Consider the following 120,587-nt stretch of genomic DNA (forward strand, 5'->3'; position numbering starts at 1 on the left):
AACCGAGCTTACTCCAGAGATATGGGAGCAGAACCGAGTTTACTACAGAGAAAAGGGAGCAGGACTGAGCTAACTACAGAGATAAGGGAGCAGAATCAAGCTTACTTCAAAGATATGGGAGCAGAACCGAGCTTACTACAGAGATATGGATCAGAAAGGAGAATACTCCAGAGATATGGGAGCAAAACGGAGCTTACTACAGAGATATGGGCACAGAACCAAGCTTACTACAGAGCTATGGGAGCAGAACCAGATTAGTACAAAGATAAGGAAGCAGAACCGAGCTTACTACAGAGCTATGGGAGCAGAACCACATTAGTACAAAGATAAGGAAGCAGAACCGAGCTTACTACAGAGAAAAGGGAGCAGAACCGAGCTTACACCAGAAATATGGGAGCAGAACAGAGCTTACCACAGAGATATGGGAGAAGAACCGAGTTTACAATAGAGATATGGGATATACTGTATAAACAGTAAATATAGTGCGATGGTCCCAGCTGCCCATATATAAGGTATGATGGCTCCAGTTCTCCCCACATATCTATTATGATGGCCCCAGTTCTCCACCTCATATCTAGTATGATGGCCCCCAGGTACGGACTGGGGCTGAAATTCAGCCCTGGCATTTGAACTCACACAGGCCCATGCTGTCCCTGTCCCCAAGCATTAGATGGGATATATTACTAATATTTCCCTGGATAGAGGGAAAACAAGATTTACTACAAGACCAATATGTCTAATGATACCGATGGCCTGGTGGGGTAAAGGAGTCAGTGACTTTGAGCTCCGTCACAACTCTCAACAGTATGGGTGTCCTGATAACACAGATTTTGTTAACAATGCAGCAGCAAGGCAGCCCACAACTAGACAGGCCCTTCTGGCATTTGCCAGAATTGCCAAATGGCCAGTCCGGCCCTGATGGCCCCAGTAAAAAGGTGCCCCTTCCCTTCCGAGCTCTGCCGTGCGCCCAAACTGTAGTTTATCAGCGTACTCAGGACAAATTGGACAATAACTTTTGGGGTCCAATTTCTCCTGTTACCCATGGGAAAATACAAAATTGTGGGCTAAAAAATCATTTTTGTGAAAAAAAAATAAAAATTTATTTTCACGGCTCTGCGTTATAAACTTTAGTGAAGCACTTGGGGGTTCAAAGTGCTCACCACACATCTAGATAAGTTCCTTAGGGGGTCTACTTTCCAAAATGGTGTAACTTTTGGGGGGTTCCACTGTTTAGGCACACCAGGGGCTCTCCAAACGAGACATGGCGTCAAATGGCGTTCCTTCCCTTCTGAGCTCTGCCATGCGCCCAAACAGTGGTTTACCCCCACATATGGGGTATCAGCGTACTCAGGACCAGTTGTACAACAACGTTTGGGGTCCAATTTCTCCTGTTACCCTTGGTAAAATAAATAATTTGGGGTGAAAATCATTTTTGTGAAAAAAATAAGATTTTTCATTTTTACTACTCTACATTATAAACTTATGTTACATAGTTACATAGTTATTAAGGTTGAAGGAAGACTTTAAGTCCATCTAGTTCAACCCATAGCCTAACCTAACATGCCCTAACATGTTGATCCAGAGGAAGGCAAATTATGTAAAGCACTTGGGAGTTCAAAGTGCTCACCACACCTCTAGATAAGTTCCTTAGGGGGTCTACTTTTCAAAATGGTGTCACTTGTGGGTGGTTTCAATGTTTAGGCACATCAGGGGCTCTCCAAACGCGGCATGGTGTCCTATCTCAATTCCAGTCAATTTTGCATTGAAAAGTCAAACGGCGCTCCTTCCCTTCCGAGCTCTTCCATGCGCCCAAACAGTGGTTTACCCCCACATATGGGGTATCGGCGTACTCAGGACAAATTGCACAACAACTTTTGGGGTCCAATTTCTCCTGTTACCCTTGGTAAAATAAAACTAATTGGATCAGAAGTAAATTTTTTGTGAAAAAAGGTTAAATGTTCATTTTTTTTAAACATTCCAAAAATTCCTGTGAAACACCTGAAGGGTTAATAAACTTCTTGAATGTGGTTTTCAGCACCTTGAGGGGTGCAGTTTTTAGAATGGTGTCACACTTCGGTATTTTCTATCATATAGACGCTGTTGTGAATTCCGTTCTCGGACTCCCTCCTGTGGTCATGAATGGTACTTTGGTTGGTTCTGCTCTTGGACTCCCTCTGGTGGCTTCGAGCGGAACTGCTGGTCACTGAGGTTGGCTTTATCAGCTGCTCTCGTTTATTGCTATGCTGCTTCCCTATTTAACTCCACTCAGATCGTTACTTCATGTCAGCTGTCAATGTTCAGTATTGGTTCAGATCTCTCTTGGACTTCTCTGAGGACCTGTCTACTCCAGCAGAAGCTAAGTCTTCGCTAGTTCATTTGTTGTTACTGCTTCCTGAATATATTTCTTAGTATTGCTAATTTCTAGTCCAGCTTGCCATCATGATATTCCCTTGCTAGCTGGAAGCTCTGGGGTGCAGAGTGGCACCTCCACACCGTGAGTCGGTGTGGGGAGTCTTTTTGCTTACTCTGCGTGGTTTTTGTAGTCTTTTGTGCTGACCGCATAGATCCCTTTTCTATCCTCTGACTATTTAGTGAAATCTGGCCTCCTTTGCTTAAACCTGTTTCATTCCTGTGTTTGTGACTTTCCTCTTAACTCACAGTCAATATATGTGGGGGTCTGCCTTTACCTTTGGGGAATTTCTCTGAGGCAAGGTAAGGCTTCTATTTCTATCTTTAGGTGTAGTTAGCTCTTAGGCTGTGAAGAGGCGTCTAGGGAGAGTTAGGTACGCTCCACGGCTATTTCTAGTGTGTGTTGATAGGATTAGGGTTTGCGGTCAGCAGAGTTCCCACTTACCCAGAGCTAGTTCCGATTTTGAGTTTACTCATCAGGTCATTCCGGGTGCTCCTAACCACCAGGTCCATAACAAGACCCCTCAAAATGACTTCAAATGAGATGTGGTCCCTAAAAAAAAATATGGTGTTGTAAAAATGAGAAATCGCTCGTCAACATTTAACCCTCATAACTCCATAACAAAAATAAATTTTGGTTCCAAAATTGTGCTGATGTAAAGTAGATATGTGGGAAATGTTACTTATTAAGTATTTTGTGTGACTTATCTCTGTGATTTAGGGGCATGTAAATTCAAATTTGGAAAATTGCAAAATTTTCAAAATTTTTGGCAAATTTCCATTTTTTTCACAAATAAACGCAGGTAATATCAAATAAATTTTACCACTATCATGAAGTACAATATGTCACGAGAAAACTATGTCAGAATCACCGGGATCCGTTGAAGCGTTCCAGAGTTATAACCTCATAAAGTGACAGTGGTCAGAATTGTAAAAATTGGCTCGGCCATTAACGTGCAAACCACCCTTGGGGTAAAGGGGTTAAGCTGCAAATTGGCTCAGTCACTCAGGCTACTTTCACACTAGCGTCGGTACGGGGCCGTCGCGCTGCGTTGGCCCGACGTACCAACGCATACTGTGAAGAAAATGCCCGACGTTGGCAGCGGAAGCAATCTTACGACGCTTCCGCTGCTTCATTGTAAGGTCCGGGGAGGAGGGGGAGGAGTTTTGGCCGCGCATGCGCGGTCGAAAATGGCGGTCCCGACGCACAAAAAAACCTTACATGTAACTGTTTTTGTGGCGGCGGTGCGCCAAAACACGACGCAACCGTCGCACGACGGTTGTGACGTGTGGCACTGTGTCGCAATGCGTCGCTAATAAAAGTCTATGGAGAAAAAACGCATCCTGCAGACAGCTTTGCAGGATGCGTTTTTTATCCACAATGACGCATTGCGACGTGCAGTGCACGACGCTAGTGTGAAAGTAGCCTAAGTGGTTAAAGTGGGAGTCCATTATTTACAATAAAAAATGTAAACAAATAGGCATAGTGTGTCCCCTTTGGTCTCCCATGGCGTCAGGTGACAGCTGCAGCCAATCAGTTAATTGCAGCGGCCACAGTCTATCTGAGGAAAAAGAGCCTGGAAACTGTTTCTGCCAGCTCTACTGTAACAAGACCGCTGCAGCTAATCACTGGCCCTTTATTGGCTCTAGTGGCCACCTGATGTCAGGGAGACTGACCAGCGCATTAGTAGCAGTATGGAGGAATGGCAGTGGTCCAGAAGATGAGTATGTTTCATTTTTTTAATCTCAGTACTGCCATGGGCCCATTTTTAGAAAACGTTTTTTAGAAGTTGGAAGACGTTTGGAAATGTTGGCCGAGTGACTGGTGTCAGTGATTGGCTGCAGCACTGACGGTGTGGCGTCACGATAATCGGAGCAGAGTCACAGCGCTGGGCACAGGGAGGATGAGTAATGGCTGACGTTATTTTTACCAAGCAAAGCATGAGGGTTTTCTTTTAGAGATGATTTTTTGCTGATGTCCAGCAGCGGTCACGTACTGTACATTTTTCAAGTGACCGATGCAGCCAGTCACTGGCCTCAGCGGTGTTCCCGCCATGTGACCTGGCTGAGACCAGTGATTGGAGGAATGACTTTAGTATGACATGAGCCAATGGTTAGCGCTGATAACGCCAGAGCTGAATTCGAGTCTTTGTGTTTTCCTTATAAACCCCTTGAATTATTGTCCCTGGCGCCTTCCCGCCCCCCGTGAGGTGACACGGTGCAGGGGACACTATAGTGACACCGGGGACACATTCCCGTGCTGCGCCCGCGGGGGGAGGGGAGGGTGCGCGCTCCCGCACACAGGCCTCCAGGACGCGCGTGAAGTGGATGGGGCGTGTCCAGGACGTGTGGGCGGGTCTAGTCGTCAGCCAGGCAGTCCGGGCTGTGTGGTGTCGCTCTGCCCTACACCCGGCTTTGTGTCCCGGGCCCGCAGCGTCGGTGCGAGCCTCTGCACAGGGCGGAATCCCGGGCCCTCGGCTCTCCGCCATGTCCAAGCGGCTGAAGAGCCTGGAGGTGTGCGCAGACTGCAGCGTGCAGGGTAAGCGGGCGGCTGTCATCTGCTGGCTGAGGGGCACCATGGTGGGCACCGCTGCTGCCATCAGGCCGGGAGACGATGTATTTCTGGGCCGGGGTGCGGAGCCTCCATGTTGTATGGGCGCTGGTGACACTGTGTCCTGGCAGTGATGCCGCTCTTACCCTGGCACTGCCCCATAGACATGCCAGGGTGCAGAAATAAACTTCCAGCCTGTGCAGGGTCCTGGCACCGTGCCCTCTACCACAGTGGGTGACATGTATAGGTGGGCTCTTGTGCCAGTCCTGGGCTGTTCTCATCAGTTCACTTCAGATGCTAGTGGGCACATGCCCTATAAATGCGGGATTGGCATAAAGGGGGCACGGAGTGCGGCAGCCCCTGACCTAGTGAACAGTAGGTGGGTCTGTGCCGGACCCTCACCGATGACCGCTGCTGAAAGTGGCACTGATCGCGGAGTGTTGGGTCCATGACGTAATATTGCCCCCAGCCTGCGTACGATGGCGCTTACAGTGGCCGTAATGGTGTTGTGTGGTGTTTGTAGCCGATCCTTCCCCAGGTCTTATTGACTTCTACAGCTCGTATATGTGATTGGTTCTGCCATTCTGTGGACAGCCCACCCTGCCTGGGGTACCCCATATGTCATGGACACAAAACTGGGTCCAACTATTAGAAACTCCGTAAAATAATAAAGGGACTCCCCAGAAGCTGTGAGCTGTCAGTCAGCTTTTCAGCTATACAGCTCAGTGACAATCAATATGGCGACTGCTCTAGCTCCTGCCGGGTTGTCAGCCATTCTCCCCGGACTCCCAAACACCAAATCTGAAATGATGTGTACGGGGGACATATTTACCATTCAGGGCTCTGGGGCACAACAGCCTTTTGCGCATTCATCAGGTGGCATATGTACATGGGGCTGTGCTCAGAAATGAGTGCTCATTGGCCGTTTGAATGGTCCTTAAAGGGAATCTGTCACAAGGTTTTTAGCCACCTAATCTGAGAGCAGCATGATGTATAGACAGAGACCCTGATTCCAGCAATATGTCACTTACTGGGTTGCTTGCTATAGTTTTGACACAACCAATGTTTTATCGCAGGAGATGATAACTTGAGGTGTAATACATGAGCTCTGGCAGTTTTATGCCTATGCACAGTGTACACGGAAGGCTGCTAATCAGTGATGAGGGTGGGGTTATACAGAACTCGGCATTCAGAGAACTGCTAGATCTGCAGTAGACGAAACAGTGACAGATCTCTGGAATCAGGGTCTCTGGCTCTGCATTATGCAGCTCTCAGATGGGGTAGCAAACACCTGGTGACAGGTTCCCATTAAAGGGTTGTTCCCATGTTTAGAAAATATCGCCTATCCTCGGGGTAGGTGGTAACTTGCTGAAAGCTGAGTTCTGGATGGAATGGTGGCCAGATATGTGGTCCTCCACTCCATTCATTCTCTATGCAACTGCTGGAGATAGACAGAAAATGCCTAGTGCACTCCCCTGCGGTCTCATGTAATGAGTGTCCGGCTTCCACTCCATTCAGAAAGAGCTTGGCACAGCCCTGTTCTCGGGATGTGCCAGGGTCCATTTGGTTTTACCCCATTGATTTGTAAGTTATCATGCGTCCTAAGGAGAGGCAATAACTTTTAAAGATGGGAATAACCCTTAGCTAGTTTAGCCTCGCTTATATTTCTTATTTGGGAAGGTTTCCTTTTCTATTTAACACATTAGATGCTGCAATCTATAACTGTGGCATGTAGGTAATTACGGCTGGCTGGGGCTCTGCCACACCGTTTACCCCATACCCACCCTTATGCCATCGCAGAGAACCATTGGGCTGTCGCTGCACAGATATAGCCCTCTGGCATCTTTGCACACCTATTAAGCCCTTCCTATATGAAAGTATTGCAGTGCATTGACCCATCTAAAGTTTGAATGGTCAAATAATGTGTATGTGTGTATGTGTGTGTGTGTATGTGTGTATGTGTGTATGTGTGTGTGTGTGTGTGTGTGTGTGTGTATGTATATATATATATATATATATATATATATATATATATATATATATATATATATATATATATATATATATATATATATATATATATATATATATATATATATATACACACTCACCGGCCACTTTATTAGGTACACCATGCTAGTAACGGGTTGGACCCCCTTTTGCCTTCAGAACTGCCTCAATTCTTCGTGGCATAGATTCAACAAGGTGCTGGAAGCATTCCTCAGAGATTTTGGTCCATATTGACATGATGGCATCACACAGTTGCCGCAGATTTGTCGGCTGCACATCCCAAAGATGCTCCATACAAGGCAGGATGGATCCATGCTTTCATGTTGTTTACGCCAAATTCTGACCCTACCATCCGAATGTCGCAGCAGAAATCGAGACTCATCAGACCAAGCAACGTTTTTCCAATCTTCTACTGTCCAATTTCGATGAGCTTGTACAAATTGTAGCCTCAGTTTCCTGTTCTTAGCTGAAAGGAGTGGTACCCGGTGTGGTCTTCTGCTGCTGTAGCCCATCTGCCTCAAAGTTCGACGCACTGTGCGTTCAGAGATGCTCTTAGGCCTACCTTGGTTGTAACGGGTGGCGATTTGAGTCACTGTTGCCTTTCTATCAGCTCGAACCAGTCTGCCCATTCTCCTCTGACCTCTGGCATCAACAAGGCATTTCCGCCCACAGAACTGCCGCTCACTGGATTTTTTTTCTTTTTCGGACCATTCTCTGTAAACCCTAGAGATGGTTGTGCGTGAAAATCCCAGTAGATCAGCAGTTTCTGAAATACTCAGACCAGCCCTTCTGGCACCAACAACCATGCCACGTTCAAAGGCACTCAAATCACCTTTCTTCCCCATACTGATGCTCGGTTTGAACTGCAGGAGATTGTCTTGACCATGTCTACATGCCTAAATGCACTGAGTTGCCGCCATGTGATTGGCTGATTAGAAATTAAGTGTTAACAAGAAGTTGGACAGGTGTACCTAATAAAGTGGCCGGTGAGTGTGTATATATATATATATATATATATATATATATATATATATATATATATATATATATATATATATATATATACACAGACAGTATGGGTATGTGTGTGTGTGTATATATATATATATATGTGTTTGTATGTATCTATCTATATCTCAAAGGTGGACACACCATTGGTGCAACCATACAGGGGCCCAGGAGATAAAGGGGCCCTCTTCTACGTCTGAAGCAAGTGGCATAGTGCATTATGATGAGCTGTTGGACTGCAAAGGGCCCATATATTGTTCTTCCACAGGGACCCTCTTCTTTGTCCACCAGTGTTTGTTTCTGGAAGTATGAAAAGTATAACAATTGGGAGGAAAAATAAAAACAAAAAAAGGATAAATAGGGTATAGATTTTGTCTGTCATAGCTGCCTATACAAGATTGGTAAGAACAGGACCTAGTAAACCTTGGCCGTTTTGTATTGTGATCTCGGCCACACATGGACTGGGAAGTGCGGTGCCCAGGAGATATTTACCCTGCAGCATTGTGTATCCCCCGCTCCCCGCAGAGAGGATACATGTAAACGGCTGCTCGGTGAGCGCCAGAAATCTTGGTGAGATAGCGACATCCTGCCTTCCTGTTGCGCTGCACTGTCTTTTCTTCATGTTTTCACAGTAGTTGCCACAAATCTGCCCTTTTTAGGTCTGTTTTTCACTCTGAATGCAGCAGAAGGGAATCCTCGTGTACTCCTGTAGAGAGCAGGGTAAATACCGCCTCTGTTTCACAGTATTTTGCATGTGTGCAGTTTCAGATATAAGTGGCATATACAGCCAGTGGTTGGTCAAGACAGGAAGAAGATTGCAGAAGTCTCTACACTTGACACTTTGCTGCTCACATTTCAATCTCTGTTGCTCTGTTAGCTTTGTTCACCTATAATACTGTTATACACTTACGTTTTGGACAATTTGTTGTATTTGCCCACTCTCAGAAATGCCATATACATTATAAGCAATTTGCATTTTTTTCCCAAAATGTAAAAAAATTCTGCAGTGTGCTTGTTCTTCTGCGCACATTTTCTGTTACTGGCCACAGTCAATTACTTTCATCTTAGGCTACTTTCACACTAGCGTCGGGCTCGGCCCGTCGCTGTGCGTCGGGCCGAGGTCCCCGACGCTAGCGCTGTCTCCGCCGCACAACGGGGGCAGCGGATGCATTTTTCCAGCGCATCCGCTGCCCCATTGTGAGGTGCGGGGAGGTGGGGGCGGAGTTCCGGCCGCGCATGCGCGGTCGGAAAAAGCGGACCGTCGGGAGCAAAAAACGTTACATGTAATGTTTTTTGGTCCCGACGGTCCGCCACAACACGGCACAACCGTCGCACGACGGTTGCGACGTGTGGCAATGCGTCGCAAATGCGTCGCTAATGTAAGTCAATGCAAAAAAAACGCATCCTGCAAGCACTTTTGCAGGATGCGTTTTTTCGGCAAAACGACGCATTGCGACGTATTGCAGAAAACGCCAGTGTGAAAGTAGCCTTACCCTTTGTGACTGATTCTTGTCTAGGTCTGTATTTTGCTATTGTCCTTATCACTTCTGGTTTGACCAGGTGGCACTTGCTGCCCTTTTAGGTTGCACAGGTAGTCCAGATCCTCCAGGATGGCCGAGTATGCAGACAGTCCATGGAATGCAAAGACCTCATTGTCTGTCCTTCTTGTTCATCGGACCTGAATTTAGTTGAGCATCTCTGGGTCACAGAAGGTCTAGCAGATCACTGATTCCCTGATTATTGACATCTGGGAGGATAGTCCCCACCTCCCATAACCTCATCCACCGCCTCATGCCCAGATGTTGTGTGGCCACTACTGAGTTGCTGTGATAACACTCATGCACATCGATCCACCTGTGATTTCAATGTCCTGCATTCATTTTCAGGTGATGTAGAATCCAGTTCTCAATAAGTTAATGGTTTTGGTTTTCATACACCAATAATGTTATTTTGTTCTCAATAAATGACTACATTTTCAGGTTGAATCTTTTGTTCTTTAATCCTGAAACTTCGCAGTTCTTAAGAGCCTGATAATAGACTGATACTACCTGTTCTGTAGAGATTACATTTCACTGATCAGCTCATTATTGGTAGGTAACACTTCTCTATGGGATCCACCAGTCACAAAAGGCGAAGATCATGGTTCCCCTCCCTTCATGGCCACTACTGAATGCATCATAGAGCATCCGAGAGAAAGGCTGCCATAGAGTTGAGCGAATTTTCCAAAATATTTGCCAAATGCAGCCGAATGTCATTGCAGTTCAATGGGAGTAGAAATGACCGAATATGTTCGGAACCGATCATCAAACATAAATTCGGCACGAATAGAGTAACAATATAGCACATTCACATTCGGCGACCTATTCCGAACATATTCGCTCAACTCTAGTTGTATGGAAAAAATACAATAACAAAATCTACTTGCAGCATATTAGAAAAAAATGTTTAGCAGTATTTCTTTTTAATGATCTAAACAGTTTGCCGAGAATTTCAATGTAAAAGATCAGATATTGTTGTCCTGATGCCAGATACCACTGGATACTTTTTAGAGTTCTTGGGTTTTGATAGGTCAGAGTTGTCTTGGTGGCATGAGATGCCCCAACATAATAGACAGCAGGGGATTTTAATATTATAGCTTATGAAGTCTTGCGGATTTTTCCAGACTGATTTTGGTAAATCCACAGGTAAAACGCACTGCAGAATTACCGCAGTTTTTCCGCGGTTTTTGTACGGATTTCTCATGCGGTTTTACACCTGCGGATTCCTATAGAGGAGCAGGTGTAGAGCGCTGCGGAATCCGCACAAAGAATTGACCTGCTGCGGAATAATCAACGCTACGTTTCCGTGCGTTTTTTCTGCAGCATGTGCACTGCGGATTTTGTTTTCCATAGGTTTACATGGTACTGTACAACGCATGGAAAACTGCTGCGAATCTGCAGCAAAATCCGCAGCGTGTGCACATACCCTGAATGTATGTGACATTTTTTGTATTTTCTGTGCACGACCTGGAAATTCATACTTCTAAGATCCAGCCACACCACAAAATACAGGTTTGACAGGAGGTAAAGGGAGTCTATCAACTCAAACTGCCAATATAAACTAAGCACATAGGGCCTGATTCGTCATTTGCATTCTGAAGTCTTTTTTTTTTTTTCTTGTGATATTCACTTTTGTGCCATAATGTTCAAAGTAGTGCACGCGGCTCATGCATTTGGCGCAAAATAAGAAAAAATGCTCTTTTGTCTGAAACCGATCTTTGTGACTTTTTAGTACAAAAAGTTAGCAAATTCATTTGAACAGTCCCCAAAATGCGCCAAATTAAAATTGCTGGAGTACAATGCACCCAATTCTGCGGGTGTACCATCTGTGAACGTTTTTTGAGATGTAAAGTTTTATTGTTTTTTATAAATATACAGGACAGAAAGGCATAAAGTTAAGAAACAGTGCAGGGACCACTGTGACGACAAAAGGCCAAAAGAGACAACACATTCAACAGTGAAATAAGTTGGAGAATAACGCAGCCAAAAATGAGTTAAATTGAACAGGGTGAACTGTATGTCACCTGAAGGCCGAAAATAGTTACCGAATATCCCAGAAGAGACAATGAAGAGAGGTTGGGACCTCTGCAATCAGACATATACAATCCATTTAAATTTTTAGAATTCAGTTTGCACATACAGTACAGAGCAAAAGTTTGGACACACAGACTCCCTCTTGAAGCTCATCAAGAGAATGCCAAGAGTGTGCAAAGCAGTCATCAAAGCAAAAGGTGGCTACTTTGAAGAACCTAGAATATAAGACATAATTTCAGTTGTTTCACAGTTTTCATTAAGTATATAATTCCACATGTGTTAATTCATAGTTTTGATGCCTTCAGAGTGAATTTACAATTTTCATAGTCAAGAAAATACAGAAAAATCTTTAAATGAGAAGGTGTGTCCAAACTTTTGGTCTGTACTGTATGTTGGTGTGTGCTCTTATAAATGATATTATGATATGTGCATGATATTCTGTTGTGGTGATTGTAATTTCCTCTAAACTAAATATATTAACTCGGTGTGACTAGTTAGGGGATTTGGTTGTATTATATTATTATTATTTATTTATATAGCACTATTAATTCCATGGTGCTGTACATGAGAAAGGGGTTGCATACAGGGTTATAAATAGCGTTTACAGTAATCAAGTTTACAGTGACAGACTGGTACAGAGGGGAGAAGACCCTGTCCTTGCGGACTTACATTATTATATTATAGGAAGCAAAATTACAGTATGTGAAATCCATTGTATTGGATTTTGCATTGCCCTTTGCTGTCAGTAACTGCAGATCTCTGAATCCTCATAGTGTGCACTTTACACGCTGTCAAGATTCACCCAAAACTTTCACTTCTAGCAGTCAGTCTCATGACCTTAAGATTTGCATACTTTTACTGACTAGATACTCTTTCGCTTCTCCTGATAGAAAATTAAAAGATTGAAAAGTTGCTACTCATCAGATCGCACACTTAGTCTTTTGACCTTCCGCTTGAGCTGGAAATAGATGGGAGATCTGACAGTGTGCACAGTGCACCTTGGTCAGAATTTAGCAACCCGCTGTCACATAGCCTGACTGTAGAAATTTATGTTGGGCCCTGAAAACCCCTTTAAAAGCTCAATGCTTCCTTTTAAAGCAATTTTGATACAAATATCTAGGGAATCCGTAACCTAGCAAGGCCTTTTTGAAATCGTGGAAGAAAATTGAATTGGTTAATGTTTCGGATTGCAGCAGAAGTTCCATTCCGTTTGCTTTTGAGCTTATGAACAAGATTTTAAGCCAGTCTTCAGTTTGGATAGTAGTTGTAAAATACATTAATTTTGTTAATAGTAGTCTGTAGTCCGTTAAATTAGTGCAAAGGAACTGTTATTTGGTCACTAGTATAATAAAGTGAATTATACAATAATTACTGTAAAAATATTCGAAACTTAATTGAATACACCAGTGGGAATGAGGTAGCGGAATAGGAGGCGGGCACACACACAATGTTAAAATAATACACCAATTAAAAATGACTAATAAAAACATAAATGTGGAACCTACAAGGTAATTGTGCAAAACACCTGTTATAGATGTGTAAATATCCCTAATAGCCCTCGTGCTATATTTACTGCAATGTAATATATAATTATACACCAACATTATATGTCGTAAGTGATGGCTCAGAAGATACTAGCTTGAAGATGCGGTCCACTGTAATGCATATTGTACACATCGATTTGAACCTTTCAAATAAGTCTTTTTGAAAATACCTTCTGTTGATTTGCCTCTGAGCAGTGCTATCGCTACTTTATCCATCCCGGTCATGTGATCCCTGACTGCAGCCACTTCTGACATCTAGTGATGTCACGTCAACTTTCAGACTCAAGAAGTTGACCTTGCATCACCGAGGCGGGACCCAATCTCATGCACCCCCCCCTCTGATTGACTGGGATGTGGGCGGTGTTTCACCGCACGTCACAGCCCAGTATCCAGCACATTCTGTACAAGCTTTCCCTGTCTCCTCTGCTTTCATTGGCAGAGCCCCGCAAGCACGTGCTCGATACTGTGTTGTGACGTGCGGTGTATCGAGCGCGTGCTTGCGGGGCTCTGCCAATGAAAGCAGAGGAGAAGGGGGAAAGCTTTGCCCACATCCCAGTCAATCAGGGGGAGAGGCCACAGTCTGCATGAGAATGGGTCACGCCTCGGTGATGCAAGATCATCTTCTAGAGCGGAAGTTGAGGTGACATCACCAGATGGCGGCGGCTGTAGCCGGGGATCACATGATCGGGACTGAGCTAGCAGCGGTGGCTCCGCTCAGAGGCAAATATATCAACATAAGGTTATTTGCAAGACTTATTTAGAATGTTTAAATCGATGTGCACAATATACACTGCTCAAAAAAAGGTAGCCGTCCTGCTGCTGGGTTGTTGCCCTCCTACGGCCCCCTCCACGACTCCTGGGGTACTGGCCTGTCTCCTGGTAACACCTCCAGCCTCTGGACACTACGCTGACAGACACAGGAAACCTTCTTGCCACAGCTCACATTGATGTGCCATCCTGGATGAGCTGCACTACCTGAGCCACTTGTGTGGTTTGTAGAGTCCGTCTCATGCTACCACAAGTGTGAAAGCACAACCAACATTCAAAAGTGACCAAAACATCAGCCAGAAAGCATTGGTACTGAGATGTGGTCTGTGGTCCCCCCCCTGCAGAACCACTCCTTTATTGAGTGTGTCTTGATAATTGCCAATAATTTCCATCTGTTGTCTATTCCATTTGCACAACAGCATGTGAAATTGATTGTCAAACAGTGTTGCTTCCTAACTGGACAGTTTGATTTCACAGGATTTTGATTTACTTGGTGTTATATTCTGTTGTTTAAGTGTTCCCTTTATTTTTTTGAGCAGTGTACATTGTAGAGGACCACATCTTGAGGATGTGAGGACAATGAAGTTGGATAAGTAGTGAACTCCCGTGTACTACGCTACAATCCAACATGCATACAAAAGAATCAATGTGTATCATTTAAAAGTCCAGAGATAGAGATAGTAATTCCAAAATGTTGAAAAAGTGAGGACAATGTTATTGGAAAAATAGTCAACTCACACATACTATGTCTTTATTAGCGAGGGCAGGCAGGCCGCGACCAATCAGCGACAGGCTTAGTCCGGCCGTGTAACATATGGGCCTCGGAATTGTAGGAGTTGTAGTTTGCTTACCCTCATAGGCTATGTAGTATTCTGCATTTTAACTACATTTCCCAGAGGCAGGGAGTACAGTGCGCAGAGAAAACGGAGAAGTGTCTGCATGGCTGCTATAGGGCAATAATTGTCTCCCTCTATGTCGCGGCCATTTATGGTGGTCTTTGGCCGGCACACGACACTGAGGTAACTGGGCAGCGGAGTCCCGGAATAAGCCCCTGAAACAGTGGACCCTCATCGTGCACCCGCTGAGCAGCCTGCAGGAGAAGCTGCTGTGTAACTTGCGGGTGAGACCCCAGGACCCGCTCACCTATCCGGACGCGGACCGGGTATTCGTCATGGTGAGTGGGTGTCTTCCCTTCTCCCTGCAGAAGACACTGAGGCTCTGTATCTGTACTGCAGGTCTCTGCTGCTACCCAGTGTCTGAGCTGAGGCTGGAAACACACAGCGAGGCTCAGAGTCCAGGAGGTCCAAGTGGCTGATGGGCGAGGGCAGGGAACGGTGTGCAGGGTACGATGGGCAAAGTTCAGTGTGCAGGGTACGGTGGGCAAGGTGCGGTGGGCAGGGTACAATGTGCCATCTCACGAGGTTCTCATCTCCTGATGGTCCTACATGATGGGCTCTAGGAGAACTGATCTGTCACTACAGGCAGTTGTCATCAATGTGGCTGTTTTTCTCATTTTCCCCCTTTGGCACATTTGTGCCTGTCTGATGCTTTTGTGACCAGATGTGCAATGTTAGTAAAAGAGGATTACTTTTAGGATATGCCGTGTGTATCAGATGGGTGAAGGCCATACCGCTGTGGTCTAAGGATGAGCAGATTCTCTCCAATCACCCTGGGACATTTGGTGAATCAAATGTGCAGTATTATACTCTGAGGTCCAGTGCTATATACCCCTGTGTGTATGGTGGCAGTTCCGCACACCCCTCACCGGCCGCCGTGGTCATAGAGGTTAGTAGGGTGATGGTGCCCTGGGGTCACACTGTGATTACACTGAGGCTGCTATATAGTCTGATCGCTTTACATGCGGACTGTGCTGTGGTTTACGGTGCGGGTTTCTCTAGATGCTCCTCCATCAGTGGAATTCTCTACAATCTGCAGTGTGTTTTCTGCCACTGTTTATTTTATGCACATAGCGCCATTAATTCCACAGCGCTTTACAGACCTCATCATCACTGTCCTCATTGGGGCTCACAATCTAGATTCCCTATTTGGAGTCCTTGAGGAAATCCCTGCAAACACGGGGAGAACATATAAACTCCTTAAAGATGTTGTTCTTGGTGGCATTTGAAGTCAGGACCCCAATTCCACTAAGCCACTGTGCTTCCCTATGTGTTATATGGTGGCCACTGATATGATCATCTATCTATATAATCGTCTAACGTCCACTTCCGTCTGTTTGTCTGTCACGGAAATCCCGTGTCGCTGATTGGTCACGCCTGGCCAGCCGCGACCAATCAGCAACATTGGTGCGGGATTTAAATCACGCTTCGCTGATTGGTCGCTGCCGGCCGCGACCAATCAGCGACAGGCGCAGTCTGGCCGCGAATTGGCGCTGGATTTGAACCACGCTTCGCTGATCGGCCAGCAGGGCGCGACCGATCAGCGATATTGGGGCGAAATTTAACCCCCACTCACAGCGCGACGTGCATACATACATACATATTCTAGAATTCCGGATGCGTTAGAATTGGGCCACCATCTAGTGATAATGTAAATGTCCTGGTACAATAAACACAGACCAGGTTGTAATGGAAAAGCAAATTGCGAATATCAAGTAACAATATACCTGGGTAGGCCCAACAAGAGTGTGGCACCTACCACGACGCGTGATTCTGTACCCCCTGATGAGTGAAGTCCATTTACAGCGGACTCGGCAATGGAGGAGATGGAGAAATTACTTTCTCCGTCTCCTCCGCACCTGAGCTGCGATGCTCTTATGCGAGAGGATCGGAGCACAGAAGCATGACACTTGTTTTACGCTTGCAGCAGAGTTGGAGCCGAGAGTCATATGCATAATCTGCCCGATTCTCTCCCATGAGAGAATCATTGCTCATGTGACCCTGGCCTCAGCCTGCTTCTTCAATATGGCTGCTTTAGCAGTGGCGTGAGAAAGGGTTATGTAATGGACAAGAAGGAAAAGTCCTATGTAGCAGTAATATAGTCTGAATATTAGCAAAATAGTTTCCAAAAATGCATCCATCACGAGTTGTGTGTAGAATCAGGACTGACCAGATATATTCTTTTCATCTTATGGGTGGAGGGGAGTAAGCTGCAGCCACCCACCACGAGTTTAAGAAAGGATCGGCCATTTTGCACTCCAACATACTCAAGCTTTCTTTCCTCCTTACAACTTAGGTTGGACTTTGGGGAAAAGGGTGGCAATTTAGGAAATGTCCAAAGCATGACGCAGGAAGTAAAAGTGGGGAAAAAGAATTCTCACTGCAGTTGTGATTTGTGAGTGTGGGGATGGCGAGTGTCGCGCCCATTGCCCTGGTCGCTAATATTGTTGTGTGTGTTGTACCCCATTGGCCCTGGGTGTGGTTTCTGACTCAGCCGTGCCCATGAAATCACTTGATGTAGTCATGTCTTGAACCTATGGAAGTCAGGCAAGTGGCCGGGCACCTGTCATTTCTGTACATGCACCAGCTAATCATAAAATCAGGCCATTACTCATATTGTTTTGAGATATTCTTGGCAATATCTTGGCTTAATTGCCTTTGTTGGGGCTCTGCACGGCCGGGGTTCTTATGTTTATTGTAAAATGTCTGTTTGTTATGTGAAAAAATGGAATAATAAACTCAGGCCATGTCTGTATGGAGTATAGATTCCACTAGACTAACAACATGATTTACAGAGGAGTTAGGCTTGTGCTGCCCGAGCAGTGACATATTGCAACACTGATATTGTTCTTATTTCTGTACAAATCGGAGATCGTTCTCCAGGCCCTTATCTTTACAGGGCTTCTTATTTGTACCCTATGTTCTGCTGTGAAGAATATTGTGAACTTTGCTTCATTTATTTATTTATTTTTATTTATTTACTTTTTTGCATTTTCTCAAATTATCAACTTCCTCTTGTTTTTTTTTTTTTTTTTTTACATCTTGCTACATAATCTCAAGTGTAAGGGGAAACACGTGCTAGCACACAGTTGTAGTGTTCGTTCGTTAAACTGTTTTTTGATTTCCTGCTGAAAACAAACCTAAAGGGGTTATCAGAGATTTGCAAAACCATTACCAGGCATGATGAATGCCTAGAGCAAATGCAATGTAGATCTTTTATACACAAATCCCCAGTTTATTTTTTTTTATTTATTTTTTTTACCCCTTGACCCTCTGCATGTTGCTTTTTTTCTTCTTTGTGATATTATTTATAGGTGTCAACCTAATGTAAACCATCACATTTTCACTGTAAGGACAGGTTCACACAGGCGTATAAGAAATCGTTCAGAGTTTCATCCAGAAAAGTGAAATTATTATTTTTTCTCTCTTGTCATCTCTATACAATCCGTTTTTTTTACAGCAGCTATTAACCCCTTCCTGACATGCGCCTTTCCCGCAAACAGCAGTATATGTACGTCGGCACAGTCGCGCGGCCTCACGCTGAGCGCCGCGGTTATTGGGTGCGGATGTCAACTCTGTGAGAGCTGACATCCTGCAGCAACGCCCACGATCAGTTCTAGCACCGATCGCAGGCATTTAACCCCTCTGATGCAGCTGTCAGTAGTGACAGCGACATAGAGGAGCATCCATCAGGATAACGCGATGCGATCACGTTGTCCTGATGGTCTCCATTAAGATCCCTGACCGCAAGATGGCCGCGGGGTCCTGCAGGGAAGGTGACTTGTGAACGCCCGCTGAGAGCAGGCGCTGACATGCCTCTTTCCCTGCCTGTCGGATGCTGCTCCAATACTCTGCAGTGCAGAAGCATTGCAGAGTATCAGATCAGCGATCTCACACTATACAGTAATGTCACAGGATGGAACAATGTAAAAAAGTTAAAAAAAATATTAAGTGTAAAAAATATTAAAGAAAAAAATAAACATCTCCTCCAGTCCCTTTCCCTGGCTGTCACCCCTCACCTAACAAAAATACTGTCACTTCCGGTATTTTTCCCTCCTCATTTAAGCATGCCATCATACATCCATTAGTTAAAAAACCATCCCTCGACCAAAACTGTGCCGCTAATTATAGACCTGTCTCTAATCTTCCCTTCATCTCTAAACTCCTGGAACGCCTGGTCCACTCCCGTCTTACCCGCTATCTCTCAGATAACTCTCTTCTCGACCCTCTTCAATCTGGCTTCCGCTCTTTACACTCTACTGAAACTGCCCTCACTAAAGTCTCTAATGATCTACTAACAGCTAAATCTAATGGTCACTACTCCATGCTAATTCTCTTGGATCTCTCCGCAGCATTCGATACTGTGGATCATCAGCTCCTCCTCAATATGCTCCGCTCCATCGGCCTCAAGGACACTGTTCTCTCCTGGTTCTCCTCCTATCTCTCTGATCGCTCCTTCACTGTATCTTTTGCTGGTTCCTCCTCTCACCTTCCCCTTACTGTTGGGGTTCCTCAAGGATCAGTCCTAGGCCCCCTCCTCTTCTCTTTGTATACTGCCCCTATTGGACAAACAATCAGTAGATTTGGTTTCCAGTACCATCTCTATGCTGACGACACCCAATTGTACACCTCTTCTCCTGTTATCACGCCGACCTTTTTAGAAAACACCAGTGATTGTCTTACCGCTGTCTCTAACATCATGTCCTCCCTCTATCTGAAACTGAACCTGTCAAAAACTGAACTCCTCGTGTTCTCTCCATCTACTAACCTACCTTTGCCTGACCTTGCCATCTCCGTGTGTGGTTCCACCATTACTCCAAAGCAACATGCCCGCTGCCTTGGGGTCATCCTTGATTCCGAGCTTTCATTCACCCCCCACATCCGATCACTGGCTCGCTCTTCTTATCTGCATCTCAAAAACATTTCTAGAATTCGCCCTTTTCTTACTTTCGACTCTGCAAAAACTCTTACTGTTTCACTTACTCATTCCTGTCTGGACTATTGTAACTCTCTACTAATCGGCCTCCCTCTTGCCAAACTCTCCCCTCTCCAATCTGTCCTGAATGCTGCAGCCAGGATCATATTCCTCACCAACCGTTACACCGATGCCTCTACCTTGTGCCAGTCATTACACTGGCTACCCATCCACTCCAGAATCCAGTACAAAACTACTACCCTCATCCACAAAGCACTCCATGGCTCAGCACCACCCTACATCTCCTCTCTGGTCTCAGTCTACCAACCTACCCGTGCCCTCCGCTCCACTAAAGACCTCAGGTTAGCATCCTCAATAATCAGAACCTCCCACTCCCGTCTCCAAGACTTAACACTTGCTGCGCCGATTCTTTGGAATGCACTACCTAGGTTAATACGATTAATCCCCAATCCCCACAGTTTTAAGCGTGCCCTAAAACTCATTTGTTCAGACTGGCCTACCGCCTCAACGCATTAACCTAACGATCCCTGTGTGGCCTATCCTAAAAAAAACAAACAAAAAAAACCCATAATCAGGTTCCTCGCATCATGTTCTCATACACTTTATGCAGTTAATAGCCCTCTGTGTCTGTACTGCTACATACTTAGGCAGTTAACTGGTTCATGCAGCTTTACATGAACACCCGAGCCTTACACTATGGCTGGTCCAAATAACTAAAGCAATTGTTACCATCCACCTCTCGTGTCTCCCCTTTTCCTCATAGTTTGTAAGCTTGCGAGCAGGGCCCTCATTCCTCCTGGTATCTGTTTTGAACTGTGATTTCTGTTATGCTGTAATGTCTATTGTCTGTACAAGTCCCCTCTATAATTTGTAAAGCGCTGCGGAATATGTTGGCGCTATATAAATAAAATTATTATTATTATTATTAACAAATAAAAAATAAACAAAGTACACATATTAGGTATGCTGCCTCCATAACGACCCGCTCTATAATACTGTCCCACTGGCTAACCCCTTCAGTGAACACCATAAAAAACAGTAAAAAACGAGGCAAAAAATAATGCTTTGTCATACCGCCGTACAAAAAGTACAATAAAACGCGATCAAAAAGACTAGTGTAAAAAAAAATGGTACCGCTGAAAACGTCATCTTATCCCGCAAAAAACAAGCCGCCATACTGCTCCATCAGCAGAAAAATAAGTTCTAGCTCTCGGAATAAAGCGATGCAAAAGTAATTGTTTCTATAAAAAAATAGTTTTTGTGTAAAAGCGGCAAAACATAAAAAAAACTATATAAATTTTTTATCACTATAATCGTACTGACTCGAAGAATAAAGCTGCCTTATCCATTTTACCACACGCGGAACAGTATAAAAAAACAAAACAAAAAGGAAACAATTCCTGAATTGCTGGTTTTTGTTCATTCTGTCTCCCAAAAATCGGAATTGAAATAAATCAAAAAATGTCATATGCCCAAAAATTGTACCAATAAAATCAGCTTGTTCCATGAAAAACAAGCCATAACATGACTGTTAGCCAAAATATGGAAAAATTAGAGCTCTCGAAATATGGTGATGCAAAAACCTAGTTTTTGCAATAAAAATAGTCTTTTAGTGTGGGACAGCAGCCAAACATACAGTTAGGTCCATATGTATTTGGACACAGACAACATTTTTTTAATTTTGGTTATAGACATTACCACAATGAATTTTAAACAAAACAATTCCGATGCAGTTGAAGTTCAGACTTTCAGCTTTCATTTGGGGGTGTCCACATTAAATTTGGATGAAGGGTTTAGGAGTTTCAACTCCTTAACATGTGCCTCCCTGTTTTTAAAGGGTACAAAAGTAATTGGACAGATTAAATAATTTTAAAGAAAATGTTCATTTCTAGTACTTGGTTGAAACCCCTTTGTTGGCAATGACTGCCTGAACTCATGGACATCACCAGAAGCTGTGTTTCCTCCTTTTTGATGCTCTGCCAGGCCTTCACTGCAGTGGTTTTCAGTTGCTGTTTGTTTGTGGGCCTTTCTGTCTGAAGTTTAGTCTTTAACAAGTGAAATGCATGCTCAATTGGGTTGAGATCAGGTGACTGACTTGGCCATTCAAGAATATTCCACTTCTTTGCTTTAATAAACTCCTGGGTTGCTTTGGCTTTATGTTTTGAGTCGTTGTCCATCTGTAGTATGAAATGACGACCAATCAGTTTGGCTGCATTTGGCTGGATCTGAGCACACAGTGTGGGTCTGAATACCTCAGAATTCATTTGGCTGCTTCTGTCCTGTGTGACATCATCAATAAACACTAGTGACCCAGTGCCACTGGCAGCCATGCATGCCCAAGCCATCACACTGCCTCCGCTGTGCTTTACAGATGATGTGGTATGCTTTGGATCATGAGCTGCACCACGCCTTCGCCATACTTTTCTCTTTCCATCATTCTGGTAGAGGATGATCTTGGTTTCATCTGTCCAAAGAATGTTCTTCCAGAACTGTGCTGGCTTTTTAGTAGTTTTTTTTAGCAAAGTCCAGTCTAGCCTTTTTATTCTTGATGCTTATGAGTGGCTTGCACCGTGCAGTGAACCTTCTGTATTTACTTTCATGCAGTTTTCTCTTTATAGTAGATTTGGATATTGATACGCCGACCTCCTGGAGAGTGTTGTTCACTTGGTTGGCTGTTGTGAAGGGGTTTCTCTTCACCATGGAGATTATTCTGCGATCATCCACCACTGTTGTCTTACGTGGGCGCTCAGGTCTTTTTGCATTGATGAGTTCACCAGTGCTTTCTTTCTTTCTCAGGATGCACCAAACTGTTGATTTTGCCACTCCTAATATTGTAGCAATTTCTCTGATTTTTTTTTTTTTCTGTTTTCGCAGCTTAAGGATGGCTTGTTTCACCTGCATGGAGAGCTCCTTTGACCGCATGTTTACTTCACAGCAAAACCTTCCAAATGCAAGCACCACACCTCAAATCAACTCCAGGCCTTTTATCTGCTTAATTTAGAATGGCATAACGAAGGGACTGCCCACACCTGTCCATGAAATAGCCTTGGAGTCAATTGTCCAATTACTTTTGGACCCTTTAAAAACAGGGTGGCACTTGTTAAAGAGCTGAAACTCCTAAACCCTTCATCCAATTTTAATGTGGATACCCTCAAATGAAAGCTGAAAGTCTGAACTTCAACTGCATCTGAATTGTTTTGCTTAAAATTCATTGTGGTAATGTCTATAACCAAAATTAGAAAAATGTTGTCTCTGTCCAAATATATATGGACCTAACTGTAAATCTACTATATAATTGTCTCAGGGTCACTTCTGTCTTTCTGTCTGTCTTTCTGTCTGTCTTTCTGTCTCTGTCACGGAAATCCCAAGTCGCTGATTGGTCGTGGCAAAACACCCACGACCAATCAGCGACGGGCACAGTCCGGTGGCAAAATGGCTGCTCCTTCCTCCCCGTAGTCAGTGCCCGCTCCATACTCCCCTCCACTCAGCGCTCACACAGGGTTAATGGCAGCGTTAGCAGACCACGTTATGCCGCGGTGTAACACACTCCGTTACCGCTGCTATTAACCCTGTGTGACCAACTTTTTACTATTGATGCTGCCTATGCAGCATCAATAGTAAAAAGATCTAATGTTAAAAATAATTAAAAAAAATAAAAAATCGTTACATACTCACCGTCCGTCGGTCCCTCGGATCAGGAACAGGCCTTTCCTGCTCCTCGCGATGCTCCGGTGACCGCTCCACCGTGGGCTGTGCAATATACTACGTGGGCTGTGCAATATACTACGTGGGCTGTGCAGTATACTATGTGGGCTGTGCAGTATACTACGTGGGCTGTGCAATATACTACGTGGCTCTGTGCTGTATACTACGTCACTGGGCAATATACTACGTAACTGGGCAATATACTACATGGCTGGGCAATATAATACATCACTGGGCAGTATACTATGTCACTGGGCAATATACTACGTGGCTGGGCAATATACTACGTGGGCTGTGCAATATTCTACGTGGGCTGTGCAATATTCTACGTGGGCTGTGCAATATTCTACGTGGGCTGTGCAATATTCTACGTGGGCTGTGCAATAAACTACGTGGGCTGTGCAATATACTACGTGGCTGGGCAATGTACTACGTGGCTGGGCAATGTACTACATGGCTGTGCTATATACTACGTGGGCTGTTATATACTACGTGGCTGTGCTATTTACTACGTGGGCTGTTATATACTACGTGGCTGTGCTATATACTACGTGGCTGTGCTATATACTACGTGGCCGGCCGCGAACAATCAGCGACAGGCGCAGTCCGGCCACGAATTGGCATGGGATTTGAACCACGCTTCGCTAATTGGTCGCGGCCGGCCGAATCCTGTGTATTCAATGTATTATTCTAAAATCTTCATAAATAAACTACATACATATTCTAGAATACCCGATGCGTTAGAATCGGGCTACCATCTAGTATAATAAGTAAATAAAACTAAGTCTTCACATGCTGTTGATTTTTTTTCATTCTGCCTCCCAAACATCACAGTAAGGCTCGGCGCACATTTATCCTGCGCTCGGTGTTGAGTGCTTACAGCGGGTTGTTTCAGATGCTGCACATCTCGTATCTTCACAGCATAGACAATTGCCTTCAGATGACCCCAGCATCTGAAACATCGGATACTGGAAGCCTGTGCTAGCATTTCTTCTGCGATGTTGCTATCAGTTTTTCAAGAGTGGGAGAAGAGGGTTGCATTGACAATCCAACACAATGGGCAGCACTTTGAACACATTTTATAAGTGGTCATAAATTTATAAATAACTCATGAAAGAAAAAAGTTATGTTAAAACCAAGCACATCATTGTTTTCTAACAAAATTCTTAATAAGTTGGATGCGTCACATGACCCTCTTCCCATTGAAATAAAGCTGCATCAAAAATGGCCAACTTCAAAATGGCCGCCATGGTCACCACCCATCTTGAAAACTTCCCCCCCTCCCATATACTAATGTGCCACAAACAGGATGTTGACATCACCAACCATTCCCGTTTTATTTAGGTGTATCCATATAAATGGCCAACCCTGTACTGTAAATTGTAGAAGTTTTTTTCTTATTTTTTACTCTTGAAAAACGTGGCATAAAGGCAAGGTATGAACAAGTCCTTACTGTGGATATGCAGCAGCTTGGCTTTGTACAGGAGTAGTAACATGTGGTCCGAATGGGCTTGCCTTACCCACGGGGTCAAGTAGGGGAACTCTGACACAATGCCTCTGAACTGCCTGTTTGTTCTGTAAACCTGGAGAAACCCATTTGTGGTAAATGCTTTGTAATAGTTAAAGGAAGCTCCTTACTACTTTTTTTTTCTTCATTTGCAGATCCTCGCTGGGCTTCTGTCAATAGAGGTATTTTGATATGTGACGAATGCTGTAGTGTGCACCGGAGCCTGGGAAGACACATCTCGCAAGTGAGGCATCTTAAGCACACGCCATGGCCTCCTACCTTGCTACAGGTAATGGTTCAAGGCTTCTATTCATCCTTGTTCTAGTCTGGTCAGGTAGTGCTGGTCCACCAGTAAACGGGGATGGCTGTAATTCTTCAGGTAGTCTGGAGCTCTAATTAGGATTGGTGGGGGTGCAAATGACATGATGAAATATTCTGGCAATATGACTTAACTTTATAAAACGGAAATAATCCTTTAAGGCAGTGTTCCAGAACTCCGGTCCTCAAGAGCCACCAACAGGTCATGTTTTCAGGATTTCCTTGGTATTGCACAGGTGATAATTGCATCACCTGCACAGGCAATAATTCCATCACCTGTGTAATACTAAGGAAATCCTGAAAACATGACCTGTTGGTGGCTCTTGAGGAGCGGAGTTGGGGAACACTGCTTTAAGGCCACGGGATGTGGATGTTTGAGAAAGTGCATTCTCTCTTTCTGCCTCCATAGATGGTCTTTTCCCTGTTGCAGTCAGGAGAAATTATTAGTTTTTACCACTGTCCTAATGTTTTTTGTTAATTCAATCTCTATGGACCTGAACCTGGAATCTCCATCATTCCCATAGACGTTGAATTGAGTTGGCATCACGCATCTTCACTATGACATCACTCTACCAGGAGTCCAAGGGACCCCTATAGAGATCAGGGACAAAATCCCCCCCCTCCCACTTACCACTTGTAGTCACGCTTTTCTGACTTGTAGCGCAGATAGGTGATAAGTCATAAAGGCCCCTTTAACGTTATGGCTCGGAGACCCCTTTTTCTGTACATTTTCAGGATCAGATCTTGGAGCAAGAGAGAGGGATACATTCCCTAATGTTCTGGCCTGACGTCCAGAACTGATCTCCTTTTGATTAAAATCTAAACCTTATTTGTTACTTTTTGGACATATCTTTGTATATGACACTAATATATGTGTCTTGTGTAATTTAGATGGTACAGACCCTCTATAGTAATGGGGCGAATTCAATATGGGAACATTCTTTGCTGGACCCGGCATCTATAATGAGTGGAAAGCGGAAGGCTAATCCCCAAGATAAGTTGCAGTAAGTCTATGCTGTTCTTTCTCTTCTTGGTGTCTCTGTTCTATGAATTGTTACTTATCTCCATTTATACAGCGTGGGAATCATCTGAGGTCTGGGGACGCATTTATCTTCCCAGCTCTCATATCCATCAGAGGAGACAGCGATGTGGGATCTAATGCTTTTCTATAGCACTGACTCCCCACTTGATAAAAGTGCCAAGGGTTTCCTCTGTGCACGGCTGACAGCAGTATGGCACAGTGGGCACCATTGGCTCTTTATTACTGAGCTATACCATGCTTCATCAGGTGCTACAAGTATAGAGCAGTTTCTCCAACAGGCAATGCTTCTAGGGCACAAAAAAGTACATACAAAGGGAATTTCTGGTGTAGACCCTAATCACTGTATAAATGAAAAGTTCTTTAACTTTCTAACATTTCCATGTTTCACTTCCTCCCCATGCTAAATATATGTTTGCTAAGAGAAACTGTTGCTTACATGCAGATGATGAAAATAGGCTCAAATCTATGGCTTGGATGACATCTGGCAGATGATATCATAGCTTCGGTCATGTAATGGATCCGTCCTTGACATCCATTCTACGCATAGTATGGATCCGTATAATGCAATATTTTAACATGTTTTCTAGCTCCTGCCTGCATTACTCTCCCTCCTCGAGTCCAATGCTGAATCTCTGCTGCGTCACATCATATCGACGGCGCTGCAGCCAATAAGTGAGTTCAACAGTTCTGCCCAGGTACACGGCACAAGCCACTCCCAGCTTCTGAGCTCACTGATTGGCTGCTGTTCTGTCTACGTGACATCAGCCTTGCGGACAACACCAGACACCGGGAGCAGTAATAGCGATTCAGCGAAAGGTGCTTAAAGAACAGTTTGTTTAACCCCTTAACGACCGCTGATATGCCTTTTAACGGCGGCAGTTAAGGGGCCTTATTCCTCAGCGCCTCCCAGCGTTGGGGGGTATAACGCCCCCCCAGCATCAGAAAATATCTGGGCTCTTTGCTACCGCGCGTAGCTGAGACTCCAGATAACATGATTTGGGTCGGTTTTTACCGTCCCCAGTGTTGTGATCACTGTTATTCACCGAATAACGGCAATCGCAAAAAAAAGTTAGATTTTCTATTTATCTTTCTCTCTTCTGATATGATCTAGCACACCAGACGAGAGAGAAATGGGGTCCCCCCAGCCACCCTTGGTACCTCCGGCTCCTTCCCTCTGCTCTCCACGTCATCTTCCCGGAAGAAAATGTCAGGCGCATGCCGAGATCTGCCAGACGGCACTTGACAGCAATAAGAGATTTTTTCCTATTGGTTCATTTTGATCACTGTGATAGACCCTATCACAGTAATCAAAATAAAAAAAATTGTAAATCAAACCCCCCTTTATCACCCCCTTAGTTGGGTAAAAATGATAAAATTAGAAAATTTATTTTTTTCTGTTGGGGTTGGGCCTAGGGTTAAGGTTGGGGTTAGGGTTGGGGCTAGAGTTGAGGTTAGGTTGTGGGGTTGGGGTTAGGGTTGTGGTGTTGGGGTTAGGGTTATGGTTAGGGCTGGGGGTGTGTTGGGGTTAGGGTTGGAGTTAGGGCTGCGTTATTGTTGGAGCTAGAATTAGGGAGTTCCACTGTTTAGGTACATCAGGGGGTCTCCAAACGTGACATGGCGCCCGCCATTGATTCCAGCCAATTTTGCGTTCAAAAAGTAAAGCTGTGCTCCCTCCCTTCTGAGCCCTGCCATGCGCCCAAACAGTGGCTTTCCCCCATATACAGGGTATTGGTGTACTCAGGAGAAATTGCACAACAAATTTTGTGATCCATTTTCTCCTGTCACCCTTGTAAAAATAAAAAAGTTTGGATCTAAAGTAAATTTTTTGTGAAAAAAGTAAAATGTTAATTTTTTCCTTCCACATTGCTTTAGTTCTTGTGAAGCACCTGAATGGTGTCACTTTGGGTATTTTCTGTCATATTGACCCCCCAAACTCACTTCAAATGTGAGGCGGTCCCTACAAAAAATGGCTTTGTAAATTTTGTTGGAAAAATGAGAAATCGCTGGTCAACTTTTAACCCTTATAACGTTCGAACAAAAAAAAAATTGTTTCCACAATTGTGCTGATGTAAAGTTGACATGTGGGAAATGTTATTTATTAACTACTTATTTTGTGTGACACGACTCTCTGATTTAACCCCTTTCTGACATCCGACATACTATCCTGTCCATGTGGGCTGGGCCCGCATTACCGTGGACAGGATAGTATGTAGAAGCTGATCAGCCGCGCACATGGGTGGTGTGCGGCCGATCGGGGCCGGGTGTCAGCTGATTCTCACAGCTGACACTCGGCATTAAGTGCCAGGAGCGGTCACGGACCGCTCCTGGCACTTTAACCCCCTGAACACTGCGATCAAACAAGATTCAGAACCAGAAACACATGGGCTACTTGCACACTGAACAAGTCTGTAGGAACCTGTTCACACCACCAGAAAACTTGAAGACACAAAAAAGCACAGTGAGGTCAAAAATACTCTGTTGTAAAAAATCACAGTAATAAGCAACTGCTAGTCAAAAGATGTAAAGAAAACAGGGTATTTAGTTGATACGTTTTTTTGCAAAAAAATGTATACTAAGCTGCTCCACCAAATCGCCAAGGTATACCCTTATAGAGCAGTCCTAACTAATGTATGCAATCCCTATCTGATGTATTTAAAACCTGATTATCTGTATAGTACCTGTATAAGCAGGGTTCAGAGAGAAAAAAAATATACATGTGGACATGCAGGATGGAACAGCTTAAATGCAAATGACCCACAGAGGAGTGGTGGACTCCCCAGTCTTGTAGAAACAAGAGAACAATTATAGAACCAGAAACACATGGGCTACTTGCACACTGAACAAGTCTGTAGGAACCTGTTCACACCACCAGAAAACTTGAAGACACAAAAAAGCACAGTGAGGTCAAAAATACTCTGTTGTAAAAAAATCACAGTAATAAGCAACTGCTAGTCAAAAGATGTAAAGAAAACAGGGTATTTAGTTGATACGTTTTTTTGCAAAAAAATGTATACTAAGCTGCTCCACCAAATCGCCAAGGTATACCCTTATAGAGCAGTCCTAACTAATGTATGCAATCCCTATCTGATGTATTTAAAACCTGATTATCTGTATAGTACCTGTATAAGCAGGGTTCAGAGAGAAAAAAATATACATGTGGACATGCAGGATGGAACAGCTTAAAACAAGATTGCAGCGTACCGGTGGCATAGAGAAGCATCGCGCAGGGAGGGGGCTCCCTGCGTGCTTCCCTCAGAACAACGCAATGTGATCGCGTTGTTCTCCCTGCCTGCAGACCCCCAGATCCAAGATGGCCGCGGGGTCCTTCCAGGTCCTCAGAGCAGGCAGCGGCAAGCCTCCTTCACTGCCTGTCAGATCGCTGATCTGACAGTGCTGTGCAAAGTGTCAGATCAGTGATCTGACTTTATACAGTGATGTCCCACCCTGGGACTGTGTAAAAATATATTTTTTTTTAATTCCTAAATAAAGAAAATAAATATTGTTCCAATAAATACATTTCTTTATGTAAATAAAAAAAAACAATAAAAGTACACATATTTAGTATCACCGCGTCCGTAACGACCCGACATATAAAACTGTCCCACTAGTTAATCCCTTCAGTGAACACCGTAAAAAAAATAAATAAAAAATGAGGCTAAAAAACAATGCTTTATCATCAAACCGCTGAACAAAAAGTGAAATAACACGCGATCAAAAAGACGGATATAAACATGGTGCTGAAAACGTCATCTTGTCTCTCAAAAAAGCCATACAGCGTCATCAGCGAAAAAATAAGTTATAGCTCTCAGAATAAAGAGATGCAAAAGCAATTATTTTTTGTATAAAATAGTTTTTATTATATTAAAGCGCGAAAACCTAAAAAATGATAAAAATGAGGTATCACTTTCATCGTACTGACCCGAAGAATAAAACTGCCTTATCAATTTTACCCCACGCTGAACGCTATAAACGCCCCACTCAAAAAGAAATTCATGAATTGCTGTTTTTTGTTCATTCTGCCTCCCAAAAATCGTAATAAAAAGCTATCAAAAAATGTCATGTGCCAGAAAATGGTACCAGTAAAAATGTCAACCCGTCCTGCAAACAAGACCTCACATGATCTGTGGGCCAAAATTTGGACAAATTATAGCACTCAAAATGTGATGCAAAAACTGTTTTTTGCAATAAAAAGCGTCTTTTCGCTTGTGGCAGCCGCCTAACATAAAAACCCGCTATAAATAGTAAATAAAACCCCTTTTTATCACCCCCTTAGTTAGGGAAAAATAATAAGATAAAAAAATATATTTATTTCCATTTTCCAATTAGGGTTAGGGCTAAGGTTAGGGTTGGGGCTAAAGTTAGGGTTGGGGCTAAAGTTAAGGTTGGGGCTAAAGTTAGGGTTGGGGCTAAAGTTAGGGTTAGGGTTGGGATTACGTTTATAGTTGGGGTTAGGGTTGGGATTAGGGTTAGGGGTTTGGTTAGGGATATGGTTAGGGTTGAGATTAGAGTTAGGGGTATGGGGTTAGGGTTATGGTTAGAATTGGGGTTTTTCCACTGTTTAGGCACATCAGGGGCTCTCCAAACGCTACATGACATCCAATCTCAATTCCAATCAATTCTGCGTTGAAAAAGTCAAACGGTGCTCCTTCCCTTCCGAGTTCTGCTGTGCACCCAAACAGTAGTTTACCCCCACGTATGGGGAATCGGCATACTCAGGAGAAATTGGATGGCAAAAGTTGTTGTCCAATTTGTCCTGTTACCCTTGTGAAAATAAAAAATTGGGGGCTAAAAAATCAAAATCAAAGTTCTCACAACACATCTAGATAAGTTCCTTGGGGGGTCTAATTTTTAAAATGTCACTTGTTGGGGTTTCTACTGTTTAGGCACATCAGTGGCTCTGCAAACGCAACATGACGCCCGCAGACCATTCCATCAAAGTCTGCATTCCAAAATGTCACTACATCCCTTCCGAGCCGCGACGTGGGCCCAAACAGTAGTTTTCTCCCACATATGAGGTATCCGCATACTCAGGACAAATTGCACAACAATTTTTGGGGTCCAATTACTCCTGTTACCCTTGGGATAATACAAATTTGGGGCTAAAAATATCATTTTTGTGGAAAAAAAATGTTTTTTTTTATTTTCACGGGTCTACATTATAATCTTCTGTGAAGCACTTGGGGGTTCAAAGTGCTCACCACACATCTAGATACGTTCCTTAGGGTGTCTACTTTCCAAAATGGTGTCACTTGTGGGGGGTTTCCACTGTTTAGGCACATAAGGAGCTCTCCAAACGCGACATGGCGTCCAATCTCAATTCCATCCAATTTTGCATTGAAAAATCAAACGGCGCTCCTTCCCTTCCGAGCTCTGCCATGCGCCCAAACAGTAGTTTACCCCCACATATGGGGTATCAACGTCCTCAGGACAAATTGCACAACAACTTTTGGGGTCCAATTTCTCCTGTTACCCTTGGTAAACTAAAACAAATTGGATCTGAAGTAAATTTTTTGTGAAAAAAGTTAAAATCTTAATTTTTTTAAAACATTCCAAAAAATCCTGTGAAGCACCTGAATGGTTAATAAACTTCTTGAATATGGTTTGGAGCACCTTGAGGGGTGCAGATTTTAGAATGGTGTCACACTTGGGTATTTTTTATCATACAGATCCCTCAAAGTGACTTCAGATGTTATGTCCTTAGAAAAAAAATGGTGTTGTAAAAATGAGAAATCGCTGGTCAACTTTTAACCCTTATAACTCCCTAACAAAATAAATTTTGGTTCTAAAATTGTGCTGATGTAAAGTAGACATGTGGGAAATGTTGCTTATTAAGTATTTTGTGTGACATATCTGTGTGAGATAAGGGCATGAAAATTCAAAGTTGGAAAATTGCAAAATGTTCAAAATTCTCGCCAAATTTCCTTGTTTTTCACAAATAAACGCATGTATTGTCAAGGAAATGTTACCACTAACCTGAAGTACAATATGTGATGGGAAAATAGTGTCAGAACCACTGGGATCCGTTGAAGCGTTCCAGAGTTATAACCTCATAAAGTGACAGTGGCCAGAATTGTAAAACTTGGCTTGGTCATTAAGAAGAAAATTGGCTCTAAGGGTTAAGTAAAAACTGTGCCAGGGGACAGGGGTTTTCGGAAACTAGAACACCCCTTAAATGCTGGTGTGAACTCTGCCTTTTTGAGCGTTTGAAATGTGTTACCACATACTTCATCCTGTGAAATTTGTTCTGCCATCACCATTTTAATGGTTATTTTCTAATACATTTTTGGGATTTTACAAAGCTGGAACATTTCCTCTTTTGTATATTGATTCCACGTGTGGCCACTAGAGTTCCATGCTTCGGCAATGCCATATGCTGCTTCAGGTGAGCTGGTTTCATTATTTCTTCTTTAATCTAGGAGTCCCTGCTCATCTGCGATTTCTTTTTTTCTCCGCTCCGATCGGGATGGGAAAAAAATTGTAGCACGCTGTGATTGTCCCAGTATCTTGGATGAGACACGGCAATGAAAATCAATGGATGCGATTAAAAAATTGCACGGCACTCAGACCATGCGTGTTGTCCAATTTTTACATACCCATGTCCTTGAAAACCCGACGTTTCATGAGCCGCGTACAAGAAAATCACAGCGTGACCCGTCAGAATAGAATGGATATATACACATAGAATTGATAGATATAAAGATGTTAGTGACATTTATAATTACAATTTGTGTAGCTTACTGTACATGTTTTTAATTAATAAATTATTAATTTTCTGAAAAAAAAAAAAAAATAGCGTGGATCCCCCAACATTTCGTTAACCAGCAGAGGGAAAGCAGACAGCTGGGGGTGTGAGATTTTTCTCACGCTGGCGGTGACGTCAGTCAGGTGAAGGAATTCATTGGATATGAACTTCTCTCACTTTTTTCCCGTCACCGCGAGGCTGGGAGCTGCGCAAGCAAGCGCAGCTCTGTGTTTAGGCTGTCTGACATACAAAGCTCACATCATGCCAGTGTTCAGCATGCCAAGTAGATGTAGCAGAGCTAAAGTCGTCTGTGGATAAAATGGATTATTCTCTTCTCGTTGGAGAGGTGAGGAATGGTGGTTGTTGTGTTTTGTTGTTTTTTTTACTTGGGACATGGACATCGGAGAATTATCTTCACTTCGAGTACAGGCGAGGACTATGTTGCTTTATTATTTTACTTTATTTACAGCGGACATGAGCCTCAGTGGAATAGGTGTAAAGGTGAATGTTTTTTTAATTTTTAATTCAATAACTGAGTCTCATTATTTCAAATAAAGGACTTTATTCAGTAAAGGGTTTATTAATGGGGGGTCTTTTAGATGCTTCTCCATTACTGAACCTTGGACTTGATGTCATCTTATGGATGTGCTTTCTCTGGAGTGGCTGAGAGCTTATGGGTTTATATTTGGAGGGGGCCAATATCCATGGCTCCTTCCTAGCCTATTAATATCAGCCCGCAGCTGTCTGCCTGGCCTTTGCTGGTTATTAAATATAGGGGGACCCTACATCATTTTTTTTTTTTGGGGGGGAGTATCCATTTTAATTACCAGTAAAGGCTTAGTAGATGCCTATGAGCTGATATTAATAGCCTGGGAAGCTTCAGGGGTATTGCCCTCTTTGCAGGCTACAAAACATCTGCTCCCAGCTGTCCGCTTTCCCTCTACTGGTTAATAACATTTTGGGAGATTTTTTATAATAATTTATTTTGTAGTAAAATACATGTACCGTAAAATACACACGCAAAACCCGGATTTACATATCTCATTCACATTTATATCGATCTGAAGCCATTTGATAAATATATATTGAGGAATATGTCCTTTGAAAACTGTTTAAATGACAGAGAATTGCTCTATATAAAGGCTAATGTTAAAATAGCACTCGGATGTGAATAAATGCTAGGTGATAAAAAAAATCGGATTGAAAATCGCATGGTACTTGCATGACACTCGTCCAACTTTTCAGTAACAATATGGGACTTTTTTTTTTTTTTACAGTGATGAGTGTGAGCCCTAAGTTTGTATTCATAGGTAATGCATGCTATATGTGTCTTTGCTGGGGGAAACAATGTAGAGATTGACAATGTAATTTTTGTTTCTTTGGTGAAATGTTCCTAAGTTTATTTTTTGTTTATTTACAGCCCAAACAAAGCTGAGTTTATAAGAGCAAAATATCAAATGCTGGCATTTGTTCACCGTTTACCCTGTCGAGATGATGATAGTGTTACAGCCAAAGATCTTAGTAAGGTAAGCATTTTCCTCCTAATTAGGCATGCTTCTGTCTGAGCCCCTGACCAGTTCTGTCTTGTTACAGCAAATATCCTGATCTCCTGCTCAGTGGTCTATGAAGAAAGAATATGTTAGTGTAATATACGCTAGAGCACTGTGTGAGCTGAATCCTTGATGCTGCTTCCTTACAAACTATATTCCAGTTTACATGCTGGCCAGAGATTCCTTAAAGGTGTTATGCCAATAACAAAAGTACATCTTGGAATAAAAATAAACTCCTCAATTATTTTTTAAAATACCATATATACTCGAGTATAAGCTGACCCGAGTATAAGCCGACCCCCCTAATTTTGCCACAAAAAACTGGGAAAACTTAATGACTCGAGAATAAGCCTAGGGTGGAAAATGCAGTAGCTACCGGTAAATGTCAAAAGTAAAAATAGATACCAATAAAAGTAAAATTAATTGAGACATCAGTAGGTTGTGTTTTTGAATATCCATATTGAATCAGGAGCCCCATATAATGCTCCATAAAGTTTACGATGGCCCTATAAGATGCTCCATATTAAAATATGCCCCATATAATCCTGCATAAAGGTTAATAATGGCCCCATAATATGCTCCATAGACACATTTGCCCAATATAATGCTGCACAAATGTGGATTATGGCCCCATAAGATGCTCCATAAAGATATTTGCCCCATATAGTGCTGCACAAACCTTGATTATGGCCCCATAAGATGCTTCATACAGACACTTGCCCCATATAATGCTCCACAAAGGTTAATTATGGCCCCATAAGATGCTCCATAAAGATATTTGCGCCATATAGTGCTGCACAAACGTTGATTATAGCCCCATAAGATGCTCCATAAAGATATTTGCCCCATATAATCCTGCACAAGGCCCCATAAGATGCTCCATACAGACACTTGCCCCATTTGCTATTGCTGCGATAAAAAAAAAAAAATCACATACTCGACTCTCCGTCGCTCAGGCCCCCGGCACTTTCAATATTCAGCTGACTTCGTTCCGGCGCAGCTCCATCTAAAGCGTCTTCGGCACTGCAGTTCAGGCAGGGGGTGCGCACTAACCACGTCACCGCGCCCTCTGACCTGAGCGTCACTGCAGAAGATGCTGAAGACGGAGCGGCGCCCGGAATGAGGAGCAGGTGAATATCGCGCAGCGCTGCGCTGTCCTCCCCGTTATACTCACCTGTTCCTGGCGCGGTGCAGTCCCTGCTTCCCCGGCACCGCAGCTTCTTCCTGTATTGAGCGGTCACCGTTACCGCTCATTACAGTAATGAATATGCGGCTCCACCTCTATTGGAGGTGGAGCTGCATATTCATTACTGTAATGAGCAATACCATGTGACCGCTCAGTACAGGAAGAAGCTACCGCTCCAGGAGTAGGTGAGTATTATTGGACAGCCCCCGCCCCCCCTCCCCTGCCGACCCCTGGGTATGACTCGAGTATAAGCCGAGAGGGGGACTTTCAACCCAAAAAAATGGGCTGAAAATCTCGGCTTATACTCGAGTATATACGGTAATGTTCCTGTGCTAAGATTATAAATGTGAGCCTACTGTGTAATGGCTGTGTCTGACCGTTCAGATTGTGGATTGATTAATATATACTTTCTCTGATCGCCCATGACGGCACCACGGAGAGAGGGGATCCGCCCACCAAGGACAGGAAACCTACGGATAAAAAGGCGGTACCACTCTCCCGCATCAGTTGGTTTCCTGTCCTTGATGGGAGACCTATGGACTTACCAGATCGACGTGGGAATTCCGGGGCCATCTAGTCCGATTCAGGCAGCTGGGGTCCCTCTGCCTCGGCTAAGGTGGTGACCCGAAGCGCCACCGCGAAGGGCTAGTGGGCCTCTAGGGTGTGCGGGGGAGGTGACGGGGAGTTCGCGGTCACCTCCCCAGGTAAGATGCAGCCGGCAACATCCAGGGGGGTCCCTCTGTGGTTGCGGGAGGTGCGGCGCGGCCCTCCCCAAGTATCAGGCGTCAGTCTGCACACTGCACCACCATCGGGCGTGCAGAGCCGCGCAGCAGGGACTGCATAGGACCGGAGGCGCCGGTCAGCAGCGCCATATATGCACTCCCGGCGCCATCTTGGTGCGGGACGCTTCTGCGCAGGCGCCGCTTAACCCGACTGCGCAGGCGCCGGCGTTCGGCGCTCCTCGCCATCAGCCGGGCGCTACTGCGCAGACGCCGACGTTCGGGCGCTACTGCGCAGGCGCCGGCGTTCGGCGATCCTCGCCATCAGCCGGGCGCTACTGCGCAGGCGCCGACGTTCGGGCGCTACTGCGCAGGCGCCGGCGTTCGGCGCTCCTCGCCATCAGCCGGGCGCTACTGCGCAGGCGCGGATGGAAAAATGCGGCGCGAAGGCTTTAAATGAGGAAAATCACTTCCTCTTAGCGGCTCCGCAATATCAGCAGCAGCCTCAAAAAAGCAGAGAGTGTTGTCAAAGCAGTAACCGCAGAGCAGCAATATGAGCGACCCGGCATCTCCCTTGCCAGAATCATCTCCACCTATTGCAGCGCCACAGCAGCAGCAGCAGCAAAAAAGGCGACAGCAGCACCAGGACACCAGCAACGAACGCCAGAGGTCCCAACGCAGTAAGGGATCCAGTACGGCGTCGGGGAAAAAGCCAGAGGCAGAGAATCCCCAACCGGTATTTATGGGTCCTGGAGCTGGTAAGTGGATCTTCGTGAAAGTCAGAGACAGTAAGGTTATTATTTGTCTCTTTTAGGGGAGGAAGAGCGCAGGCAAAACAAAGCATAAAATTTGTGCCATCTGTAGAGAAGATCTTCCACCTACCTGGGAGAAGACGCTGTGTAACACTTGCATACAGCAGACAGTATCTGAAAGTCTGCCAGGGTTTGCAACCGATTTAAAAAACCTGATTAAAGAGCAAGTAGAAGATACCCTTAGATCACTAAAAAAGGGGAAAAAACGGAGAAAGACCAAGGATAGGTCTCCATCTCCGGTCTCAAAATCTGACAGCGATAGTGCAAGCTCAGTATCCTCCTCCTCCTCCTCCTCATCTGCATCATCCACTTCTTCCTCGGGGGGGCACAACTGTTTCCCACTAGAGGACACCGATGGCCTCATAAAGGCGGTGAGAAGTACTATGGGGTTAGTAGACTCCCACCCCAAAAAATCGGTACAGGACATCATGTTCGGGGGCCTAGAACAAAAGAAGAGGAGAGTTTTTCCACTTAATGATACAATTGCGGCTTTAATCAAAAAAGAATGGAAAAAGCCCATGAAAAAGTCTCTCTTGACTCCCAAAAGGAAATACCCTTTTGGGGATGAATCCTGCTCCTTTTGGGAAAAAGCCCCCAAATTAGATGTGGCTATAGCCAAAGCATCAAAAAAGTTCGCACTCCCGTTTGAAGACATGGGGGTACTAAAAGACCCTATGGACAAGAAGGCGGACGCCTTCCTCAAAGGTTCTTGGGAGGCAGCAGGGGGGGGCTTAAAACCTGCAGTAGCAGCGGCGTGTACATCTCGCTCCCTAATGATTTGGCTAAACCAACTAGAGGGTCAATTAAAAGGGAAGACTTCCCGAGACTCAATACTGAATACTTTACCAGTGATGAGGGGAGCCGCGGCTTTCCTGGCTGACGCCTCGGCCGACTCAATCAGACTAGCCGCTAGGTCAGCAGCACTGGCTAATGCGGCCAGGCGCGCCCTCTGGCTTAAGAACTGGCCAGGCGACCTCCAAACTAAGACAAGACTGTGCACCATCTCCTGTGAAGGAGAATTCTTGTTTGGTTCCACTTTAGATGACATTTTAGAAAAAGCTGGGGATAAGAAAAAGTCCTTTCCGCCCTTGGGCCTCCCCTCTTACCGGAAGCCCTTTCGGAGCAAGAGGTTTTTCCGAAAGAATCCGGGGAGAGGCCAGGGGAAATGGGAGGATAAGAGGAACAAAAACAAGGGGTTTATCTTTAATAAAAACCCCAATGATAACAAGAAACCCCCGCAATGAAGGTTCGCCCCAGGTGGGAGGGAGGCTGTCTCACTTTCTCCCAGCCTGGAAAAACATTTCCTCCAGTCAATGGATACTGAACATTATAGAATCAGGACTGAGGTTAACATTCAAGAGGTACCCTTGTCCCTCTTTCACGATGACATCTACAAGATCTTCAGTAGAGGAGCAGCTGGCACTAGAAAGAGAAGTCATCGGGTTAGTAGAAAAGAGAGTTCTCCTGGAGGTCCCCCCTCAAGAAAGAGGTCAAGGATACTATTCCCCTCTATTTCTGAGAAGGAAACCAGACGGGTCTTTCAGAACCATCATAAATCTGAAAAGTCTAAACAACTACTTAGAGGTTCAGGCATTCAAAATGGAAACGATAAAGTCATCTATCAAAATGCTGTTTCCTCAATGCTTCATGGTGGTTCTAGACCTAAAGGACGCATATTATCACGTCCCAATACACAAGGATCACCAAAGATTCCTCAGGATGGCGGTTCACATCAGAGGAGTCCTAAGCCACTTCCAGTTCTCAGCTCTGCCCTTTGGTCTAGCCATAGCCCCGAGGATTTTCACAAAACTGATTGTGGAGGTAATGGCCCACCTCAGAAAAGAAAATACCTTAATCGTACCATATCTGGACGATTTTCTGCTAATAGGCTCCTCCCCGCAGCACTGCGAGCATCAACTGGCAATTGTGATTCATTCACTAAAAGAACTAGGCTGGCTAATAAACATAGAAAAATCCAGACTAATACCTTCTCAAGTTCAGGAGTACCTAGGTCTTACCCTAGACTCCATAAAAATGGAATGTCGGCTGCCGGAGAACAAAATACAAAAAATAAAAAGTTTGGTTTCGAGGGTTCAATCTCTCCCCTCCATAACACTCCGTCAGGGTATGTCCCTCCTAGGCTCCATGACCTCTTGCATCCCCGCAGTCCAGTGGGCCCAATTACATTCCAGAGACCTCCAATGGCAGATATTGGCAGAACAAACCCGTCTAGGAGAGCATTTAGACGGGCGGTTAATTCTATCTCCTCGTACCAGCCACTCTCTGACATGGTGGAAATCGCAGGAAAATCTTTCCCAGGGGGTCCCGTGGGTAATTCAGATCTCAAAAGTCCTAACTACGGACGCAAGCCCCTCAGGGTGGGGAGCTCATCTAGACAATCTAGTAGCCCAGGGCACCTGGTCTCCGTCCCTAGCAGACAAATCCTCCAATATGAAGGAACTTCTGGCAGTCAAATTTGCCCTTCAGAAATTCTTAAAAGTCCTTCACTCTCATCATGTAAGAGTGATGTCAGACAACCGAGTGGTAGTGTCTTACCTCAATCACCAGGGGGGCACCCGTTCCAAAAATCTAATGGAAGTGACCAACTCAATCCTGCAAATAGCCGAGAGCAACCTCCTATCCATAACAAGTCTACACATAAAAGCGGTAGACAACTACAAGGCAGACTTCCTCAGTCGGTCCAGCCTAAAACAGGGAGAATGGGAACTAAATCAGGCAATATTTACTCAGATCACAGAGAAATGGGGGGTTCCCAAAATAGATCTCTTTGCGAGTCACCTAAACAAAAAAGTAACCTCCTTTTGCTCCCTATCTCCCCTGGGGAACCCAGTAGTTGTGGACGCTTTCCTGATGTCTTGGAGCCATCATCTGCTCTATGCCTTTCCTCCTCTCATTCTAATTCCAGCGGTGCTGAGGAAGATTCGGGAGGACGGGGCGCGGGTTATCTTAATTGCCCCGTTCTGGCCGAAGAGACCTTGGTTCTCATGGATGAGGAAGATGTCAATGTCCGACCCCTGGGTATTACCAGACCTTCAGGACATATTGTCGCAGGGCCCAGTCTGTCATCCAAGGGTCAAGAACTTGCACTTGACAGCTTGGCTCTTGAAAGGAAGCTATTAAAAGACAGGGGGTTCTCCCCAGGGCTAATCTCAACCTTATTACAAAGTAGGAAGCCAGTTACAACGAAACAATATGGCAAGATATGGAAAAAGTTTCTATCTTCATCAGGTGAAAAAATAGGGAAAGAAATTCCCCTTAATTCCATATTAGAGTTCCTACAAAATGGGTTGGAGATGGGGCTGGCCACTAGTACCTTGAAAGTTCACGTGGCAGCATTGGGGGCCCTATTCAATTTTGATTTAGCTTCAAATAGGTGGGTCGCTAGATTCATAAAAGCAGCAGGAAGATCAAGGCCTCTTCCGATAAAAATCGTTCCTCAATGGGACTTAAACTTAGTCCTTAAAGCCCTGACCAGTCCACCGTTCGAACCATTAAACGAAGCTTCAATAAAAAACCTATCTCTCAAAACCGCTCTGCTAGTCGCCCTCACTTCTGCCCGTAGGGTCAGCGACTTACAGGCTCTTTCGGCTAACCCCCCTTACACACAATTTCTAGAGGATAGGGTCATTTTAAAAACAGACCCAGCATACCTCCCGAAAGTGGCATCAAAGTTCCACAGGTCTCAGGAGATTTCCCTCCCTTCCTTCTGTCCCAACCCTGTAAACAAGAAGGAACAAACATTACATACACTAGACGTACGAAGATGTCTCTTACGCTACCTAGAAGTCACTAGGGAGAGTAGGGAGGATGCCTCTCTGTTTGTGTGTTTCCAGGGTCCCCGGAAGGGGAAAAAAGCATCGAAAGCCACCATAGCAAGATGGATTACGGATGCCATCAGTCTTTCATACTCAGCAAGTGGGATGTCCGTTCCTGGGGAGGTTAAGGCGCACTCAACAAGGGCAGTGGCATCTTCCTGGGCGGAGAAGGCCGGAGTTCCTATAGACCAGATATGTAGAGCTGCTACCTGGTCCTCACCATCTACTTTCTATAGGCACTATAGATTGGACCTAAACTCCTCTTCGGACCTTACCTTCGGTAAAAGGGTTCTGGAAGCGGTGGTCCCTCCCTGAATGTACTATCTATGCAATTCTCTCCGTGGTGCCGTCATGGGCGATCAGAGAAAAATATAGTTCTTACCGATAACGGTATTTCTCTGAGCCCATGACGGCACCCGTACATTCCCTCCCTTCACTTATGGGTGCTCACATTAAATAGTGCCATCATTTATCCATAATTTATTCATAGTTTATTAATAGTTTAAAGTCACGCGGTATCTCGTTATGCTAAACAGTTAAAACTAACAAATGTTTTAGTAGTCTCCCATCATTTTCTATGTAAAACAACTGATGCGGGAGAGTGGTACCGCCTTTTTATCCGTAGGTTTCCTGTCCTTGGTGGGCGGATCCCCTCTCTCCGTGGTGCCGTCATGGGCTCAGAGAAATACCGTTATCGGTAAGAACTATATTTTTTGTTTGTGGGGAAAACTCCTTTTAAAGGGAAAAGATCATTTTTGATCCACACGCTATACTATTCAACACTTAGAATATTGTGAACACATAAAAATTAGTATAACTATTTGCTATGCATCCACAATAATTATAGAACCTAGAAATGATACACAGCTACATATGTAAAGAACATATTTTAACTTTTTTTATTATTTTTTAAATTATCATTTTAAAAGAAACAATCATAAAGTATTTATGAAGAAAAGGTGTAAATGGAACCTCATAAAGAGCATATACAGGGGTAGTAGATACTAAGGTCATGGAGTGTCAAAACATGATTAAGATAAAACACCATGTGTGCAGAGTACAAGTTGCATAATACGTGAAGGCCCAAGCAAATTGCAGACATTTTTACATAAATGTTATTAAAGTGCTCATAAGTAGGTTTTGATGGCCACAAAAAGATACACAACTGTACGCATATGAGTAAAATAAATTAGCAATAGCTAAAAGTGAAAATGCATATCTGTGGATAAAAAGATGTGGGCAAAGGGGCCACATGACAAGGTACACGTGTAAATGTATACAATATTTGCATCAAGAATGCTTGACAGTGTAGGGTAAAATGCCAAAAGTAAAGAGATGAGTACAAACAGATGGCAAGTAATTGCTTCAGAGTATACTGACCCACATATGTGAGCAACATGATAAAATCTTGTCTTTGTTTATTTTACGCAGTTTTTTTCTCTTCTCTATTCACTATCAAATCTGAATAGAAAATTGTGTTGGACAGCAGTTTATTAGAAAAGCTCAAGTTATCTGACAACTGGCAATTGGCTACAGCCCTATGAGAGCTAACACTGTGTCTGTAAAAGCACATGTGCCAGGAGATTTCACACACTGCAAGTTATTAATGTCCTGAATGTGATGATGCTGGTGTACGTGCTTTGGAAGTCTATGTAAGAGTGGCTGTATAATCCTTTGTGAAAGTTCCCTGCCTGATACTGAAATGCTACATTTAATATAGGTATTATACAGTCATTCTGGCATGGATTTCAAAAGGGTGTATCCTGGCCTCATCAAATCTGAGAGATCTATTTAAAGAGGTTGTCCATTACTTTAGTACTGATGACCCACTCCTAGGATAGGTGATCAATGTCTGATCAGTTCGGGTCCAACACTTGGCACCTCCGCCAATCAGCTGCTATCTGTGTAGGCAGCAACCGTTGTCTGGAAATACTTGTGGAGCTGGTCATCTTCCGATAGTGGCTGCCACAGGGTACTACACATTGACCTCCTATTGATTTGAATAGGAGGCGGATGTCCAGTACCAAGCCTCGGCCACTATCAGAAGACGGACCAGCTGAGCCAGTTAGCATCTCCGTCTGTCACCGACACCCATTACAGCTGATCGGCAGGGTTGCCAAGTGTCGGACCCCGACCAATCAGACATTGCTGACCTATCCGAAGGATAGCTCATAAATCAAAGAGTAGTGGACAACCTCTTAAAAATCGATACAGTTTGTATAGTAAAATCTGGTGATGGATCCACTTTAACTTATTTAGAAATTATATAATTTGTGGATTAATATATTGCAATTAAATTAGAAAATAATCCGTGTTGAGAGATATTTGGCTACAGCTGGAAACTTTTTACTGGATAAATAGTTTTTGCCACATGTCTAATTGTAGTGATCGCTTGTAGCAATAGTTGCAGCTCAAGAACAGGGCTGATTGGAGGTGGGGTATCGGCTCTCATTGGTGAGGCTTTCTCACCCTCCCATGCCCTGCTGAGATTCATCCAGGCATCTTCTTTGGCCAGCTAGTATTGTGCACCATGCTGATGAGGGGCAGAACCCCTGAAACAGTTCCGTCTCCGAATATGTCCCTGCTTTGGCTGTGAGATGCACAGCAATACATGTGAATGTCAGAACAAGAATTGTTCACATAATTTCTACTCCTGACCCAATCACCTAATATAATTCATTTGACCATTTACTTGCAGCTTTTGTCACTATGGACATTGTGAAATTGATTTCAGCCTAAATCACTGTATTGATGTTGTGTTTGAGAAAGTGTTCCTCCTGCTACTCATGTATGAATGTGATCTTTTCATATTCTACTTCTAGAAGGCTATGCATTTGTCTGGATAATGGAGCACAGATATTGGGCAGCCTGTGCTGCATCGTTTAAAGACAAATGCTAATAATCCTCATTTATATAGGGCCATCGTGTTCTGCAGCGCTCTACATTTTATAGAGTACAGCAACAATCAGACTTTTCAGAGCAACAAACTAATCAACAAATGAAAGAATAGGCGTGAAGGCCCTGATCACAAGAGCTTGCAGTCTATGAGGAAATGGGAAAGTCACAGGAGGTAAAGGTGCCTAAATAGTTAAATGGTCTGTGTATTTTTAGGTCATGTACATAAATCTGAATGAGCCAGTCACAAAGCAGTATCTGTAAACACATGGAGAGTTCACATAAACCATAGAGGGCTTTTCCTTCCAATACCTCCTTCACCAAATACACATACATGCTAGGCTCGGCGGAGCATACAGTACATGGGTTCTCAGCGGAGTAAGCTGCTGTCAGTAATGGAACTCCCAGTTTTGAAATTTTACAAACTTTGTTTCTATAGCCTACACTGTCCACAGAAACAGACACCCATTTTCATATCAGATCTATAACAGGGCTCAGGAACCATTAGGGTATGTGAGGCAGTGACCGGCGTTATTTGCGAGGGTCGCTGTGTGTCCCCCAGGATGCGCTCAGAAGCGTATTAGACCCGCTGGAGTGCCTTGTGGTCACAGCAGGACGCCTGTGGGTCACAAGGCAAAATAAAAGTAAGAATGAACCAGGTCAAGTTGTTTGGGCAAGGCATTGTTCCGGAAAACTTTTTATGGGCTTTTATTTTTTAAATGGACTGCACGAAGGTTGTGGGGCTGGTCCGTTTCCTCCAGGTCAGATCTTACAAGTGGCCCATGGCCACAGTTTCCAGTTTAGAAAAAACCCTACAGGAAGGGTTTGGGTGGGTCAGTGTGGAGTTTGCATGGTGTAGAGCAGACAGCTCTGCAAAAGCTCTGCCTGTGTGGGGGATAAGCCCAGCGGAGAGAACTCCTGCACCCTGCAGCGTAATAAGGTGGTGCGGTCGCCCTCGGCAATTGGATGCATTTATGGACTGTTTTGTTTCCCGGCTGCGATCCGGAGGATACAGTTTTTGTTTCTGAGTTTTTGGACATTTAACCTACGCTTGGTGTGAACTTTTCCTGTTGTCACTGTCTGCCACACTGAACCAACCCCACTGCACTACAGTATGTACCTACACTCAGGAACCACTGCGGGTTTGATGCTGCGTATTTATGCAGCATCAAACCCACAGCGGCCATATGTTACAGCATAGTGGATGTGATTTCAAGAAATCCCATGTCCACTATGTGTCCACAGATGCCCGCTGCTCACCTGCGGAGACTGACAAGTGGCGTGTCTCTCCAGACTGCAGCATGTAAATTTCATAAATAGAGTGTATTGGTGTGGTAAATCCGTACAGTTAAGTGAACACATGTGGATTTAACTGCATTCAATAGAAGGCAGTGCTTTGGATTCAGCGAGCATTTGCTGCGTCCAAAGCGCTGCTAGTTCTGGATCGTGGGCATGTGGCTTTAGGCTTCTTTCACAGTTTGAGTGTGGACACTGATGTCTTGAGACCCAAACTTGGAAGCCTCGTATAAGTCTGAGGTTATTGAGGTACGTTTGGGAAATCTACAGACAATCTTGACATTGGGGGTCAAATTCAGACTCTGGATTTCAGAAATATGAAACCGGCCTTACCAAATATAATATATTGTATATATACACGTTGTGGTGGCTACTTTTAATCTCTTTTAATAATTTCCAATTTTGCATGGCCTATAAGTCTCCTTACACTGGTGTGTCAGACAAGTCACTCTATGTAGAGAGAGATATTACCCTTTAAACCCCAGTCAGAGGACTCTCATACAGCCAAATCGAATCTCTTGCTTTGCACTGAAAAGGGGGCAACACCCTAAAACATGTTTGTGCAAATAGAGATTCTGGTTTGGCTTTTTCTCTTCTTCTCTGAAAAGGCAGTTTGCATATTTAATATCCCAGAGTAGCTTTGCATGACCTACAGTATAAGTCTCATTACACAGGCATGTCACTCTCCACAAATAGAAACATTACTCCTTAAACCCAATATGTTTTAATAGTACACCTGATATTTGCCACTTCCGCTGGTTCAGTTCGGTGTCTAGAGTCTGGATGTGACACTCTCACGCATGTCCTGTTTTCTTCATTCATTCTGTGCAGAGAGTACTCATACTTTACATTTCTTGTCCTAAAGCAGCACATTTTTGGTCTGATCGTACTTTACTATAATGTATTGAAGGTGCTAGATTGGTTCCAGAAGCCTCACATTATACAATAGCAGTCTGCTGTCTGTTTGGGGAAACGGAGGTTATTTTAAATGACCTTATAAATGGTGCTCAGTATATTTTAGAACTGATCAGCATTTAGTTTGAGGTGGTCATTTAGGATGCTATACAATATGTAATGCACGCACACACTCTTTTCACAAATATCAGGTTATAATAATAATAATAATAATAATTTTTATTTATATAGCGCCAACATATTCCGCAGCGCTTTACAACTTATAGAGGGGACTTGTACAGACAATAGACATTACAGCATAACAGAAATCACAATTCAAAATAGATACCAGGAGGAATGAGGGCCCTGCTCGCAAGCTTACAAACTATGAGGAAAAGGGGAGACACGAGAGGTGGATGGTAACAATTGCTTTAGTTATTTGGACCAGCCATAGTGTAAGGCTCGGGTGTTCATGTAAAGCTGCATGAACCAGTTAACAGCCTAAGTATGTAGCAGTACAGACACAGAGGGCTATTAACTGCATAAAGTGTATGAGAACACGATGCGAGGAACCTGACTATGTGTTTTGTTTTTTTTCTATTTTTAATAGGCCACACAGGGATAGTTAGGTTAATGCGTTGAGGCGGTAGGCCAGTCTGAACAAATGCGTTTTTAGGGCACGCTTAAAACTGTGGGGATTGGGGATTAATCGTATTAACCTAGGTAGTGCATTCCAAAGAATCGGCGCAGCACGTGTAAAGTCTTGGAGACGGGAGTGGGAGGTTCTGATTATTGAGGATGCTAACCTGAGGTCATTAGCGGAGCGGAGGGCACGGGTAGGGTGGTAGACTGAGACCAGAGAGGAGATGTACGGTGGTGCTGAGCCATGGAGTGCTTTGTGGATGAGGGTAGTAGTTTTGTACTGGATTCTGGAGCGGATGGGTAGCCAGTGTAATGACTGGCACAAGGTAGAGGCATCGGTGTAACGGCTGGTGAGGAATATGATCCTGGCAGCAGCATTCAGGACAGATTGGAGCGGGGAGAGTTTGGTAAGAGGGAGGCCGATTAGTAGAGAGTTACAATAGTCCAGACGGGAATGAATAAGAGAAACAGTAAGAGTTTTTGCAGAGTCGAAAGTAAGAAAAGGGCGAATTCTAGAAATGTTTTTGAGATGCAGATAAGAAGAGCGAGCCAGTGATCGGATGTGGGGGGTGAATGAAAGCTCGGAATCAAGGATGACCCCAAGGCAGCGGGCATGTTGCTTTGGAGTAATGATTGAACCGCACATGGAGATGGCAATGTCAGGCAAAGGTAGGTTAGTAGAGGGAGAGAACACGAGGAGTTCAGTTTTTGACAGGTTCAGTTTCAGATAGAGGGAGGACATGATGTTAGAGACAGCGGTAAGACAATCACTGGTGTTTTCTAAGAAGGTCGGAGTGAAAGTAGAAGAAGAGGTGTATAATTGGGTGTCGTCAGCATAGAGATGGTACTGGAAACCAAATCTACTGATTGTTTGTCCAATAGGGGCAGTATACAAAGAGAAGAGGAGGGGGTCTAGGACTGATCCTTGAGGAACCCCAACAGTAAGGGGAAGGGGAGAGGAGGAGGAACCAGCAAAACATACAGTGAAGGATCGGTCAGAGAGATAGGAGGAGAACCAAGAGAGAACGGTGTCCTTGATGCCAATGGAGCGGAGCATAGTGAGGAGGAGCTGATGATCCACAGTGTCGAATGCTGCGGAAAGATCCAATAGAATTAGCATGGAGTAGTGACCATTAGATTTAGCTGTTAGTAGGTCATTAGAGACTTTAGTGAGGGCAGTTTCAGTAGAGTGTAAAGAGCGGAAGCCAGATTGAAGAGGGTCGAGAAGAGAGTTATCTGAGAGATAGCGGGTAAGACGGGAGTGGACCAGGCGTTCCAGGAGTTTAGAGATGAAGGGAAGATTAGAGACAGGTCTATAATTAGCGGCACAGTTTTGGTCGAGGGAGGGTTTTTTAAGTAATGGATGTATGATGGCATGCTTAAATGAGGAGGGAAAAATACCGGAAGTGAGGGAAAGGTTGAATATTTTTATATTTTTTAATAGGTTGTGAACATTTCTTATACTGGTATCTTATATTTTACAGTTCACTTTTCATAGTTCTTTGTTTAACATTGAGGTTTTTTTTTCTTTATTGCATCCAGCAACTTCACTCAAGTGTTAGGACCGGCAATTTGGAGACCTGTCTAAGGCTTTTATCACTAGGGGCACAAGCAAATTTTTTTAACCCGGTAAGTTACGGCTTGTATTTTAAGTGTTGCCTGTCTTTTTTACTGAATCTACTCCTAGTAAATTTTATTTTAATTCACTGATAGCTGTTATTTTAATAATTTAAAGTGGTTGTCTGGTGTAATAATTTTTATTTTTTACATAATAAATAGACTGGAGTTAAAGCGCGTTTGTCATCCCCAAAAAGGCAAATGTTCCTATGTCCCCCCACAATTCTCTGTAATTCCTTCCTCATCTGGAGAGATATTAGACTAGTGACGCCAACAGCTGGCCGCAGTGGTGACAATCAAGTCACCCCTACATGGCTAAGGACTCATTGCACCATTTTAACCCCTCAAGTACCATCCTTCAACTCTCCCCTTATAGTAATTGAAGCGCTTTCTTATCTAAATCCCCAGCCATGCATATGCACACACTGAAGGGGCCAAGAGTACATGGTGTTGGTGCCTGCAGGTACATTCTCATTTCTCTACTGTGTGTAGAGGCCACTCGCTGCACACAGGATCACTCAGCAGCGGGCGGACAATTCTGACAGTAGGAAGATGAGAATGAGAACATTGACACTGCATATGTCATTGTGTGTAGGGTTGGAAATTTAGATATTTGTTTTGTTTTGGGAATTTAACATTCCCTTTAAAGGGCTGTTTTCAAGTTGTCTCTTGATCAGTTCACAATTCTGGTGAGCAGCAGAGCTCTAGTTTTAGCAGAGATATCAGGGCTTCTTCACACATTGTTTTTGCTATGGAAAAAAGAGCTGCATTTTACAGTACTAGCAAAGTGCATGAGATTTCTAAAATCTCATGCACCTGTTGCTTACTTTTTCATTGCAGATTTGACTCTTCAGACCTGTTTTTCGAATCTGCAGCATGTCCGTTCTTTGAGTTTTTGCAGCATTCTCACTCATCCAAATGAATTAGAAAAAACACAATTAAAAAGACAGACCAAGAAACTGTATTTTCCAGGTCACCACCTGACAGCACACTGGAGGACGTCCTTCTTATCCATGATGGGACAGGAAACACGAGAGGTTAAAAGGACCCTCCCCCTACCACCCTTCAGTGTTTTTCCTGTCCCATTATGGATAGGAACGGCGAGAGGAAGCTACCGTTCTGTGCGGGGGGGTTGTGGATCGGGGGGGCTTTGCCTCACCCTTCCCTCCATGAGGCACCCGCTGGCTGACACCCGCCCGAGGGTCCCTCTGCCTACCAGTGTAGCGCTGCTCCTGGTATGAGGATCGCTTCCCCCTGCCGGGGGCTCTCGATTCTTCCGTCACGCCCCCTGGTGCATGCGATCCCGCCGGTGGCCTCTGCAGATGTCGGCGTCTCCATGCGGCCGGCATGGGGAAGGAAATCCGCGCTGCACCATCCTCTCTTTCCGGCCGCGCGTCACTTCCGGTTTGCGGCTGAGGGGGGCGGGCGGCGTCTCCGAAACAGGAAGCGGTAGTGAGCGCAGGAGCGCTGTACAGATGAACAGACGAGCAGAAATATAAGGTATGTGCAAGCGATCTCCGGTGCATCATGGAGGACGCAGCTAGAGAAGGGCAGGAGTCCACGGCGATAGTAAGTAGGCAGGCATGGATACTAAAAAAAAAAAAAAAAAAATGGGGCATTATCCTAGAGTTTGTTATTTTTCTATAGGCGGCCTCATTGCCAGAAAAATCGCTAAAGAAGCTGGGCAAAAGCAAAAAGTGTCCTATTTGTGCAGCCAAGCTGAAAGATACCTGGCAGAAACCCCTATGTGAAGCGTGCACCTGCAGAATCATAGGAGAGGAGCAGGCTTCTCTTATGTCAAATATGAGAGCCATGATAAGAGAGGAGGTCCAGGCTTCTGTATCAGGTCTGGTGCTACCCCAAGCCTCACCTTCAGAGAGACCGAGCAAAAGACAGAGGGTCGATTACTCTTCAGGAGACTCGTTATCTGCTGTATCGGATATAGAGGAGGAAGAGGAGAGTAGAGACCCTCCAGAAAGAGGGAGAAAATACTTATTCTCCGCAGCAGACACAGGAGAATTATTGGAGGCGGTGAGGCATACTATGCAAATTGAGGATCCACAACCATCTTGTTCGGTTCAAGATGAAATGTTTGGTGGCCTGCGCTCACAGACTGCGAAGGTGTTTCCAGTAAATTCCCATATCAGATCCATGATTTTGGAGGAATGGGAAGAGGCGGAGAAGAGATTGACTATCCCTAAAGATTTCCGACTCCGCTTGCCGTTTGACCCGGATGAAGTTAAAGAATGGGTCGATATTCCTAAAATAGACATTCCATTGGCTAAAGTGTCCAAAAGAACCTCAATCCCTTTTGAGGACTCTTCCAATTTAAAAGAGCCCATGGACAGAAAGGCAGATGGACTTTTAAAACGGGCCTGGGAGAGTTCTTCGGCGGTTATCGGAGCTAATATTGCAGCAACATCAGTGGCTCGCTCCATGGACCTGTGGCTAAATGATCTTCAGGATCAATTAATAGCCAAAACTCCTAGAGATACTATCCTGAAATCTCTGCCTCTGTTAAAATTGGCAACCACCTTTTTGGCAGACGCGTCCGCGGAGACTGTTAGATTTGCGGCTAGAGGTCAATCTCTCTCTAATGCAGCCCGAAGAGCTATCTGGCTCAAAAGCTGGTCGGGTGATATGCACTCCAAAAATAAACTATGTTCCATACCCTTCTCTGGGGGCAGGGTCTTCGGACCGGTCCTCGACGATATCTTAGAGAAAGCCTCAGATGTAAAAAAGGGGTTCCCCGAAGAAAAGCCTAAAAGATTCCAGCCCTTTCGGAGACCCCGCTATAATCAGAAACAGGATTACAGGGGTAAAGGGAAGCAAGGTAGATGGAGCTACCAGAAAGGGGGAGACAGTAGACCCAAAACCAAAGACTCGAGTTACTCAGGTCAGAGGTCTAGCTACCATAGAAAATGACGCCATCAGAGTAGGGGGTCGTCTAGCTGGATTCCTAGAAGGTTGGAGGGAAATAACAACGAGTCCTTGGGTGTTACAGGTGGTGTCCCAGGGGTACAAAATCGAATTTTCCTCCCTTCCGCCCGAAAGATTTCTGGTGTCCAGCACACATCTAAAATCATCTTTCCCCATGTGGTCGGATATACAGGACCTCCTAAAAATGGCGGCAATTGTTCCGGTCCCCTCTCAAGAAGAGTACAGAGGTCATTACTCGAATCTCTTCTTGATAACAAAACCATCGGGAGAGTCGAGAACGATAATAAATCTGAAGCACCTAAACAATTGGTTGGTATACAAAAGATTCAAAATGGAGTCAATTCGATCGACCATTCCTCTGTTGGGAAGGGGTATGGTGATGTGCACTCTAGATCTAAAGAGTGCATATTACCATGTTCCCATTTACTTAAACCACCAAAAGTTCCTGCGGTTCGACGGTCTTCTGTATGCGTTTCCACCTCTGGCATTGATTCCAAGAACACTCAGGAAAATCTGCGAGGACGGAGCCAAAGTCATCCTCATAGCTCCTCACTGGCCGAAACGAAGTTGGTTTCCATTGTTAAAAAAACTATCGGTGGAAGAACCCCTCCTGTTACCAGAGAGAGAGGATCTTCTTCTACAAGGTCCAGTTCTACACCAGAACCCAGGAGCGCTTCAGTTGGCAGCCTGGATCCTGAACGGAAGGTCTTGAGGGCAAAAGGTCTTTCAGATGACGTCATTTCTACCCTTCAAGCCAGCAGAAAGCCGGTGACATCTGCCATCTACACAAAAATATGGAAAACATTCTGTGGATTCTGTGGGAAGATGACAGTTGATACTGACCATCCAGATATCCCAAAAATTCTTGACTTCTTGCAGTCAGGATTTCAAAAAGGTCTTAGACCAAGTACATTAAGAGTCCAAATAGCGGCCCTAAGTGTATTTTTTTATTTTTCTCTATCTACCCACCCCTGGATTAGTCGATTCTCTAGAGCAGTCCAGAGGCTAAGGCCATTCATTAGGAAATCAGTCCCGCCGTGGGATCTTAATCTGGTCCTGAATTTTCTGTGTGATCAGTCCTGGGATATAACGGGAGACATAGACATTAACAAACTCTCTCTTAAAACCGCATTTTTAGTTGCGATCACATCGGCAAAAAGATTGGGGGAACTACAGGCTCTTTCGGTACAGAACCTGTATTTACAGATCTTTGATGATAAAATAGTACTAAGGCTTGATCCGGCCTTTCTCCCTAAGGTCGTTTCTGATACTAATATGAATCAGGAGATTATTTTACCGTCTTTTTGCCAATTCCCTAAAAATCAAAAAGAAAGATTTTTTCATAACCTTGATGTAAGAGAGTCAGTACTCAGGTACCTTGATTTATCTAGACCCTGGAGACAGGACAATAACTTGTTCGTTCAGTTCAGGGGTTCAAATAAGGGGAAAAAAGCGTCTAAAGCGACTATTGCACGGTGGATAAAATCTACAATTGATTTAGCCTACAAAGCTAAAGGTCTAAATTCCCCGGTTAATCTTAAAGCCCACTAATCTAGGGCCATGGCCACATCATGGGCGGAGAAAGGGGGGGCTACGGCAGACCAGATCTGTAGAGCTGCATCATGGTCTAATCTTAGTACCTTTTCTAAACACTATAAGTTAGATGTAGTTTCGCCTCAGTTGGCCTTTGGTAGAAAGGTACTTCAAGCAGTGGTCCCACCCTAAATACCATTCTCCTTTGGTATTTCTCCAGTGTGCTGTCAGGTGGTGACCTGGAAAACAGTAATTAGACTTACTGGTAATTGTATTTCCAGGAATCCATCCTGACAGCACTGTTAGTTCCCTCCCTATTGTTTGATCTTTATACTTATGTGATGTAACATTTGTATGATTGATTATTTTGTTGTAATAAAACTTGTTTTTGCATCCATCCAGATGTGTTACTTTGGAAAAACACTGAAGGGTGGTAGGGGGAGGGTCCTTTTAACCTCTCGTGTTTCCTGTCCCATCATGGATAAGAAGGACGTCCTCCAGTGTGCTGTCAGGATGGATTCCTGGAAATACAATTACCAGTAAGTCTAATTACTGTTTTATGCAATGTTTTTCCTGCCACCGCTCTGGTTTTTGGAGCAGAATAATTTGTCAGAATCTTAGAGGGAGAATGGTGATCAGCTAACTGCTGTATAGAAATCATTGGGCTGTAGATATGTGACTGGTATGTCAGAAGTTATCCCCTGTCTAGGAATGTAGCTACTGATCGAATTTGGGCAGCTACTCCAAGGAAACCAGCTGTACACTATGAATAATAAAAGCTCTTATTATAGGAGAATGACCGCAGGTAGGAAAGGTGAATTGCAAACTTATTTTCATGTTGTTTAACTAATTTATAAGAATTTTAATAAAATTAGAAGACATCTTTAATACTATTATGGGCAAATTTATAGAGTTTTTCTTTTAATATTTTCCAGGAAAAGGGAAGTACACCCCTTCATGTGGCAGCCAAAGCTGGTCAGATACTGCAGGCTGAGCTGCTCACAGTTTACGGTGCGGATCCAGGGACACCGGATTCTGCTGGAAAAACACCCATTGACTATGCGAGGTAAGGATCACATCCCTTCTGTGACCTGGGTATGATGCATTTATGAGTAGAAGACTGTGGTAAATGCTGTAGTTTACCACATTTTTTGGCGATGGGAACCTTTTTCTCATTAGTTTTGGAGCAGAACCCAACTGAGACCATAAAGATATTTTTGTACTTATTTACAATAGCATCAAAATTTTCCATTTATAACTGCAAAGTCACAGCCTAAGGCTGGTTTCAAACGTTCTGATATAATAACCAGAACCGGAGATATCAGTGTCTGTGTGTGTAATATTTGCGGGACACGGTTGCCACACTTATGCCACATCAGTAGCACACGTATTGGCGCCTGGGAAGCAGTGGTACAGTTAGTGCTGTTCACTGGCACCAGGTCCTGATGGGAGTATTCATCACCCACTGCCTGCGCTATAAATAAATGAATAAAACGACGTGGGTTCCCCTGTATTTTTGATAACCAGAAAAGCAAAACGGACAGCTGCGGTCTACAACACTCAGCTGTCAGCTTCAGCAAGGCTGATTATCAAGAATAGACTGATCACCACACTGTTTTTCTTAATTATTTAAATACATCATTTTAAAAAACAGCATGGGGCCCCCATTTTTGACAACCAGCCTTGCTAAAGCAGACAGCTAGGGGCTGGTATTCTCCGGCTGCTACTACTATAGGATTTGTAACGGATAAGTGTCTTATAGATGCCTCTCCATTACTAATTCATGGGCTTGTTGTCACTAGACCATACAAAGGTGAAATCAACCCCACAAATATGATCTCACTTGCCACCGCTAGAGGGCAAGTGGTAAGAGCCGGGCAAAACTCTAACAGGGGTGCATCTAATAGATGTGCCTTTTCTGGGCTGCTGCGGTCGATATCCATGGCCCCTTACCAGCCTGAGAATACCAGTCCCCAGCTGTCTGCTTTAGCAAGGCTGGTTGTCAAAAATGGGGAGACCCCACGCCGTTTATTTATTTATAATGCATGTGGCAGCTGATAAATACTCCCATCAGTTGCCACTTGATCTAACTGTTATCAGTTGACTACAACTCCCATCATTCTCCTCCCCTGTTTGTGCTGATCACCGGCAGGGCAGATTAGAATGATGAGTGGTCTTCAGCACCTGGCGCCGGCGAACAGCGCTTACAAGTACCGCTGCTTCCCAGGCACCAGTACGTGTCACACTGATGACACACGAATGTCTCACGTGTGCACGTGTGTGAGACATTTTGCGGCCCGTGCTGCTGTTAAAAAACGGACATGTCAGCATGTTTTGCCATGGACACACGGTTCATGGAAACGCACTGACATGTGCACAGACCCATTCACTTGAATGGGTCTACCTGTGTAAATGTCTCCGGTACGTGTGAAAACTGTCTCCACACTTGCCGGGCACACTGACGTGTGAAAGAGGCCTAATGCGAAGTAGCATTAATTAACCAATTAGCAATTAATTAGCTAATGCTAAGCCTAAAGCTCTATGACCAAAAACTTGGTGTGAATTTAGCCTTATTTGATCATTATATTATTCAAAGGAAGATAACATGCACATGTATAGTGGAGGAAATAAAATTTAAGTTACTCACAGCTGGTTATGTGACTTAAGAGGAACCTGTCTTGTGGAAAAAAAATGCTACTAACCTGCAGATATATGGTTAATATCATTCTGAACCTGCCTTGGAGCCTCGCTGCCTGGAGGAAGTGAACTTTATTCTTCCCAGCAGCGTTTGGGTTTCAGTCATGAGGGCGGAACCGGCTTTGTATTGGTCACCACTCAGTGTAAAGAGAGTGGCGGCTGTAACTGTGGCCCCTGCACTGACTGACGGGCAGCCCTAATGCTGAGTGCGCGGTCAGTCAGTGCAGGGGGCGCAGGTACAGCCGCCACTCGCTTTACACAGAGCAGTGCTGGTTTCACCCACATGACTGAAATTCAAACGCTGCTGGGAGGAATAAAGTTAATTCCTCCTGGCAGCGGGGCTCTCAGTGCAAGCTTCGGGCCGGTTCAGAATGCTATTAACCTGCGGATTAACCCCATATCTGCCGGTTAATGGAGGTTTATAGTGGGTTTTTTTTTTTTCACGTGACAGGCTCCTTTTAAAGGAGCACTCCTATTATTTATTTATTTTATTCATTGAATGTGTGTATATGCATGTAATGTAGTGTGAGTACTAATATACTCGCCTACCACTGCTCTCTACGGTGTCCACCGCCGTTCTCTTACTTCTCAGTGACGTCACCAGAATTGCGACTCGCTGGCTCACTCCATGCTCCACGCCTGATCCAGAAGTCTCTTTTACAATGTAAGCCTATGGCGCCTCGTTCACACCTTATAGGTTTACACTGTAAAGCCACCTCTGGATCATGCAGAGCGCAGCGTGATTCGGAGAGTCTGCAGAGCGGTGATGTCACTCAGGAGAGGAAAAAAATGGTGCTGGACACCGGGGAGAGCAGCGGTAGGTGGGTATATTAATATATATACACATTTAATGAATAAAAAGCTTAATGGGAGTGCTTCTTTAAAATAATACCTGGAAAAAATACAATAATTAGCTGATAATATCATGTGATTTCCGGAAATAAATGTGGCACACTAACTAATGGCAGGTGCCACTTCTTCTAGTCTGAAGCAGGAATTTCCCTTCATGACTTCTATAGCACGTATGTGTTTCTCCATGTCTGGCAGATCAGATTGCACATTCTTCACATGCTTCTGCTTTGTATAGATGAGAAATGGGATGAATGCCAGAAAAGTGTGCTAGATGGATGGCTGATTGCTGGAAGCGAAATTCAATTGTAATTCATTGTCGTTGTCAGAGGATGTCCAGTAATTCTAGCTGAGCTGATTAATGCCGATCTGCTATTTATTCTCTGCAGTGTATTAGCTGGGGCCAGTTACTGCAGTCTAGCGATATTGTGTAAGGATATATTCACATTTGGCACGTGTGGTACACAGGACTTTCCAGAGAAGAAAACTGTGGCCTCAATCCTATTCCATCTAGGGGGGAATCTTAAATGGGGACCCCTCTGTATGAACTCCGAGTACACCAAGGAGCTATGGCATAAAGGATATGATGTGATTTTTTTTATTTAAAATGGGGGGAAAAAACTCATATTGCTGAGGGGCCAAGCAGGCCTTTATGGTAAATGAAAGGATATACATTTTAAAAGTTTGGAGGAAGTGTTTCTGTAATGTTATATACACTCGCTGTCTGTAGAGTGCTTTATTGACAGTGGTTAAAGGGGTTTTATGGAAGTAGAAAAATGTCTATCTTTCCCAGAAGCAATGCCACAGTTGTCCACAGGTTGTGTGTGGTATTGCAGCTTACCCCAATTCACTTCAATAGAGAAAATGGGAAATACCAGACACAATCCATGGATGGGTGAGGCAGTGTTTGGGGGGAAAACAGCCAGTTCAACCCCTAAACGAATCAGACAATGCCCTAAACCTTAGTAAATCTTTGTTTTCCTCCCAACAGGCAAGGAGGCCACCATGAACTAGCAGATCGCCTTGTGGAAATTCAGCATGAATTAACGGACCGATTAGCATTTTATCTTTGTGGGAGGAAACCAGGTAAGACGTAAAGAAGGTAATAATTAAGAACTCTGATAAAGAGTTAGGGGGGTTTGGTTCTCTGAAGTTCATAAATGGCTGAAATTGCAATATGCTTGTAAAAACAATTGCAATTTACCCCTCCGTTCTAAAGTAAGAGTGTTTAAAAAAAAAAAAAAAAAAAAGACTTGTTTTAGTGTGCAGCTTGTTCCAGCACAATCAGTTACCTAGGCAAGGAGTGTGCTCCACTAGCAAGCTCTATCTATGCTTGATGAGCCAGGGCTGTGCAGGATGCGGAGTGCTCCCTGCTCCGGCATAGGACCTGTGTGAGGTCATGAAGCCCTCCCTCTTCATGATGTCATCACAGGTCCTTCAGACATGGCACTAGAATCTGCAAGCTTCCTCTTATGACCTGTGGAGAGGCAATAAGAGGGACTGAGCCACTTTTCATGGGATCTGCCCCTAATTTTAGCTGTTTGGGAAGGTTTTTGTCACTCCATAAGGTGTTGTGTATACTTCTGGATTGGCCTCCCATTGAATTTAATAAGAGGGAGGGCTCTGTGCGGTTATGGGATGCTCCAGCTCTTCTTTGCTCTTACCCCATTGAATTTAATGGGGTTCGGGTATGTTCGGTGAACGTCTAAATGTTCGGTTAGCTGAACTGAACCTTAAAAGGTTTGCTCGTCTCTATTCACCACTTCTGTATTTTTCATCCACTTCTGGTTTGGCATACAAATACTGATCGTGTGAACATGGTCTTAAAGGGAACCTGTCACCCCCCCAGGCGTATGAAACTAAAAGAGCCACCTTGTGCAGCAGTAATGCTGCATTCTGACAAGGTGGCTCTTTTAGTTCTGGGTGCTGTAACTAGAGAAATAATCTGTTTTATAATTTGTCTGAAATACCTGGTGCTCAGTCAAGTGGGCTGGCGTTTCCCCCCTGCTTTAGACGCCACACAGCCGTCACTCACATCTTCTTGGCGCCGGGCGCCGCCTCCTCCTCACCGCTGTTTTCAAAATAGCCGGCGCCTGCGCTCTTTTCTCCTGTCTGGTGCAGGCGCAGTGAGTGCTGCCCGTCTTTCCTCATATGCCGCCCAGCTGACTGCGCCTGTGCGGACGCCCTGCCTGTGAATCCCAGCCCCGCAGTGTCTTATGATTTATTCACATTGCGGGGCTGGGAATCACAGGCAGGGCGTCCGCACAGGCGCAGTCAGCTGGGCTGCATATGAGGAAAGACGGGCAGCGCTCACTGCGCCTGCACCAGACAGGAGAAAAGAGCGCAGGCGCCGGCTACTTTTGAAAACAGCGGCGAGGAGGAGGCGGCGCCCGGCGCCAAGAAGATGTGAGTGACGGCTGTGTGGCGTCTGAAGCAGGGGGGAAACGCCGGCCTCCTTGACTGAAGACCAGGTATTTCAGACAAATTATAAAACTGATTATTTCTCTAGTTACAGCACCCAGAACTAAAAGAGCCACCTTGTCAGAATGCAGCATTACTGCTGCACAAGGTGGCTCTTTTAGTTTGAAGCGACTGGGGGGGGGGGTGACAGGTTCCCTTTAAAGGGAATCTGTCACCCCATTTTAGGCCTGTAAGCTAAGTCCACCGCCATCAGGGACTTATCTACAGCATTCTGTAATCTGTAAAGATTATACATAGCATGGATAATGTCGGTTAATAATCAATTAAAACAATAAGCATTTGATTTTTTTTTTCTTTATTCTTTTAGACCACAGAAGTGGACAGCACTTTATTATTCCCCACATGGCAGATAGGTAAGATTGGATATTGGCTCTTATTTATTGAAAGCAATTCTTAATTTTAGCTATTAAATGGGAAACTGTAGGCAATTTATATATCCATTTGTTATGGATCCCAGTAGTATACATTAAAATCGATGTAACTGATGACTGAAAATGCATGAATAAATAAATCCATATATTGAATTGAGCTGGTATGTAACTTCCAAATGTATTATAAGTGAGATATTGAAAAATAAAGCCTATAACAATGCATCCATTATCTCCTGACAATCATTTGAGGTAACAGAATACTTGCCGGGAAATAATATGCATAATTCCAAGCAAGAATTTAACTTCAAAGTGCCACAAGCGTCTGTCCTTGTAAGCAGTAACTTCAGCTGTTATCGAGGCCTTTTCTTTTTTTTTTTTACATTATACAAGAGAGCGACAGCTGCAGGGCAGCTGCGGGAAACCCTGCTAAATAGCAGCTTTGTTGTGTAGATAGCTTTCATGGTAATGTGGAAGGTTTTTTGTTATTTTGCATTTTAAATATGCATCCATAATGTTAATTTTCCTTTTGTTCTGTGGCTGCTCATGCGGAAAAAGGAGGCTGTAAGTAAAGAATCTTTTCAAGAATATTTTTTATTTATTACTTATGATTATGTAAAAATGAAGCCAGTTTGGGCATTGTATAATATACTTGAAGACACAAAAGAGCACAGTAAAACCAAAAACACTCAGTTTCAAAAAAATCACAGTAATCCGCAAGTGCTAGTAAAAAGATGTATAAAACAGGGTATTTGGTTGATACGTTTTTTGCAAAAAATGTATACTAAGCTGCTCCACCAAACGTCAAGGTATACCCATATAAAGCAGTCCTAACTGATGTATGCAATCCCTATCTGATGTATTTAAAAATATGTATAATATACTGTAGCCATCTTGTATTAATTTGTAAATCAATTACTCTTTAAAGGCTCTTCCCACGTACCAAGTTGATTTTAATCAATAGATCTTGTAATAATAATAAGTTCCACAATTAGATGTGATTAAAAAATAATGTTCGTGCTCTGAGATAATCTTGTACATGTACCCCAGTACATCTTTTGACTATATTTTCTTTTCAGAATTTCCTGGTTAAATTTCTTCTTTGTATAGCCCAGTTTCTTTTCTTTTCCATAGTACTTTAGTAATATATAGTTCTTTCTTGTTCCTTTTACTTTTCCTACTTTATTTGATCGATAAAATAGGTCTCCCAGATTTTTTTTTTTCCAGGTGCCAAAGTTTTTTGGATGGATGTAGGGTATGTTGAGAGTGCTGACTTAAAAAATAATAATGGGCTGGAGGTAGACATTCATGATGAAGCACATTTCTCTTCATGAATCAGCAGTTTGTGACGAGTGGCATGCACCTCGCCACAAATCCTACTCTAGTTCCTACTGGAGTAAGATTTGTGGCATAATGAATGCAGCCACTAGTCATGCCCCAGCTCTGCCCACTTACTTGGAGCTGAGCAAAAATAGCGTAAGAACGCCACAGTCACTAAATTTTACTACAGCCTTGCATTGCATCAAAACTATGTGACTTCTCAAGGCTTTCTACTCCAGTGTGCTAGTGTTAAAGCTTTGATGAAGTGGGCCCTATTTTTACTCAACCTGCAATGACGCCTGGACATAGTAAGGAGATCTTTAACATCGATATTAGGAGTTTAATAATGTGCTCCTTATTCAATATAGGGGGAATACTTAGTTACCAGGGCTGTGGAGTCGGTAAGCCAAGCCACTGACTCCTTAGTTTTCCTGACTTCCGAATCCGAACTCCATGACAGCAACTCCACAGCACTGGTCACTACTGAGCATGTATATTAAGTGCAACACAGATTCATCTCCGATAAAAACCAAAATCCTTAGATCAGGAACAGAACCGACATTTATAGGACATTTTATAACTTTCCCAAATTCTTATGAAAACATTTACAGCACATCCTGCATTGAACTACGTTACCTAATTTATTAAATATTTTAGGAGTCGGAGTTGGTCCATTTTATACGACTGTCTTCTATCCACTAGATATAAATTTAATTTGGCCTGCACTCTAAATTTAGATCGGGGTGCTGGTGAGACAGACCGTAAGGTCTAGTATCAGTATTATTGAAATCCACCGCACTCCCTGTGTGGAATATCTTAGAAACAAAAGGATTTTTTGAAACTTGCTAATTTATTCAAGTGAAAAACAGAAAATCAAATGTGACAGATCAAATAGTAGGCAGTACAAGCGACTCAGTGATTTGATGTTTCGACCCTCCCGGGTCTTACTCTAAAGTCGCACTTAATCCAGGATTTATGAGTGGCTCTTATGGTAACGAGGATGTTATCCCTGTAGTGTCAAGGGGCAGGTACAGTCTTTTTGATACCAAGTATGGCCTAATAGTTGATTTTTCTCTGCGTATGACCTTGCTGAGGAATAGCAGCCGTGTATCAGCGTCTTGCTGCTGTTTGCATATGCGATTCAAATAGAAAGTTGGTATGTCACTGGAGACAACCTTTTTTGCAGGTGCCAATGTATCAGCCTTGAATTGCTGGTAAGTTGTATGTGGTTTAATGGATTTGCCAGTTCTGGATAAAGCCTTGTAGAGGAGTAACAGCGGCGCCTCTGCGTCTTGCTGGTGGACATGTAGGCTTAATACCCTTAGTGGATGGGGGATAGCGCTCCTGCGTCCTGTGGGAAGGCATGCCTTCCCACAGGACGCAGGAGCGCTATCCCCCATCCACTAAGGGTATTAAGCCTACATGTCCACCAGCAAGACGCAGAGGCGCCGCTGTTACTCCTCTACAAGGCTTTATCCAGAACTGGCAAATCCATTAAACCACATACAACTTACCAGCAATTCAAGGCTGATACATTGGCACCTGCAAAAAAGGTTGTCTCCAGTGACATACCAACTTTCTATTTGAATCGCATATGCAAACAGCAGCAAGACGCTGATACACGGCTGCTATTCCTCAGCAAGGTCATACGCAGAGAAAAATCAACTATTAGGCCATACTTGGTATCAAAAAGACTGTACCTGCCCCTTGACACTACAGGGATAACATCCTCGTTACCATAAGAGCCACTCATAAATCCTGGATTAAGTGCGACTTTAGAGTAAGACCCGGGAGGGTCGAAACGTCAAATCACTGAGTCGCTTGTACTGCCTACTATTTGATCTGTCACATTTGATTTTCTGTTTTTCACTTGAATAAATTAGCAAGTTTGAAAAAATCCTTTTGTTTCTAAGATATTCCACACAGGGAGTGCGGTGGATTTCAATAATTCTATCCACTAGAGGCAGGGAATAAGATATGTGGACTTTTGGAGGCTGCGTACTGCCTTTTGGCCCCCCTGATTAATATCTATACATAAGGGTGTCTTGCTATTGTATATAGACTTAATATTTGTTTGAAATTATCGATCATTATATTGACGTCACACATATATCTTTCTGCATTTGTTTGGCTTGTACCATCTCGTCTATATAGCCTCACTACTGTTTGTACCAGGGCTGTTGAGTCGGTAAGCAGTAAACCTCCAACTCTATGAATCAGACTTCACAGCACTGGCCACTATTGAGCATGTACATAAAGTGCAGCACAGATTCGTCTCCACAGCACTGGCCAGTACTGAGCATGTACAGTGGGGCAAAAAAGTATTTAGTCAGTCAGCAATAGTGCAAGTTCCACCACTTAAAAAGATGAGAGGCGTCTGTAATTTACATCATAGGTAGACCTCAACTATGGGAGACAAACTGAGAAAAAAAAATCCAGAAAATCACATTGTCTGTTTTTTTATAATTTTATTTGCATATTATGGTGGAAAATAAGTATTTGGTCAGAAACAAACAATCAAGATTTCTGGCTCTCACAGACCTGTAACTTCTTCTTTAAGAGTCTCCGCTTTCCTCCACTCATTACCTGTAGTAATGGCACCTGTTTAAACTTGTTATCAGTATAAAAAGACACCTGTGCACACCCTCAAACAGTCTGACTCCAAACTCCACTATGGTGAAGACCAAAGAGCTGTCAAAGGACACCAGAAACAAAATTGTAGCCCTGCACCAGGCTGGGAAGACTGAATCTGCAATAGCCAACCAGCTTGGAGTGAAGAAATCAACAGTGGGAGCAATAATTAGAAAATGGAAGACATTCAAGACCACTGATAATCTCCCTCGATCTGGGGCTCCACGCAAAATCCCACCCCGTGGGGTCAGAATGATCACAAGAACGGTGAGCAAAAATCCCAGAACCATGCGAGGGGACCTAGTGAATGAACTGCAGAGAGCTGGGACCAATGTAACAAGGCCTACCATAAGTAACACACTACGCCACCATGGACTCAGATCCTGCAGTGCCAGACGTGTCCCACTGCTTAAGCCAGTACATGTCCGGGCCCGTTTGAAGTTTGCTAGAGAGCATTTGGATGATCCAGAGGAGTTTTGGGAGAATGTCCTATGGTCTGATGAAACCAAACTGGAACTGTTTGGTAGAAACACAACTTGTCGTGTTTGGAGGAAAAAGAATACTGAGTTGCATCCATCAAACACCATACCTACTGTAAAGCATGGTGGTGGAAACATCATGCTTTGGGGCTGTTTCTCTGCAAAGGGGCCAGGACGACTGATCCGGGTATATGAAAGAATGAATGGGGCCATGTATCGTGAGATTTTGAGTGCAAACCTCCTTCCATCAGCAAGGGCATTGAAGATGAAACGTGGCTGGGTCTTTCAACATGACAATGATCCAAAGCACACCGCCAGGGCAACGAAGGAGTGGCTTCGTAAGAAGCATTTCAGGGTCCTGGAGTGGCCTAGCCAGTCTCCAGATCTCAACCCTATAGAAAACCTTTGGAGGGAGTTGAAAGTCCGTGTTGCCAAGCGAAAAGCCAAAAACATCACTGCTCTAGAGGAGATCTGCATGGAGGAATGGGCCAACATACCAACAACAGTGTGTGGCAACCTTGTGAAGACTTACAGAAAACGTTTGACCTCTGTCATTGCCAACAAAGGATATATTACAAAGTATTGAGATTAAATTTTGTTTCTGACCAAATACTTATTTTCCACCATAATATGCAAATAAAATGATAAAAAAACAGACAATGTGATTTTCTGGATTTTTTTTTTCTCAGTTTGTCTCCCATAGTTGAGGTCTACCTATGATGTAAATTACAGACGCCTCTCATCTTTTTAAGTGGTGGAACTTGCACTATTGCTGACTGACTAAATACTTTTTTGCCCCACTGTACATAAAGTGCAGCACAGATTAATCTCCACAGCACTGGTCACTACTGAGCATTTACATAAAGTGCAGCACAGATTAATCGCAGCTAAAAGCCGAGATCCTTAGATCAGGAACAGAACAGACATTTATAGGACATTTCATAACTTTCCCAAATTCTTATGAAAACATTTACAGCACATCCTGCATTGTACTACTGGACCCAATTTATTATATATTGTCAGAGTCGCTCCATTTTATACTGACTGCACCAAAATGGACTCCGACTCCACTGCCCTGTTAGCAACAGGTTTCTTTTTAATAGCAAATATATCAACCGGTTTTAAGCTAACCCTGTCTCAGCATGTCATGGGTGGGTATCTTAGCATTCGGACCAGGAGTGATCAAAACTTTTGATATGTCACAAACTTTACCAATGACCTCTTCCCAATGCTTGTATGGTATATGAGGTATATGAGAAGATTTTAACTATATTCTCCAATTTATACACATGATACCTGTCTTTTAATTACTCACTGCAGCTCCTTTTATTGTTTTCAGCAGTCTAGACTTATCAGAACTGGCCAAGGCTGCAAAGAAAAAACTTCAGTCTGTGAGTATCAATAGTGGTAATTGGTGCTAGATAGGGTTGTACATGAGGCATTTCTAACACATTGTCTTTGCAGTTAAGCAATCACTTATTTGAAGAATTGGCAATGGATGTTTATGATGAAGTTGACAGACGAGAAACTGATGCAGGTAAATGATATTGAAACGACCGTGTAGTATAATAATTTCCATGCACAACAGTGGCAGTGAACGCGTTGACCACATTGACAAAGCAGATCTCTGTGATGTAGTAGGACATACTGATATTCAGCTATTTCTCCTTCTGGTGTTTTGGGGAGCTTAAAGGGTTATTCGCACTATATCCATCCTAGTTCACGTGTGTAAAGTTCTAAAATAAAAAATAAACTTGTCAAATGCGATCAAGTTCCAAAAGTGCTCACTGCTGCAGAGCTCACGCCTGAAAATCTGCTTGTTAGAGCATTTGCATATCTGGTTGCCTATGGATATGTCCTGTAGTTCTTTTCTGACAGGTTGCACGTGCTCAGTAGAATCTCTGCTATGTTTCTAGCAGGCTGTGTGTGCAGTGAGGCAGCATACATGGTTGTGCCATCCTCACCACACAGGGTGGACAAGGGTGCTGTGCTCCCTCTGCTGTCAGAGGAAGAACGGCTATCCTCCGATTCTGCTGCTCATCTATGTAATTATTTCTATCCTGCCCCCAAATAGACATACTGTATATGTATACTTGTTGTTTGGGTCTTCATTAATTAAATTTTAATAGCTTCTTTGGGAACTAATTATAAATTGTGCATTATGTGCGCTAGAGGAAGGGAATTAGATATGTGGCCTTTTGGATACTGTGTACTGTACCTTGGGCCCCCTTATTGCTATCCATACATAATGGTATCTTGCTGTTGTATATAGATGTAATATTTGTTTGAATTATCTATCATTATACTGAAAGTATGTATATGCATACTGATGCACATGCATCTTTCTTCTGCATTTGTTTTGGCTTGTACCATCTCGCCTATGTAGCCTCGCTACCGTTTACACCAGTGCTGTGGAGTCGATAAGCCAAATCTCCAACTCCGGCCCCACAGCACTGGTCACTACTGAGCATGTGCATAAAGTGCAGCACAGATTCATCTCCGCTAAAAGCCGAGATCCTTAGCTCAGGAACAGAACAGACATTTATAGGACATTTCATAACTTTCCCAAATCCTTACAAACATTTACAGCACATCCTGCATTGTACTACTGGACCCAATTTATTATATTTTTAAGGGTCGGTCCATTTTATTCCGACTCCACCAAAATGGACACCAGCTCCACTACTCCAACTCCACAGCCCTGGTTTGTACTTGCGAATGATTTTATATATTATTGGAATATTTGTCTTTTTTTTTTTTTTTTTATAAGACCCTCTTGAGTTTATTTAGAAATGTTCTATGACTTTTGTGTGTAGTGGTATTTCAGTTTTTTTTTACTACTGTCATTGGTTTATGAATGTAACATTAACTGCAAAAGTACGCTTTTACATTTTGATCATTAATTACTTTTTTGGATTTTTTTTAAATTGACCTTTTCAAATATGTGTTTTGGCAGCAGGTGTCCTTAAGGGAAATGGGCATCCTTTTAATCTTCCATTAACTTGAAGTCCTTGCTTCTCTGACATTAACACAGTAGAAAGAAAAAGAGAGCAAGGTGCAGCTGAAGTTTGTGTTTCAATAAAACAGCGATAGAGCGGCGATAGTGACAGTGCTGTCCAGGGTAGTATGTTCATACTGGAAAGAACCAGCCCATAGCTAAAATGCCCATTTCCAAAGGCATTGAGAATAATGGACTAAAGCTCACAATACACTATAAAGCACCATTCTTGTTAACCTTTAAGTACCATCTGTAGTTCATATATAGCTATGAACTACATATCATACTGACTCTCTATATTTACAAATAGAGATAACGGGGACTTTGAACAAGTAGGTGGCTAGGAAAGTGAGAGCCCTAAATAGAACTGCTGTGTAAGCTGCCGATTTGATGCTGGGGATTGTCATCGTGGGACTGATTAGAGCCCTGAGCTGAGGGGGTTGGGAGGTGAGCAGCTAACTGATATATAGAAATCAATGGCAAGAGGGTAGTGGATGGTATAGTAGGAATTAACACCGCTCCTGGAATGTAGCAACTGCTCACTTTACCAGGGTCTGGGCAGATACTAGTAGCCGAGCTCCATGGTAACCAGCTACACACTTGATAGATAAAAGTTCTCATTGCAGCTGATCGACAGCGGATAGAAAAAGCAAGTCAATTGCAAATTTTTTTAAATGCTGCCTAAATAAAGTAATTTAATAACTTGACAATACCTATTAAAGCTGAGGAAAAATCATTTATCAGGGCCTTTAATTATGTTATATACATTGTTGATCCAAATTTAATTCAGATGTATAAGTAAATTTACATAAGTCAGATTGCCTTAAATTGAACTTTTCAGCATATTCATACTGGCCAACCCACTGCATCATAAATCGAGACTGGGACCAATGTTGCAGTCTTGTATATTTCATTCTGAATCGCTGTGGTAGCCATGGACATATTGGAAGATACCTGTATCTGTCTAATCCTAGTTGCATGATCCCCAGCTGGTGTTTAAAGTGTTTATATTTTTTTCAATGCCTCAGTGTTACGGAGTGTAATATACCATACATGGCTGCAGTAACAGCGACGTTCTCTTATTCATGCTGCCTATAGGCCTGTGGTGTGCTATGACCTATTCCTGTGAGATGGGATCAGCTGAGGGTACACAATAAAAGATTCTTGGTACCTGAACCGTAGGCTGCACTGGCTGTGAGATTGCAGTCGTAAATGTTTATTCTAAAATGTTGTGGTGTTTCAGAGGAGAAACACTTTGAGAAGCCGACCAGGGACTATGCATCTTGGTTGGCTATTCGTAGGCTGGTCCTAGGTGGCTTCTTCCCATCTGCTTTTTAAAGTATGTTCTCTCTGAAACACCACAACCAGCCCTATAGTCATGCTGCCTTGTTGGCTTGTGTTCAGGCAAAATAAGTCTCCTCTCTGGCTACGTTTTAGAGGAAAAGAAATGACACTTTTTATTTTGATGGTGTAAATTTGAAAATAACATTTGGCAAATTCTGCCTATAGCTCTTGAAATGTGTCTAATTCTGCTTACAGTTTGGCTGGCTACTCAGAACCATAGCACACTTGTCACGGAGACCACTGTAGTACCTTTCCTTCCTGTGAATCCCGAATATTCCTCAACACGTAACCAGGTAACTTAAGTTATATGTCTTAGGTTTGTCTGAAATATTTTCTATCAATTATCGTTTCTCATGATTAAAGGGGTTGTCCAGTACTCAGACAACTCCTTTTCAATCCCTGGTTTCCCCCCTCCCAATCAACGACCACATTACTCTCTCCTCCTTCGGGCAAATAACATAAATCCTGAAGAAGCAAGAGCTGCTGTTCCTGATGTATTTGATTTGTCCGAAGGAGGGTAAAGTGAATTAGCCTCAGGAATTGTGTAACATAACAATGTCACATGAGGCCCGGGAGAGCCAGTGCCGACACAGCTGGAACAGTGCCGGCACAACTGGAACAGTGCCGACACAGCGGGGACAGTGCCGACACAGCGGGGACAGTGCCGGCACAGCGGGGACAGTGCCGGCACAGCGGGGACAGTGCCGGCACAGCGGGGACAGTGCCGGCACAGCGGGGACAGTGCCGGCACAGCGGGGACAGTGCCGGCACAGCGGGGACAGGGCCGGCACAGCGGGGACAGGGCCGGCACAGCTGGGACAGGGCCAGCAACAGAGGCGAATGTAGGTGTTGCTGTTTTACAAGAGGAAAACATAGGAATTGAGAAGGGGTGTTCTGAGTAGTGGACAAAGCCTTTTAAAATTTGAACATATTATATAAGCAAGCGACTGTACACTGTTTTATGTTAATGTTTTTGTATGTCACATTGTAATTTTACATTTACTTACATATTCACTTCTTGTTGATAAGCTGCAGTTTTATACTTTTTAACACACATTCCTGATCATTATTGTGTCTCTTACCACTATCGGACTGATACTTTTTTTTTTTAGGGAAGGCAGAAGTTGGCCCGTTTCAATGCCCATGAATTTGCCACTCTGGTTATAGATATTTTAAGTGACGCCAAAAGACGGCAACAGGGAAATTCAGTGGTTGCACCTAAAGGTAATCCTTTAAACCGTATTCTTGAATATGTTGTGTTTTATTCTGAAAACCGAATATTGCATTGAATGAGAGTGAGAACACAGTCAGGCAAGCGCTGCAGCTAGGGAAACTAATCTCACTTTTTAACTACAGAACTCTTACAAACGCGTACCTATTAGATTTTTGCGGACAGGTGTAAAATGTAGTCAGGAGCCGGTCCTGCTCTGTCCCTGTCTATTTTGTGCCCAGTTAGCATATAGCGAGGTGAGTTACTAGAATAGAGACTGTCCTGATTGGGACACCATGCGTCAGTTGGACGGTTTTCCATATATATATATATATATATCAAGTCAACTAAGTATCCTATATTTTTTATTTGTTACTATTTATTTACTTCAGTGATTCCACCCAATGTTTTTATTTTAGAATATATTTGTCTGTTAGTCACTACAGTGTATCTGTGCGCCTACATATTAACTTATTCTAGCAGGTAGGTTGGCCCTTTCTTTTGGTTCTGTTAATATTTCTTTCTTTAAAAAAAATTAATAAATAAATACCAAAACTTCCAGCAGCGGTCGCCATGTTGAATGATTTCATAATGTAATTATTTTTGCCCCCGTCTTCTGCAGATATTGCAGCACAGACTGTTCGGCGCTGACATAATGGAGAGAAAACTGAGTTTGTGCTCTTTCTCCTAGATTCCTGTAGATTGCACAGAATTGACTGTGTAATGTAAAGTAAGTCAATAAGAGATGCACTGTGAGGCTCAAATTGCGACTCGTATTGATTGCATTAGGAATATTGTATCATTCAGTCCTCTATTGTCTGTGGGAGCTTGGGAGACGGGTTGTTTTTCTTATCCTCCCTCTTTGATCGATTTGCGGTAAAGACTCTGGGCAGTCTATACTGAAATATCTGCAGGAGAATAAAAAACAATTGTAATGTTCCATTCCACACTCAGCATTCTGCCTTTTCATCATGTGAGCGCTCCCCAATCCTGAATTCAGTAATACAATTCCTATCTGAGTCAGGGTTGTGTGTTGCATGTTGAACACCTACAGTAGGAAGCCAGAGGTGGAGGAACACAGCCAATATATGCCAAATACAGTGCCTTGAAAAAGTATTAGTACCCCTTAAACTTAAATGTAAATGTATTTAATTGGGATATTATTATTAATAATATTATTATTATTATTATTATTATTATTATTATTCTAACACAGAGACAAGGAGTTTTCCAAGACCTTTCCTTAGGTTAGGTCCTCGATATGGTATAATTGGGGGTTTGACCTCAGCACTCACCAGAATGAGCTGATGGGGCTATGGCGCTCCTGCAAGAACTACATTTACCTACTAGTTCTCCCAACAGCTTTCCGAGCCCTTGTAGCAGGTCATTTCTTCTCTTTGTTTCCCGTATTACATTATATATTTTCAATTCTAGATAATGTTGAATTGGTCTTAAAAAGTATAAGCAATCAGCATAGCATCGAAAGCCAAGATAACGACCAGCCTGACTACGATAGCGTCGCATCTGATGAAGAAACAGATTTGGAGAATGTTCCAGCCAATTCTTTTAGGGAAAAGGTATGTCTGTATTGTATATGTGCATTTGAAATGTAATAGTGTAGAATTATATAATAACTACTGTTATAGATTGCACCAAATTGTTACAACAGAAAGGTCTGAGTTGCTGATGGGTTTTGCTTAGTTGTTTTGTTTTGCAGAGTTCTGGTAACCTATTACATGGTTTTCCCAATAAAGCCATATATGAATAAACACACGTTTTTATTGGCACATAGTATACGTATAATCTCCACCCGTGGATAACTTAATTTGGGCTCCTTTTGTTCCTTCTCTGCTTAAAATCTACAGAAGCGGAAACTTCACTCCATGCAAACTCCTTACCATGGAAAATATGTGAGCAGGGGCTGGAAACCCTGGACACCCGGTCTAATGATTATTTGGTGACCCACTAGTGATTATTTGTGACCCACTGGTTAGACCCGGACTTGAACATTCAGTCTTCACCTGTCTTTCGGATCGATGATAAATAGCTCTTAAAATAATACGTATTTAGTGTATAGATCTGTTAGATTAATTTGCAGAATGTTATTAATACATTTGTCAGCTACATTTAATTTTCAGGTTTCTAAATTGTGACTTTTCGGCAAAGAAATTGTGAGCAGTTGGGTGCTAGTTAAAAAGAAGGTCTAGAGAATCTCGGATGGGATTTGTTACCCTTTGTCTTCCTCAGCTGCAAAGCCAGGAGATGATCTACCTTTTCATATAGCGGATCTGTTGCCAGATGTCACAGTACAGACTGTATACATTTTTAAATAGATCTACTAGACCCGATGAAGCTGGTGTACTTATTAATTATGTAAATGAACATCAGAATGGCTGTACAATCCAAATATAGTTACATAGTTAGCAAGGCCCAGAAAAGACATTTGTCCATCCAGTTCAGCCTATATTCCGTCAGAATAAATCCCCAGATCTAGGTCCTTCTAAAGATGCTAATAACTGTATGATACAATATTGTTACGCTCCAGGAAGACATCCAGGCCTCTCTTGAACCCCTCGACTGAGTTCGCCATCACCACCTCCTCAGGCAAGCAATTCCAGATTCTCACTGCCCTAACAGTAAAAAATCCTCTTCTATGTTGGTGGAAAAACCTTCTCTCCTCCAGATGCAGAGAATGCCCCCTTGTGCCCGTCACCTTCCTTGGTATAAACAGATCCTCGCAGAGATATTTGTATTGTCCCCTTATATACATGGTTACTAGATCGCCCCTCAGTCGTCTTTTTTCTGGACTAAATAATCCTAATTTTGCTAATCTCTCTGGGTATTGTAGTTCCCATGAGCATTTTGAGTCTATCAATAAAATGGCATAAGAATCCAAGTGTATTCAGTCTCCAACCAAGCAGCGTGATTGACAGCTGAAGCTTATGCTGAGCAGTGTGAGATCTCTGCAGCAGGGAGGACATTGAGGAGATGCCGATCGGACTAGGTTGGTGGAAACTTTCATAACGCATTATACAGCCATTCTGACTTCAATTTTCAAAGTAAAAACACCAGCTCCATCAAGTCTTAAGCGATCTGTCTAATAATGTGACATGTTTTGTATTGGGTGATTTTGTTCACTTTATTCTCCACAATTTTTTTTTTTAAATAAGCTCTTGGCTTTTATTAGTTACATAGTTACATATATGTGCATCTTGTTTCCAGAGTTTGGAATCGGAGTTATCTGATGGGACATTTACGGTACAAGAGTTTCTGGAGGTTAAGAATGCCCTGACTGCATCAGAAGCAAAAATTCAACAGTTAATGAAAGTTAATAGCAATCTCAGTGATGAGCTTCGGATAATGCAAAAAAAGGTAACGAGTTTATTATATCACACTCCTACATACCAATGTCTCGCAGATTTTATTCTCTCCGACACTACTTAACTATGTTTCCATTGCATGCGCACCGCACCATCTCTTTCCATTAACACTAGTTCCTGTAGTAAGAGGAGAACGTATTACTGTCGTCTTAATTTGGATTTGTTTTCTGGCCACCATTAGCTGAAAGCAGTAGATGTTCTGAATGGCTCTCTAGAAATAGGGGCTTACACTGAAAGTCTGACCGAAGCAAGTACATTGGCTGCAAGATTGCATACAAAGTAGAGGGGTTGCATGTGCACTTTGCTGAGCGTTCATGTGTCCTCCTATTGGAAGAGTGGAGTGATCTGCTTGGTATGACAAATACATAAAAAATGGAATCTAGTCCTTTATATTAAAAATTCCCCAGAAATCACCAACAACTAGAGACAATTAGCGAAGGTATTCACAGTAATCTACTATATAATTGTCTAAGGGTCACTTCCGTCTGTCTGTCTGTCTGTGATGGATATTCATTGGTCGCGGCCTCTGTCTGTCATGGAAATCCAAGTCGCTGATTGGTCGTGGCAACACGCCCACAACCATTTACACGACCAATCAGCGACATGCACAGTCCGGAAGAAAATGGCCGCTCCTTACTCCCCGCACTCAGTGCCCGGCGCCCGCATACACCCCTCCGGTCACCGCTCGCACAGGGTTAATGCCGGCGGTAACGGACCGCGTTATGCCGCAGGTAACGCACTCCGTTCCCGCCGCTATTAACCCTCTGTGACCAAGTTTTTACTATTGACGCAGCCTATGCAGCGTCAATAGTAAAAACATCTAATGTTAAAAATAATTTAAAAAAAAAAATAAAAAATCATTAGATACTCACCTTCCGCAGCCTTTCCTGCTCCTCGCGATGCTCCGGCCGGTCCATGCAAGCGGCACGTTCCGGTGGCAAGGATGGTCTGGGAGAAGGACCTGCCATGACGTCACGGTCATGTGACCGCGACGTCACCACAAGTCCTGCGCGAGCAGGACCTGCCGTGACATCACGGTCATGTGACCACGACACGGTCATGTGACCGCAACGTCATCACAGGTCCTGCTCGAAAAGGACCTGCCATGACGTCACGGTCCCGTGACAGCGACGTCATCACACCCTGGGACCGGAAGCAGCCGCCTGCACCCCACACAGGCGACAGAACTACAATGCGCCTGCGGACGGTGAGTATATGATTATTTTTTATTTTTTTAACCGGTTACATACGTGGCTGGGCAATATACTACGTAGCTGGGCAATATACTACGTGACTGCCCAATATATTATGTGGCTGGGCAATATACTACCTGGCTCTGTGCTGTATACTACGTCACTGGGCAATATACTACGTGGCTCTGTGCTGTATACTATGTCACTGGGCAATATACTACGTGGCTGGGCAATATACTACGTGGCTGGGCAATATCCTACGTCGCTGGGCAATATACTACGTCACTGGGCAATATACTACTTCGCTGGGCAATATACTACGTGGCTGGGCAATATACTACGTGGCTGGGCAATATACTACGTCACTGGGCAATATACTACTTCGCTGGGCAATATACTACGTCACTGGGCAATATACTACGTCGCTGGGCAATATACTACGTCGCTGGGCAATATACTACTTCGCTGGGCAATATACTACGTCGCTGGGCAATATACTACGTGGCTCTGTGCTGTATACTACGTGGCTGGGCAATATACTACGTGGCTGGGCAATATACTACGTCACTGGGCAATATACTACTTCGCTGGGCAATATACTACGTCGCTGGGCAATATACTACGTCGCTGGGCAATATACTACGTCGCTGGGCAATATACTACGTCGCTGGGCAATATACTACGTCGCTGGGCAATATACTACGTGGCTGGGCAATATACTACGTGGCTGGGCAATATACTACGTAACTGGGCAATATACTACGTGTCTGGGCAATATACTACGTGGCTGGGCAATATACTACGTGGCTGGGCAATATACTACGTGGCTGGGCAATATACTACGTGGACATGCATATTCTAGAATACCCGATGCGTTAGAATCGGGCCACCATCTAGTCAAAAATATTACTGCAAAAATGCACCTCAATAAAACAAAGCCAACTATTCATCAAAGCGATTATGCCAGAAATATGGCGTATAATGCTTAGAAAAGTCTCCAAACCTTTGTGCTGCACGGAGTTGTACAAAAAATGTTTGACTTTTGGTGTTTTCATCTAAGCTTTGCCCAAAAATGGGTGTAGCTAGGGCGGAACACGGCTTAGCAACGCCTGCTCAACTAAGTTATGACGAGCTGCTGCAGCCATATGCCACAAATATTACCCGAGTCCCTGACTTGTGTCGAGCTGCAGGCCACATCTCACTCCAACACACACCCTCATTAAGACCGATGTGCCAATGCCAGCCTTGATGAATACCAGCCATACTATTTATTAGATATGCTTTTATGAAGGACCACTTAATAATGGTCCAACCACACACAAAAAAGCCTGAGAGAAGTAGAAATATCAAACTATGGGTATGTTTGAGTTATACATATAGTACAGGCAAAAGTTTGGACACACCTTCTCATTTAAAGATTTTTCTGTATTTTCATGACTCTGAAAATTGTACATTCACACTGAAGGCATCAAAACTATGAATTGACACATGTGGAATTATATACTTAACAAAAAAGTGTGAAACAACTGAAATTATGTCTTATATTCTAGGTTCTTCAAAATAGCCACCTTTTGCTTTGATGACTGCTTTGCACACTCTTGGCATTCTCTTGATGAGCTTCAAGAGGTAGTCACCGGGAATGGTTTTCACTTCACAGGTGTGCCCTGTCAGGTTTAATAAGTGGGATTTCTTGCCTTATAAATGGTGTTGGGACCATCAGTTGTGTTGTGCAGAAGTCTGGTGGTTACACAGCTGATAGTCCTACTGAATAGACTGTTAGAATTTGTATTATGGCAAGAAAAAAGCAGCTAAGTAAAGAAAAATGAGAGGCCATCATTACTTTAAGATATGAAGGTCAGAAAAAAATTGGGCAAACTTTGAAAGTATACACAAGTGCAGTGGCAAAAACCATCAAGCGCTACAAAGAAACTGGCTCACATGAGGACTGCCCCAGGAAAGGAAGACCAAGAGTCACCTCTGCTTCTGAGGATAAGTTTATCCGAGTCACCAGCCTCAGAAATCGCAGGTTAACAGCAGCTCAGACCAGGTCAATGCCACACAGCGTTCTAGCAGCAGACACATCTCTACAACAACTGTTAAGAGGAGACTTTGTGCAGCAGGCCTTCATGGTAAAATAGCTGCTAGGACACCACTGCTAAGGACAGGCAACAAGCAGAAGAGACTTGTTTGGGCTAAAGAACACAAGGAATGGACATTAGACCAGTGGAAATCTGTGCTTTGGTCTGATGAGTCCAAATTTGAGATCTTTGGTTCCAACCACCGTGTCTTTGTGCGATGCAGAAAAGGTTAACGGATGGACTCTACATGCCTGGTTCCCACCGTGAAGCATGGAGGAGGAGGTGTGATGGTGTGGGGGTGCTTTGCTGGTGACACTGTTGGGGATTTATTCAAAATTGAAGGCATAATGAACCATCATGGCTACCACAGCATCTTGCAGCGGCATGCTTTTCCATCCAGTTTGCGTTTAGTTGGACCATCATTTATTTTTAGTTGGACCATCATTTATTTTTCAACATGACAATGACCCCAAACACACGTCCAGGCTGTGTAAGGGCTACCAAGAAGGAGAGTGATGGGGTGCTACGCCAGATGACCTGGCCTCCACAGTCACCAGACCTGAAACCAATCGAGATGGTTTGGGGTGAGCTGGACCGCAGAGTGAAGGCAAAAGGGCCAACAAGTGCTAATCATCTCTGGAACTCCTTCAAGATTGTTGGAAGATCATTCCCGGTGACTACCTCTTGAAGCTCATCAAGAGAATGCCAAGAGTGTGCAAAGCAGTCATCAAAGCAAAATGTCGCTACTTTGAACCTAGAATATAAGACATAATTTCAGTTGTTTCACACTTTTTTGTTAAGTATATAATTCCACATGTGTTAATTCATAGTTTTGATGCCTTCAGTGTGAATGTACAATTTTCAGAGTCATGAAAATACAGAAAAATCTTTAAATGAGAAGGTGTGTCCAAACTTTTGGTCTGTACTGTACTCCCGTCCAGTGTTCGTGATGTCGCTCCATACACTTGTATAGAGCAAAGCGGCTGCCCAGTGGGCATGACCCACTACAGGGCCTGGCCTTGCTCAACACAAGTGTATGGAGCGACGTCACGCCCACTGGACGGGAGTATGTATAAGGCTACGTTCACATTTGCGGTCAGCGCCGCAGCGTCGGGCGCCGCAGCGGCGCCGCATGCGTCATGCGCCCCTATATTTAACATGGGGGCGCATGGACATGCGTTGTGCTGCGTTTTGCGCCGCATGGCCGCAAGCGTTGGACGCAAGAAACGCTTCAAGTTGCATTTTTTTTGCGTCCAACTTTCAGCCAAAAAGGACGCATGCGGCGCAAAACGCAGCGTTTTAGCGTGCGTTTTACCGCGTTTTTGTTTGCGTTGTGCGCTGCGGCGCCGACGCTGCGGCGCACAACGCAAATGTGAACGTAGCCTTACTCATACATATCCTCAGCTCCAGGCTCAGAAACCTGCAAATCCCTACTCGATTTTGACCGGATAACCACTTTAAGTCCTATGGGTTGAGAGGGAAAATTTAGACTTGCCCCCACCAGCATGTTGGTCACTTTCCCCCGCTCCATTTAAAAAAACTACAGATAATAAGATACCGTAATTTTCTAAGTATTACATCTAAATCATAGTCATACTGTCACCACTGAAACGTTTCACCCATACTGTTACTGAACAGGTCTGATAACTAATATACCAGTAGTAAGCCACATAAAGAGGTGAAATATTGCCAGTTTGCCACACAATGACCATGTATCATCAGCATAGTGTTACTGAACAATGCACTGTATTAAGACCAATATACCAATAACACGGCCACATCATGACCTGACCACATAGTAACCAAAAATACCACCATACTGGTCATTATTAAAAACCACAGCACATTAGCCCCTTAATGACCAAGCCAAATTATACAATTCTGACCTCTGTCCGTTTGAGGTTATTACTCTGGAAAGCTTCAAAGTATCCCGCTGATTCTGAGATTATCCCACTGATTTTGAGATTATCCCACTGATTCTGAGATTTTTATCATGACATATTGTACTTTGATAGTGGTAAAATTTATTCTATATGACTTGTTTATTTGTGTGAGAACCTAAATGTGGCGAAAATTTCACAATTGTCAAACTTTTAACTTTTTTGCTCTTACATCAGAGAGTAATGTCACACAAAATAGTTAATAAATAACATTTCCCAAATGTCTACTTTACATCAGCACAATTTTGGAAACAGAATTTTTTTTTTTTTGTTAGGAAGTTAGAAGGGTTAAAAGTTGACCAGCAAAATCAAAATATACAAAACCATTTTTTTTTTAGGGGCCACATCACATTTGAAGTGACTTTGAGGGGTCTATAGGATAGAAAATACCCAAAAGTGACACCATTCTAAAAACTGCACTTCTGAAGGTGCTTAAAGCCACATTCAAGAAGTTAACCCTTCAGGTGCTTCACAGGAACTGAAGCAATGTGGAAGGAAAAAAATGAACATTTAATTATTTTCACAAAAAAATTAATTTGGACCCAAACTTTTTATTTTCACAAGAGTAAGAGGAGGAAATGGACCCCAAAATCTGCTGTACAATTTCTCCTGAATACTCCCATACCTCATTTGTGGGGGTAAATCTACTGTTTGGGCGCATGGCAGAGCTCGGAAGGGAAGGAGCGCCATTTGACTTTTGAAATACAAAATTTGCTGGAATAATTAGCGGACGCCATGTTGCGTTTGCAGAGCCCCTGATGTGCCTAAACAGTAAAAACCCCCACAAGTGACCCCAATTTGGAAGCCACATCCTTCAAGGATTTTATACATGAGTATAGTGAGCATTTTGAGCCCACAGGTACGACACAGAGTTTGATAACATTAGGTTGTCATATTGAATATGTCGTCATTAGTGTTGGGCGCAAGTGCTCGCTACTCCAATTTGCATTTGGTGCTCGAGTCCCCGCTCCGCATGTTTCGCGGCTCTTAGACACCCCAAAAAACTATGCGGGGGTCCACAATACTCCCTGCATACCGAGCACCTGAGGCAGACTCGAGTAGCGAGCACTTGCGCTCAACAGTAGCTGTCATATTGTTTTTGTGGTTTTTTTACTTGTGAACACCCCCCCCCCCCCCCATTCTAACCCTAATCTCAACCATAACTTTAACACAACCCTAGCCCCCAACTCTAACCCTAAGCCCAACTGCAAAGAATGGAAAGCAAAACTATTTTTTTTATTTTGATCACTGTGATAGGATCTATCACAGTAATCAAAAGGAACAAATAGGAAAAATGTCCTATTGTTGCCGGGTACCGGCCGGCAGACCTTTAGCCGGCGCATGCCATTTTTTACAGGAAGGTGACACTGGGCCAAAGGACAGATCAAGAGAGACCGGGTGGTTTCGGGGGGCATCATTTCTCTCTTCTCTGACATGTATATCAATCATTGAAATAGCCGGCACATTTTTTTTTTTGTGACTGCCGTTATTTACTGAGTAATGATGATCACGTAACCGGTCGCTTAAAACTCCGGCCCTGATCATGTTCTCCGGTGTCGCGGCTACCCCCTGAAGATTTTACACCTCTGGGGGGCGCTACAGTCTTCTTCCCGATCACCCTTTTAAAACAGCGATGAGGGAATAAGTACCCTTAGCGGCCGCTGTTTTAGGGTATGTGCACGTCAGGATTTCTTGCAGAAAATTCCTGAAGAAAATCGGACATTTTCTGCAAGAAATCTGCATGCGGGTTTTTTTGCGTTTTTGATGCGTTTTTTGTGCGGTTTTTTGCGCATTTTTTTTCTGGAGCTTCCCAATGCATTAAATAGCGGGAAAAACGCGAAAAATCCACAAAATTAATGAACATGATGCGTTTTTAACCGCTATGCGTTTTTCTTGCGGAAAAAAGCGCATCATGTGCACAAAAAAAGCAGAATGCATTATAATTGATGGGATGCATATGTATGCGTTTTTATGCGTTTTTATAGCGAAAGAAACGCAACGTGTGCTCACAGCCTTAATGTGTATTGGCGGTCGTTAGGGTATTAATAATACCACCAGTGACATTATACAGAGGAGCGCCATAGATTTTAGAAGTGTATAGAGTACAGGTAAATCCAGTGACTTTCTAGTAACTCCTCCAAGTGAAGTAATTAATTTTCGCTTTTCTTCTTCATTCGGCACAAACGCTATGAATTCTTCCAGCCGTGTTTGTTTCTGCAGAAAGTAACATACAGACATCTATGACTATTCACTTCTCCAACACTCTCCCCACTTTCAATCAGCAAAAATAAAATACATTACAGTAGTGATCTGCCTTTGTGACCACTTTCGCAGTATAATCCCCCCTCCTTAGCCCCATTCAGCATTAAAGGGGTTGTCAAAACTGATAAGTCTGCAATTGCTCTGTCTGACTGCAGACTTATGAATCCCCCCAGCAAATGCACTGTGTGCTGTAGTGATTAGCCGGTTTCAGACACGGTAACGGAGAGTATGTATGAGTTATACATACTCCCGGCCAGTGGGCCCAGCCTCTCTCCATACATTTGTATTGGGTCGAGGCTGTGCCCCATCCAGTGATGCAGTCAGCCTGTAGGCGTGCCCGACTAAAGCTCCATACAAGTGTATGGAGAACGAGGCCGCATCCACCTGGCCTGGGGTATGTATAACTCATATTCTCCATTCCCCATTCTGAAACCAGCGAATCCACACAGTGCATGCACTGGGGGGATTCATAAGTCTGCAGTTACACAGACTGACTGCGGACAACCCCTTTAATGCTTATAACCCCTTTTGTGGCTCCCTTGCAATATTATAATTTTCTTTATGGCACTGTTCAGTAGTAATAACAATTTTTATTCTGAGATACAACAGTAGTGCCCCCCTCCCCAGTGGCAACAATAGAGTAGTAATGCACACCATTTCTGCCCCGATACAATAATAGCGTCCACCTTTTATGCCTTCATTCAATTGCACCATACCATATGGTGAATATTAAGCTTTGATACATCTCACTGTAGAGACATTTCATTCAGCAAGATGGATGAAGGCTTAACCTGTGTGTAACTGACATGTATTTTGACTAAGCATGTCAACCAACATAGATGCAGATTGATCATGTCTCTGTAAAGCCCCACATGACATTGTGTTAAAGGGGTGACTGTGACTCATTAGTGTTACAAGGTCTGAGGTGTGAATGAGGAACAAGTGTATTAAATTTGGTGATAACGCTCTCACACTCTCATACTGGTCACTGGAAGTTAAACATGGCACCACATGTTTAAGAACTCTCTGAGGATCTCAAAAAAAGAATTGTTGCTCTGCATAAAGATGGCCTAGGATATAAGAAGATTGCCAGCACCCTGAAACTGAGCTGCAGATGATAGAGGTTTAACAAGACAGGTTGTACTCAGAATTGGCCTCATCATGGTCGATAAAAGAAGTTGAGTGCACGTGCTCAGCGTCATATCCAGAGGTTGTCTATTCAAAAGAGGTTAAAGGGGGGGCGGCTAGCCTTTCAGGTTTGGACCATACGCCACATTCTCTATCAAATTGGTCTGCATGCCTGTCATCCGAGAAGGAAGCCTCTTGTAAAGATGATATACAATAGAGCCCACAGACAGTTTGCTAAGACAGACTAAGGACATGGCTTGGAGACCAAGATAAATTTATTTGGTTGAGATGGTGTCAAGCGTGTGTGGCGGCAACCAGGTGAGGAATACAAAGACAAGTGTGTCTTGCCTGCAAGTCAAGCATGGTGGTGGGAGTGTTGTGGTTTGGGGCTGCATAAGTGCTCCCGCCTGTGATGAGCTACCATGAATGAGGGAATCGTGAATGCCAACATGTACTGTGACATACTGGATCAGAGGATGATCCCCTCCCATCAGAAACTGGGCCGCAGGGCAGTATTCCAACATAACACCCCAAACACACCTCCAAGATGGCCACTGCCTTACTAAAGAAACTGAGGGTAAAGGTGCTGGACTGACAAAGCATGACTCCAAATCTAAAACCCTTTTGGGCATCTGTGGGGCATCCTCAAACAGAATATGGAGGAACATAAGGTCTCTAACATCCACCAGCTCTGTTATGTCGTCATGGAGGAGTGGAAGAGGATTCCAGTGGCGATCTGTGAAGCTCTAGTGACCTCCATGCCCAAGAGAGTTAAGGCAATGCTTGAAAATAATGGAGGCCACACAAAATATTCACACTATGGGAACAATTTGGCAATTTTCAGTTAGGGGTGTACTCTCTTTTGTTGCCAGCGGTTTAGACATTAATGACTGTGTCTTGAGTTATTTAAGAGGGAACATCAAATTTACACTGTTATACAAGCTGTACACTGACAACATTGTATAAAAGTGTCATATCTTCAGTGTTGTCCCATGAAAAGTTAGAATAAAATGTTAACAAAAATGTGAGGTGTGTGAATATATTGTATAGTGCAGCCCATGGCTGTGTTTCACTGGAGTACCAAGATAGCAATTATTTGGGCCTTCAGCAAGACCTCTGCTGCCATGGCAATCCATCAGCACCCCACGATTGTATTGGATGGAGGATGACTGGTGCCCAAAATGGCTGTAGTACACAGTCTGCAATCGCCACGTGTGGCGTGGGCTTAGCTCCTGAGCCCGCTCCATACACACCATCACTTTTCATGTGATGTACGTGTTTCACACTTTGGGAAGGGATTGAATCATAGAATGCACCTCTATTTTTTTATTATTTATTGTATATTTTTTTCTCTTTAAAATGGTTTTAGATTTGTGTTTTTTTGTTTTGTTTTTTTAATTTAATGGATCCAAAATTATTTGCTGATTATTCCCCATTCTATTCTTCAGTTATAATACAGTATCCAAAGCAATATAACACAATTTTATTTAGTAAGATTCCACATGATGCCAGGAAATAACAGAAGAGTATGGTGGAACCCCATGAAAGCTATGTACACTGTGTGATGGCTTGGTGTACCTTGGAGGTTATACAGACTTGTATGATGTCCATGTGCATAAGACCAAAGAGTGAAATGCTTACAACTATCACCCCTAGAATTCTAGCTTCCCATAGGCTTTCCCTTGTTGTGATCACTCCAGGTAGCCAAATCCTTATATTTTAAAGGGTTGGGCACACATTGTCTATTCAGGAGCGCATCTCTGCCAAGACGGCTAACTGCTTGATTGACAGCATTGATGTGCCATTGGCCTGAATTGTGCACTGTTGATGCCGCTTTACCTTTGCACCATCGGAAGCAAAGTAGCACTGAACCTGGCTGGTATCAGGAGTTAATAATGCGCTCCAGTGATCTTGAGCAACTTTAGTGCAGCAGTTACAACATCTATTAGAATGAATTTGTAAGCACTGCTCGTCTTCGCCAGTCACATAAGCTACAAGCAGTAACTCAGATTGCTCACAGATCTTTAGCAGCAACAGATCAGTGTCCAATGAATGAGCAAGACAACCAGAACACAAAGCAGTGGAACAAACTAGGGTAAAGTGAGCAGTGCCTTATCCCAGCTTTCCCACTTCATAAAACACAAGAGGGGGAGGCTAAGGGGTAAAAAACATTTTCACTGATGTGCTAAAAGGAACAAGAAGTCAAGTTGAGTAAAGGTGGGGAGGGAAACAGAAGACTTTGAAATCAAACATGGGGAAGGAGAGGAGATTTGAATTGCACTACTAATCTACTTTGAAGAACCAACAACAAGTGAGTGACTGATGGAAACAGTCACAGACAGATCCAGGCATAATGTAAAAGAATCCAGTTGTTTTCTAGCTGTACCCTGTGCTGAGGCTTTGTACAGCAGGAGGTCCTGTAACACTAAGCCCAGATCAACATCAAACTTGCAAGGATTCATTTCCACTTTGTGTAATCTGTCCTGCTAGTCTGTCTACTGTTAAGACTGATCTGTCAAAAAGGTACAAAGTTCCTCATGGGGAAGATATCTACTGGACTTAACTTCAGAGCAGTTTTTTCCTCAGAGAATAATTTTTTTTTTTAATTTTGAAAGTATATTACACTTTTGATTAGTTTCTCATTGGTAGTCCAATAAGCAAAAAACAGTAGTAACCTGGTACAGAAATGGAATAGTGAAAAACCTTTTATTACGAACTCATTAAAATAATGTAATTTTATCAGCATCAGGTTTTTAGTACAAAAAAAACCTTAAATCCGACCTTTCACCAGGTTTGACGGATATGAGTTATGGTCACCACCTTTCAGGCCTGATGTACAACATTCTAATATGCTGTATTTGCAAGACAAGAAGAAGACCTTTTATTATACTCCCCTTCGCGGCGGTCCGGTCTGAGGGGTGTCGCTGGTCTTGGTCCGGTGCCTCCCTTCTTCTTGCGATACCGTCCTCCTTGCTGCATGTGGATGACTCGTCTGTCATCCACACAGTCTCCTCGGCATTGCTTTCCTGCGCAGGCATACTTCTTTTTGCCCAGACGAGGGCAGAGCAAAGTGCTGCAGTGCTCAGGCATCGGGAAAGGTTAAAGAGCCCCGGCACATGCACTAGTCAGCCGGCGAGACTGTGGATAGCATAGAGACAGGTCATCCACACAAAGAAAGGAGGACAATGGCATAGCAAGAAGAAGGGAGGCGCCGGACCAAACCAGTGACAACCCGGACCGCCCCGCAGGTGAGTATAATGAAAGGTCTTTTTCTTGTCGGGCAGGTCGGGTTGGGGACAGCATCGTAGACTGCTGTATATTAGCCCTGTAAGGTGCTGGCCGTACCTCATTGGCTAAATCTGGTGACAGGTTCCCTTTAAAGAAAAAGGTAATGCATCCTATTCAAATGCTACCTGGAGCTTTAAAGAGGTTGTTCAACTTTTGGAGATTTTTTTTCTTTTTCTTACATGCATACATTTGGGGCTAAAAATAATTTTTGCTATTGGGTATCCTTTAAAATTTAGCATGGTTTGACTTTCACAGGTTTTTTTTGTTTTCCTGCACATTCATCTTTGATGCAATTTGCCGTCATAAATCAGCTGATCAGAAAAAGACTGACAGATTCTCAGTTAACCTATTCTGCAGCCAGCAATAGACAGTGACTCACAGGCTATAAAAGGCAAACGGTGCAACATTTTAATGAAACCCAGTTGCAAAAAATATATATTTTTTTAGGTTCATATGAATGCATTTAAAAAAAAAAATTGTCACCAAAGGTGACAACCCCTTTTAATGTCAGCTCTTCTTGTAAGCTACATTTTATGGGAAAAGTTGTGAATCACTCAGTGGTTGGAGGAAGCGGGGTCTTCACTGCTTTGATGAGTCTTTATGGCAGTAAATTCACGCAAAAAGCGTTTTAAATGCTACAAGATGGGTTAGCATCTGTGATGTATATGCGAATGTTCAGACACACACCATGATTGTACTGGGAGCATGATCTGTATCTGATCTTTCACAGTTACTGGCAACAGAGACTAAGTGAAGAAGATGAGCCGCTATTCCTGATGGCCAAATAATCTGCAATGGATGAGTCTTATCTAATTATTAAATGGTGGCTCCATTTGGGAAAAGTAAGACTGATCTTTCACAAAATCGTGTATAGAGCCTGGAATTAGTACCAAAAGTTCTCATTTATTACAGTTTTATTTGGATGGAAGAAGAAATGTCAAAGAAACTAATATAATCCTGTTGTCTCTTTAAAAAACCAAGAACACAGCAGTTTTTATCCAATTCAGCATTGTCCTGAATGTTTTCATTTGCCTATAACCATGTTTTACCTGGAAATATTTTTGAAGATGCAGCATTGAAAGGCACAAGTGGACAATGCTGGCTGATATCACGTGCCGTTTCTATGCAATCCCCGGAAGCCTGCCGGACATTAGTTATTGACCTTTGTGCATGTCAAATGTTTACACTAAGCGCTTCAAGTTTTCCATTATACTTGTCAATGATCATCAAATATACATGCAAAAATGCTAGATTTTAAGCCTATAGTTATTTTCCTGCTGCTGTTGGGTAACAAATGCAAATTTCCAATTTTTCTCTACACAAGTGTACAGGGTGGGCCATTTATATGGATACACCTGGGTCGGCCATTTATAAAGTTGTGTCCAAAATGGCCGACTACAAAATGGCCGCCATGGTCACCACCCATCTTGAAAAGTTCCCCCCCCTCCCATATACTAATGTGCCACAAACAGGAAGTTGATATCACCAACCATTCCCATTTTATTTAGGTGTATCCATATACATGGCCCACCCTGTAGATGTAAAAGATATTTCCCAGCCAAACAAATTAGTAAGGGACTGTTCACATTATGTTTGAGCCTCCTTTTAAAATGTTTAGATTGGGTCTATTTCCTGAGTTGCTATGTACAGGTGAAAATACCCTACTCCCATGTCTTCCATAACCTTCTCCATAACGTTTTTGAGCAAGCAGGTTCTTCATGGTGGGATGCCCTCACTTTCCTGCTTTCCCACGCATCCCATAGTACTGTGTACAGCACTCCCCATAATAGCTGCTGCCGTAATCTTTTATTCTCCCTCTTCTCATCTACCAATCACTATATTATGGCAAACCAATTTATATTGGTGGGTTGGATGGGGGCTGAGTAGCTTTTTACAGTGAAATAGAGCCCATAGGCAGACCACGGGCACTGACAAACCGCTGGACATGCCCCCGAGGAATCCTGTGACCCATGTCCCCCTGTAAAGACATTAAAAATTAGCACCAAATGCAAAGGCCCGTATCTCTGGAAGATCTTTTGGACCTGATATAAGTACTTTGAAAATTCATGTCAGAATGCCTGTATAATCCTGGTATTAGGATGGGCAGCTTTGAAATGAAACCATTCATAAGTCCAAATGTGCTTAGCTTCAACCCACATAGTCTGCGCTGGGCAGTGTGAGATCCCAGCAGCAGGAGACACCCTGAGGAGCTGTCTCTCAGAATAGGTGGGCAGAGTCTGACCTTCCAAAAATGATTACGGTATATAGGTATTATAACATGAATTATCAAAGGAAGTACACTAGCAAAATCAGATCTAAGATCTATATAATAATAATTATAGACATTTACCCTATAGCCACAATCCATATTTAATGGCCTCCTGGTACCACCATAGCAAGGTCACCAAGATAAATCCGTGCAAGTCAATAAAAAAAAATGTAACTATCCAAGACTGACCGTCACTTCCAAACAGAAATCAGGGGTGTACAGATGCTTACTAAGAGTAGTCGTCCCCATACATAACGAACAAAATAAAGTAACACTCTGTACCTACATGAAATATATGACATTTCAGTTGAACTACTGCGCTAGAAATATCCTACAGCATTGTTGTAATGTTTTTAATGATCCTGTAATGAAGTATATATTTTTTTTACCTGCCTTTCATGGATTTACCTTGGTGTTCTTTAAATTATGTAATGTATGCAAAAATACTCCGATTTGTCAAAGGCCATTAGATAAAGAAGTTGTCCACTCCTTTTTCATTGATGACCTATTTTTAGGATAGATCATCAATGTCTGATCGGGGTCAGACACCCAGCACCCCATTGATGGCCGTTACTGCTAGTTTCTAGATCTGCTCCATCTTTTGATAGTGGCGGTGGCAGGGTACCGCACATCCGCCTCCTATTGATATGAATGGTAGGTGGATGTGTAGTACCCTGCAGCAGCCACTGTCAGAACACGGACAGCCCACCAGTCGAGCCGTTCCGGACACCGATAACAGCTGGTCGGCAGCTATGCCGGGCGTCGGACCCCAACTGATCAGACATTGATGATCTATCCTAAGGATAAATCATCAGTGAAAAAGTAGTGGACGACCGCTTTAACCTTTTATATTGGTCTCCCCTCAGGAGATGTAAAATTTCACAAGTATCGTATAAACCACAACACACTTATTGTCGGTAAACCTACTGCCAGATCAGAGGGTGATATCGCCACACTTACCTTTCACCTTTTAGGCTGGCAGACGTTTTTAAACCAAAGGTAGAAGTGGTTTCCAAAGAACTGGGAAATATAAAGGAATGACTTCTTCATCAGTTTCTTCTATGGCTTATAAATCCCCCTATATGATAGTAAAAATACCCTGAAGTACTACCACCACCACATGGTCCAGGCATAGTGGCCATTTTCTTTTGGCTTACTGAAATTTTAATCTTAAATGTGTATATTTTAGTACATAGTTACAACTTTTTTTAAATGTACAAACTGTATACATTTTAATAAAATGTATTTGAAAGTATTTTTTGTCTGCATTCCAGTAAAACAATTCTTTCAATTTGCACCATCTTTTGTTGCTTTGCATGTCTGTGCCATGCTATGTTTTTAGATTAACCGCTATAAGTGCCATGATTTCATGTGATTTCAGCCAAAATTCACATAGCATGATGTATGCCTTTACATTAAACATGCTTTGCTTAACACACAAGACTGGGGTTGTACTTTTTGGCTGGCTACTTAAAGGGAATCAGGGTTTTAATTAACCATCCGAGGGCTGCATAATTTAGAGGAGACCCTGATTCCAGCGATGTGTCACTTACTGGGCTGCTTGCTGCAGTTTCGTTAAAATGAGTGTTTTATCTGCTGCAGATCTACCAGTACTCTGAATGCCGAGCCCTGTATAACCTCGCCTACACCGCTGACGGCTTTCTGCCTATGCAGTGTACACACAAAGTTGGTCATCATTGATCAGGTGGAGTTATACATATAGAGGACTACATGGCAACAGGTTTTTTAATTCTTTGGTCATAATCTCCTGCTGGGAAACAAAGGGATTTTTAGCAAAACTACAGCAAGCAGCCTAGTAAGTGACACATCGCTGGAATCGGGGTCTCTGCTGATTTTAGAATAGGTGGCAAAACCCTGGTGCCAGATTACCTTTAACTAATCCCCAAAATACATAGTAGAGGTTATTCTAATGTGTAAGATATTTGTACTTTTAAGCAAAACCGGATCAGTTTCCATCCGTGAAAGTGAGGAGTTAGTGCTGAGAAGTCCAGCCATGCTTGCTACTAGTGTCTACTGTGCGAGAGCTTTTTGTTTGTCACCCTATTGCCCTGCAACCTCATTTCAAAGCAAAGTCCCACTACTAAACTTTCTTTCAGCTCCAAACCCTGCAATGTGAGAACACCAACCTGAGGAGACAGGCCACAAACCACCTATATCAGGCCCCGCCTGGGTCCGAGTACACCGACCTCACCAACCCACCTGCACTAAAGAGGCGGCCTTCAGGACGAGGTAGCAGGCCCATGTCTATGTATGAGACCGGATCTGCCCAGAAGCCCTACCTCCCAATGGGAGAAGTCACTTACCCAGAAGAAAGCATTAAACGACTCCAACCTTTCCCGACACATGTAAGTAAGATCAGTGCTTCTCTTGCTCTGCATGCCTCTCCTTTCTGTGCAAGTGACCTCATACATGTCTCTGTGGATTATATTTCTTTACTTCAAGCTTTATATTATAATTATGTCGCCGTTCAGACGCAAAGCAGGTGAGCTACAGACGATGCTCCATATAACGTGCTTGTTGATGTTGTATACCCAGATGTACCTCCATTTTTCTTCAAAATCTGGCGCTTTTTGGTATAAATAGGGTTAACTCCGAGGAAGTTCTTTTTAAACTTGTGTATTGAGGCTCTGTATGTTGGGAAACTCCTTACTATACTTATATAAAATCGTAACCCCATCCCCTTCGTTGGCCATATACTGCCTATTTACTCAAGTCTGGATTTTTTATTTCTGTATTTTGTGCCAAATACCTTTCTACATAATATTGGTGTAAATAAATGCAGAATTTTATTTTTTCTTTTCATGTAATGCTTTTTATGGCCAATAATGAATAGTTGAATAACATATATAAATAAAATATGCGAAAATATGCAGAGCTAAAAAAACAAATTTTTCCATTGACTTCTATCAGTGGCTTTGTCACCAAGTCTATTAAAAATGTGTGATTAATAAAATACTTAATGATACATCCTCCACTTTCTGTCTAATTTAGCAGATTTTCCTTTCAGAAGCCCGTGAAATGGTGTCCATGTTACATTTTAACTAAGAAAATGCTGAAAACTTTTTTCCACTTATTTCCTGCCAAGGTTTTTTTGTTTTTGCTTCTTCTTTTTTTTATGATTTATGTTTAGTTACCCTCCATACAAATACGTTGTTTATTTATTTATTTATTTTTGGGTATCTCGAGTGTTTTTCTTTTTCCCTTCAGATCGGGAGGAGTGCATATGTGACCTCCTCTTCATCCCTGCCTTCCTTCCCCTCTACGCTTTCCTGGTCAAGAGATGAAAGCACACGAAGGGTTAAGTACCTTCTAAGTTAGCTCTGCTCAATGGAGACCTTACTTTCTCCATGAGAGCTCCACATCTCTCCCTTTACCATTTTTTCCCCTTTTGCTAACAGTCCTTTCTCTGCATGAAGCAACAATGCCTCATTGTAACATCATTCACCTCTTCCCATACAGATCACAACCATTTAATGCTACCGGCACGATGCTCTATATAATTAATCCTCCCACCGGAAGGTCTTGTATCCACTCACTTGCAAGATTTGTCTGTTACACTGAAATTTGTAATTGTAGTTCAGCCCTCAGTTTTTTGTTTTATATGATGTTTTAATCACAACTTTCAATTGCAGTTTTGTTCTTTTTTTATCAAAGGTCCTCTTCCCATTTAACCTTTCACTGTGCTGATGGGTAGGCAGCAATAAGACATTGATGACCTATTTTAAGAGGTCATTTTGCCAAATTTTTCATGTTGAACTGGACTTAAGATGTAATAGCGGCTGCTGAGCAGAATACATTTTTTTTTTATACTTCTCCGTTGAGGAGATATTGGCAATCAAACAGCTGACACCTACGGAGTTACCTTTAGTTTAGATAGTTTTCAATGGGGGGGTGTACTTATCTTCAGCGCTTACACTCAGCTGGAATGTCCTGTGGATTCTGGTCATGTGATCCAGATGACATAATCACCGGACCTTCTGCACTTCTATATCGCTGCCTGCTTATGATTGGTCAGCCTCATACAGGAGACAAGTACACACCCCCAGTGAAAACTTTCTTAACTAACTCATTAGGTGTCAAGTACTTGATTGCTGATATCTGTGCAACGGAAAGGCAAAATTAAGAAAAAAAAACAATAAAACTTATTCCGCTCTGCAGCCACTACTACATGGTAACAACCATGAACATGAAAAAAATTGGTGAAAGGTCCTCTTTTAAGTATGAAAAGATATCTTTTGTGTAAGGGCTCATGCACCCTATGGTATGACAAGAATAACGCATTCATGTGGGACCCTGCTGTGTTTGCCTCCTATATAATGTAAAAAACAAACTAGTGGTATGTTCCATAAGATGCTATAATATTCTCAGCGTTTTGTGGGGCTACTACGTGACTTACAGCTGTGTACATTATGGAACTGCCATGTGCATTAAGGTACTTTCATATTGCGGTTTGCCACCCATTTGTTGGCGTAAGGTACAGGGGTTGCCATCTGACTTGTGGATAGTCTTCTATTACATACAGGTAAGTTTTGTTACCAAGCAAACAGGAAAAAATGTATCGATTAGATAAAGAAAACCATTGATTCTAAGGAAGAATACGTTGTTACCTATGACAAGTTATGGTACATGCCAATATATATTGTTTGGGCCAATCTGGTATGGAAACTCTTTATGCCTAGGCGTAGAATTGGAGGCATATACCCGAGACATATAGTGGTCCAGTAAGGGCTCTATGAAAGACCTATTAAGACACTATACAAAGTGGAGCTTTAATACAGCCATGTGCATTAACCATTAGGGTAGCCACAAACACAAGTCACATAAATCTCAGTATCTAGGTGGTTGATCTGTGTGGAATGTGAACATAGTGGCTGGAGAAAAATCTTTGTTGTCTATCACAATCACCGAAAAGCTTTCATGTAACCAGAACTGGTTAGAACTGAAAGCTGAGCTCTGATTGGGCAGCAAATAACATTTTTTGATTATTCTGTCCTGTCATTTCAACTAGTTTTTCATCATATCCAATATTTCTAATCGCAGTCATAGTGATTTTCAGACCAAAATCTTAAACACATCATGACAATTTCTGGAAGATGAGATTGGTAAGCTTCTGGTTTCAAAATTAGTAGAACAGACTGAAAAGATTTCGTAAACTAATCACATACAATTTTTTATTTTATTTTTTTACCTCCTGAAGGTAGATATCAAAAGAATGTGTTCTTCTCTAATGTCCTATCAAGCTTCAACCAGCTGTATTTATTATGACCTCTAGCAAAACTTGGTACATATTCCTAACGTAGGGCCTTAAGTAGGGATCAGTGGATCAGGCAAAATTTGAAATCACGTGTTCTTTAGACCGTGATGGACTCTACTGACTTTAAAGGGAATCTGTTATGTCCTTAAACGCTATTCACCTGCAGATAGGGTTAATCTGCAGGTTAATAACATTCTAAAGCTGTGCGGTCACCTCGCTAAAAGCACGGCTACTGGAAGAAAACTAACTTCATTCCTCCTGGCAGCCGCCGGCTTTCAGTCATAGAGGTGTAGCTTCAGTCTCCGCTAAATACACAGTGAGCAGCAGTTGTAAGCAGACCCTGGCATATGTGCTGTATAGACAGCTGTCAGTCAATCCGTGCAGAACCGACTGTCAGTCAGTGTACCGAGGCCTGATCCATCCTTCGCTCACTGTGTACTGAGGCTGCACCTCTGACTGAAATCCGGAGGCTTCCTGGAGGAATAAAGTTAATTTCCTCCCAGTAGCCACACACGTTTATAACACTATTAACCTTGAGCTTAATAATAAGACATTATAGAGTAACACATAGTTCAACATGTACAGGAGGAATCTATAAATTAACCCGATATCTTCAGGATGATAGCGTTTTGGGGACACTACAGGTTCCCTTTTAATGAGGTAGAGTTTTGGAGAACAAAGTGTTGAGATAGAAAAGAGAACTTTAACGTAATTTCATAATTCTCCTTAAAATGAGTATAATGTTGAAACATCGAATATCGCTTTTCATCTATCAAAAATCCAAACCAACATAACATACATATTCTAATGAACTAGGGCTTTATTACTGGTTTCATGATTTTTGCAAAACTTAGCGTCCAAGCATGCCTTTCTTATGCTAAGTCTGAAATGCCATAATTACTATAGAGGGTTTACGTCACTGTGATTGGAAGTACAGACCTGTTTATAAACTGTTATATTTGATTACACAAATGCCTAATTCTGTTGGGTAGAATATGTTCACAGCACATGTGCAATTTTCTCATTGACAGCAGCTGAATGTTGCCGCTGATAACAGTTATTTGGTTCATATGAAGTATGGAGACAGTATGAAAAACATTCTGGATTCTGGGCTAAAATTGAAAAGGTTAAAAAAAGCTGTGACAATTTATTAATGCCAAATCTAAATGCAGCAGTTAACTATTAGCCAAAAAAAAGTGATATGCACAAGTGGAGCATTTTCAAACGATGTATATCCAGTTTGCCAGTAATTATTTAAAGAGGTATTCTCACATTATGAAATTGGTATATTTAGTTACACAGCATGAAAATAATCACGTTTGCTATTGACTTACTTTTTTTTACATTCTCCTGCTAATGAAAGCTTTTATCTTACATAGTGTACAGCTTTTTGCCAAGGAAATCGACCACCAGAGCCTCATGGAGTATAAATGTTTCAGGCAGAGGAGTTTATTTCCGGGATAGCAGTCACTTCTCTCCAGCCTATTAATTTCTATACATCAGTTAACTAGTCACCACACCGCCCATCTCCGCTTCCCACCTGTTATTCCTGCAAAATCACCAGGCTTCACCATCTGCAGTTTCCAGAGCAAATCTCCTAATCACTACTCTAACTTTGCCAGTCATGTTCTTGTTCAAATGCTCTGTTATCTTTACATGCAAATATATTGATAAACGTGTACACTACAGAGAATTCACTGACAGGCTATTAATATGTGACAATAACAGGAGCAACTACCGATCAGAACTGGCAATCAAGGCAGAATTCCGGTCCCCCAGCAACAAGGATGCGAAGACACAGCATGAGAATAATTCTTCAAAGGGGTTGTCTGGCCTTTGGAGAGAAGTCTGCAATTATCCTGTGACTGCAAACTTCTGAATCCTCCACATGTAATCACCGCCCGATGTCAGTATTCTCCAATATTGCTGGTGAGACTGGACGGTCATTTGATTGCAGGTATGCAATTTGTACACTTCCGGCCACAATCCTACTAGATGGGTTTGTCCTCTCTCATTGCAAGTGAATTGAGCAAAGTGGAGCACGTCTAGTCGGAATATGGCTGGAAGTATGCAAATTGCACACGCCATACCGGAGAAACGGACAGTGTGTGCACGGTACATAGGCAGGTTTCAGAAGTGTGCAGAAACCTAAAAGGAATACAGGCTTTTATCTGAAGACCGGACAACCCCTTTAATGACCACATAACTGCTGAATTAATAATTTTGGTGCCCAATAGCATAGTGCTGGCTTTTTTTTTAACAAGCATTATAATCTATAAGTATGTAAAGTATCTGCTCACTCACTTTAGGGGTCAAAAGTAGAAAAGCAGACGAGCGTACCAGAAAGCGACTATGATAATACTCTTCATGATGCAGAGCTGGAAGAAACCAGGTAGGTCCAAAATGTATTTTGAAATTGTCTTTTTTTTTTTTTTCTAAGACTATGCAAACTTTGAAGATTTACAGTGAATATAAATCTAAAAACGAAAGTTTGGTTACAATTATCCCACTGTTTTGTAGGATATTGAGGAGTAGCGTAATGCAGCTGCTGCTCAAGGTAGGCTCCAAAGAAACCCTCTGTATAGTCTGATAGTGCAGTACGGTATTACGCCACCCTGTGGTCAGATCTGGTTACTTTACTATTAAAGTATATGCAGATATCACAGCTCGCTCTGCTGTATCAAGGGTATTTGAGAGATGGCAGAGGGCACAAGTTAGAGCATTGTGACATGGAGAGCGCTCAGGCTTCACAGGGAAAACACACTTTACTCTGCAAAAGAAGGCATCTGATATCGATAAATCAGTCCACCCCCAGCAAGGTAACTCATTTAGTAATCTAGAACTTTATTATGGGGTTATTATATTGTGTGTAGAAGCAGCGAATCACTTGCACAGGTTTTGCAGATTTTATTGCCAAGCTGCTATCACTAGTCTTCAGAACATCACTTCTGTAGCACAGGAAGTGAGAAATTTAGAAATCATTGTGATCCAAAATAAGCTTTTGCCAGACTATGCGCTCAATTTGTGTAGCTGAACACTATGTGAAAGCACCCTAAGCCTCATATACCTATGCAGTTCAAGCAGGAAAGGACGGCAGAGAAGCATGGCCTGGCACGGAGAAGGCTCCATTCCTGAAATGGATGACCCTGATGTAGATGCAAGCACTATCCTCCCCAGCACTGAGGACGTCATACGAAAGACTGAACAGATCACCAAAAATATTCAAGAGCTGCTTCGGGCAGCACAAGAAAACAAACATGACAGGTAATTTGGGCTGCATACTGTGGACATCAAGGCAAATGGGTTTTATCAGTCACTGCTTAATGTTGGAGCCTTATTTTAAACCATGATCATATATATTAGTTTGTTTAAAGGGATTCTGTCCGCAGGATTTTACACCCACAACAATTTTATATACACATGTAACTTTTTCAAAGATAAGTCCAGTCTTTACATGACTAGTCCATTCCTCCATTACTAAGAAATAAGTGTTTGAATTGATTTGCAAATGAGGATGAAGAACTAATTCTAGCTCTGAAGCCTCTGTCACTCCAGCTCTATTCATGCCCCAGCTATGCCTTGTCCTGCAAAGGAGTGGTCAGTGGTGAATAGAGCTGGAGTGACAGAGGCCTTATTTGCATATCATTTAAAAACTGATTTCCCAGTAATGGATGATTGGACTGGCCATGTGAAGGTATTGCTGGACTTGTCTTTGAAAGGGCTACAAGCACATGTAAATAATGTAGGGCAGGCAAATTCTGTTGACAGAGTTCCTTTAAAGGGATTATGCCCATCTCAGACTCTTAAGGCATATTCACAGGATGTGCCATAAATGTCTGACAGCTATACGACCCACTCCTAGGTCCCCGTCACATACTGCCATTACTGGAGAAGTGGAGTTGCATGGAGCACACTTTCTATTCAGTTATTTGGGAGTACCAAACAATCAGACAAAACTTAGCAAGGCTCGGGCCCCACCTCTAAAAACTAACCTAAGCAAAACTAAGGATGTTAAGGTCTCAATACTAATATCGCCTCCTTTCACGCCAATATTTAGAATTTCCCTTCTTGGGGTAAATATGGTTGTAGAGTATACCCCCCTACCTATCACAGAAGAGCTTCCCCAAACTCCCCACCTATAAGTAGGGTCAGACATCTTCCTGCAACTCGCTCCCACTGGCAGGAAGCTGAATATTTCCAGCTGCTTTCTGCATCAATCCCTGATAGTGGCCGATACAGAAGGAGAAGCGCTGAGGGCAGTCGTTATGATAGACGTTGTGTTCTTCTTGTGATGAGACATAGAGGTCTTAGCCTGTCTCCATGAAACTATACACATGTAGTGATGGCTTTCCAGCTATAGCAATGTAGCAGGTGGAAGCAACATTTAAGGCTACGTTCACATTAGCGTTAAGCTAATTTGCGTCGGGTTTGCGTCGGCGACGCAGCGGCGACGCATGCGTCATGCGCCCCTATACTTAACATGGGGGACGCATGCGTTTTTTTGTGTTGCGTTGTGCGACACATGCGTCTTTTTTGCCGCAAGCGTCGGACCAAGAAAACGCAGCAAGTTGCATTTTTCTTGCGTCCGATTTTCGGCAAAAACCGACGCATGCGTCACAAAACGCAGCGTTTTTGCGTGCGTTTTGACGCGTTTTTGCGTGCGTTGTGCGTTGCGTCGCCGACGCAGCGGCGCACAACGCTAGTGTGAACGTAGCCTAACCGATTGCACGAAGAGCAAAGAGCAAAAACTGGTCACCAGCTTTGATTTTTTTTTTCTGCAACATGGACACCTGACTGTTAGTAAAGCTCATGAAGACTTGTACTATGAAGTAGAGTATGCTTCTGCCTATTTGGAATCCAAAACAGTATTAATACCACGGATTTTACAAATTCCATATTTTAGTGTCCATGTTGGTTCAGTATGATACAGCGAGCAGAGAGAGACAGAGCAAAATATAGCAAATTGAAAAGTGGAAGGCAGCTACACTGAAGATATACTGTATATACTCTTGGAACACCAAGAAGGGCAAGTAGTGGAATTATCTCAATCTACACAGTGGCTAGACATTTTAGTGATATGCAAATGATGGGAAAAAAAATAGAAGCCCATTTTTTTTAAAACAACTTGGTTTATTCAGTATGGACTATGGGAGCCACATGCAGAAATAGACGCACTTACATGCCTTGGCATGTTATCAATGAGCATATTAATGGCACTATGGAGAAATGGCCGTATCACTGGTTCTAAGATTGATCCATTCAGTATTAAAAGTGAAATTGGACGTCACATACCAAATGTAAGTTGTCACACAGTGTCTACACAAACTATCAGAAAGCGTTCGCACAATATTGGGCTACGAACCACATGTCCAGCTACAGGTTCCATTGACCTCACCCCATCGGTTTTAAAAGCTGTCATGGTGCAGAGCCATATAACATTGGAGGATGGAATGGAAGTCTAGCCTCCTCAGAGATGAGCCTCGCTTTTGCCATGGATGCAATAATATCAGGAGATTGGTCTGGAGACCATTTGGGCAATGCCATGAATAGGCCTTCACGAGGGAACATCCTACTCACGCAATTATTGTGTGGGGTGGTGTAATGTACCATAGCCGATTGTGTGGGGTGGCGTAATGTACCATAGCCGGACCCCTCTAATTTTCTTTCCATATACACTAATAACTTGGCATTACTTTGATTTGATTGCGGAATCAGTAGTAGGGCCATTTCTCCAAGTGTCCCAGAAGCCATTTTTCAACACTGCAACGCCAGGCTACATGTCTCTTGTGCTACTGTTAGCAGCGTGATGGGCTTAAATGTGCTACCATGGCCTGAAGCATGTGACTTGACTCCCATCAAGCACTTCTGGGACTTAATTGGTCTGCAATTACGAAAGGCGCTGGGAACAGTGGATCTTGATTATTCAGCGTGGCAGACATTCCTCACACAGCCATTAATACAGGCCCTTGCCATCAATGAAGTTAAGTGTGCATATTTCTGCACATGGTGGTCATACTCGATACTGAATAATTCGAGATGTTCTGAAGTTTTCTATTTTTTCATGATGTTTATATGATTAACATGTCTATCAATCTTGTGATTTTCATAACTCCATTACTTTTCCTTCTTGGGGTTGAAATTTCAATGCTGATTAGTGTACGTATATATTTATTTAGACATCCAGGTATGATTGGAACTTTTCTCTATTCCAGTTTTGTAATGAATAATCCTAAGTGCCATATGGTAGAAATTAATGGTTTGGAATAGTTTTTGCAAAGCATATTCTGATCTTAAGTTATTAGTAGAAGTAAGCAGCGTAGATGAAGATGCTTGATGTAGCCACCTATTTAGTCTGGAAGGGTTATCATATTTAAAATCATTTTTACCATTAAACAAAAGGTATCAGTTATTTTCTGTTTTTTTCCATCTACTGACTAGCATGTTAAACAGACAATTGTTTGCTCCTAAAGCAAAAATCATAATGGCAAAATGGCATCTCAGCACATGAAGTCAGCCATTATGGCAGTAACAAATAAGTAGGCTAGCCTGCCAGTCATGGGAACAGATTTATTTTTCAGTACATAAGCCTTAAAATACTATTCTGTGGCACAATAAGATACATGTAATGTATTCTGTAATTTGGCCACAGCTAGGCCAGGGCTACTGAAATCGCAGCAACACATTGGAATTTAAATGATTTCCTATGGTGTCATATTACAACATGCTGCGAAACAGAGTTGCAAACGTGTTGGATTTTCTGTCATTTGTCCCAAGCGATTCATTTGCCATAGGCGTCAATGAAAGTCACACATGACTCGTCTGCAACTTGGCTGTTTTTATTTACAGCAAAATCAGAGTTCTAAAACCATTTCCCGACATCATGTCAGACAAGTTGCACACATTTTTGTGGCATGACTTTTCTTAGAGTTGCTGTTGGACTGATGAGCCACATTCATACATCTAGATGGCAGGAGCGTCTACTGAAAAGCTTCATTTGGATATCGTGGCCTAAAAGAAGCTCTAAAATGTTGTATTCCTCCTGTACATCAGCTGTATGGTTGTTTTGGGAGCTACTGTAGGTTGTAAAGCCCATAGTTCTGCCTTTTGGGAGTAAATGTTTGCTGAAAGTATGACAGACAATAGTTAATCTTTATGTATTTCTCAAAACCATTTCTTCATTGACATTTTGTTTTCTGTCATGTCCTCCGCTTATTCTGACACAGGCCCTTTGAACGTGAAAGTGTGCGCAGGCTGAGGCATAGCCTTGGTTGTTTTAGCACATTGGTTCCTTGGGCAGAGAAAGCCCCACTGCAGCCATTGGCCCTCCAGCAGCCAGACTCTACCTCCTGGTACTCCGGCCTCTGTCCCTGTTTCCCAGGCACAGTGACCTTTCTATTTCTATGTTTTTGCCTGTCTCTCTTTGCTGCAATTTGTCGTGCCTATTGGTGCAAGTAAATAACCCATAATGCTAATTTACCATGTACACTAAATATGAAGAACAACCATCTGGTGTTACGTCTACCTCTGGTCTGAACACTCATCGCATGCCTATCTATGTCTGTATTTCCTGCCTCACCATGGCTTCTAATTGCAGGCTTTTCCTATATGCAATTGTTTGCTGTATTACAAGCTACATATAGTTAGTGTCCCCATCATTGTTTGGGGTGCAATACAGTTGATAATAAGCAAAAGCTGAGCCATAGAGTGATAGGATAGTCATATTACAATAGCGTGTTATTTGTACATATTTCAAAATTGACTTTTTGGGACTATGACTGTTATGATGCAGAACGTTCCTCTGATTTTCCTTTTAATTCACTCACATAGAAATGACTGCTACATTCATGCTGCTATTCAGTATCATTCTAGAAGTTTTGAGGCTAAAACTTCTGACAATCGGAGCGCTATACGGGAAGCTGAGATATGGAGAGCTTGTTGACTGGCACCTTGAAGGAACCTGCCATGTTGAAATGGTATCTGATCTGCATGCAGATGTTATTGAGCTGGAAGAGCTGATCATATTGATATATATTTTTGAGGGAAAAGTTTCAGTAAATTTGAATTTTCTTCATTGAAGACCTTGAGATTTGTCTGCAAATGAGTCCAGCGAGCGGTCCCAGTACATGACTGACAGCTGTCTCTGCACGCGCAGACATACAGGGAAGACTGTCAGTCACTGAGTAGGACCACCCACTATGTTATACTTACAAACACCAGGGATTTCAATGAATAAAATTAGTTTTATTGAATCTTTACCAAGAAACTTCTATATGATTATGCTCATCTTCTCTTTCTCTGTTCCATGCTGCCCATAGATCAGATTGTATGTACATAGGGAAAAAAGGATTGTCCGCCACCAATTGTGCAAGTTCTCCCACTTAAAAAGGTGAGAGGCCTGTAATTGACATCATAGGTAGATAACAACTATGAGAGTCAAAATGAGAAAACAAATCCAGAAAATCACCTTGTCTGATTTGGCAAGATTTATTTTGCAAATTATGGTGGAAAACAGGTATTTGGTCACCTAAAAACATGCAAGATTTCTGGCTCTCACAGACCTGTAACTTCTTCAAGAGGCTCCTCTGTCCTCCACTCATTACCTGTAGTAATGGCACCTGTTTGAACTTATCAGTATAAAAGAAACCAGTCCACAACCTCGAATAGTCACACTCCAAACTCCACTATGGTGAAGACCAAAGAGCTGTCGAAGGACACCAGAAAAAAAATTGTAGCCCTGCACCAGGCTGGGAAGATTAAATCTGCAATAGGCAAGGAGCTTAATAAGAAAATGGAAGACATACAAGACCACTGATAATCTCTCTCGATCTGGAGCTCCAAGCAAGATCTCACCCCGTGGGGTCAAAATGATCACAAGAACGGTGAGCAAAAATCCAAGAACTACACGAGGGGGACTTAGTGAATAAACTACATAGAGCTGGGACCACCGTAACAAAAGCTACCATCAGTAACACACTACGCCACAAGCAACTCAGATCCTGCAGTCCCAGACTTGTCCCCCTGCTTAAAGGGAACCTGTCACCCCCAAAAAGAGGTTAGATTATACTCACCCAGGGGCCGTCCCGCTGCGGTGGGCGTCCGGTCCGGGGCCTCCCATCTTCTTACGATGACATCCTCTTCTTGTCTTCACGCTGTGGCTGCGGCGCAGGCGTACTTTGTCTGCCCTGTTGAGGGCAAAGCAAAGTGCGCAGGCATCGGGCCTCTCTGACCTTTCCCGGCGCCTGCGCACTGCAGTACTTTGCTCTGCCCTCAACAGGGCAGACAAAGTACGCCGGAGCCGCAGCGTGAAGACAAGAAGAGGACGTCATCGTAAGAAGATGGGAGGCCCCGGACCGCGACGCCCATTAGAACCGGACCGCAGCGGGACCGCCCCTGGGCGAGTATAATCTAACCTCTTTTTCTCATGTTTCAGGATACAGCGGGGGCTTATCTACAGCATTGCAGAATGCTGTAGATAAGCCCCTGATGCCGGTGGGCTTAGCTCATCTTTGATTTTTGGGGTGACAGGTTCCCTTTAAGCCAGTACATGTCTGGGCCCATCTGAGGTTTGCTAGAGAGCATTCGGATTATCCAGAAGAGTACTGAGAGAATGTCATATAGACTGATGAAGCCAAAGTAGAACTGTTTGGTAGAAACAAAACTCGTCATGCTTGGAGGAGACAGAATGCTGAGTTGCATCCAAAGAACACCATACCTACTGTGAAGCATAGGGGTGGCAACATCATGCTTTGGGGTTGTTTCTCTGCAAAGGGACCAGGATGACTGATCCGTGTACAGGAAAGAATGAATGGGGCCATGTATCGTGAGATTTTGAGTGCAAACCTCCTTCCATCAGCAAGGGCATTGAAGATGAAACATGGATGGGTCTTTCAGCATGATAATGATCCCAAGCACACCGCCAGGGCAACAAAGGATTGGCTTCGTAAGAAACATATGAAGGTCTTGGAGTGGCCTAGCCAGTCTCCAGATCTCAACCCCATAGAAAACCTTTGGAGGGAGCTGAAAGTCCGTGTTGCCCAGCGACTGATCCAAAACATCACTGCTCTAGAGGAGATCAGCATGGAGGAATGGGCCAACATACCACCAACAGTGTGTGCCAACCTTGTGAAGAATTACAGGAAACTTTTGACTTCTGTCATTGCCAACAAAGGATATATAACAAAATATTGAGATGAACTTTTATTAATGACCAAATACTTATTTTCCACCATAATTTGCAAAATAAATCTTGCCAAATCAGGCAAGGTGATTTTCTGGATTTGTTTTCTCATTTTGACTCTCATAGTTGTGGTCTGCCTATGATGTCAGTTACAGGCCTCTCCTCTTTTTACGTGGAAGAACTTGCACAATTGGTGGTGACTAAATACTTTTTCCCCACTGTAAAACATGATGGTTGCATTTTAAGTTGGCCTTAAACAATTAATTATTCATTAATTACACAGGCATCAATATCAGAGTTTTTCACTCAGATATTGATGAGGAGGTGTGCTGTAGTCATATGCTCTTGATTCATTGAGACGCACATCTCTTCATGAATTGGGGGCATCTGAAAAATGGCATTTCCCTCTCTACAAGTCTTACTCCAGTCAGAGATTTGAGTATGTTTTGTGGTGTAGCGAACGCCTCTGCTTGTCTTAAATTGGACAAGAGAGGTTGCCTACACCTCGTCCCTCTGCCCCCCTCCAATCCCGCCCCTGCTCTGCTAACTCAGCTCAGCTGGGCGAAAATGGTGTGAGAGCGTCAAAATTCGCAACATTTTAATGCAGCCTTACATTGCGCCAAAACTTTGTGATTTTTCATGGCTTTTTACTCCAGTATTCTGGTGTAAAAGCTTTAATGAATCAGGATCACTGTGTGCAGCAAAAACCTTCTCATGTTTGTAATGTAGATGTGGCAGGAAATGAAGGCTTTCAACATGCCAGGTTTCCATATACCTGATATTTCCATGAAAGGATAAGCCTCTGAGCAGCTTAAGGTGGCCACACAACTTATATAGCTGTTGACAGAACGCGCATACAGCCAACAGCTCTCTCACGATTTGGTCAAGCATTCATGTGTTCTCATTTGGGAGAGAGAAGTAAAGGCTCCCATACATGTTAGACTAGAGTCGGCTGAACCTGCTGATATCACTAATAGATGATGTTGCGGGAGTTGAGGATACAGCTTGTTGGATATTCAACACTCTATCCTCTTGTTCTCCCAGGAAATAAGGCTTCCCTGGCAGCGGGTCCCTCATAGAGAACACAAGAGAGCTTAGCTGAGCGGGAGCGTTCCTGTATATGGGAGAGCTGGCTGTTGGCCAAACAATCATTCAGCCAACAGCTGTCTGCGTATTATTATTATTAATTTATATAGCACCATTCCATGGTGCTGTACATGAGAAGGGGTTACATCAAAATACAAATATTACTTACAGTAAACAAACTAACAATGACAGACTGATACAGAGGGGCGAGGACCCTGCCCTTGCGGGCTTACATTCTACAGGATTATGGGGGAAGGAGGTCGGGGTTGCAGCAGCTCCGATGGTGTTGGTGGCAGCGTGGTCATTACAGGTGGTAAGCTTTCTTGAAGAGGTGCAAGCGCACAAGTGGTGAGGTGTGATTTGGAGAGAAGATGAGCAAGCTCCCCTTCAGTAATTTTGGAGAGGGAAGTTATGGGGTTAGGGCATTGGTCTGTTAAACAAAGGGGTTGTGGTGGTTTGACAACAAAGACTTGCCTTGTTTGGTCTGTTTTATTTTTGAAGTGTGTGGCAAAATCCTCGGCAACGTTTAGGGAACTCGGAGGGGGCAGTGGTGTATAGGGGCCTTAAGCTTCTGCCAGACCTCTTATCACCCTAGAGATCCAACATGCAGGGAAATAGGTTTGGGTCACCTTTAACACTAAAGGCTTGGTGGTCAATTATTTAACTTATTTACTTTCACATAAGTTATATGTGCCCATTATAATTTATGGGGCTGTCCAAATGTCCATGTGTTTTTGCGAACCAAGTGGTCTGCACCATACAAAGACATGTCCAATTTTGAAACTAGTCATGGATCAAACTTGTCAATGCAAGTCTGTGGAAGCAAATTGGACTACACTGATCCGAAATCCTGAAAAAAAAAATAAGGCAATTTTTTGCGTGCGAGAAAAATCACTTACTGATATCTGAATGAGCCTTAAGGATTCACCTGAATTCCTTGGTTTTGACTGCAGTTGGGTTTTAACCAGACTTTCAGTAAACTTGCACATAAGAAGCCATGTTATTTTAGAGCTTACAAAAAAAAGCCAATGCAAGACAGTTTTCCGTCATCATAACATGAGTGTTTTTGTTGGGGTTTCTGTTTTTCACACAACTGAAGACATTGTATTTTTGGCCAGGCTTACTAATAACCTGAGTGCAATCTGTGTGATGTATGTCATAGACTTGGAGTGGAGCTCTTGGGGTATTATGCTATTAACACTGTGGATGTTTGCTTCTAATACATTACTTGTCATGCAGTGCCTCGTTGTGTATGTCAGTTTGAAATGCATAGGATGCTGAATATGAGAAGAAATCCCATTATTCAGTGTCCTAACCACCAACAAATGCTGGAGTCATCCTTTCATGTAAGGATTTGTTGTCCACAAGTCCGGTTAAGGTTATTTGTATAAATTTAGTCACCAACCTTTCTTACCTTGAGAGCCACATTCTATCTCTGAGAGATGGTCATGAGCCATATCAAGAGTTCCCTCCCTCCATTATTGGTATGTTGACAGCCAATGCTTCCCCAACGAATATATAACAATATACTTACATCCTGGGGTTCCTACTTTACCCCTATTCTGTATTCTCGCATCAAGCACACTCCCCACACCATTGCATGTAGTTTCAAGCATCCCTCTAAATGGCAGTATCTCCTATCTTCCCCAACCAGTATATACCGTGCAGGCTAGTTGCAAAAGTCACCATCTGGAGACTTTCTCTTCATACCTGGCTGGTAGACATGGTGCTAATGCTCCAAGCTGGCAGACAACCACGGGCCACATGGGCCTCCAAGCCATAGGTTGGGGACCCCCGGTATAAATAAAAGTAGTACAATTTCTTTATCTCATCCTGATAGTTTTCTTACAATATCCTCCTCAGAAAACAATAGATCGTCCCATCTACTGTATTAATCAGAAATGACGTGTGAGACAATACGTTGATATACTCCTACTAAAGCAATGAGAGATCTGCTTCTAGAAGAAGACATGGAAAAATAAAAAACAAAATGGTATTTTCTACAGAACCAAAGCACCATTTTTGCAATACCAGTATTCACTCTGTTTAAAAAAAAAATTAAAAAATAGGGTTTTCATGACTGGCACTACCCCTTATGTGGCACCCAGCATGAGCAATGTCACCAGGGCGGATGTAACGGCTATGCTTAGCAGATTGCACAGAGAGTGTAAGAAAATACTGGCCGTGTAACCATAAACCAGACCTAGTTTTCATAGATGCTGTTATTTGTTCTTTGCAGCTATATACCATGTTCAGAAAGAATACACATTGCAGTAACAGAAATGGCAGCCCTCTTCCCAAAGGTAAGTACTGTGCATTTGGTGGTGGGCCTGAACTGGTGATCATGACAAAGTGCTACTCCTGAAAATTCATGTGTCCCACCTAGAATTATCCCAGAGCGGCCGGGTTATATCCTGCTGGCATTGTGACTGTAATATAAGACTTACCATAAAAGCAAACTCTGAAAAAGACCACAACCTTTTTTAGAATGCTGATTTTGTGCTACCGCCTCCAGTTTAATGACTCACTACACAGGGAGGCAGTTCCGTCTATATCAAAAATGAAATACTGCTTTCTCTAGCAAGGTCACCACTCCATAATAGAAGCAGAAACGCTGACCTTTGATACACGGACAGTAACACAGCGTGTATCGGCCTGCAGGTCTTGGAAATGTATATTCATTGACCCCTTCCTATCTTCTATCTCTTACTGCATCCTGAGCTATTAGAATTTTAATTTAAATGCAGATGTGGTGCTGTAGGTGTGACCGAGCACTTACCAGCCTCTGCCTCCTGGGGTTGTTTCCCCGCTCAGCCCAGAAGCTTTAGCCTGATTAGTAGCTCACACTCTGATTTCCTTGTCTGGCACCAGACCGTGAGCTGTCAGTCAAGCTAAAGAGGCTGGGCCAAGTGGGGAATCAACCCCTGAAGGCAGAGGCTTCTTCACACCTCATTTGCTAATACAATTGGTAATTACTCAGGAATGCAGCAACAGATAGAAGATTTAAAGGTTTTGATAGGTTTACATTTCCAAGACCTGCATGCCTATATTTGTGATTTTGGAGGAGTTGATCTTACTGACAGATTTCCTTTAAGTAGTCTTGCAGAAAACACTGTATATATTCATACTTCTTGTATGGTCACATAGTACCATACAAGATTATTTCCTTGTTTTTGATTGCTCACTGAGATGACATTCAATGAATGAACAGGATTCAGAGACTTTGCATCACGTGGTGTCAAAGACCCTAATTTCAGCAATGTGTCCCTACTTGGCTTTTTGCTGCCGTTTTGATAAAATAAGTTTTATCTACTGCAGAACTCCTAGATCTCTGAATGCTGAACTCTGTATAACCATGCCTACACCCGTTGACAACTTTGTGTACACAGTGCCTAGGCAGAAAGTTCCCATTCAGTGGTTTGACTACATGTCAGCAAGTTTATTAGTCTTCTAGTGATGATCATTTACTGATAAAGCAGTGACTTTGCCAAAACTACAGCAAGCAGCCCAGTGACACATCACTAGAATCAGTGTCTCTGACAGATGATCAGATTAGGTGCCAAAATCCTGGTGACAGATTGCTTTTAAGGTCCTGTTCTGAGTTCTGATCGGAGAGTAGGGCCAGCCATACACATTACATGACTGTTGGCTGACCAATGCTTCAGCCTATCGTTCGGCCGACAGCCATCTCAGCTGTCACTACGCAGGAGAGCTCATTTGGCTGAATATTCCTGTGTTCTCTGAGAAAGCTGCCGACTGACACAACGGCTTATCTCAGGTAGATCAGAGTGATTGGCAGTCTGAAATCGGATATGCACGATTGATCGACATCTCTCCCGACCATCAGTTGGCCGGCGCGCCCATTATTCACATTAGACTGTCGGCTGATGCTCATGGGTTTCTTGGGAAAATGTTTGACCTGTTCATGTGATAACCTTTTATGCTCCCTTCCATCTTACTAGAAACCCAAGTCCGACATGGTGAGAACATCGCTCCGACTTCTTACGTCCAGTGCTTATCGGCTGCAAACCGAGTGCAAAAAGACCCTGCCGCTAGAGTCCAGCCCGAGCACCGACGTTCAGCTGGTGACGCAGCAAGTCATTCAGTGCGCCTATGACATCGCCAAGGCTGCCAAGCAGTTGGTCACCATCACAACCAAAGAAAACACAAACTGAGCCATGGTGGTCACCTCTGTTTTTACCTGAAGGACACAGAACTTGATTTTTTTTCTAACGGTTTTATTTGATAATTAGGCAGGTTCATCAGTATTACTATTTGCATGTTTTACTTCTGAGTGTTTCTCTGGACTATCTTAATTTACCCCACTGCCTTATATGTAAAATGTTCTGCTAGTTAAAAACTGTTGTATTCCATCAATTATTCAAAGAACCGTATAGAGGTTTTTCAGGCCTACAACAGTATTGGCATATTTTTAGGATAGCCCCTAATAGCAGACTTTTGGGGTCCAACTGCTGGCACCGACTGATCAGCCGGCTGAAAACTGCATCCTCTACATTGTTTACCAGTCACCGCTCCCTTCAGGCTGTGCCGGGAACTGCAGGTTGGTCCCGTTTACTTGTAAGGCCAGGTACATGCACTACGCAGTGTAGTTTACAGTTGTGCCAGCTAAGCAATCAGGGCCAATCACTGTGGCCCCTTCGATCATTGGGGATGCTGGGAGTCAATTCCCCAGCAATCTGATATTTATGGCATATTGTAAAGACAGGACATTATTTTGTAACACCAAAAAAACTTGTCTTTAAATCGCTGTGACTAAATTTTGTCCCACTTTGCACAACATACAGAATATTGGCGAGACCCTACTATTCTATTATCCTGTGTTTTATGATTTGGGCTCTAACGTCTACCATTTGTGAAATTCTTCATGTTTATAACCTGAGTGTAACTTTTCTTTTGCTTCTCTAAGATCCTGTGTTGCCTGTCTTGTACAGTTGCTGGTCCAGCTGTCATGAGTTTTAATAATTCACCTTATTCAGCGCACAGGATGTAATTTCTACAACTTTATTTCCATATTTCATGGTGTTTTACAAATATAGAATTTGGATTACTGTCACAACTCATCTTGAAGTGTATCGGTCGGGTCTTCTGACATGTTTTGTGGGTCAGTGAATACTGAAAAGATAACTATTATTAGTTAAAGGCAATCCGTCAGAAGGTTTTTACTATAAAATCAGCCAGCAGCATGATGTAGGGACAGAGACCCGGATTCCTGAGATGTATCACTGAGTTTACTGGGTGCAGCAGTTATAGAGTCAGTGTTTCTCTGCTGCAGATTGAGCAGAGCGCAGTAGTTGAGCTGTGTATAACCCATCCACACCACAGCTTTCTGTGTAGTGACAGAGCTGCTAATCCGTGCTGGGGGAGTGGTTGGACTAGGAGGCATGAGGCCAGTTGTCCTGTATAATCTCCTGCTGATAAAACACTGGTTTACTGAAACTGCAACACACAGTCCAGTAAGGGTATGTGCCTACGATCAGGAACTGCTGTGTCCATAGTTGCCTGCGGATCACCCGCAGGCACTGAAATGCGGCGTGTCTATGAAGTCTGCAGCATGTCAATTTCTCTGCTCAAGAAAAATGAGATCAATAGAATGTATTGGACTTAGTGCATCCGCACGGTTCAGTGATCACATTCAGATTCACCTGCGTTCAGTAGCAGGCAGCGCTTTGGACGAAGCAAGCGTACGCTGTGTCCAAAGCGCTGCTAGTTCCGGATTGTGGGCACCTGGCCTTAGTGTTTGGGGTCTCTGCTCCTACATAGTAGTGCTCTCAGATTACATAGCAAAAACCTGCTGATAGGTTCCCTTTCATAAACGTTTCTATATATTAGAAGGGGGTCTGTTTGCTGCTGATTGATGGGTCCTGGGACCCCCACCGATGGGTCTAAACACTGCTCTGATGTGCACCGCACCTGCATGAGCTGCACCCTCAGAGCGATATACAGGCTCAATGATTAGCAGGACATCGCATCCAATTTAATTATATGAAAAAAATTATTGAATGATGGTAATCCTTTAAAAAAAATAAAAATTCTCTCATCACTCTCTCTAAAGAACAGATGTCTCTAAACACCATGACACTGTTCAATCGGTGCTAACATTGCCGTTCCCTCTGATCATATAGTCTGACAATTTCCCCAGTTGTCAGTTTTTTCTAGGAGGAATAAGAGAGCAATGGCTGGAGAGTAGAGTGATTCTCTATAAAGAGCAGCGGTCTCTCTCCCGACATGTCTGTTGTAGTAAATGTTAATAACAATCTCGAGCGTCTTCTCTTAGAATGCTACGATGTGTCGTTCCTCTGAGACATTTCTAAATAGATGATTGGGTGTCACTGGTTGGTTGATGTCAATCCCAGTCTTATAGCGAAATCATTGATTGGATAATATCAGTTGGGACCTCTGCTGGTAGCACCCAGTAGTCAGTTTATTAATAAATGTATGGGTGCTAGATTTTTATTTTGTATCATTCCTGGTCTCTCCTATATGCTCCAGAATGGCTGGGAATGTATGTGTTTGGTGAACCACCATGTCAGTAGAGCGGATAGCTCCTCGGTAAGTACAAGTGCCTGTACTGATTGAGAACTTCCCGTCACAAGCCTGCAGATTAGGGGACAGGAGTGTGAATTTTCTGAATTAACATTCTCTATATTTGTGTTAGTGATAAAAGTGCAAAAGTAATTTGTAAACATTTCCAGCTGCTTGTGGAGCGGTTACCCAAGTCCCACATCACAGCCGCGGCCCATGGGGCGCCGAACACTTGTAGATGATGGAATTATTAAAGGGTTGTTCTCAACATCATAAAGAGTTCTAGAAACAATCAACTTTGTAATCTGTTATTAGAAATCCTCTCTGGTATCAAGAAAGGAGGGATTTTTCATGCTGTAGTTTAGAGCTGGTTGCCTAGCTTAGCTACCACCTCTGCAATCTATCATGCTCCTCATATGGCAGCACTAGATGGTGCACAGTTCAGGTCCGCTGCTCCTCCATATGCCACTGGACAAAACTGGCAATCATCAGGAACACACCACCCGCCTCTCGGCAAGCAGAAGCCAGGAGGATGGGGAGCAGTGCACTCCTGATCTATGTTGAGAACCACCCGGCATAGGTCATTTCTTTACATAGGTGGAATCTAAGATCCAACCATCAACATGGTGCTGCTCATTGTCTGTGGTTGTCCTGAGCTTTCTATTAGGCCGGAGTCACACTACAGCGAGATACGGCCGAGTCTCGCAGGTTAAAACCAAGCTCTGGCACCGGCACTCCGGAGCAGAGCGTGCGGCTCCATGTATTGCTATGCGGCTGCACGCTCCGCTCTGGAGTGCCGGGGCCAGAGCTTGGTTTTAACCTGCGAGACTCTGCCGTATCTCGCTGTGTGTGATCCCGGCCTTAGTCTTCTTGTATAGGCTGGATGTCACATGAATCAAAACAATTCATGAAAGAGGAAAAATAAGCTTCTATTTTGGTACATTGGGTTATTTTACTGCATATTAATGTATATAAATGGTGCTAGAAAATAAAGGTCATGTATGTGAGACTTGAGTGATGGGGAAAAAAAAGTGGGATTAAAGAAAAGCGAAGAACACCGTGGGCATTCCATGCACACATTACAAATAAGCTGGCTCTTGGAGGTGATCAATATTGTTTATGAAGAAGTGCCATTGCACCACTAAGGCCTTAGTCACATGTTTCCACCATATTACCAGCCCTGTGCAATGTATTACGTGGATGTTCTAAATCAATGTGTTGGACAGAATTGTGCTAATGACATGGAATGCCAAACAGACTGTCTGGGTCTGAACCCGCATCCTCGTAACGTGACCCAGCCTATTCTTACTGTGGTCGTGGGAATAGGCCTTTACATCTGCAGATACTAATAGATTAACTGATAGTGAGAAGAAAAGCCATCTGCAATGTGGATCGATGTGGAAGAGAACCCACGGTGTTAAAAATGGGCTCTCATGTATCTCCACAAGAACCAGACGTAAATGCAGATAATGACTGGGATGCAGAGTTGGCATCGGACCATCGTCTTCTATGTACTGTGCCTCTGCTGGTCTTCAGTTGTGGAACAGTAGATTTCTTACTGGTTTCAGGTCCTAACTCAGTATAATGTTAGTGATAAACCTAGAGGAAGTAATGAGAGAAGTGAAGCTCTTTGACCTATGTATGTTCATGGGACGTCGGCCCGCTGGTCGTGAATTCTGACTTTACTATTGCTAGAAGCTTGGCTCCAGATCTCTGAGAAACCATGTGTGTTGATTGATATAAATGTACTCCACTAATGTAAATTGGCTTTTGCTAGACATTCACATACAATTGATTCCGATTAAGATCGTTGGCCTGATGCAGCATCCTGGAGATGAGATCTGAAAAATGGGTTACACTTCTGTAATTTACTCTATGAATGGGGGCTCAGTGTTGTCATCACCCATAGATATGTTAGTTTGTAAATGTAACAAAGAATGGCTGTGTCCTTTATACCAATGTCATTTTATGGCCCAGTAGAGAGGACCACTGTGATAACTCCTAGCTCCAGGATATACAGAAGACTTTTATATCCTACATAGAACGTACAACATGGAGCCACTTGACCTCAATGTTCTACATTTTAGGCAATTGTGGTCAATATGTATAGAACTCTTCTACCCTAGAAACATTTAGAATAACTGTACATATTAAAATAGTAATAGGGCTTGCAATTACAGTGAAGGGGGCTTCTGCTAGGGAGCGACGTGGAGTGCAGTTTTACCTATGGTCCTATCATAAAATAACCAAAGGATGAACTCCACTTTGCTCAATGTGTATTGCATTACAGATGGATGTCACCTTTTCCTCTTAGTGCCACTATCCCACTTACTTTACCTTTTACTAATACGATCGGTGTCCGATGAAGGCCTGAGCCATCACATGTTGTGTTCATTAAGTACGGTGTGGTGTCCTACGGGGCAGAGTGTTTCCATCACTGTGACACAATCCATCAGTATTCAAACTCTGTAGATCCCAGAGCAACGCCAAATCCGTCCATTTATTAGCAATGTTACTGATAAACATTGTATCCACAACTTTGCCAGATGTTTCTCCTGTGTAAAGTGAATGATTTGTTGGATATTTAACAATACGGACTATTTGCAGGGTTGATGTGTTTGGATTAGTGTTACACAGTGAATATATTTAAATTGCTGCTTTTATTGACCTATAAAGATGTAGGCTTTTATATCTTCAGACCACATTCACATTATGATCCCTAGTTTTTAATTTTGCAGTGGTAGATCCTAAAAACAGAAAAATTATGAAAGTTACTTTTTTAAACAGTATGTTCAGTTTTTTTTGTGTGTTTCGAAGTAGCGCTCATCTTCCACATTCAGAGTATTAAAACAAAACTTTTTGGGTTAATTTTTCTTTTTTTAAGTGTAAGCTCTTTAATTCTTTGCAGATTGTCAAGTTCCCTCCTAATTGCTCAAAAGATCTAGAAGCGCAAGCGCACAGAGCGGAGTACAGATGGAGTAGGAAGTCTATACGTTTCTATTGAGTTTGTACGTTCCTCTGCTTACGTGCCCAGGCAGGAGCTCTGATCTTCTGCCTCCTAGCTGTGTGCTTTTAAGGCTTAATAAAGTTAGTTTGTCACTAAAAATGCAGCAAAAACACTGCCAAACCGGTTTGCTGTGTTTATTTTTGCAGAATATTTTCACTTTTGTATTGGTGCGAATTCACATGCCGCAGTGCTCAAATTCAGTAAGAAAACAAAGACAAGCATGTGATTTCTGCAGAATAAAGCTACAAAAATACTGCGTGTGAACACAGGCTTAAGAAGTCTTTTGAGTAACTGTTGTAAATCTCGGGGACCCGAACATTCACTGACCTGCAAAATTAGAATTTGAATGTGGCAACACATCAATAGAAAAAGTTATTTTTATTTCAGGTACCGTACTTAAGACGTATTAAAAGGCAGCGAATCCCAGGAGACTGGCTTACGCACTTCAAACTCTGTCTGCATGGAATTAAACAAAAAAAATTATCACAAAGTTTCGCTACTCTTTTTAAAGTGGATTTTGAAGCGGAGGCACTTGCTTCAAAATCCAAGTAAAAAAAAAAAACAAACCTTAATCTACTCTTGATGTTTAAGAAAATAAAGTAAGTGAAAAACCACTGATCAAATATTGAAGTGTGAATGAGGCTTAGATTACGTTTCTTGCTTTAGCAGACCCACTTTAATGTGTTTGAAAGCATTTTTCACCACCATTTCTACATATATATGTACGGATTCTGTAACATTCTGTATTACCCTGGTAAAATAACAGCTGCTTATTTTGTTCTCTCCCACGGTCAGTGTTCAGCGTAGAATACCTGTTACATGACACACAAAACCAGTGGTTTACAAACCTTATTCTTCCTGTTCTCGTGTGACTTTTTTGCTATGACATGCCGCCAGTTGAGCATTGCTTGCAGGTGTTATTGTGGACTATACAGTATTACTAGCACTTTCTTTCCCCCATTTCCAGTGCGTTTTTCTACTATAACCACTTGCATTGTTAATATTACCTCCAGTGCCAAACGATCAAGTGTCGTACATGTCTAAATATTGGATTTATTTTTTTAGATGTGGAATTGCCTTGGTTACCGATTATGAAACCAATCAATCTGAGCAGCCTACTCAATGAGGCTGAATTGGATTTCTCCTTTTTAAGGTCCTTAATACTACTCTTTATGGCATAGGAAATGTAAAGGCTGTTTCTGGCCTGTATTTATGTGAAATTACTAAACCATGCCTTTTGGATATTGTATACATTGTTTATTATTGTACAATTTACCTGTGAATTTTATCTTGGGTTTTAATTTTCCACTTATAGTTGTGCAATAAACTGTTTTAAGAGTGACCAGTTTTCCCACTTCTCGTCTTTGCTGTTTTATTGAACACTGTCAAAGAACACCACTCGCTCACGGCACACGTGCCTCGTATGTGTCCATCCATCGGGGGGCGCCGCTTCTCACTTATTGCAATAGGTCAAGAATGAGCTAAGCGCTCCCCACAGCTGGCCTCCACATCCACACACCTGCCATTGTTCATTCATACCCAGCTTTCTCAAGCACCTGAATGGATCAGAGTTTACACTCTGGCTACAAGCTATTTTCTATCCTTGAGATTCTGGGTACGTTAAATCAAGGACAAACTTAATTGTTTTTATTTAATATACTGAAAGTACAGTATTAAAAAAGATTGACTAAAAAAACAAACCGGTATAAAATACAGACCTGATACGTCTTATGAATTGGATCCGTGCGCGCTTCTGGCGGAGGAGAATGCCGCAGGAAGTGGGGACAGATCTGCAATATTTGTAGCATCTCTGGGGTCTAACACAGATACTTCTTAATGACATGTTATAAAGGGTCTCGTCAGACCCCCCAAATTCCTCCCTCCGCTGAGGTAAGAAGGGGACAGCTCATTAGATTTGATTCTTATCCAGTTTTAGCCCTCATTTCAGCTCTGGGTCAAATATTCCCACCGATACCTCCTAGAGAAACAATATGGCCTTCATCTTACTGAACACCCATCAAGCATTCCATACATACTGCACTGGGTTGCAAATTTAATAGATATATGCTCCCGATCATTTATCTATCCATGGATTCTGTAAAGCTAACACTAGAATTCAAAACACCTTAAAATATTGTTTTACCTTGTGTTGTCTATGGAATACAAAAGAAACGTAACAAGTGAAAACATTGATGCCCCCAGAGTTTAACACCCATCTACCAGTGAAGGCATACAGGACACAACTGTTATCCAAAATTGACAGCTACCTGGTAATTACTGTGTACACACTCCATGTCTGCTCTTCATCAGATTACCTGTTCTCAGAGGGGTGCGCGCAGTGATCACATGCCCCCAGCCTTTCACCTGTAGAACTCCACTTATGACAAACACATTAGCTTTTTTTTCCAGAATTTTTTTTTTATTCAAGTAAAATATCAGAATGGAAAGTTCATTCAAGTCAAACACAAATGGCATAAATAAGAAATTATAAAGTGACAAGTCAAAAAAGAAGCCTATAATACAATATATCTGCATTGCTGCACATATGCACCTTTAACCAGAATTGTTGTCAGGTTTTTGCCACCTATTCTGAGAGCAGCATAATTTAGGGTCAGAAACTCTGGTTCCAGCGATGTGTCACTTATGGGTCTGGTCAATGTCGTTTTTTTATAAAATCATTGTTTTATCAGCAAGAGATTGTCATTAGAGGTCTAGTAAACCTGCTGCCAGGTAGTCAGGCATTTTCATGAGCTCCGAATCACCCCGGCCCCAGTGATTGGCAGCTTCCTGTGAACACTGTACATAGGCAGAAAGCTGCCAATCAATGGTGGGGGAGCCCTCCAGCATAGAAAACAGGGATTTTATCAAAATGACAGCAAGCAGCTCAGCAAGTGAAAGATCGCTGGAATCGGGGTCTCATTTCTGCCCCTGTATTATTCTGCTCTCGGAGTAGTAAAAAACCTATTCCCATTACAGGGTTTTTTTGGTTCTATTTTTACAATTCACAGTTGGGAGCCATGCTGATAAAATAACTTAACCTCACTGATAGAATCCAGTCCAGCATTACCAGCCACAACAGTCTCTGCAAAACAGGAAGTGATGGCTCCAGGGTGAGGAGTCTGGTGGATGTCATCGCTTCCGGTGAGAAGAGGACTGTCTGAGCGCTAGTACTAGAGTGGATCCCAGTTGTTAATATAGCTTTCATTTTTTTTATCCACTGTGAATTTTAAATGGGTTTTATGGTCTTTGACAGCAAAGTTATCAGCAAGGCAGCCGGCAGATGGGTGAAAATGATGGACTGCTTATAGCCCACCCCAAGCAAAGTTTATTTTAGGTAGTGGGTTTCCTTTGTTTAAGGCCTGTCCCACACGTCCAGATAATTCCGGTACCGGAAAAAAATCGGTACCGGAGTTATGTGTGCCTGTGAGCTCACGTAGGCCATACGTGCGGCACACGTGTGCCGCCCGTGTGCCGAATGGGTACCACACGGAGCGTGCAGGAGACAGCGCTAAAGTTTAGCGCTGTCCCCTGCATCGTGCTGATGCCGCGATTCATATCTTCTGTGCAGCAGCGTTTGCTGCATAGAAGATATAAATAAGTGTTTAAAAGATCTATCTGTCCGACGCCCCACCCCCTGTGCGCCCCCCCACCCCCTGTGCGCCCCCCCGCTGTTCTAAAAATACTCACCCACTTCCCTCGTTGGCTGTCGCTGCTTCCTAGTGATGTGACGTTCATGAACGAGCCGACTCAAAGAGCCGGCTCTTCACTGTGAACGCTATGAGCCGGCACCTATCAGTGAGCCGCTTGTTATCTAGTGGCTCTCTGCTCTCCTCCCTTCCCTGTGCTGCTGACGTCAGCCTGGTGGTGGAGGGGGAGGAGAGGAGCCAGGAGAGACACTGTGCTGGAGGGGGAGAGAGGAAAGCTGCTGCTGAAAGTACTGTAGGAGAGGAGTCGGCAGCAGCAGCGCACACAGTGTTATCTCATTCACCCGGCCAATACAGAAGCAGGATGTAAATGAAGGCAGAACATGTGACCACAGAGCAGCCAGTCACAGCTCAAGTTTCACTTGTCCTCATGCACTGTCTTCTTACATCTTTATTGGCATCCTGCCCTGTGTTCAGTGTGTTATAGGACGGTACCTGACTGTCTGGAGGAGAGAGTTAGAGACAGGCAGGCAGAGGTGTGTGCTGTTACAAGAATCCCAGCCATATTACAGTGAAAGCAGATGGAGAATCCTGAAGTCTCTGCAGTGCACAGCTTTGTGTTGTAAGGTGTGTGGTTTCTGACAAATTCCATCAGTAAAAAGTGACTGATCATAACACTACTGTGCAAAACACATGATCAAAGATGAGTGACAAACGGCAGAAGAGAAGCAGCATTTGGGCTCACTTTGATGACATTGGAAACAGTAAGGCTCAATGCAGACTTTGTAAGCACACACTATCTTTTCGAGCAGGGTCTACCACAAACCTTCATAGGCATATCAGAACTGCACACCCTACAGTGCCTATTGAAGATAGCACGCAGGTATCTGCTCCAGACCATGTGACGGTGACCCCCAGTACATCATCTACTGGTACTGCTGCTGCAGTGTCTACAGCCACCCCTCAGGCATCAGTTAGACCAAAAACTAGTACCCAAACCTCTATGCACCAATTTATGCCAAATAAAGCCCTTACCCCAGCAAAGAAAATTTCAATTGACGAAGAATTGGCCAAAATGATTGCGAAGGATTTCCAACCATTCTCAATTGTGGAGGATAAGGGGTTTAGAAGCTATACCCAAGCTCTCAATCCTATGTATGTTATTCCATGCAGAAGGACACTCTCCCAAACAATTATACCAAGATTGTATGACATAGAACGTGCCTCATTGCAAGAAAAGGTTAGCATGGCTTCATCAGTTTGCCTGACAACAGACTGTTGGACATCGAGAGCGACCACTTCCTTCATGTCTGTCACATGTCACTTCATTGAAAATTATAAAATGGTCTCATGCCTTCTGGATTGTTTTGAATTTACAGAGAGGCACACTTCAGATAACTTGGCAGCTGAATTGTTCAGAGTTGTAAAAGAATGGCATATAGAATGTAAAGTGGTTTGCTGTGTGAGCGATAATACTGCCAATATCACCAAAGCTATTAAAAGCTTAAAGTGGACACACTATCCATGTCTTGCACACACCATTAACTTGATAGTAAAAGATGCCCTGAAGATGGTGAAACCCACTGTGGACAAAGTGAAAATGTTGGTCGAATTTTTTCATAAGAGCACAACAGCTACAGAGAAGCTAAAATCTATTCAACAGCAGATGTGTATGCCTCAGCTGAGGCCCATACAGGAATGCCCAACAAGGTGGAATTCTACATTCTATATGCTGAAACGGATTATAGAGACCAAGGACGCAATCATCTCTACACTGGCCCTTATCAATGCATCTGTTGACACTCTGAGCCAAGACGAATGGGAGGTTGTGAGAGAGATATGCGCTATCCTGGAGCCCTTTGAACAGGTCACTGTGGAGATCAGTGCTGAGAGGTACAGTAGACAATTACTACATTATTTGTATAGTTGAAAAAAGACAGGTCCATCAAGTATAAGCTTTTAAAGAGAATTTGTCAGCTTGTTTGAGTCCTATAAGCTATGTTTATGTGCTCAAAGGAGCTAATGGGCTGATTCTGATATGCCATATACCATATTAAAACATAATTTTCTAAGTAGATTTTCTCTTTTTTCAGCTATGTAACAGCATCCAAAATGCTGCTCTTGTGCAAGGGTCTGCAGAAAGTGACAGCTGACCGAGAAAGAGAAGGAGCACTAACTACAGAACAAGGGAGACAGTTGGTGTCGGCCCTCATTGCAACTATGGATAGAAAGTTCCATAACGTGGAATATAATATTGTATTCTCAGAAACAACATTACTAGATCCAAGATTCAAAAAGCTAGCCTTTAGCGATACCAGAGCTGCTGAAGAGGCAATTAAGAGAATAACAGCAGCAGCAAGATGCAGTCAAGAGACTCCAGATAGCCAGCCGATGCCATCATTGGCAGGCCAAGATGATGAAGCACACGCGGCAGCAGAGGCACCTGAGCCACAACCACAGTCATCTGCTGTTTGGAGGCTCTTTGATAAAAAGACAACAGAAAGCACTGCAAGAAGAAATCCCTCAGCAGATGCAATACTGGAAGTACGAAGTTATCTTGAGGAGCTGCTGATCCAAAGAAGTTTAGATCCATTGAGCTGGTGGAAGAGCAGGGCTTTATTCTACCCACGACTTATCAAGGTGATGGAAGGAAGACTGTGCATCGTAGCAACATCAGTCCCTTCAGAGAGAATTTTCTCCAAAACAGGGCAGATAATCACAGAGAGAAGAAACCGGATCAGCCCGTCCAAACTGAGGCACTTAGTGTTTCTTAATGCCAATTTGTCCTAATGACCTTCTAAAAATGTTTCACTGTTAAGTTATACTGCTGTTTTGCACATTTTTTGCATTTGTTTGATGTTCTTATAATGAAAAATAATATAAACAATGTTAATCTGTCAACTAGAAGGTTTTGTGTCATTATTTTGGTGAGATTACTGAAGAGCAGATTCAAGAGTCGAAAGAGCCGGCTCTTCTTGCTGAGCCGAGCCGAAAGAGCCGATTCCCAAAAAAAAAACCGAAGTCCCATCACTCAGTGCTTCCTGTCCTGGCTGCACCTTCTACTGTATGCGGTCACGTGGAGCCGCTCATTTACAGTCATGAATAGGCGGCTCCACCCCTATGGGAGGTGGAGCCGCATATTCATGACTGTAATCTGCGGCCCCACGTGACCGCATACAGTAGAAGGTGCAGCCAGGAAAGGACACTGCGAGGGAGGCGGGTGAGTATTTTCAGAACAGCGGGGGGGCGCACAGGATTGGACAGATAGATCTTTCTTTTAAACACTATTATTCATATCTTCTCTACAGCAAACGCTGCTGCACAGAAGATATGAATCGCGGCTTCAGCACCATGTGGGGGGGGACAGCGCTTACTGTAGCGCTGTCTCCTGCACGCCACACGGAGAACGTCCGTGTGAGGTACGTGTTTTACACGGACCCATTGACTTTAATGGGTCCGTGTAATACGTGCGCTCCCACGAACACTGACATGTCTCCGTGTTTGGCACACGGAGACACGGTCCGCAAAAAATCAATGACATCTGCACAGATGCATTGATTTTAATGTGTCTACGTGTGTCAGTGGCTCCGGTACGTGAGGAAACGGTCACCTCACGTACCGGAGCCACTGACGTGTGAAACCGGCCTTATAGGAGAAATCCGTTTCCTTCCCCACTTAGCAGCCTCTTCTTCCCCTCCCCCACCTCCTGAACTTGTCATCCACTGTGAAAATCAGCTGAAGTCCATCTTTCTCAGAGGAGACAGCCCATTATCTTCTATGCAGAGGGAAGGTAAAAGGACACTGAAAATATCATGAGCTCTGTCACAAGTGTTATCTCTCATCAGAGCTTGACTCAGATTAAGACAGCTCAGCTCTGCTGTATAATGTCCTCCATGTTGCTGTAGCTCCTTTTACTGTGATCAAAAGTGAATTAAGAGCATGAACCCCCCCATCTCCGTGCTGAGCCATCTATGGGGGAGATCACTGCAGCTTGTCTCCTCCCAGTAAATTA

General features: G+C 43.1%; 1 protein-coding gene across 5 annotated transcripts; it reads left to right on the plus strand.

Moving 5' to 3' along the window:
- Positions 1–4,729: 4,729 nt before the first annotated feature.
- Positions 4,730–114,273, plus strand: GIT2 (GIT ArfGAP 2). 5 transcript variants are annotated; one of them, XM_077295638.1, is made up of 21 exons: positions 4,732–4,948; positions 25,062–25,195; positions 26,116–26,228; positions 34,429–34,534; positions 48,381–48,467; positions 53,864–53,994; positions 57,466–57,560; positions 59,263–59,308; positions 65,093–65,144; positions 65,218–65,290; positions 68,291–68,388; positions 69,208–69,319; positions 70,740–70,882; positions 72,528–72,677; positions 88,961–89,209; positions 90,072–90,161; positions 94,428–94,510; positions 95,194–95,382; positions 99,342–99,467; positions 105,621–105,684; positions 107,344–114,273. In XM_077295638.1, the coding sequence occupies exons 1-21, from the start codon at positions 4,738–4,740 to the stop codon at positions 107,554–107,556; spliced, it is 2,565 nt and encodes an 854-aa protein (XP_077151753.1). In that variant the 5' UTR covers positions 4,732–4,737; the 3' UTR covers positions 107,557–114,273. The 5 variants fall into 5 exon arrangements, with proteins under 5 accessions (XP_077151735.1, XP_077151753.1, XP_077151720.1 ...); XM_077295620.1 differs by lacking the exon at positions 99,342–99,467 and having other exon boundaries at positions 4,730–4,948; XM_077295605.1 differs by lacking the exon at positions 99,342–99,467 and having other exon boundaries at positions 4,733–4,948; positions 65,096–65,144.
- Positions 114,274–120,587: the final 6,314 nt, after the last annotated feature.

Source organism: Ranitomeya variabilis, chromosome 1 (assembly GCF_051348905.1).
Source record: "Ranitomeya variabilis isolate aRanVar5 chromosome 1, aRanVar5.hap1, whole genome shotgun sequence".
Taxonomy (NCBI): domain Eukaryota; kingdom Metazoa; phylum Chordata; class Amphibia; order Anura; family Dendrobatidae; genus Ranitomeya; species Ranitomeya variabilis.

Bases quoted from the DNA above. Each gene is read 5' to 3' on its own strand.
- GIT2 (XM_077295638.1), top strand. From the start codon at position 4,738: ATGGGGCGTGTCCAGGACGTGTGGGCGGGTCTAGTCGTCAGCCAGGCA. The intron at 25,196-26,115 runs GTAATGGTTCAA...TGTGTAATTTAG, and splicing joins GGCCTCCTACCTTGCTACAG to ATGGTACAGACCCTCTATAG. The intron at 99,468-105,620 runs GTACTCCGGCCT...TGTTCTTTGCAG, and splicing joins CAGCCAGACTCTACCTCCTG to CTATATACCATGTTCAGAAA.